The sequence below is a fragment of the Hakea prostrata genome, unplaced genomic scaffold (assembly GCF_041222555.1).
Source record: "Hakea prostrata isolate BN-2017 unplaced genomic scaffold, UWA_Hpros_2 contig_42, whole genome shotgun sequence".
Classification (NCBI taxonomy): Eukaryota; Viridiplantae; Streptophyta; class Magnoliopsida; order Proteales; family Proteaceae; genus Hakea; species Hakea prostrata.
This window is the reverse complement of record NW_028291161.1, coordinates 1,145-145,323: the sequence shown is the minus strand read 5'-3', so window position 1 is coordinate 145,323 and position 144,179 is coordinate 1,145. Positions and strand designations below refer to the sequence as shown.

The 144,179-nt window shown below is 38.9% G+C and overlaps 5 non-coding genes and 1 pseudogene across 5 annotated transcripts; 1 reads left to right on the top strand and 5 right to left on the bottom strand.

The window, feature by feature from the left end:
- Positions 1-17,593: 17,593 nt before the first annotated feature.
- Positions 17,594-17,896, bottom strand: LOC148999104 (signal recognition particle RNA). The gene has a single exon (XR_016171021.1).
- Positions 17,897-52,051: 34,155 nt separating this feature from the next.
- Positions 52,052-109,507, bottom strand: LOC148999101 (AAA-ATPase At2g46620-like; annotated as a pseudogene).
- LOC148999103 (signal recognition particle RNA) lies at positions 92,282-92,584 on the bottom strand. The gene has a single exon (XR_016171026.1).
- On the bottom strand, positions 108,200-108,502 carry LOC148999102 (signal recognition particle RNA). Its single transcript, XR_016171023.1, has one exon.
- Positions 109,508-113,527: 4,020 nt separating the features above from the next.
- On the top strand, positions 113,528-113,608 carry TRNAL-UAG (transfer RNA leucine (anticodon UAG)). Its single transcript has one exon. It is a non-coding gene; the product is annotated as a tRNA-Leu (tRNA).
- A 27,412-nt stretch (positions 113,609-141,020) lies between these two features.
- On the bottom strand, positions 141,021-141,321 carry LOC148999099 (signal recognition particle RNA). The gene has a single exon (XR_016171022.1).
- Positions 141,322-144,179: the final 2,858 nt, after the last annotated feature.

Here is a 144,179-nt window from a genome sequence, read left to right as displayed (position 1 = left end):
AGCAAATGGGTCTCTTTATGGAAATTTTAAAAAATTGGGGGGAGGAGGAACCTAGTGCTTCATGCATGGAAAGAGAACTAGAGGGGGTTTTATAGGCAAATTTCAAAAAATCAAGAGGGACGTGGAGGAGCCATGGTCCCCCTTGGCCCTAGGGATTTTAGAAGTTCAAAAATTCCAAGTGTCGCCATACTTATCTAACTAAGGTGAGCACCTTAATTGTTTGTGAGATCCTTGACAATTTCTTTAGTGGCTTCATCTTGTGATAATCATCTACATAATATTTCCATCTATTTTCATCTATTTCCATTCTACAAGTGTGGAATTCAACCTTCAAAAGAAGTTCTTTTACTTTATTGTAGATTTTTTTTATCAAAAAATATTCCATGACTAACTCGAATGATAATGGAACTTATTTGAATCCACAACTCATCAATACAATAATCAGGTGCTTTCCCAGAACCAACAAGTAATAATGGAACTTGTCGAACCTAATTTTGATTTATAAATTAATTCTGAAATTCTCTCCTTACAAATAATTAATTTGATAAAGAATTTAGCAGAATTGAAGACGAGCTCCACCGTCAAGACATGGTCGATGGAAGGATTGAAATGCACACAATAAAATGATAAATGCAGTGCCTTGTCAAAGCTTTATTTATATACAGGATTGCAAAGTGAAGTCACTGAAGGCAAGCAACCATGGAGATTTATGGCTTGAAGCTTTTCCATCCAGCATCACACGCCCCATCATCCATGCCAGCCTCTTGTTGAAGCCCAGGTCTGATCTGTACAATTGACCTTGAGAATTGAAGTAAACCAATAAAGAGAGCTCAAATAATTTACAATCTTCCTGCTTCGGGCTTCAATATCTTCATGGTTACCCAATAAAAGAAGAACGATAATTCAGAATCTGATCAGCCACGAGAGCCTCCAAGACGACCACTAACCTGGCGAGCATAACGAACGACCGCTTTCGCCCATTTCTTGATCTCTGTTTTCAGTTTCTCAGCGTCTAATTCTTTCAATGATTTCCCTCGTTCGATGTTGATCTCCATGAAAGAGAAACATTTATCAAAGCGTTGTCGCTTCACGGGAAACTCGTTCTCATCATCGATTGTAAGAGCCATTGCTTCTTCTTCTTTGGCCGCCATGGCCGCAAAGAAATTTAGATTCCTGTAATCTGATATTGAAATTCTATTGAGTTTGGCAAGTTTATATAGACAAGCAAACATTGTCCAGCAATTGTCATTAACGCGTGTGCTTTTCAAACACGACTTTTCTGCTTACTTCTTCCACCTCCTTGCCAAGCAAGTTTCTTCAATATATTCATAGTTTGTCCAATGATAGATGAAGTGAAGACAAAAATGTTTCAAAATATTTATCTCACGACGCTTTGCGTGGGAAAAAGTAGTACTTGTGAATTAGTAATTGACAAGATCAATGATATGAGCAGAGGAACTCATGTGGCGGGTTCTTCCTCATTTTACCATGAATGATGAAAATGTTTCTTTTTTAAATAAATTATCCATACACCCCTGGGTTTCTATGTTATTATATTTATATTCTTTATCATTTGAAAAACATTTTAAAACATTGGAGTTAAGTGATACTCATCATCTAATGTATTATCAAAATTCTTATACTATCTTTTCTACCTTTCGAGTCAAAATAGATAGAGAGCAAAGGATGAAAAATAACAATTGATTTGAAATATTTTTTTTAATTTTATAAGGTTTAGTAAATATAAATATATTTATTTCTATGAAACTTTAGCAATACTTCAAGATAATTGACGAAATTATAAACACCCAAAAACTATATCAAATTGGCGATCACACCACAAAGTATCACTAAACAGTACACTCCATTAATGATTCTGTTAAGTCATGTATAGGTTGTCTCGTAATTTGTGCCCTTAATTTATGGTGATTTTACGATATACTCTAAGTAAAATAGAATCCCAAATTCTTTTTTATTTTTTCATTTTTGAGTTCTTTTTTAAACAACTATTCATCCTTTTATATTATAAAATATAGAATAATATAATTTATGACAAAAAAGTACAACTAAGAGTTCCGTGGTCATTTCGTCTAACTAATGGTTGTAATAGAAAGGGAAAACTACCAATTTAACATAGTTTTTAGGTATTTATGTTTTTTTTCAATTTTCTTGAGGGTGACTCTTACGGTTGTTTTTTTAACCTACTATGTTAAGTATGAAAAAACATTAATAATATAATAAATTTTTAAGAAGTGTGTATACAATCTTTTTTTCTCATTTTGGTTATTCTTGGATAACAAGAAAAAAATAATATTAAGACATATAAATTGTAAAATAAAAATATCCTCGAAGTTTCATATTTTGATCTTGTACGTGTGTTTTCCAAACATATTCTTAACTTAGACGAGGCGGAATATTAGAAAAAATCATAAAATAGAAAGCCGCCAGTCCAGCCATTTGATTGAAATAGATCACGGTAATAATAGACTAAAAAGTACAGATAGACAATATGTTTGACTTAGGATAAGTAATATAATTAAAAAGCAAGTGGGTAATCATGGTATTGTGCACGTTCGGATCTGACACACTAGAAATTACGTGTTAAAATTAGAGTCCTGTGAAACTTTTTGATTTTGTCTGAGGCCTGTAACCTTAAATTTTGTTTGATCGATTCCAAAATCATAAATGGATTGACGTGGGAACTCTTCCTTTGCTTTACAAAAAAAAAAATCTCTTTCTTTCCTTGCCGTCATAGTTTTGGAAATAAATGATGCAAAAACAGGAGGGAAAAATGATCTAAAAAAAGCAGGAAAATTTTGATGAAGACTTCATTTTATATTATTATTTAACATAAGAATTTTATGTTTATCTCTAATGTTTGTAGTAGGAGTGCAAGTTTGGCTCTAGCGGCCATGACCTGCCCTAAGTTCGCCCTGAGCCCGTATAGGGCTTGGGCTAAAGATTTTTGTTCTAAGGGTGGGTTAAGGCCAAAATATTCTGGCCTTGAATTAGGGCCAAAGGCAGGCCTGATATTACTCTCTGGCCTGCCAAGCCCATCATGGCCCGTCTCTGATTTTGGCCCTGATCATGACTTTGATCTTGGTCCTGATTCTGGTCTTGATTTTGATCTTGATCTTGACCTTGATTTTGACCATAATTTTGGCCTTGATTTTAACACTAATTTTGGCCCTAATCTTGGCTTTGATCCTGACCATGATTCTGGCCCTAATCTTTGCCCTGATTCTGACTATTATTTGAGTATGGACCCTCCACCTATATAGAGAGGAATTAATTCTAATCTACATGGGTGAATACTGACACGTGTCAAATTTTAGAAACATGATCATATTTTGTAAAAAATTAATAAAAATAAATTATATCCTCATTACCAATGTAATAAACATACATATGATTTTGGTTAGATCCTGACCATAATTTTGGCTCTAGTCTTAATGTTAATTTGACCGTGATTTTCTCTAATATTCATATTAACATTGATATAACTATGAGTCTCGACTTTGACCTTCAGTTATTTGGATCATATTAAACTATGAGTTCACTTTTTATATTATTTTTAAGATAATTTTTATTTTTTGAATTAAGTCATTTTTAGTTCCCAAAAATAATGATTTTTTTTTTTTGACTAAGGCAAGATAATATATTATACATAATAAAAGCTAGTATATAGAAAATTAATATCTAACAAATCTACACCCCAACTTCTCATCATGAATATTGACATTTTTCTTTTGCCTCCAATGTGATATTTCAGGGGAAAGAAAAAAAAAAAAAACTTATTAAGGACATATAGCTATGTTTGTAATTAAAATATCATTTTCTATAACTACGAAAAAAATATATCAATACTAAATTATCGTTGATTACTTGTTAGCAAAATTTTGAATATGGATTTTTTTGTTGAATAAGGATATCAATGGGAGAGGTTTTTAATTTTCATCACCAAAGTAATGGGAGAAGTTTTTAATTTCCATCACCAAAGCAATAGGAGACTTTTAGAGCTCAATTAAAAATAATGGAGTATGAATTTATTTATGTTTAAACCAACACTATCAACTTATTGACTATTTTATCATTTTGTATGACCTTGAATCATTTTATATTTCTATGAATTTTATTTTTAGTTTACTTGTGATTTTTTTATTATAAATATTTATTTTATAAATTTACATTTGATATTTTAAGTCCAAGGATAAGACCAATTAAGGCTAGGGCCAAGATAGGGCCAATCAGGACCAGAGACAAGGCTAATCAAGGCTAGGGACAGGGCCAATCAGGGTAAGGGCCAATCAAGGCTAATCAGAGCCAACCCATCCTGACCCGGCCCAATTTGGGCCAATAGGGTAGGAATGGGCTTGACTTGGCCCTGTAGGGCTTAGGACTAAGGACAATAATCATTGGCCCTGAACTAGGGTCAGGGTAGGAATGAGCTCAAATTTAGAACATATATGGCTGAGCTTGGGATTGCAAAAGCCCAGCCCAACCAGGTCCAGTTGCAGCCCTAGTTTGCAGTGTGTCAATGCTATGATTTGTGGGGCGGTATTGGGCTAAAAACCACTCAGTCCATACATGGTATGTTAGCAAAATAACAGTGTTGGACTGGTTTCAGTTTAGCAGCAAGCTGACTTATGGTGTGGTTAATGGTTTAGACTCAAGTCAACTAACGATTTTAGTTAATAATTTATGATATGCCAAAACAAAAAATGAAGAAGAAGAAAAAAAGAAAAGAAAAGAATGAAAAAGAAAATAAAAAGAAAAAGAAATAGTTGAACATATTGCAACAAAAACCAAAATTCTATGCAAAGTAAATTTGTTATCGATCAATTTTCATTAAAAAATTAAAAGTCAATGTTGTAGAAAACTTACCCACCCTATAAAAATCAAGAATCCAAATAGTAAGTAGTAACATAGAGTTTGCAAGCTCATCCCTCAGATTCAATCGGATGGTCCTCCAAAAACAAGTCCTCAAACTAAAAACCCTTCTAAATTTCTTCTTGTGCTATAATTGATTGTCTTGAAATTGGGTTATTGGTATGTGAGACTAAAGATTTTTTTCCCCCTTCTATAAAATCCATCTCTTTTTGGGTTGGTATCTAGTTTAATATGTAAAAGAAATATCTCTGGTTTGGATAAATATTTACTCATTTTAACAAACTTAATAAATTCAATTGGACAGTCATACTTAATCCTTCTGATTATCCCATACAAGTAGCAAAATGACTATTCAATCTTTTTTTTTTGGTTGCCAACCCCGGTTTCCAAGGCTTTGCCCTGCATATCTGGAGTTCGACCCGGGTCGCACACCTGGCTGTGGTGGGTGAGTCTCCCAGCGGAGATTTTTTGCATCCACAAGGTTTCGATACTAGAACCTTGCTTAAGCGGACCAAGCTGCTTACCACTTGGACCAACCCCCGTTGGTGACTATTCAATCTTTTAATTCATGCATAATTTTTCTGATGGTCTATAAGAACTACCTAGTGGTAGTACAATGATTCAAACACTATTTAACGTAAATTTATAAAATAGGTTATACTGGATTGCAATTTGGTTTCAAACTAGTGCATGCCCCTTAGCCCAAAGAAAGCCCATTAAGGTTTATTCAAGCCAATTTGGGTTATAATGGTCTGGTGCAATTCAATTTTAACGGTTCGGGCTACAAATTGACAACCCTAATTTGCTCTTTACTTACTCCTTCTTTTCTTTCAAATGTTTCACATATAAATCCCTTTTTTAAAAAATGAACTAGTACCTCCTTTCTAATTTTAAAATGAATAAATTTTCTTTTTTTAACCTCTTGAATAGATTATGCTGATATTTATTTTGTTTTCTTTTATTTTCTTTGAAAAAAAAACACAAAATTAGATATAAAAGAAGAAGAAGACAAAGAAAAAGAGTCCAGAGAGGAGAGAGAATAGAACAGAGGGGGATGAAGGAAAACTTAGAATCATCCAAAATACATCAATAAAAAGGGCAAGTTTGGTATTTTAAATATTTGTTTAGTAATCACATCATCATTTCTTTAGTCCTTAATAGTAAGATGCATTTGTAATTGATTCCAAATCCAAAATGTCAATATAAAATAGGATATATTGTCGTGGTTGTCAGGAGATGCTTTCAGTTTTATTTTTCTTATTTTTATGTAAACTAAAATGTGTTTTTTACTACTATTATGGGAAAATTGTCTCATGGTTTTTCTTTTTTGTTTATAGATAAGGAATTCAACCCAATTCTCTTTCTATGCCCAAACCAACCGATTATGGGTTGGTGTACCTCATAGGATTTCATCACCTATGGTATTTTTATCCCAAGGTTGGTAACCTCTACAATTGAGTCCCCCCCCCCCCCCCCACCCCCAGGCCAGAAGATGTATACTTTAATTCTAAAGATGATCAACATATAGCAGCTTTGGAGTTGTAGATAGGTGGCTTTGAGCACTATATGTTAGGAACCAAAGTGATCAATGACAATCGTCCAGACTCACATCGAAGACATCACTTAAGAATCCTCTAGAATTGGGCAGTTTGTAGATGGACTCTCCTTGCTGGCCTCCAAGGTCCCTCTCCTCTTCAGTTCCTCCTTCATATGTAACCTAGCCTCCTATCTTGCCCCCCCCCCTCTCCCCCCAAAAAAAAGGCTTCCTCTCCCGTCTTCTCTAGCTTCCACCCTCCATCCCCTCCTCTTGACTAGGGACCTTGGTCCTCTATATTCATCCCAAATTCCCCCAAACCCTCCACCATCTTTGATCTAAACCTCCACTTCATTCCTCCTCACTCTGATGGCCTCTCCATCCAAGCCTTATGTCCCATCTCCACCCTTGAGGCTGATATCTCTCTTTGAAAGGATGCTTTGATTGAGAATTCCTCGGTGCTTGTCCTCCCTTTTCAAGCACTGGAAAACCCAAGGTTGCCTTAACGTCTTCCTCCTTAACAATAGTACTTTTCTATTCCCATTTCTGTCTTCCGTGGCAAAAATCTATACCCTCAATGGAGCACACTAGCACGTAAGCAACTTCCAAATTATGAGTACCACTAAAATCATATTGAACCCTCAAGGACTCCCTTTACATTCGAGCTTGTACTCTCCAACGATCTTCAATGCAACATCCAAACATTTCTCAAATTTAACCTGTCTTAGATCCCCTCTCTCTTTGCCCAATTCATCTTTATAGTATCTGATCCACTATAAGGAGCACCACTCATACTCATAATTGAGGGTAGAAGCAAAAGCAAGCTTCTCCTACTTGCTTGCTGCTCATTGAGCAACGATTCTTCATTTGGGTTAGCTGCCATCTAATGTTTCCTATTGATATGTTTCTGGAGCTGAACAAATATAATTAGAAAGAGAGAGAGAGAGAGAGCCAGTATCTCACAAAAGAAAAAAAGGATATATTTATACCATCACATAGAAAATGTCCACAGATCTGGTTCTCTTCTTGTATCACCAGTCATACCAATAATTGAGGGTAGAAGTAGAGACAAGCTTCCCCTACTTGCTAGCAGTTCATTGAGCGATAATTCTTTATTTGGATTAGCTGATAACCTGACGGGGGAAGCTCCCTTGCAGCATTATGGATATGGCTCAAAGCATATTGAACCCTCCACAACTCCCTGTACATTCAAGCCCATGCTCTCTGAAGGTCTTCAACTCAACATCCGAACATTTCTTCTCATAGAGATTCACAAGTTGAACCATGAGTAAGAGGTGGATACTAGTTGTGATTCAACTTTGAAAATAGAAGTTATAGGGTTGGGCATTATGTTCATTTTATATATTTTGGGAACTTTGAGAATAGAAATTATAGCCTTGGGCGTTATGGTCATTTTATTCATATGGGATTGGGGGAAGTAATCCCATTTGAAAGGATTCTTAGGAAAAAAATAAAAATAAAAAAGTGATTGTAAGGATTCTTACACAACAGAAGAAACCCATTTTTGGCGAAGCTTCTTTTTTCAAGCGTCGCCTAATAGGCATTTCCCTAATGGTTTATAAGAAACCGTTGCCAAATAAAATATTCAGCAATGGTTTGTAAAGAAATGTAGCCAAAAAAAATTCCCTGATGGTTTCTTGGAACCTGTCGCCAAATAAAGTACATTCACCGACGGTTTATGATGAATTGTCACCAAATATAAAAAAGTGCATTTTTGGCGATGTTCTTTTTTGTAACCGTCACCATATAGGCATTTCCCCCGACGGTTTACAAACAACGTCGACAAATAAAGTACATTCACCCACAGTTTACGGTGAACGTCACCAAATATATTATCACTAAAAAAAAATTATTTTTGGCGACGCTCTTTTTTGTAAACGTCTCCATATAGGTATTTTCTTCGATGGTTTCAAAAAACCGTCGCCAAATAAAGTAAATTCACCAACAATTTGCAGAAAATTTCGCCAATTATATTATCACTAAAAAAAAATTAATTTTTGGCGACATTCTTTTTTGTAACCATCAACTCCGCCAGTGTTTTGCTGCCGGTCCCAAGCCCGGGTAAAGGAGGAGGGTTGGTGCGTCAGGTCGGCAGCCGGCACCGGAAAAAATCTAACCTAACCTTTTTTCATGGATTCGACCTTATATGATAAAAGCTATGCTAGGGCGTTCCCTGACAAAAGAAGCGACACGCTACACTATGGCCCAGGTGTAGTGATAAGTGGGCAAGGGTTAGCTAGGGCGTCCCTTGTAAGCGACGCGTCGCATCGGCGCCTAGATGCGGTGATAAGTAGGCAAGGGTTCCCGCGCTGTGGACGAGTGCGGGTAAAGAAGCTAGTCCACAAGCGTAGAATTAGATTGGCATCTTGGAACATAGGATCTTTAATTGGTAAGAGCCTAGAATTGATAGATGTTATGAGGAGAAGAAGGATTAATATAGCTTGCATCCAAGAGACTAGATGGAGGGGTAAAAAAGCCAAAGAGTTGGATGACTTTAAACTTTGGTATACTTGGGATAAAACAAATAAAAATGGAGTGGGTATAATAGTGGATAAATATTTAAAAATGATGTGGTGGATGTTAAAAGAGTGGGTGATAGGATTATTGCTATCAAACTTGTAATGGAGAAAGAGTTCATAAATATAATTTGTGCATATGCACCTCAAGTAGGATTAGATGAAAGTCTAAATCTAGAATTTTGGGAAAATATGGATGGATTAAGGGCCTGTTTGGTTACATGAATCCAGAGATTTCAAATCTCTGGATTCATGAATCTAAGAATTATACCAGTTTGGTTGTAAAAATCTCTAGATTCATGAAATCTAGAGATTCACCTTTTTACACTAAAAACGTGAATCTGTAGATTTATGGTAAGGGGTGAAATCCAGAGATTTCAAAAAAGCTTTACATTTACACATTTACAAAAATCACGTCGATCAAATAATTTTTTAGGATGAATTCACAGATTTCATTCCACAACCAAACACCTAATTTTATAAATTATAACTCTATAGATTTGAAATCTTTAGATATTTGAAATCTCCAGACTCATGTAACCAAACAGGCCCTAATGCAAAAATTCATCAAGGAGAAAAGATTATCATAGGAGGTGATTTAATTGGACATATTGGAAAAGATCAAAGAGGATATGAGAGTGTTCATGGAGGATATGGTTTTGGAGAAGGAATGAGGAGGGGATTTCAATTTTGGATTTTGCTACTGCTTTTGATCTATCTATTATAAATACTTACTTCAAAAAGAGAGATGAACATGTAATTACTTTCAAAAGTGGATAGCATAGAAGCCAAATAGATTTCTTCCTAACTAGAAGGACTGATAGATTGTTGTGTAAGGATTGCAAGGTGATACCGGGGAAAAGCTTAACTGTACAACATAGACTTGTGGTCTTGGATATGTGCTTAGTCCCAAGAACACATAAAAGGTCCAAGGTAAACTATCCCAGAATAAGATGGTGGAATTTGAAAGGAGAGTACTCTAAATCCTTTGTTAATGAAATAGTCAAACAAGGAAAATGAGATTTTAAAGGGGATACCAATGCAATGTGGAATGAGATGGCTATGTGTATTAAGAAGGTGGTTAAAGATGTTCTAGGTGAATCAAAAGAAAAGATCAATTCTTATAAAGAGACGTGGTGGTGGGATAGTGAGGTTTAAGCTGCCATTAGGAATAAAAAAAGTTAGTTTTAAGACATGGCAAAGAACTAAGGATGTTGAGGATCTTCAAAGGTATAGGTTGGATAGAAATGAAGCTAAGAAAACTGTGGGAAAAGCAAGGGAAAGGAAGTATGAAGAGTTATACAATAAGTTGGGCACAAAGGAAGGGGAAAAATCTATTTATAAGATAGTTAAGATGAGGGATAGGAAGAGTAGAGATCTTGACCATGTTAGATGTATTAAAAATGGAGATGGTAAAGTATTAGTTTATGAGGAGGATATTAAGAAAAGATGGGAAACCTATTTCTCTAGTTTACTAAATAAGCATTCTTCAAGCACTTATGTTTTGGATGATTACACTTTTCACCAAGGCACCAATGTCCGAACTTATATACGTAGAATTTTGATGTCCGAAGTAAAAGAAACTTTAAGGATGATGAAAGTCGGCAAGACACAAGGTCCTGATGAAATCCCAATTGATGTATGGAAGAGCTTAGGAACACATGGACTAGTTTGGTTGACTAAGTTGTTTAATAAGATTATGAGCACAGGGAAAATGCCAGATGATTGGAGGAGAAGTGTTGTGGTTCCAATTTACAAAAATAAAGGAGATATTCAAAGTTGTAATAACTATAGGGGTATTAAATTGATGAGCCATATGATGAAATTATGGTGGAGAATAATTGAAACCCGTTTGAGACACTTAACTACAGTTACGGAGAACCAATGTGGGTTTATGTCGGGAAGATCTACAACGAAGGCTATTTACTTAATTAGGAGACTTATGGAAAGGTATAGAGAATGTAGGAAAGATCTTCATATGGTATTTATTGACCTAGAAAAAGCTTATGATAGAGTCCCTAGAGCGTTAATTTGGCAAGTACTAGAGAAAAGAAGTGTTGCAAGTAAATATATAGATATAGTTAAGGATATGTATGATGGTTCGATGACTAGTGTTAGAACAATGGGGGAACAAAGTAATGAATTCCCGATAACAGTTGGGCTACATCAAGGGTCAACTTTAAGCCCATATCTATTTGCACTGGTAATGGATGAATTAACCAAAGACATTCAAGATGAGGTCCCCTGGTGTACGCTTTCTGCGGATGATATTGTGTTGATTGATGAGACTCAAGTGGGGATTAATACCAAATTAGAATCATGGAGATTAGCTTTGGAATCAAAAGGCTTTAAACTTAGTAGATCGAAGAAAGAATATTTAGTTTGTAACTTTAGTCATGATCGGGTAGATGATGAGGTGGTGATACTTGACGATAAAGAGATTCTTTAGAGTGATTGTTTTAGGTACCTAGGTTCAATCATAAGTAAAAGAGGTGATTTAGAATATGAGGTTTCCCAAAGAATTAAAATAGGATGGATGAAGTGGAGAGGTGCGTCTGAGGTCTTATGTGATCGGCGTATTCCATTAAGGCTTAAAGGAAAATTTTATAGGACTGTTGTTCGACCAGCTATGATGTACGGTGCAGAGTGTTGGGCTGTTAAAAAGAATCATATAGATAAACTCAGTGTAGCAGAAATGAGGATGCCAAGATGTATGAGTGGCAAAACTAGGATGGATAAGATAAGAAACGATCATATTATAGTTGGTCTGGGAGTTGCTCCCATAAGTGATAAGATTAGAAAAAGTCGTTTGAGGTGGCATGGCCACATCCAACGGAGACCTATAAATGCTCCTGTACGGAGAAGTGATATAATCCATATTGAAGGAACTAGAAGAGCTAGGGGTAGACTTAAGATAACCTTAGGAGAAGTGGTGAGAAAGGATATGTATAGCTTAGGCCTTGTATCTAGCATGGCCTTGAATAGAACTGATTGGAGGGCAAGAATCCATGTAGCCGACCTCATTTAGTTGGGACAAGGCTTATTGTTGTTGTTGTTGTTGTATTCTTTTTTGTAACCGTCACCAAAAATGTTATTTTCGGCTTCGCCAAATATCAAATATAGTCACCTAAATCCGCGCCCAAACTTTTCACTCTCCTGCTTTGACTTCCCGAGCGGTCTCTCTCTCTCCCTTTCACTCATGCTCTCTCCCTCCTCGCACTTTCTCTCTCGCTCTCTCCCTCTGGTTCACGCTATCACCATCTCTCTCTCTCTCTCTCTCTCTCTCTCTCTCTCTCTCTCTCTCTCTCTCTCTCTCTCACTCACTCTCGGTCTCATTCTTTGCCTCTAGTTGCCGGCTCTCTCTCTCTCTCTCTCTCTCTCTCTCTCTCTCTCTCTCTCTCTCTCTCTCTCTCTCTCTCTTGCTACCTCTGGTCACCAGCTCTTTGTCTCTCGTTCACACTGTCTGTTGCTGCCTCTAGTAGCTCACGCTATCTCTGCCTCTGGTCGCTAGCACTCTTGGCTCGCAGGTCTCTCTTGCTCGCACTATCTCTCCAGCCCTCTTGGCTTACAAGTCTGTCTCTCCCTATCTCTCAAATGTTTATCTCGTTAATTTTAATCTTGATTTTACTTTGGGTTCATGAGATTTGGGGTGTCCATCTCTGTATCCTTTTCATTTTCCCTTCCCTTTCATTTGTGTCTTTGTGCTTCCTTTCATCTTAGGCAAGTTTCACCTAATGGCTAATACTATTTTAACTAACAACCTTAGTATTATATTGACTACATATGCAACTGTTGTCAATTTTCGTCACAAATATTCAGTCTGATACAATGGTTATTAATCATTGTTGTATTTTAAAACTATCGATTGCAAGATAAACTGATAATCAATACTTGTGATTCCAATCACTCAAAACATGATATGATGTTATATTAGGTTTAGCATTTTTGCAGTGGTGCTTCATCAAGTTGAGGGTCATGGCCAAAGAGGGCTGACTAGAAACATGGTTTTGAATTTTTAGAGTTTTAGTAAGTTTCTTTCTTAACCCCCAAAAAAAAAAAAAAAAAATAAATAAATCTAAGGTGAGTCTAAGTACTGGTGGAGTTGTGAAGCTAATTCTATCATGCGAAATGGTTCATTTCTTTCATCGGATTTGTAGATCCACCTCAAAATGGTAGCCTAGGAACAGTCAGTAATCAGACTAAAGATCTAATAAACACTAAGTTTGCTAACATTTGGTTTACTTGAAAACATAGTGGATTGGATCGAATCACCTAATATATATATATAATCGAAAGGACTTCTTAATAAGATGTAACAGAAAAACAAGTTAAATGATTCATTACAAACATGCAAAGTACTTTATTATAAATGATCTCTTACACCACAAATAATACTTTGAAACACAAAATAAAGTGACATATTAAGTATTTTATTGAATGTCATGTCCATCTTGGCCAACATCATTCAATGCAATTGGGATGTTTTTCATTTGAGCTGACTTCAAGAAAGAAAACAAACATAATGATATGGAAGTTTCTTACCCGACTGGGTTAGACCTGGTTGGGGCTCCACATCCAGTCGGTTCTCTCATGATACAAAAGTTTCCTACCTGATCGGGTCATACCCGGTTGGGGCTCCATATTCAGTCAGGATAAGAGCCGACTGGCTTGATCAAGGCGCGATGAATAGTCGACTAATATGGCAATCATTCTCAATGAGGAAAGTCAACTCCATTGCTGATCGAATGGGATCGATGACAGGAAGGCGTGATCTCAAGAGAAACGGCAGCCACTGTCGGGTAGACTTACCAAATACATAAAAGGTAACATGAACGCTATAAGAAGAGGGGCCTATCCCTCCGGTAAGTATCCAATACACTCTGAACTTTGTCTTGTGTTCTCTTGGCACGAGATCTTAGATTGTTCACTGCCTGACTTAGCCATCGGAGGCGGTTGCCCGGTAATCTAGCCGGCCCGCGTCTAACTCTTTTTGCAAGACTCATAGTCTTCAGCTTGAAAGGGGCTCAATCGGGTACTGCATCAACATAACTGATACGCATCACATAACAAGCAATAAGAAATTAAGACATACACATCTCTACCACCCAACCCTCTCCTTGATCCTCATAGGGAGAAACCTCCTTTCATTTTGGTAGTCAAGTTAGCAAAGTAAATTGCCTCAAAATCATCCTCTGCCGGCACCACCTTATACTGCCTCATAAGTCTATCCACGACCCTCTTGATCTATAAAAATGCCATTTCATTCCCTAAACAGACCCTTGGCCCTGCTTGGAAGACTGGATATGTGTATGAATCCTTTCCCACAAACTTATAAACAAGGAAAAGCTTATACTAAAGGGTCATAATGTACACAGCATTACCCCTACTTCATGGAGATGTTAGTTTCCTGGTTCAAACCTTGACCTCTCTCGGTTTCAGTGGAGCTCTAATACCATTGCATTTCCTGGACTCAAAAAGTAATTAAATGTATAGCACTAATACAATAAAAATACCCAAGAAAGCATAAAAAATGTCAATCCAGCCTCTTAGGTGTACCAAGGGCCAAGGTGTCCAAAGGTGAAAATGCCTAGATGACCAAGGAGGTTGTATTACTAACATCCAGATAGGCAATGCATCATCTTTTGACACCTATGATAAATTATTGCCTTGTTCTATTTCCTATGTTCAACTGTTTAATTAGATCAATTGATAATATCCTATATGATACACTCTTCCATGCTTGAGTGAATCTTGATTACAAACACATTGTTCTCAAATGATTGCTTATACTTGAATTTTTTTTTACATTGTTTGGGGTTTCTTGTTCTTTGCCTATTCAATGGTTGCATGGTTATATTTTTTGGATGCTATTACATGTACTTTATTTTTGTGAAGCTTGAATTAATTTTGCTAGTGTTCCAAGTAGTTTAACATTGAACTCAAAGCAGATTGTGTTCTCTTATTCCATTCTTAAGAGTCTACTTCAAACTTTGTGAACGTGAGATTTGTTATAGAAAGCTGTGTCACTATAGAGTCTTGGATTTAATTATATGAATGATTGGATCCTACTTTCAGAGTGTAGATAGACTCTATAAAATCTTATGTTTAAGGCTATTGCTTATGTGAGAAAATTTTTCATTACTATTTAAATTTCATATCAAGAGCAAAGTGATATTAGTGGTCCAAATTTGTCAAAAATATCATTACTATTTAAATTTCATATCAAGCATGTATATATGTTTTTGAATCATATATTAATTCCTTTCTTGTGTTATAACTTTTACAGTTAGTAGGGGAAGAGGTAAGTAGAGGAGAACATTGGCTCTTGACATTCAAAATTTGCCAGATGGGGAGAAAATACATATTGATGTTAATTAGTTTGGCCAAGGTTGCACTAAACGTACAAAGAAGTTATCTACATGGATTGGTTTTCTATCTAAAAGTACTTCTTTGTTACCTGTCATGTACCCTAATTGGTGGTTACTGCCAGAACCATATAAAGAAGATGCATATGCTAAAGTAAAGGTATTCTTTTTATAGGAAACCATTACTTCGTATGGGTTATGAACATAATAATATACTTATCCTAACTGGCTTTTTGTATTAATGCAATATTATTGCAACAAAAATTTGATATATATGAATCTAGTAAGAGTACTTGGATTCTTGAAAAGTTCTGTAGTCATTGGAGAGATTACAAGTCACAATTGAAATCCAACTATTATACTTGTTATGAAACAGATTCAGAGCGTTGGGAAAATATTGATTTACAACGTATGCCCAAGGAAGATTGGGAAATAATGTTCAAGATATGGGGTGATAAAAAACATCAAGTAAGAATTCTATTTTTCATTGAATTGAATATAAATTTTAGAAGTTTTTTATTTGTTTTAATTGAATAAAAATTTCAATATAGAAAATCTTTTTGAAGAATTCTAATAACAAGTCTAAGCAAATTATGCATCATACGATGGAGAATACAACTTTTGCAGTGATACGTGAAAGGAAGGTACGTGTATGTGTTTTAAATTTATAGTTGTTTAAATATTAATCATTTATTTTTTATAGATTCATATTTATTTATATTTGACATTTTTTTTATTAGAAAAAGGAGCATCCATATGGTTTATCTCCTATTCGCATTGACATGTTTGACATCACACATAAGTCAAAGAAGACCGAAAGATATATTGATCCCACATCAAAGAAGCTTATGGTTTGCATTCTAACTTATGTATTTAATAGTGATGATAAAATCTTTCTCTTAAACTCCCATCATTCTCATTGTTATTGTTTTATGTAACCTGCAGGATAAAGTTCAAGATGAATTGAGTCAACAAAGTGGAGAAAACCAATTAACAAAGCATTGGCGGGATGAAATATTTGAAACTATTGCTAAAGTTGCTAAATCCTATGCTCACGGGAAAGTCCACTTGTGGGGTGCTGGAGTAACTGCTAAAAAATTGTGGGGCAAAGGCGTTATGCGTGAGGAACGTAATGCATCTTCTTTTGAAGACTTAAGATTGGAAAATGATAAATTGAAAGATATTGTGTCGAAACAAGGAGAGGAGATATCTCAATGAAAACACAAAGTAGGAGAACAAAGAGAGAAGATATCTCAATAGAAGCACAAAGTAGGAGAACAAGGAGAGGAGATATCTCAATGGAAGCACAAAGTAGCAGAGCAAGATGAAAAAATAGATACATTTGAGTCTGAGCTACGAATCATGGGACATTATTTTAGGTCAATACAGTCTACTCAATCTACACAACCTCCAGATTCTATTGAGCCATAGGTATATTATTGATTTAAACCATAAACACTATAAGGGCCTGTTTGGTTACATGAGTCTAAAGATTTCAAATATCTAGAGATTTCAAATCTATAGACTTCAAATCTATAGACTTCAAATCTATGGAGTCATAATTTATAAAATTAAGTGTTTGGTTGTGGAATGAAATCAGTGGATTCATCCTAAAAAAATATTTGATCGACGTTGATTTTTGTGAATGTGCAAATGTATAGTTTTTTTGAAATCTCTGGATTTTACTCCTTACCCATAAATCTATAGATTCACGTTTTTAGTGTAAAAAGGTGAATCTATAGAATTCATGAATCTAGAGATTTTTACAACCAAATGGGTATAATTCTCAGATTCATGAATCCAAAGATTTGAAATCTCTAGATTTATGTAACCAAACAGGCCCTAAAACAATTTCTTCATCACAATTTTTTGATGGTTTTCTTGAATCATAATTGTCATTTTTAATATCTTCTACCTATGATGAACCTTAGTTTATAGGTTTCATGGATTATATGATAGATGATAGTTTGTTCCCACAATGAACTTTATGTAACTTGTTTCGTTCCTGTTGAGTGACCATTTAATGTTAACATGACAGGCTAAAGAGAATGCAGTGAAGATGCTGAAGCAATCCAAGCCACTTGCATTTAGTAGAATTTTGATTTGTATTTTAGAATTATCATCAATAATAGATTCGTGTCATTTATTACATGAATGATGAACTTCTCTTGGCATCTGATGTTCAGGGTAACCATACAAAAACAAAAAAGTGATTGTAAGGATTCTTAGGAAATGAAATAAAATAAAATTAAAAAAGAAAAAAGAAAAAAAGTGATTGTCCTACTGGAGACACCTCTTGGGGCACAATGGGTTCAAGGCACACCAGCTTGTAATCCTTCCACTGTTAGGAGCGGGAGGTTATCGTTGCTCTGTGAAACCAGCCTGACGCATTGCCCTCCACTCTACGAGCCATGAAGTCCAAGCCTTCGCCTAAACCACATGGCTCAACTCCTCACTTGGAACGGGCAAGCCAGAAACTGTACCATTAAATCCAACCCAGCAGGAGCTGTACCAGCGTCCAATCACCTTATTGCCCCACTTGGTTACAAGCTCTAGCTACTGAGCTCGGCATGCAATCCTTTGGAGACATGACCTTATGAGATAACAACTTTAGATAAAGTTCCCAATGTGGGACTAAATTGGAAGCATGATTGTTCTCTACAGCATTGGAATTGGTCATCTAAATAATAGATCGTTTTCAAATCCTAATTAAGATGGTATCCTTTTTTCGGTTTAATTAAAGGTGGGAATCCCACGCCTTCAATTTACCAGTATTTTCAATTTTTTATTTTCGGGTGAAAGATTACCATTATTGACCAGATGAGAGGTCTGATCTAATATGTAATGCTCACACGGAATCAAAGCCCATTCAAATATAAATGCATGCCTTAAACATCATCTTGCTTATTTCTTATCGAATAAATATCATTTATAATGTTTTGATATAGTTGTACTATTTGATAAATGGTATGACAATAATATGAACAAAATGATTAAATGAACCATATTGCATTAATATGGTACTGAATATTCGAATCATTTTGTACCAAATCAATTGAGTACAGTTGTGGAACACATACTAGTACCGTTTGATATTCGATACAATAATGGTATAAGGTAAATTTATTCATAATCATATCAATACCATACCTTATACCTATTCCATACCATTTTTTTTTTTTTTTGGGTAAGATTTCCATACCAAATTGACACCTTAATTTTAGGTATTTACATGAGAATCATTTTCATAAACTCTTGATCAAACAGATGCAATTCACTTCCTTTTTGCCATTGCTTCTACATGTTCTTTAGCGCCTATCGAAATGGTTCTTGTATTAAAACTTGATCTAACATAGTTTTAAGGTTAGATAAGGATGAAGGTAGCATATATGCAATCACTTAAATGATTGAATCAAGAATAAAATGAAAGGTCACAAATCCTATAATAAATAACATCTAAGTTTTTGGTTCTGAATTGTGATTTTAGACTTGGGGTTGTTGGAGTTTGGTTTAAAAACAAATAATATAATATAATTATGTTATTTAGATAAGTTTCAAAAACGTTAAAACTGTATCTCCCTAGTTTTGTTTTAGGATTCTTGATTGATTCTCACCTCTATAAGACTCGTTTGGATGTAAAGATTCTAATCCAAGGAGTTTGACAAGTCGGCATCTACAAGGTACCATAATATACCATATTTTGTTTAGTCCCCACATCGGATGGAGCTAATGATAATATATACTATATATATATTGATTGCTCTTAAGTGAGGTGTATGCTAGAGGTGACCTTATGTACAGATACCACTCTCCTCTATATGTGTTCATACGAGTTTAGGAATCAAAATGAGGAATTAAAAAACAAGAGTTGGCTCTTTGGTTTTATAAAGAAAAATTCGTATTCTGAAAAGTGGAGAAATCTCAGTTTTGCTTTCTTCCCTTCCTGCGCTGTATACTACCTTTGTGTCTCCTCATAGAATCTATTGGAGTACTAGCCTTCAGATCTAAATGAGTTGTTGTATCTTGGAGGTGAGGACGCCAAGGTCAAACCCGATCTGCACTTAAGGGGCGTTCAAATACCTTACGCCACAACTCAACCTATTCTAGTTCATGCTATTCTATGTCTTATTGTTTGATATTGGTTTGTCTATACGATGCCTCTGATATTCTAATTCTAACAAGAGTAAAATAAATATATTATTATTATTATTTGTTAGTATTTTTTCTTTGGTGTAAAAAAAAGAATAAGATTGCCCCGAGTACAAAACCTCTTAATCAAAATCTGAGACAATTGGAGAAGCCAATGTGTTCAGTGGACAATTTCAGAATTTAAGAAATCTTTAAACCATTTTAAAAATTGAAGTGTTATGAAAAAAAAATTTATTGAGGAGACACGGAGAATACATGGGTACGGGTACACGGGTAAACATCCTCGGTGGCCCATGTTTGGGCAGCCATCCAGCAGCCATGTGTCCATGCAAAAATCATAATTGTTGTTTTTTTTGCAAATGTAATTGTCTATAAACCGTTATAGTGAAACCAGGTTCTACTGGTTCAGCTAACCAAATCCAAAAACCATATTGGTTCTAGGGATCTCTTCTTTACCCACCAGACGCAACGAAGACTCCAGCAATGACAGTGACTGATTATGACGACAGCCCACAGATAGACACAACCAAAGACCCTGCAATGTTAGAAAATTAATGACATGAATAGAGACGATTAAAATAAATGATCCAAAATGGGATGGATATATTTGTAGAGATAAGGAAAAAATGACCGTAAACAAAGATGAGAACTTAGAGATTATCAAAGCCAACAAAGGGGCAATAGGGTTTCTTTGTTGTGCAGGTCAGGGTAGGTTACCTCTTTCATTTTAGAGATTTTTTCTTCCTGTGTCTTTTCCTGAATAGCTAGGTTTCGACCTATCCTCTGCATTCATTCCATGAATCAAGGAAGACAAGAGCAACGGAGGATCACTATTTTCACATAAGATTTGGTGTGCAAGATCCTGTTGAGACTTCTTGTTAAGTGACTATTGCTATTCGGGTGTGTATGTAATAGCTGGTATGATATAATAGGGAACTTTGTTTTCATTTGCAAGCATTTACAAAGAAAAACAACCCTCTTCTAATTCTTAATACAGTTGAATATTGTAGTGGCGGTAATGTTTTCTACACCGTAGATTCTGGAAATGATGATGGCCGGAGTCGACAAAGACTCCGACAAATGAATTTGCCTATGGTTTTGGGATTTGGTTAGCTAAACCGGTAGAACCAGGTTTCACTATAACAAATACATTTGAAAAAAGAACAACGGTTACGATTTTTGTATGGATACATGGCGCACATCCAGCGCAGCCGCTGGATGGCCGCCCAAATATGGGCCGCCGAGGATGTTAACCCATGGGTACGTACTCCCACTGAGTCAGGGAATAGAAATCAATCAAACAGTAGGGACCTCAACCAACTAGACCTTCTTGGCTAGAACATCTACCAAATAATTGTGGGTCCTAGTAACAAAAGAAAAAACACAAAACTCAAAATACAAAATAAACTGAGAGATATCCAGCACAATTGAGGCAATACAGACTATTGGGCATTTATTCTTCCCAAGACAATATTGAACTCACTCGAGATTGTTAGACTCGAAAAGGACGAAACACCATTCTCCTGGATGGCATAGCATCGAAGTCCACATCGCCAAAGCTTCACCCACCAAAGCTGATTCAAACTTCACTGGATCCAAAACAGCCATAATAATACCCCCCCCCCCCAACTGATTGCAAGCCACTTGGCCAAGTCCAGACCTGTTACCTACATTAGCATGGGAAGCATCCAAGTATATCTTAATCCAGCCATGTATCCAAGAACAATGAACAGGAGAAGACAGTGTCTTCATAGCACCCAAGAATTCAGCAGCTCTACGATGGGATTCCATGGCAACCTCAATCGAAAACCACGATCTCTTCTTAAAAATAGCATCATTCCAGGCACTCTTGCCAGCAAATAAAAACCAATGGGTAGCGATCGCTGCTTTGTCTTCCTTATTACCAGCTGGCAAAGAACAAAGTTCATGAATCCAATCTGCAAGATGAACTTCAGAGATTAGAGGAGAGTAAGACAAGGAACCAGCAAACCATATCACTCTCGGAAATAAACACTCCAAGATCACATGGTCAAAATCTTCCACCTCCTCATTACAGTGAATACACGATGGGTCGACCTGAAATCTTCTCTTAAGCATGGCATCATCAGTAGCTAACCCAACTGCACACCACCTCCACATCATATGTTTTATTTTTGGTAGAACCGAAACCTCCCAAATAAATTTCCAAACCTTAAGTGTGAACAGAACTCCAACATGACACACCAGAAAAGGATGCATCATCTGTCACATATGATAACATCTTCAGCCTTCAAGCTTTATATACCGCTTTAATAGTATCTGCCCTATAATAACCCCCATGATCCTAACCTGAAACTCCAATTTCAGGTCCGAACACCCAAGCATCAAGCTGAAAGAACTTGTGGGCCATCCGAATTAAAGCCCATGAATTGGTTCCACAGCTTATGGACCTAGGTGATGATGGAGAAGGACTTGTTTTGTTTGGAACTGGAAGAAGATCTAGTCAAAATTTGGATGGTTTGGGCAAGTGGATATCTAGTACAAGGAAGAATGAGTTTGGCGGTGCTTATGAGCAAAGTAAGAGTCTTTTAGGTGATGTTCAAATTTGTGTTAGTATTAGGGACCAACCGAGAGAGCAAAGCACACAAGTACCGAAAAGTACTAGGGGTGGTTGATTGGATCTGTACGAACAGAATTGCTGCGTTTGCCCTTAGCAACCAATTTAAGCCCTCTTAAACCCTATTTTTGCATTATTTTAATGCTTGAGACTGTCGTGGACTATCACAAGGCCAGAGAGCATGTATTGGTGAAGACCCCTTTTTCGAGGAGAATTTTGCAGAACTTCATTGACTTTTGGATCCAAGAAGTAAGTAAATTAACTACTCTCTTATTCTTTTATTTTTCCTCTATTTGGAGAGTGGTTTTTCTTACAAAGATCTCTGGTGGAAGAAGATTTGAGATGGAAAATATTTATTTACCTTTGTTTAAAATCAAATCACGCCCGGAGAATAAATCATGTCTATTTTAATGGTGGATACATTCAAATGGAGTTCTTAATTTCTAGATCCAAGTTTTTATTAGCTTTCCATGTTTTTAGGTTTGGATTTTGTTGTCTTGGGGATTTAGGGTCATAATCTAAGCCTAGGGTCCTCCCAAAATCTATTTAAAATGGGAGATCAGAAGTTTGATTTCGGACCTATCCGTGCAACCAAGAGGTCGCTTGAGGAGGTCACTTAAGAAGGTCCCTTGAAGCAACCGGGCCAAGCAACTGCCCCAATCAACCAATTGTCCACATAGTTTGTTTCGTTGTTGATTTTGCTCTAGTTTATTCCTAATCATAAATGTAACTTTATGAACATAACAATAGGACTTATTGGGATCTTGTGGAGTATGTGATTGTGAGGATCAAGGTCGTTTATCATATTTTATTTGTTAAAGTCAGATAAGGAAACAATAGCATATTATTCTAGATTGATTGATATGCTGACTTCTTTAATATTTCATGTATGTCTGTGATACTGTGGTATACAGTATTTACTATTTATGCATATTCATTTACTTTATATGAATTATGAATAATAATCGTTGTTCTTTCCTTCAATATATGATGTGATATGATGGTTGTCTGACTTTGACTTGGGGAATGTTTGGATTGGTATCCCTAGCCTTAAATATCAGGGATTGTAGTCTAGACTATTGTCCTTAATGCTGTTTGCACATTCCTTAGTTACTATCCTACATGATTAGGGAGTGCAAGGTTAGGTTACCCATTACATGTTACTACCCTTTCAAATGGGGACTTGAAGCTGAGTGACCAGTAATGGTAGTGGTTGGGTCCTTTGGGTCTCCTAAAGAGTTAACTAGTCCATGAGGAGACACAAACATACTATTCTCATGCAGTGGTAGAGTTGCATATGTTGAGGGTTGTGCTCCTGGGCATCTAAAAGACAGTTTGGGTGTCATGAGAAGACATGAGAGGCATCCGCCCTAGCATATGTACACGACCATAGGGTTAGGGGGTGTTAATCCAATAGAGGTAACTAGTTTGTGACGGTTAGCATTCCTAAGTGGAGAAAGATATTGAACATAAAGGCATGAGGAGAGGTATCTAGACCACATGTAGTTTGTTATTGTATGACTATACATCGAGTTTAGAATGCCCAACATGCACCAGTAGTCAAACTAATGGTTGTGGTGAAACAGTGTGGACCTATACCCTAGCCATGGTGATGATGTGGAATGTACTCCTTACCTAGAATCCCAACAGATATAGCCAATCTGTGAGGGATCAGAGTGACGAGACCTACCCAGAGGAGGGATGGTGTATATCTTAATGCGTGTATGCCTAAATAGAGTCTAGCACGGTTAGATCATTAGATGCATACATAAACACATCATTGCATTATTTCATTTCATTATAGTTATATGATCATGGTATGTATGTGATTGTTGCTTTACTGAGTTCTTTAGACCTCATTCCTTGTGGATTTCTTGTTTTCTTTAGATTACTTTGCAAGTCATGAGGGAACCTTTCTCTATGAGAATTTGATGTTGACGGAGACTCCTACTTCTGTATGGACTATTCCTATAGAGTCCAGCCTTTTTGAGACTCATGAGGTTACTTATGGGAGCATAATGGCCTTTATGGCATTTTGTTTATGTTTGTTCACCAAGTTAGGCGAGTCTAGAATGATTTGAGGTAGAAGAATTGTAAACAATAATGAGATTATTTTCTTTGCTTCCGCTCACTTTCCCTTTTACATTTATTCCTTAGCATTCATTTTGGAATTTTGAAAGCTTTTTGTTGATGAATTATTTATTTCTTGCTCTTAATTATGGAATTGTGTGTTTTATTTATTACTGCTAGCGTAACCTGATCTTATGGTTGTGGATCAAACCAACGGGTTGTTGGGGCAGATCTGATATCATCAGATGGGGTGTAACATGCCCATTCCTAGCTCCTGTCAACACAAGTTTATCAGAAGTTAGAAAAAGTGATAATGGCATCTTGAATGGCCACAGCTATGGTATCGGGAAAGAGTTGCTCTACCAAGTCCATTCTCCACACCCATTAATGAGAATTAATCAAATTCCAAACTAATAGATTATCCATACCTATTGGTGGCTCTTCATTTATTTGGCCAGAATGTAGTCCTTGCACTCAGATATCTTTTCGTACCCAGAAATTCTCACCCGTCTCCACATGCCAAACCAACAGTGGTCTAAGAGCATCCCTCCTTGTGATCAAACTCTGCCATGCCCATGAAGATTGATTGCCTATAACAGCATCCAAAAAAGATGAATGAGGTAAATAAACTGCCTCATTAAAATGAGCCCTCAACAAACTAGGCTGTTGCCAAAGCCTAGCTGCCATTTTTGCCAAAAGGGCTATATTTTGGGTATAAGAGTCTTTAAATCCAAACTCTCCTCTTGATTGAGGCAAACACAATCTATCCCATGCAACAATCCAATGGGTCTTAAGCCTCCCATCCACACACCCCTAGTAAATGTTAGTGGCTTGCTTCTTAAATTAATTATGTAGACTTTTAGGAGGCTTAAAATGGCTGCAAGCATATTGAGGTAGTGAGAAGGCTGCTGACTTCAACATCACCTCCTTCCCCGCATGAAAAAAGAAGTCTAAGTTTCCAACCTTCAAATCTTTGAGTCAACCTATCCAACAAGAATTTGAAGGTCTCCTTCTTTGATGCACTGATCTCTTGGGGCCAACCCAAATACTTAATATGAGCCTTTGCATAAGATATTTTCAAAATTCTAGAAAACCACCGGCGGAACTTCATAGGTGTATTAGGGCTAAAGTAAAGCTGAATTACTTAAGGTTAATTACTTGACCGCTAGCCTTGCAGTACAAGTTTCAGCAAGCCTTATGATTACACACCCTTTCTAATTGAAGCTCTGAGAAAAAAAGGCTGACATCAGAAAATAATAAATGAGAAATGGGAGGCGCTATACGCTTCACCTGAATGCCTCTAATGAGATCTTGATCTTCCACACGATGAATAAGTGAACTCGGCCCTTGTGAACACAAAACGAATACTTCTAGTGATAGCATATCTCCTTGTTGAACGCCTCTACTTGGATGAATGGCATAGCTAATGGCACCATTAACCAAAAATCTTTAGGAAAAGTGGTTGCAATTTGCATCACCAAGAGACCCACCTTGGAGCAAACCCCAACTTGAGTAGCATAGCTTCCACAAAGCTTCATTCCAATCTATCATATGCCTTCCTTTTATCAAGTTTGAGACCAAAACACTTTTTGTTTCCCCTTCCTTCACTTCTTTATATAGTGAAAGAGCTCATGTGCCATAAACGTTATTTGATATCAAAGGGGATGGGATGAAAGTTGACTGGGAGGGGGCTACAATGTCATCCAAAAATATCTACAACCTTTTAGCAATTATTTTAGATATCAACTTAGCTACCACACTACCAGGTAATTTTGTGATATTCCCTATGATCCTAACCCAGAAAACTATATTGTAAGTCCAAGAACTCGGAACACTAGTAAAAGACAATTGTGGGCCTTCCAAATAGAGACCATTGGATTGAAACCTTAATCAATGGGACTAGATGGTGGACATGATGAATCTAGATTTTTGCTAAGTTTCAGAAGTAGAATTGACTCAAGCATTGATGGATTGGAAAAGTAGATTAAGAGTTCACTGCCAATACAATTGGAAGGTCCCCAAGTTCAAGTAAGACCTTCTTGATGTGTGTGCTAAGTGTTGATGCAGAGCCACGGAGCAACTGCCCATGAAACTCACTCCTGGAACAATTTCCAGCAGTAGGGTCAATTGGGGAGGGCAGCCTCGGGCCCTACCTAATCGATCATACCTGATGCCCACAGAAGAAAAGGGGTATTTTTGGGATTTTGTGTTACAAACCCCTATTTAATGCTATTTTGGCCCTAAAATTAATTGTTTTACTCCCAGTCGTCAGATATCGTCAGTCCACATTAGAGAAGTAGTTTCAGAGAAGAAGAAAGTTGCGGTAATCATATAGAGAACATTCCCAATTCTAACCACAAAATCGAAGATTAGATAATTCCTCATTTAATCTTTTGTCGGAGGAAAAACCTTTTGGGAAGTTCAATTAAGTTAGGGGAACCTAATTCCTATTTTGATCTAGCAATACAAATGATTCTACAATCACTCTATTATGCTTATTTTCTTCATGTAGATTTTGGAGAGACCTAAATGGTTTGTTTGTTTATCATTTAATTTTGAGTCTTAGAATCTGCTTTTGTAGTTAGACCTTGTTTTTGGGAGTTTTCTGGAAGCTTTAATCGTTCTACAAGTTGTTTGAAACCCAAAAATGAAGCTGCTGGAAACCGTGTTAGTTTGCTGTCAGCGCATCGACAAGGGTCACCCCAAGAGACCCTACCTAGGCCTGTCTAGTCAAGCCTACCCCCTAGGGTAGATTGGCAGGGGTCTCCCTAGGCTACCCTACCTAGGCAACCCTACCCACTATTGTTTTGCATTTTGTTTCTATTTTCAATGCTGTCCCAAGGTAATTTTAACTTGAATCAACAATTAATTAGGATAATTTGGGACGTGTTAGGCCACCTTTTGATTCACTTAGAGGTTACAATCTACTTGATAGGTGAGAAAAATCAACTGTGTAGGTATACTATTGAAACTTAATTTGATATTGAACATACATAATGACTGATATGATGTTGCTATATGGTTATTTCATTTACTTTGTATTCTAAAATTACTTAGATCATGTTCAATTCTTGCTTTACTAAATTATGAAGTGACATGTTTGAGTTTGAGAATAACAATGTTATGCATAGACTTGACCAAGGGTTGTGGCATGACCATTGCACTAGGACATGCAGTTTAGGGTGCACATCTAGGATGTGTAGCTGTACATGGTTAGGTAAAACCCATCATGTTGTTATCTTATAGGTGAGTGTATTGATGTCAAGTGACCATGGTAGCAGTGTTGGGTTGGTGGGCGCCCCAGACCGGTAATCAATCCGTGAGGGGACACAGCTGCACTATATGGGCCATTCATTGGGAGGGTTGCACATGGTAGGGTTTGATAAGCATACATTTATCATTATTTATTTGATTTAATTTCTCATACTTAATTAGAAGAGAGCTAATTGGATATCTTTATGCCCTTTTTAGGATGAAGGTCATTTTAGTTAATACAAGTAATATGGAGCAAAGTCGACAAAGATGTTAGATATTGGTGGATTTTAATCAAATTAAGATTAAGGGATTCAGTCTTGCAGCCCAAGAATCATGAATGCTGAGATTCAATCTTAATCCATGCAAGGAAAGGAAATAAGAACTTGGATTCATATGATTTCTTTCCTTATTCTCTTGGATTTCCATTGGTTCTCTCTCCTTTAATTTCCTAAACATTCACAGCCGTTGGACCTGACCTACCTTAATCAAGCTCATGTTATGCTTACTCCTCTCACTCTGATTTGCAAAGAGAAAACCCTCACATGCATAGGACATACCATTGGTCCGAACATGGGACTTCTTTAATTTATTGTTTCTTTATCTCTCTCTCTCTCTCTCTCTCTCTCTCTCTCTCCCCCCCCCCCTTTCACGTCTTCACTCTCCAACATTTCTAGTTGCTTCTAGCAATTTGTTTTTTTCTTCCCCATTGTCCTTTTTTATTATTATTCTTAGTACTATTATTATTAATGTTCCTCTTTCCTTATTATTATGATTGTCATTCAATTCAGTTTCCAAATTTGAGTAGATCGTTCTCTAAGCCATTCACCTATTTATGAGAACCTTGCAGAGACGAACAATCATCTTTGAAAAGTTAATCTCCTCTCATCCCATTACCATTGCAGCTATAGCAAAGCTTTAGTTTTCCCCTCATGTTGGAAAAACTAATTCATCAAAATGATAATTAACAAGTCTTGCTTTAAATAAATCTCCTATGATTGGCAGGATATTGAATTATATAAGGAGATTCATATCAAACATATTTTCCCAACTTTATTTAGGGACTTATCTTTATGAGTTGTAATGGAGCAATTAGAACATAAGTTGCACATCCAAAAATTTTAAGACAAGAAATGTTTGGCTTCTAACCTTAAGCTAATTATAATGGAGAGAATTTATGACAACTTATTGGCTTGATGCGTACAAGTAATGTTGCATATAAAGTAGCATATCCCCATGCCCACATGAGATTTTGTTTTCATAATGGTTTAGCTATTAATTGGAGACATTTAGTAAATGATTTTACCAAATCATTTTGGATATAAAAATGAGCAACAGGTTATTCAACTGTAATCTCAGTTGTTATACAGAAATCATAAAGCGTGAGATGTAAATTCACCAGCATTATCAAAACAAATAGTCTTTATCTTATAATATAGACATTGTGATCTTAATCTAATTATTTAAGTAAACAATCTCGTAAATACCAAATTGCGAGTTCATAATGAACATACATGTAACCATTTTATAGATGCATATATTAAAATCATATATTATCTGAATGATCCACATGATAGGTGAATTGGCCCATATATTTCACCCTGTATAAGTTTAAGAAGTGTAGAATGTTCAATCTCAACTTTAGTTGGTGAATATCTGATAATAGAATTCCCTTGAGAACAATCAGCATAAGAAAATTCACTTAGTTGAAGAATTTTCTGGTTTTTCAATAGATGACAAATGAATTTTCAATAACTTTTCACATCATACTTGATTCGGGATGGTCCAACATATCATGCCAAATAATAAAACTATCAAAATCAATGTTCTTTTGATTTACCCAAGCATGTGTTTCAACCATGCGAATATTCGTGTAGTACAAACGGGAAGAAAATATCTAACACTTTTGTAGTATATTATAGATATTGATATGGAGAGTTTATGATCAGACCGGGTTCATACCTGAAGAAGAAAGATTATTCTGCTGCAAGCGTGCCCTAATCTTACTTATGGATTAGGGTAATCACCCCGATGACAAGACGAGACTCAAGCGACGGCTGCGGATAATCATCATCAAAGGGATAACTATCGCATAACCTAATGGTTATCTCAGGAGTCCTCTACTAGCCCAAACTAGTAGAAGTCTATTGCTCAACGGATCTTATTGATAAGATCCAACGACTACCCGAAGAAGGCTCGAGTGCATCCAACGAAGGAGATTCGAAGGTACACTCTATATAAACCTCACTACCATACAAGGTGAGGGACGGATCAATCGATCAAGGAGAATACTATTTGAAACTCGGGGTTCGGATACATGCGATAGACCTCAACTATCGGCGTCACTGCTATCTAGATCACCTTTCCCGTTTCTTCATTCATTAGCTACGTGCTTCTAGCGAGCCGTTTGTGATTAAGTTCATCAAGCGACTTAGCCTTCGGAGGTGGACTCCCGACCCCGGCGGTCGGGCCACATCTGACGCTTTTGTTTTTGCGGGACACTACGTGGAGATCCAAGGGCTGAGCAGATTTTGGACGCATCATTTGGCGCCGTCGTGGGAGAGACTTGAAAAAGCCATGGTGACTAGATCGGCGCAACGCGGCAGCCGCTGCACAACGCAATTCCGGTGTTCGGATACAGGGTGAATAATCCGAGATATTCCCCGGAAAGCCAAAATCCTATCGAAGTGGATAAGGGCCGGGGAGGACGTAATCCTCTGATACAATCCAAGATCAATTGGATCAGGTAAAGATTCAACTCTTGGAGGTGAGCCAAGCACTCCGCTTGCTCACCGGACGAGTGGTTTTACCACAAGAACCCGATCAACACGATTCGGGGAGACGTGCATTGCCACGTGACCAAAGAATGGCTGAAGACCGGAATGTCGATCAGAATTTCCGTGAAGGAGACCGAGGACTTCGGAGGATTGATGATCAACCAAGGCGAGGCGATCGGTTCGATAGACCGCAAGAGAGTACAACCGATTCAAATACAAGGTTGGATTAAGGGGTAAGAACTCATTCACCCACTATCGGAAGAACCGTTCGTGATGATCGAAGCGGTTCGTGACGAGAGAAACGTTCGTGAAGGACGGGCTGTTCGTGATGATCGAGTAGCACGTGATGATCGTGTTAATCGGGGTCGTGATCGTATTGTTGAAGATCACCCGACCCAGTTGGTCAAGAATTGGCCAACATCAATGAGAAGTTAGGGCAATTAGCTAAGGGAAGAATAGCGAGGATATTTACTCGGTCATTCGGAAAGACTCCTTTGCTTTGAGCCAATCGCGGGATATCGGTTTCCCCATAACTTCCGTTTGCCTACCTTCTCAACATTCGATGGCTCCGGAGATCCAACAGCTCACATTGGCTATTACCAACGAGACCATGGCGGTTTCGAGTAATTACGATGAAATTTTATGCGGGGTTTTGGATCATCTCTAAGCTGGAGGCGGCACAAAAGTGGTTTTCTAACCTCCCCTCGGGAAGGATCGTAAACTTTGGCGAATTGGCACGCCAATTCATAGGGCGATTCCGAGTGGGATACGAGTCAAGAAAATGGAAGAAACCTTGTTTCTTGTCAAACGGGGAAAGAATGAATCGATCGGAGAGTTTCCGAAAAGATTCAACAAAGTGACGATGGAGATAGAAAACTTGGATGAGCAGGTGGCGAGAACCGCTCTATTCACGGGACTCACAAATCGGAAACTCCTGGAGTTATTACTACATGATATACCCACGACTTATGCTTGAGTTGGTACGGAGATGCCGAGAAGCGGGCTGAAGTCATGGAGATTCTAGATGCGCGCCAAGGAGATAATAAAGTCTCCAATAAGGAACAAAAGGCTCTGACGAAGCGAAGCCAAAGAAGAATGTTCGTGATCGGGTTGGAAGATCCCAACCTTGGCGCCAAAGATCCCCGGCGAAGTGAGTACACTCCATTGAATGCTCCTCGGGCCGATATTCTGAATATCCTCAAAAGAAAAAATATTTTGAAGTGGCCGCCTAAAATTCTTTTGAAACCCGGAGAGCGGCGGGATCGGGAAAAGTATTGCCGATTCCACAAGGACTATGGTCATTACACTAATGACGTCGTCATCGAAGGCGAGATATTGAGAGATTAATATCTCGGGGACATCTGTCCGGTTTGTTAGCGAAGAAGGGGAGGAGCCACGCGGGCCACGTGCGGCTGCCCCTAAAAGGAATCGTTCGGTTAGTTCGAACGATCAAGGGAGGCCCCGAAGTCCAAAAAAGGCAAGGAGGTGATTGAAGCTGCTACTCGGTCACCGATCCTTACCATCTTCGGGGGTCCAGAGCCCGAATCATTCCGGAGTTTAAAAACCAAATCCAAATTTGTTGGAGCCGGAGAGGCGCGAAGCGGAAGAAGGCTGAATGGTGAAGATTCTATCACCTTTAGCGAAGAAGATGAGAGAGATGTTTGTTTACCTCATGATGATGCTATAGTCATCAAGGTAGAGATTGCACGACGGGAAGTGCATAGAGTATTGATTGATACGAGTGCACGGTGACCTAATTTCTTACGAAGTGTATCAAAAATTGAAGGTGGATCAAGATTTGATGAAACCTTCATCAACACACCTATATGGCTTTGCGGGGTCATCTGCGGTGGCGGAAGGATCGGTTCGGTTGGATCTTTCCATTGGAAGTTTTCCCAAAGAAACAAGCTGTCCGAATCAACTTTTGCGTGGTTCGAGAACTACCAGCCTATAATATGATTCTTGGGCGACCATCTTTATCCAAGATAGGTGCTATTGTTTCGACAAAGCACACGAAGATAAAATTCCCGACTGATATGGGAATCGGTCAAGTCTCCTCGACCCGAGGAAGATCTCTCGGCGGTGTTATGTTGCCTATTTAAAAGACAAGGAGGGTCCGAAGAAGGTTACTTGCCCTCCCCATAGAAGTTCGAGATGATCGGGAAGAGACGAGAGATGCAAAGGCCCGAACCGGTGGAGAAACTAGAGCAAATCCAGCGTATGCAGAGGATGCGAAAAAGATTACTTATGTCGGGTACGAGCAGTTTGGAAGAGTTTAAAGATGAATTGAAGTTATTTCTTCAACGGAATAAAGATGTATTCGCGTGGTCTGCTGAGGACATGCACGGGATCGATCGGACCATTGCGAGCACAAACTACGGATAGACCCTAAGGCGAAACCGGTGATACGAAAAAGAAGAAATTTCTCTATTGAAAAGTATGAAGCCGTTCGGAATGAAGTTGAAAAACTTAAAAATTCTGGTTTCATAGAACCAATCGAGTGCCCAACTTGGTTGGCCAACGTGGTGATGGTGAAAAAGGCGAATGGGAAGTGGAGGATGTGTACGGACTACACGGATCTAAACAAAGCTTGCCCAAAAGATTGTTACCCGTTGCCTCGGATTGACCTCTTGATAGATGCTACTGCGGGTATGAAACTTTAAGTTTCATGGATGCCTACTCGGGGTATAATCGGATCCTTATGAATAAGGAAGATGAGAAATATACGGCTTTTATGACTGATCGTGAAAGCTATTATTACAAGGTCATGCCTTTTGGCTTGAAAAATGCGGGAGCAACATATCGGAGGGCCGTCAACAAGATTTTCAAAGAGTGGATAGGAAAGAACGTTGAAGCATATGTTGACGACATCTTTGGTGAAAAGCTTTACAAAAGCAAATCACATTGCGATTTGGTGAGGTTTTCTCGATCTTGAGGAAACATCAAATGAAGTTGAACCCGAAAAATGTGCCTTTGGAGTCTCCTCGGGTAAATTCTTGGGTTTCATGGTATCACGGAGGGAATTGAGGCAAATCCCTGCCAAAATACAAGCTCGGTTGATATGGGGCTCCCAAAACCGTTCGGGATGTCAATGTTTGGGGGGAGGGTTCTTGCCTTATCGGTTTATCTCCAAGTCGGGGGAAAAATGTTTGCCTTTCTTCAAGGCACTTAAAGACTTGGGGGGGAAAGCTTTTGAGGAATTAAAAGATGCACTTGGACAACCACCGATCTGTCCGGGCCGAGAGAAGGGGAAATATTACAGCTATATCTAGCGACATCCCTTTCCGCGGTCGGTGCGGTACTTGTTCGGGAGAAAGATAAGAAACGGTGGCCGATTTACTATGTAAGCCACGTGTTCTTTGGATGCGGAGACGAGATATTCGCAGATTGAGAAGCGAGCTCGGCTCTCATGATGGCCGCCGGGGAAGCTAAGGCCATATTTTCGAGCTCATCCAATTGAGGTATTTACAACTTTTCCTCTTAGTAAAGTTCTTAACAAACCTGATTTGTTTGGAAGGATGGTATCCTGGTCGGTTGAGCTAAGTGAGTTCCAAGTGAGCTTTAAGCCCGGGACTGCAATTAAGGCTCAAGCATTAGCCGACTTTGTAGTAGAAACTACTTGCACCGGTGGAACCCACCATTGAAGATCCCATTATACCAACCACTTGGGAGGTATATGTCGATGGTTCGAGTAATAAAGATGGAGCGGTATTGGAATTCTATTAAAAAGTCCGGCGGGATTCATTATTCGATATGCTTTGAGATTCGCATTTGATGCGAGTAATAACGAAGCGGAGTACGAGGCCCTAATAGCGGGACTTCGGTTGTCAAAGGCATTAGCTATTGCAGATGTTACTATTTATAGTGACTCTCGACTTATAGTCAACCAAGTCCGGGGGGAGTATGGCATTAAAGAACCACGCTTGCAAAAATATCGGGAGATAGTGCGGGCATTTCAGAACCAATTCCGAAATTTGAAGATATCTCGGATTTCGAGGAATGAAAATTCGGTGGCGGATGAGCTATCCCGACTAGCCAATGCCAAGGAAAAGAATCTAGACCCTTCGGTCTATATTGAAGAGGTAACTTTTCCAAGTTATCATGAGAAAGAAATTTCTTATATTGAAGCGAACGTTCTTTGGATGGATCCAATAATTGAATATCTAAGAGATGACAAGTTACACGAGGATCCGGTAGAAGCAAGGTTGATCAAGATTCGATCAGCTAGATTTGTCATTCAGAATGGGAGACTATATAAAAGATCTTATGCTGGACCCCTTATGAGATGTATAGGCCCCGAAGGAGCAAACTCAGCTTTGGCTGAGGTTCATGAAGGAATTTGTGGCGCTCACATGGGTGGCGAGCCACTGGCCCACAAAATTCTAAGATTGGGGTTATATTGGCCTAAGATCCAAGAAGCTGCTATGGACTACGTTCGTCGATGTAGTAAGCTTGTCAAATTCATGCTACGATGTCGAAGCGCCCGGCGGAGATTATGACTTCAATTCTAAATCCCATTCCCTTTGCAATGTGGGGAATTGATATCATGGGCAAATTCACCAAGGCATCGGGCGGACGAGAATATCCGATAGTAGCAATTGATTACTTCACAAAATGGGTAGAAGCCGATTCTGCTTGGCGACAATTCTTGAGAAAAAGTGGAGAAATTTGTGCTTGAATCAATCATATATCGCTTTGGGATTCCAAAGATAATTGTCACTGACCATGGTACTCGGTTCGATTGTCCACAATTTGAGCAATTCTGTGGAACATATATGATCGAGCATCGTATGTCCTCGGTGGCATACCCCCAAAGCAATGGCCGGTAGAGGTTACTAACCGAACGCTACTGGAAGGAATAAAGAGAAGACTCGAAGGTGACAAAGCTTCTTGGGTCGAAGAACTATATAATGTCTTGTGGGCTTATAGAACTACGGTTCGAACACCTACGGGAGAAACTCCATTCGAGTTGGCATATGGATCCGAAGCATTGGCACCGGTGGAGATAATGGCGGGGACGTTAAGGGATCGTGAGTTCGAGGAAAAAGCAAATGAACAAGGACTGCTTGATAGTCTTGATTTGTTGGATGAAGTTCGGGCAAAGGCAATAGCACGAACTCAACATTATCAAAGAAGGATAGCGTCTCATTATAATACTCGAGTGAAGAATCGTCGGTACTTAGCCGGAGATTTGGTGTTGAGAAACACCCTAGCTTCCGACCCGCGTCACCAAAGAAAGTTGGACCCTTCTGGGAAGGACCTTATATGGTTGTGAAACCGGTCGGTTCGGGGAGCTTACAAGCTGAAGAACATTGATTCCCGAGAAAGAATTGGATCGTTCGTGGAATGCTAGGCATCTCAAAAAGTTTTATCCTTGAAGATGATTTCAATTTTGTTCGCGATGTAATCATTTTCAACTCAATCAATGCAATTTTTGGTTTTCAACAAACTATCTTTTGATTGGGGGGCATCATACACCACATTCAAGAACAAGATCCAACTATAAGGCATCGGATGAAAATTCGTGTGGGTCCTTCAACACTTCAACACTTATGGAAAATCTTTCGAACTTTCTTAAGTCGGGGCATCGGATGAAAATCCGAGTGAGTTCCTTTTGCAAGGCGTCGGTTTAATACCCGAGTAAGTTCCTTCGAGACTTATTGAATTTTTGAATTATCCTTAAGTATAAGGCATCGGTTTAAAACCCGAGTGAGTTCCTTCTCAGACTTATTGTATTTCTCCGGAAATCCTTAAGTATAAGGCATCGGTTTAAAACCCGAGTGAGTTCCTTCTCAGACTTATTGTATTTCTCCGGAAATCCTTAAGTATAAGGCATCGGTTTAAAACCCGGTGAGTTCCTTCTCGGACTTATTGTATTTCTCCGGAAATCCTTAAGTGTAGGCATTGTTTCGGACAACTAAGACCTAATACAACGACGATTCAAGTGGCTAGCAAAGTTCAAGATAAAGTAATTTCTTATTTCTTGAGAAGATCCAAAGAGGCCGGTATCAAAACAATTACAAGAGCTGGATACAATCTCGATCAAAGAAGAAGGTCATTACGGTGTTGTTAACAAGTTATACAAGATCGATGCGACTTTGCTAGAACAAACATATGAGTCAACCATTGAGAGGAGTCAAGGAAAAGAAGAGAAGAAATGAGGATTACAAAAATATTCCAATATTCAGAAAATCCTCTGCAATTTCATACTCTTTGCCCGGCTTGTCCGGGAGAAGAATGGTCCTCGACCAAACTCGCATTCGGCACAAGCTCGTCATAATTGACTTCTTCCGGCGGAGAATAAACGGGAGAATCTTCCGAGATATTGCATAATATCTGGATCGGAAGGTGGAGGATCAATCTTATCCTTGGTCCGGTCGGGAGGAGGAATACCCGGGTTGGTAAATACTTCGGGATGGCAAACGACCTTTGTAGGGAGTCGTATCAAAATGAGGATCTTTCCTTAGTATTGATTCCCATACTTCGTTCTCACCATCCCGATGCGCTTTGCAAGTTGTAAGCATTCAACATATCAACAAAAGGCTTCTTGTGTAAATACTTGAAGACACGGAGCTGCGAACATCGGTTGGAAGGGATTCGGGCAAAGGAACGACGGCTTGCCTTTCGGGTAATGTTTGAGATCCTTTAGCTCTGACTTTCCAATTGTCCGTTCCGATCGCCGGATCTTCTCCCTGGCATCATCCAAATCTGACCGAAGACGACCAATCATCGAATTCTTTTCTCCTGCCACCTCCCAAGCTAGATTCCGAAGGCGAGCAATCTCAACATCTTTAGCTTCGAGAGATTCCCTGAAGCCTAGAAACTTCATTGCTCAACCTCTTGAGTCTAATGCTTGCTTCCACTTGGTTGTGGAAGTTACCGACAAGACTCCACTGCAAACAACTTTCGAGTTAGCGAGGAGCGAGAAAAGTAATTTTTCAAAATCGGGGGATAATGAAGAAAGACTTACATCACCGGTGACTTCGTAAAGACTTCATCGGAAGTTTGGAAAGAAGCTGCGCTCTCGGAAGTCATTCGAGCAGCGGTACACCATTCCAACGCTTTGTCAAACTCGTTTGACACTAATTCGACGCGAAGGATGAGAAGGATGAGCTACATCAAGAGAAGGACGAACTACACCAAGAGAAGGATGAGCTGCATCACTTGTCATCCGACGGCGCTTCCTGGTGGCAAAATCCTCCAACTCGAAGGAGAGGAGGAGGATGCCAAACAAGCACTAGAGTTAGAAATAGGAGCAGCACTGCTGGGGCCACACCTTCATCGAGACGCCAACATAGTTGCCTCGGATGCCCGAAGAGTCTCCTTCGGGGGTGCACCAGGCTCACGGAGCTCACCGGCGGGATTGCCGCCGGGACCATCGGCAACGGGTGATCAAGATCTTCTGGGAAAGACGAGCGGTCACTTCGGGCAAAGGAGGCGCGAGGACGGCATCAACGAAGCTGCGGGAATCGACTTGAAGATTCACCGCCGGCGATCGCCTTACGCTTGGAGGATTCACTAGCTGAAACCACCGCACACGGCCCCAATCACCACCGACGGAACGCTATTCTTGCGAGATTTTGCTCTAATAAAGTGCGGGTTGATCTTGGGAGCCACTATACAAAAAAAAAAAAACAAACAGCCGTATCGATACTGAGAAATAAAGACAGCAACAACAATGGGGAAACCCTAGTTTTCTAAAGCATCGACAGACCAAAAAACTAAACCCCAAGTATAACTACTTGTGCGGTTTACTTTGGGGGAAAAGGGGAAGGAGATGAGAAATCTAAAACTCACTTGTTCGAGAAATGGATAGAGCTGTCGTCGTCGAGTACGAGGAATACGGAGGCGGGCCGAAGGACGAAAGGTTGCTTTGGCACTTTAGCAAATCTATCTTGCGAGAGTCGGGATAGATGGAGGGTACCCACGAAGGCTTTAAATAGCCTCGGGTATAAGAAGCGACGGTTGAAGGCTAAGGACAACCGACGACCCGGATCGAAACGACGCTTCGAAATCCGTAAAAAGCAAGATCAACGGTCGAAGGGATGCCACATGGGAACATGTGGAAGCGAGCACCTGATGCGAGAGAAACCTCCAATCGTCGCACTTGCCATTAAAATAATGGAGGTATTTCCGATTCATTGGAAACAATGAATGGTACACAAAAAGCGGAAAACGTTTGAACTTCGCGAGAAGGGAAACGTGCGGACTTTGCAATAAATGAAGTAGTGGGGAAGATTAACGCATCTTCCCGAAACGCATCTTCACAATATTTCTACAAGATCATTATTCGGCGAGGAATGAAGAGTTAAGTGATAAGTTTTATCATTAATACTTTGATATTCAAGGCAATACTTCGACAAGAGATGGGGAAATTTTGAGGCCAACATGAGTAAAGAAATGTCTATTCATTAAAATGAGGGTACATCTTTACAAAGGAACAACACCCTAAGCCTTTTCTTCATTGTTGCCCGAGGGACCCCGGTCGGGATGACTTTTCTCGGGATCTGAGAAGAGCCTTCCTCAAGAATGTCATCGGCTGAATCCTCTACAGCAACAACTTGAGACTCGGCTTGTGATTTCTCCTCTGGAAGTGCCGGCTCGTCATCTAGATATGCCTCATATTGAGGGTCAGCTGGAAAAGGATCATCTACTCCACGGGCCCGGTCTGGAGATCCATACCAACTTTCCCGAAGACCTCCGGGTGGCATACCTCACGAAAAGGAGCGATGTCGAAGTCGGGGATCGTTCCAAGGATCTGCTCCCAAACGTCGTTACGCCCCATGCGATAAGCTTTGAATGTTGTAGAAACCTAGCAATTCGGAGAAAGGTACGCTGTCCGGGTATTTCCGGATGCACTCCTTCCGAAGGTTTGGCTTGATATGCTCGGGCTTGCTAGGGATTGCCAACCTCGGATGTTCTTCGAGATCCCTACTCTTAATTTCAAGGCGGTCACCAAACAACGTGGCAGCTGCCTTTTGCTTCTGGCCTCGCGCTCGGCAGCGAGAGACACGAATTCTCGAAGCTTCAAGGGCTTCCTTGAGGGAGGTCACTTCTTCCTCATGCTTTTTCTGCAGCTCTACGATGGCTGCGGTCAGTGGTCTATTTCGAATTGGCCTTGGCCAATTTCTCTTCACAAGTTTGCGGCAAGGAGGCTGGTGCGACCAACACGGCTCAATGCTTCCATGTGTTGATAAAAGCTCAACACGGCATTCTGGAGGAAGATGGAAGACATCGAGAAGAAGTCATAAGAAATTATGAAAACATAAATAAGCAAGAAGACCGTTACCTTGTAGATTGACTCACAAGGGAGGTGTCATCCGGGGCTTCAAACTCCTGGCGATCGAAGGAGCAAGGCGAGAGAGCTCCACTCTGCGGCTTTCTCGGGATCCCGAGTGACCACTGTCGGTCATCTTCGGGGTCCATTTGGGGAGGAAGACTTCCTCACCATCCGTCGAAGCTTTGGATTTTTTGTTGGAGGGAGCATCAATTGTGTCATGCCTCCTCTTGGTTCGGACGGAGGAGGAGGCGGTGGCCCTCTCCACCATTGGTTTCTTCCCTTTACCCGAAACATCAGCTACATGCCTGATATTCCGGATACCCCTGTAAGAGGGATCGGGAGAGGGAAGAGAAGCCTCTTGATCTGCAGTCAAGACCACAGGCGATCGTTGTTCGGCTGTCACAACGGCTTTAGCGGCCTTTACCCTGAGGCTTTCGGGGTTCGTTACGGGAGGCCTTTGCAAAGAAGAAGGACAAGAATCGAGAATTCAAGACATTTCACTTCGGTCAAATCAAAGGATGATGGTTAGAAGCTCACAATGAGCCAAGCCCCGATCTTGTAGGATGGAGTTATACTCCATTTCATATCCATGTATCTCTTGATACCACGGAATGGATTTGATCTTCAAGATGGCCGCCTCGTCTTCTTTGGATAAGGGAAGGCCCCGGTTACTTTCGGACGAAGAAGTAAACCTCCTCCGGGTGGTCGGGAAGTTAAGATCTGATGGAGGCGCTCGACGAGAAAAAATATCGTTCGCGCCATCTTTTGTGGTTAGAAGGGCAAGTTCCTTTGGCGAGGATGCTGCCCCTCCAATCAAGTTCAGCCCTATTGCGTTTGGAAAGAAAGACCCATCCGGGAGGATGGGAGATAGAAAGAACATGAAAATGTACAAAAAGAGAAGAGATGGCGTGATGCCAAGCTCAAAACACAAACCCAAGAAGCCGACGATGAGACGCCGGCTATTGGGGAGGAGCATTCCGGGACAAATGTTCCGGTGATTCAAAGCTGCGGAAAATAAAGGATTAAAAAAGGGAAAGCGAACCCCGCTTTCCGGTGTATCTATGTACGAGAGAAAATTCACCCGAAAGGGATGAATCAACCCTCTCATCGGGGTGGGGAGCCCTAACCTGATATGAGGAAGGAAGGTCAAAATCTTGAACAGCGGAAAGAAGAGTTTCTCCATTATAAATGGAGGGAACAGAGCTAGGCCCACCATTGGACCCGGAGGTTTGAGGTTGCCTAGAGGAATCGACGATCTTGGAAGATCTAGACTCGACAAGAACAGGAGAAGTTTCGGTTTTTCTTTCAAAACCTTTTTGAGAAACTTCAGCGAACTCCTGCCCGCGAGAGGACGGTTAGGGTTTTGTTATCACTATCCGATTGTTCGGGAGCGGGGAGAAGCAAAAGCATCACTGCTATCACCAACTTGGGGTACTAAAGAAGCCCTATCGTCCGCCATTACTCGTTTCGATAAACTACAAAAAGAAAAGATCGGTAAACTTACTGATTCGGTGAGACGGAAGCTTGAGAGCGGGAAGGCGCGAAGCGAACAACAAAGGTTCAAATTCCAGACGGGAAGAATGAAACCTACGAAGACAACGAACCGCTTTTAAAACTCCCACACGAGTGTTCGGGAATACGAACGATCGAGATTGATTCAAAATCGACGATCAAGATTGAAAGAGCGTTTTGAAAGTTTGAACTCACGAATCCGAAATAGGCGTTCGGAAACCGTCGCTTGGATGACGTGAGCCACGACAGATCAACTGCAACGGAGACATGTGGCCTTACACTCACAACGCTCGAGGAAAAGTGACCACCGCATTAAATGTGATATGACATTTAATGAAGCACGCGAGATCATCACTTGACGGCGAACCCGGTTAAAAACCAAGCCCTCGGGATCGACCGAACGCAGTGCAGGGGGCTCGTGATATGGAGAGTTTATGATCGGACCGGGTTCATACCTGGTCCGACCCTCGACCCCGGTCGAGAAGGAGAAAACCGAATCGCTCCCGAGCGAACCGGATCCGAAGACGGCTTCTTTGAAGAAGAAAGATTATTCTGCTGCAAGCGTGCCCTAATCTTACTTATGGATTAGGGTAATCACCACGATGACAATGAGACTCAAACGGACGGCTGCGGATAATCATCATCAAAGGGATAACTATCGCATAACCTAACGGTTATCTCGGGAGTCCTCTACTAGCCCAAACTAGTAGAAGTCTATCGCTCAACGGATCTTATTGATAAGATCCAACGACTACCCGAAGAAGGCTCGAGTGCATCCAACGAAGGAGATTCGAAGGTACACTCTATATAAACCTCACTACCATACAAGGTGAGGGACGGATCAATCGATCAAGGAGAATACTATACGAGACTCGGGTTCGGATACATGCTTGATAGACCTCAACTATCGGCGTCACTGCTATCTAGATCACCTTTTCCCGTTTCTTCATTCATTAGCCCTCCTAGCTTCTACAACCCATGTTTTTATTTTTTTCTTCCACCTCCCCTTCCCCGCGGGGCCCCCCCCCCCCCCCGCCCCCCCCCCCCCCCCCTTTTTTTTACCCGCCCCCCACCAAGAACACCCAGGCCCGCAGGTTTTTTGCGCCCCGATATTTTTATTTTTACCATTATTTATAGTCTCAATATGATAGTCATTTTGACAAATATCTTTGAAACTTAATAAGTTTCACTGAGACTTACTCCAAAATAATGCAGTATTTATAACCAATTTCGTCTCCCAGATAATAATATATTAGCTCTTCCGGAGCCTTCAATCAATGTTGTACTACTGGTTATTGTATAAACATTGGCTTCCGCGTAATAAATAAGAGAAAAAAAATTCTCTTACATTCTTCATCAAAATGAAACAAAATACATTAAGAGAAAAATATTAAACTTTAGATAAACTAACATATGAGATGAGGTTTGAGGGGAAAGGAAAAACTAACATAATACCATTTTCATTTTTATTTGAACTCCAGTAATACAAACCAATCTTCAATTATTACTTTCAAAAGAGTTTACAGCATCTAAATATGTAGTATCTATTAAGCCATCAAAATCATCATCTTTACAGGAAAAAATTGCTTCAGTATCATTATTTTGGAAAGTTAAATTTATCTCTACATTACTTTCATTCATTTAATTAAAACTTAACAAAATATTGTGGAGTACGATAGATAAATGTTTAATGATATTTCATACCACATCAATGACAAACATTATCTTTATAAATTTGCATCCTTGAAGAGTCAAATCGAGAATCCTTATTATTCTCTTATTTATTTTCATCGTAAGAACGATAATTATTCCATCATTTGCCTTATCCACATTCACAATCATAACCACAATTATAAATTTGTATTCTTTCAGGCTTATCATGAATTAATGCATTCATTTTAAGGAATGGATGAACTTCATAATTTTTTTTCATTATAATTCATTTTTGCTCAGTCACAATGAGGCATAAGATCAATTCAGATAATTTTTTAAAACATTTTTTATGATATTGCTATTGTAATAGCACATTTGAAGCATGAAAAGTTGAGAACGTTTTTCTTTCCACTAAGTCCTCATCAATAATATTTTCTCCACATAATTTTAATTGAAAACTAATTTTAAAAACTACAGAACTCTACTTGTTTATAGTTTCAAATCTTACAAATTCATGTGCATCTGCAGAATTATATTCATTTACAATTTCAAATCTTGTAACTCCAGGTGCATTTGCAGAACTGTATTCATTTACAGTTTCAAATCTTGCAACTTCAAGCTCATCCAATAATATTTGTGGTGCAAAACTAACAACCACTATACACAATAAATAAAACCATTATGTTGAGATTGATTAATGACAAATCACAATTGTTTTGACAACTTAATATCTTATAATTTATTTGACTCTTAGATTCAATAAGTCACATACCTTAATCACAATGCATTTACATTACAAGATGGACAAGGCAAACTCCATTGTTTATATAAATGTTCGGAATGATACATAGTCTATCATCTTCTTATCCAAACGCAATACTTTGAGCAGAGTTGTGCGGATAACGTGTTATAAAATAGATAAGATATATTAAATACAAAGAATAAAATTAGGACAAGATGAGTTCAACTCTTCGATTGAATTATTCATTATATATTTATAATGGAACTAGCTAGCATCTTTTCTAATAAGGAAATATCATAGTCTACAAAGAAATACAATATATGATTTCGCACACAGTAAGATGATCTTGATATAGAATGATACATATGCCAAGATCAAGCCACCCTGCGATGATCTTTTCATATACTGGGGATGGGGATTGGGGATGAGAATATTACATATACCATCGACAAGAGTCAAATCCACAACTTCTTCACTAGGAAATGTTGGTCTTACCAATCAAGCAACCCTGCGATGGTTAGGTTAGGTTCGGACCATGACAGGCTAATCTTTGTCAACTTAACAATTCATTCTAAAAGTTGACACCCCTATTTGCTTACTTGTATGGCAATGACTAAAACCACCTAATGAAGAGGTCACGGATTCGATGATCCCTGATGATATATGTAATAGTCCCTCACCCCTAATATAAACCTATCTGTTGGAATTTATTAATTTGATTAATAAATTAAATGCCCAAGGGCAATATTGGAAACTCACTATTAGGGCGGTTACAAAATAGGGTTATATATTTTGGTAACCACCGCATTAGTGAGGAAGAAACTGAGTGATTCATTCACATGAGCGAATCTCTGAGAAACGGCGGCTCTATCTCTCTTTCCCTCTCTCTTAGAATCGCAGGCTTAGAAATTCTTCTTTCCTAGTATTTGATCTTCATTCCATTAATCCACGGCATTTGGGTTGTGGATATTATTCCCTTTCCCTGTGATTGTGGAATCTCGCCGGTAAATCTTTGGTGGTGGAACAAGAACGTGGATCTAGACTTCCGCTGCGAATACTTCAAGTAAGGGAAAGCGAATTCAGGTAAGGAATTTTTCCCCATCAATTAATTGAATTAAATTACTTTTGACGTATTACCAACATTGGCATCAGAGCCATTGGTTCCCACGTTTATTGTTCCTCCCCATTGTTTAATTTTATTGTATGGATCCAATGGGAGGATCAAGGGTTTAATACAAAACCCATGGGAGAATTGATAGGGTTTTTGGAAACCCTTATTTTTTGATTCGGATCCGAGTGGGAGATCCTTGTGAATTTCCCTAATGAAGATTTGCATGAATTGATAATCCATGATGATAATTTTTTGTTGAAAATTTATTGTTGGATTTTTTTCATGTGTTTTTGAATGATTTTTTGAGTGAAAAAACGTGTTTTACCGTTTTTTTGAAAAAATTTCGTTCAAGAAAAATTGAAAAATCGCTGTTTTTTGGTCACTGTGGACCAGACGGTCGTGCGTCTATTATCAGAGTAGTCACAGTGACCCAGACGGAATTTCCGTCTAGGAGACGGTCATCGGTCTGGGCCAGACGGTCGACCGTCTGAACCAAACGGTCATCCGTCTGGTCACAGAATGCTAGACGGAATTTCCGTCTGGGCAGACGGTCATCCGTCTGGGCATAAAAGGCAGACGGAATTCCGTCTGGGCAGACGGTAGTCCGTCTGGGAGATGGATTTTTTTGGATATTGGTCTGTCCAGTTCAGAATGTGTTTCGAACTTACTGGACACCAATGGCCCGACAATCTGTGTGATGTTTGGGCATTGAGGGCCTAATGGGGCCTAGTGGGAGCTAATGAGGTAGAAGTGTTCTGTGTGAACCACCTCATAGCTTGAACATGATTGCATGTTTTATTTTAATAAAACTATTTTTTTTTATTTATGGGTCTATCAATCATGTTTCTTGCACAGAATGAAGCTAGTGTATAAGTCTATGTGGGTTTGCATGAGAATTTGATTGAATGTTTTTTTAGCATCTCTTTTGGTTTAAGTGCTTATCCCATAGGTTGACTATGCTAGTGTGATTTTTGTTGCATGAGTTGTGTTTTATGCTAGATTTATTGAACTCATTCTTGTATGTAATATCTCTAGAAAAAATGGCTGCTACCAAGAGCATTGTTGCTGACCTCACTAAAGGAGATAAGCTGAATGAGAGGAATTATGACCTCTGGCACCGAAAGGTGCAATATCTCCTGGAAGAGCAGGGATATGCTTGGAGACCATAAACCAGACCATGAACCCACCCGAGGAAGGTACCACCGCACAGCATCGCGAGGGACCTTGATATATACAATGCTTGGAAGAGGAAAGACAGGGTAGCCGGGATTACAATCCTGAGCTCCATGAGGGATGACCTGATGCTTCATTATGAGAAGCATAGGACTGCAAAGTCTTTGTGGGAGGCTGTGAAGTTCCAGTATGGAGGGACTTCCACCACAAGACGCCGCCAGCTCGGACTCACTTTTGACGGTTATAAGATGCGCTAGGGTCACACCATGAGGCAATATAACCATCATGTCTAACATGATTAGTGAGTTGAGCGCATGTGGGCGCCGGAAAGACGATGAGGAGCATGTCTCCGCAGTCATCAGGTCATTGCCAAAGACTTGGGAGCATATGAAGATCTTCTTGACTCATGCTGATGAGGTCAAGACTTTCGATCAAGCTGCCAAGCACCTTGAGCTTGATGAGGATCGGATGTTGGCCGATACCCCTCAAACTGATGTGTTTGCTGCTGAAGCTAGCACTAGTAAGAGTGCAGGCTTCAAGCGCAAGAGAGAGAAAGCTCAACCTCAGCGGTCCAAGCAAAGTAACCAGGGTGGGAACAAAAACAAGAGTGGGCCCAAGCGTTCAAGGGGGACTAGTGCTGGCAAGAAGAAATCAGCTTTGATTTGCTTCAAGTGCCGAAAGCCTGGTCATTTTGCTCGTGATTGCATTGAGCAAGAGGTGCGACAGAACACATAACAAGGGAACGCTCGAGCTTCGTGGAATACCGTTGTATTCCAAGAGGAAGCAAAAGAATAATGATGGGGAACAGCTCAAGCGTGGAGGTTCATGGCATAGGCACATGCAAATTAGTTTTGCGAGGTGGCCGGGCATTGTTACTCCATGATGTGTTGTATGCTCCAGACATTCGGCGAAATTTTGTTTCTGTTATTTATCTTTTAAGACATGGTTTTAGAGTTGTATTTGAAAACAATTCTTTGGTTTTGTATCTCGGGTGATACGGTTTATGGTTATGGTTTTCTTGATAATGGTTTCATTGTATTGGATACAATTGATTATTCATTTAATTCTAGTAATGCTTTTGTTTGCCAAAATACTGTGTGTATTGATTCTAATTTGTGGCATGCTAGACTAGGACATATTGGCTTAGATAGGATGAACAGGTTGGCAAGAGAAGGTCTCTTATGCCAAGATTCACTATCTGATTTGCCAACCTGTGAGTCATGTCTAGCGGGAAAAGCAACTAGAAAACCATTTAAATAGGCTTTGAGAGCCTCTCTTCCTTTAGAACTTATCCATTCGGATGTGTGTGGACCCATGAATGTGCATACTAGAAAAGGACAGTCTTATTTCATCACATTCATAGATGACTATACAAGGTATGGTCACATTTATCTAATTTCTCATAAGTCAGAAGCTCTGGAATGTTTTAAGAAATTCATGAGCTTGGTTGAGAATCAGTTAGATAAAAGGATTAAAACTCTTAGAACGGATAGAGGAAGAGAGTATCTCTCCGATATGTTCAAAGGGTTATGTGATGAGAAGGGGATATCTAGACAACTTACTATTCCAAGGACTCCACAGACAAAATGGGGTTGCTTTGAGAGGAGGAATAGAACTTTGCTAGACATGGTGAGATCCATGATGGCGCGAGGCAAATCTACCCATCTCTTATTGGGGAGATGCTTTCTTGACTGCGGCCTATATCCTCAACGAGTTCCAACCAAATCGGTTCCTTCCACACCATATGAGTTGTGGACCGGAAGGAAGCCAGATTTGAGTTACTTGCGCGCATGGGGATGTGCGGCATATGTTCACTCTACTTCTCATCAATATGGAAAGCTTGGACCCGAGAGGAAGAAAGTGTATCTTTGTGAGATATTCTGAACCCTCAAAGGGCCATGTCTTCATTGGACTAGATGAGAGTGAGAGGAGAACGGAACTTGAGTCTAGGGATGCAACATTCTTGGAGAATGATTTTCCATCTCTTTCGGGAGTTAACAAAGAATCATCGGAATTCTTTGAGATACAAGATAGTGGTCTTGTCACTCCGGGGATTCGGAGTTCCGGATAATGAACACTGGGGTTCATCCGAGAAGATCCTAGTGGGAGTGGGAGTGCAGATGTGATAGCTACCTTAGACGGTGAGCAATCGACATGCACTTGCGCCGTTGTGGCGCGGGCTAGTTCCTCGCCGACGTTTCGTCATAGAGGATGAAGCCTACATGGTAACTCCTGAAGAGATCGACTGTGAGATGATTTCAGTCGATGAGCATGAACCAAAGAGCTTGCAGGAAGCTCTTGCGGGGTCAAGCTCAAAGGAATGGTTAAAAGCAATAAAAGAAGAGTTGGAGTCGATGAAAGTTAATCATGTCTGGGACTTGGTTGACTTGCCGCCAGGCCGAAAGGCTATTGGGAACAAGTGGGTTCTCAAGATCAAAAGAAAGGCGGATGGATCTATTGAGAGATTCAAGGCTCGTTTAGTGGCTAAGGGCTACACCCAACGAGAGGCGTTGATTATGAGGAAACTTTTTCCCCTGTGGTTAGGTTTGCCTCAATTTGCCTCATACTAGCCATTGTTGCTCAGTTGGACTTGGAGCTTTATCAGATGGATGTAAAAACTGCTTTTCTCAATGGAGAACTTGAGGAAGAGATCTATATGGATCAACCTCAAGGCTTCGAAGCACATGGACTTGAGCGCAAAGTGTGCAAGCTTAAGAAGTCCATATATGGCTTAAAGCAAGCATCTAGACAGGTGGAATGTGCGCTTCCACCAAGCTATGATGGAAAATGGTTTTTCCATGCTTGAGGAAGACCACCGTGTTTACACCAAGAGATCTTATAATAATTATGTCATTCTGACACTGTATGTAGATGACATACTTATGGCTAGCAATAGCAAGGAGCTATTGGAAACCATTAAGAAATGGTTGTCCTCCGTGTTTGATATGAAGGACATGGGTGAAGCAAGCTATGTGCTTGGTGTCAAGATTGTCGAGAAATAGGCAAAAGAGATTCTTGGGTTTATCTCAAGAGACCTATATTGACAATGTCTTGACGAGATACAGATGCACAACTGCAAACCAATTGATACTCCGGTGGAGAAGGGTTTGCATTTGAGCCTTGATATGGGTCCTAAGACTCCGGAGGAGAAAACCAAGATGGAAAGAGTTCCATATTCCAGTGCAATGGGTAGCCTTATGTACGCTATGATGTGTACTAGGCCGGATATTTGTTATGCAATGGGTTTGGTTAGTCGGTACCAATCAAACCCAGGCATAGAGCACTGGAAAGCAGTCAAGAGGATATTGAGATATCTCAGAGGAACGAGTAACTACATGTTGTGTTACCAAGGATCGGATTTGCGGTTAGTTGGCTATAGTGATGCCGACTGGGCTGGAGACATCGATGAGCGCAAATCAACCTCTGGATATGCTTTCTTGCTGAATGGCGGGGCCATTTCGTGGTGTAGCAAGAAGCGAGGCTTGTATATCCCTCTCGACCATGGAAGCGAGTATGTGGCATGCTCAGCTGCGGTACAAGAGGCTGTTTGGTTGAGGAGATTCCTTCGACATACTGGGATTGTGATGACATCCAAAGAGGCTGCCCTTGTCTATTGTGATAGTACGGCAGCTCTTAGCTATGTCAAGGACCCCAAGTATCATGGGAAGACCAAACATATACAGTTGAGATATCACTTTGTTAGAGACATTACATCAAGGAAGAAAGTTGTACTTAAGCACATATCTACTAGTCAGATGGTAGCTGACCCTCTTACCAAACCTATAGCCAAGGATGTTTTTATTTCTCATGTAAAATCCTTGGGCTTGCGTAGATTGTGACTTATTTTTGTACTGAGACTTTCTTATTATTGAATAATATGAGTTCATTCCAGCATTTTTTTATTCACTTTCTGTGTGATTGTGTTTTGCTAGCATGAAACAAGATATGTCAATAGGCAAGAGAATGGCTCACTCACACGAGCATTCACCTCTGGCGCCTTGGAGGCGAGCAGAGATGAGACAGATTGTGAATGACTTTGTGTAGGTCAATTCATAATTATGATGTCGCCTTGATTTGGAATCAAGATAAGTTTCTCTATTGTAAAGAGAATCGACATGAATGTTCCCACTATTCATGTTGCCTATAGGAGCCAGTGCGAGTACTTTATGTGGCGCTAGGGTGGCGACAATAAAGAAACACGGGTTAGGCGCAAGAGGTTGCGACTAGACTAAGACCTGTATGGTGTTGAGATGGACATACGTTCTATTGTATATAGAATGCTCCACCATAGCACATATATCATACTATGTGTGCTTAGCGATCATTGGAAATGAGAGGATGGATCCCTGCTTCTCTCATGGTGTGAGTCCTGGACCTTATGGTCCATTAGTGTTCTTAGTGACTTTCGACGACATCATGAAACGAAGGGTTGATGTGCCTACTTTGGGGTGTTACCTATGGTCATGATAGATTCGACCTAAAGGGGCACTACCGGGAAAGGAGTCAATCCTAAGTGTAGTGATGGTCTGGGGCGAAAGGAAAGGTTTGATTCAACTGCACCCTAAAAAGTGTTTGTTGGCGCCAACTGTATGTGTTACAGTAGTGAACATTTTAAGGACAAGAAGGTGATCTCTCAGAGGGATCGAGATACCTTTAGTCTGGTGAGTTTGAATAAACCTAGGACACTATGTTATACTAATACTTATTTGATTTGTTTCTATGAGTGATGTGCCATTCTGGCCTTCTGGGAAGGTTTCTAGTTTGGGGCTCACGCGTGCAGGTATATCACCGGTCGCACAACCCATTTTGCCAGTATGATTGTGGATATTAGTGTCTGGGACACAGGTGGTCTATGTATCTGGGATACATAGTGAAGAGATCAATATATATGTATATCTGGGATATGCATGTGTGTACTGGACACAAGAGGTCTATGTATCCGGGATACATAGCAGAGAGATTGAATGTGTATATCTGGGATATATAAGTATGTCTGGGACACATTGAAAGATTAACACTTGCCCTTGTGCAAGTGGGAGCTATTGGAATTTATTAATTTGATTAATAAATTAAATGCCCAAGGGCAATATTGGAAACTCACTATTAGGGCGGTTACAAAATAGGGTTATATATTTTGGTAACCACCGCATTAGTGAGGAAGAAACTGAGTGATTCATTCGCACGAGCGAATCTCTGAGAAACGGCGGGTCTATCTCTCTCTCCCTCTCTCTTAGAATCGCAGGCTTAGAAATTCTTCTTTCCTAGTATTTGATCTTCATTCCATTAATCCACGGCATTTGGGTTGTGGATATTATTCCCTTTTCCTGTGATTGTGGAATTTCGCCGGTAAATCTTTGGTGGTGGAACGAGAACGTGGATCTAGACTTCCGCTGCGAATACTTCAAGTAAGGGAAAGCGAATTCAGGTAAGGAATTTTTTCCCCATCAATTAATTGAATTAAATTACTTTTGACGTATTACCAACACTATCAATTCCTAAAAAATGAAATCTCTAATTTGGAAGAATGTCGCAGCTCTTAATTAGGGTTCAAAGCTTGAAATAGTGCATCTTTTTTATGTTAAGATGCCAATGATTAGACAACTACACATTGAAAGAGGCGCAAATGGGTCTTTTTATGAAAATTTAAAAGAATTTGGGGGGGGGGGGGGGAGGGAGGAACCTAGTGCTTAATACATATAAAGAAAACTAGAGGTTTTTACTGGTAAATTTCAAAAAATCAAGAGGGACGTGGAGGAGCCATGGTCCCCCTTGGAGCTAGGGATTTTAGAAGTTCGAAAAATTCCAAGTGTTGCTAAACTTATCTAACTAAGGTGAGATTTTAGAAGTTCATCTGATTGCTTGTGAGATCCTTGATAATTTCTTTAGTGGCTTCATCTTGTGATAATCATCTACAACCTTTGCCTTTCATGTTGCTTTGCTTTATTTGCAAGATATACTATTTCCATCTATTTCCATTCTACAAGTTTGGAATTCAATCTTCAAAAGAAGTTCTTTAACTTTATTATAATTTTTTTAGATCAAAAAAATATTACATGACTAACTCGAATGATAATGGGAACTTATTTAAATCCACAACTAATCAATACGATAATCAGGTGTTTCCCCATAACCAACAAGTAATAATGGAACTTGTCAAACCTAATTTTGATTTATAAACTGATTCTGAAATTCTCTCCTTACAAATAATTAATTTCTTCAAAAAAAAAAATGCAAATAATTAATTTGATAAAGAATTTAGCAGAATTGAAGACGAGCTCCACCGTTAAGACATGGTCGATGGAAGGATTGAAATGCACAAAATAAATTGATAAAATGCAGTGCCTTGTCAAAGCTTTATTTATATACAAGATTGCAAAGTGAAGTCACTGAAGGCAAACAACCATGGAGATCTATGGCTTGAAGCTTTTCCATCCAGCATCACACGCCCTATCATCCATGCCAGCCTCTTGTTGAAGCCCAGGTCTGATCTGTACAATTGACCTTGAGAATTGAAGTAACCAATAAACAGAGCTCAAATAATTTACAATCTTCCTGCTTCGAGCTTCAATATCTTCATGGTTACCCAAGAAAAGAAGAACGATAATTCAGAATCTGATCAGCCACGGGAGCCTCCAAGACGACCACTGACCTGGCGAGCATAACGAACGACCGCTTTCGCCCATTTCTTGATCTCTGTTTTCAGTTTCTCAGCGTCTAATTCCTTCAGTGATTTCCCTGGTTCCATGTTGATCTCCATGAAAGAGAAGCATTTATCGAAGCGTTGTCGCTTTGCGGGAAACTCGTTCTCTTCGTTTTCGCTTGTAAGAGCCATTGTTTTTTCTTCTTTGCCTGCCATGGCCGCAAAGAAATTTAAATTCCTGTAATCTTATTTTGAAATTCTATCGAGTTTGGCAAGTTTATATAGACCAGCAAACATATTAACGCGTGTGTCCATTTCAAACACGACTTTTCTGCTCTGACTTCTTCCACCTCCTTCCCATGCAAGTTTCTTCAATGTATTCATAATTTATCCAACAACAGAGGAAGCAAAGGCAAAAATGTTTCACAACATTTATCTCAAGAAACTTTGGGTGGGAAAGAGTACTTCTGAATTAGTAAAAGTGACGAGATCAATGATACGAGGAAGAGGAACTCATTTTACCATGAATGAAAAATATTTCTTTTTTAAATAAATTATAGATACACCTCCAGATTTGTATTTTATAATATTTAGAGGTTTTTACGTGTGGATTAGTGGATCACAAATTAATATTAGGTTTCCTTAGTGCAATATATTACGTGTAGGTATTAACCAAACTAACGTCGTTAGTTGCCATTAAGTATGTTCAAATTTCAAATGTGGAGGGACTAAAATGTCCTTTAGGTTATTTAATACATTGAATTATTATTATTATTATTATTATTATTATTATTATTATATTTATATATATATATATATATATATATTTGAGTATATATATTTTTAAAACTATATATTAACACAATGTATTAAATAACAGGAGGAGCATTTTGGTCCCTTCGCATTTCAAAATTTGAATATCCTTAACGGCGGTTAACGGTGTTTGTCTGCTTGGAACCCATACGTAATATATTGCATTAAGGGGACCCAACATTATTTTGTGATCCACTAAAAAGACCCTCACATAAAAACTCTTATATTTATATTCTTTATCATTGAAGTTATATATCAAACATTTTGGAACAATGTATTTGTAAAATTCTTATGAGAAAATTGCACTGGCACCCCAAAATGGAGGCCTTAAAACACTGACATCCCACTTTATGTTTAAAAAGCACAGAGACCTCAAAATTAGATTTTTATTAGATATATTTGTTAAATTTATCACTAAAAATCTTTTAGATAGGGTTTATTATAAGGATATTTTTAAAAATAAACAGTGATTTAACTGTTTTCAATGATAAATTTGACAAAAATATTCAATAAAAGGGGTCTCTATGCTTTTTAAACATAAATGTGTCAATGTTTTAAGGCCTCCATTTTGGGGTGCTAGTGCAATTTGCTCAATTCTTATACTATCTTTTCTACCATCAAATATATTTTGATTTTCAAGAGAAAAAGATAAAAGAGATTGAGAGCAAAGGATGAAAGACAATGATTGGTTGAAGTTTTTATTTTTTATTTTTTTTTCAATTTTACAAGGTTTAGTGAACATAAATAGATTTATTTCTATTGGGGAAATTTTAGAATAGACAATTGACGAGAAAAACTATACCAAATTGGCGATCAAACCATGGAGTGTCACTAATTAAACAGTGCACTCCATTAAAAATTTTATTAAGTCATGTTTAGGTCGTTTTGTAATTCGTGCCCTTAATTTCTGGTGATTTTATAGTGTAATCTTTAGTAAAATAAAATCTCAAATTTCATCTTATTTCTTCATTTTTGAGTTCTTTCTTTTATCTCCATTCATTGTTTTATATTATAAGATATAGAATAATACAACTTACAACAATAAAAAAGTACAACTAAGGGTGTTTTCTTTATTTCATCTAACAAATGTTTATAATAGAAAGGAAGTGCTGTTAATTTAGCATAGTTTTGGAGTGTTTATATTCTTTTTTAATTATCTTAGAATGTTTCTTAAATTTTCCCTTTTCTACCTAAACCTAGATGTTAGGTATGAAGAAACCTCAGAAATATAATAAATTTTAAAAGGTGCACACGCAATAGCATACAGACCTAGAAGATGTGTATATTATTTTTTCCCTTCATGTTGTGATATTCTTGGATAACAAGAAAAAAAACAACATTAAGACATATAAATCGTAAAATAAAAATATCCTTGAAGTTTCAACTTTTGATTTTTTTTCGTGTGTATTCCAAACATATTCTTAATTTATATGAGGCGGAATATTAAAAAAATCATAAAATACAAAGTGACCAGCCCAGCCATTTGATTGATAGATACACAGTAACATAGACTAAAACTTATGACACATGATGGACAATAAGTTTGACTTACGATTAAGTGGTCTTGTGCACGTTTGGATCTGAGACACGAGAAATTACGTGTTAAAATTAGAGTCCCGTGGAACTTTTGTATTCAAAAGAATTTTCAAACTTTTTGATCTTGTTTGAGGCCTGTAACCTTCAATTTTGTTTGATGAAGTCCAAAATCATAGACGGATTGACGTGGGAACTCTTTCTTTGGTTGACGTCATAGTTTTGGAAATTGAATTAATGATGCAAAAACAGGGAAGGGAAAATGGGGATTTTCATTTGGGGCAGCCGCTGCTGGCCCCAGATTTTGCTACTTGAATCGGACGGTTGTAATTGAAAGTACAGGATTTAGTTATAAATTTAACTTCTGTTTTTTTTACATTAAAAGTTTTTCAATTTTTTAAATTTACAAAAAGAAGCCCCTATTACTCTTTCATCCTCGACAATCTGTTAAGAAAACTGAAAAGGGGTCACAGTATTTGAGCTGGAACTTCTAGGCGCGTTACAACGTCGCTTTCTTTAAGACATAATTCGCCCTCACATCAAAGTGCTATGAGGTACTGCGAACCGTCTCCCAGGATACAAAGAAGCCCAACTTCAAGTTGAATCTCTCAAGTTTTGCTAAGCACTCGCAAAACTGAAGAACATAGAAGGCTTCAGGATTTTCTCTCTTGTACTGTTGTTGTGAAGCTAGACGAATTTATAGGCATTGAGGTGCCTCTACTGAACAGTTTTATGATTCTGTTCGTATGGGTGCACCTCTTTGTAGGGATACGAATGCTGACGTTCAGATATGAGCCGTCGGATCGTTCGGCCGCACGATCTAACGGTCCATATTGAACCATCAAAACTATATTTATGGATCTACTTCCATCGCCCTAGATCTACCGTTGACCATAACACACGGTTTAGATCTGATCTGGCTCGAAGCGATGCAAGGGTGCTAAGTGCGTGCGCCACAAACGCCCATAGCCCACGCCGCGCTTGCGCGTGCTCGCTCGGACGGTATACCGTTCTCACTCATACACTGCACACACACTGGCGTGTCTCATTATTATAAGTTAGAGTTAATAGGTGGTACCTATTAATTAACTTGGATTCCGACACCTCGGTTTCCAATGTGGGACTGTATAATAATACACTTTCCTAAAATAAATAAAAGAAAGTTTTCCGCACTTACAAATCCAATAAAATGAAACATATTTTATTATATTAAAAATAATACAACACAATCTGTACAGTTTCCTAAACTCTCTCACAGTGTGGACGCTTTCCCTGCAAATAACCCCACCAAAGCCGGCGCCACCGCCACCGCTGGCGCATGCACCTGGATCCCCAGCATCATCGTCTAATCGTCCGTTCCTTGAAGTACTCTCGTTCAATCGCTGCTTCCTTCCATCCTCGTGAGTCTGGAGAGCACTGATCACAGATTTCAGTGCACGACTGGTGTGCTCCGGTTCACGATCATTATCTCCCTGAACTCTGTCGAGCTCAGAGTGGCTCCGCCCTGGAAAATCTCCACTTGAGGGAAGAGCTTGTGTTCCTCCACCCCTAAATAGTTGTTTGCTAGCGTACTAAAAGCAAGGAAATCGTAGAGAGGAAAGTGTATGTGAGTGTCAATCCTTTCAGATGTGAGAATGACGGGGTCGATGTGATCTTTACTGGTCAGGGTGAACACCATCACTCCCTCTTCTCCACAACATGAGAATATCCCATCCATGAAATTCAGAACACCGGATAAACTAACTGCAACTGATTTCTCACTCAAGAACCTATCGAGATCCTCGATGACTATAACAGATCTACTTGTAGTTTGTAAGAGAAGCATCTTCAGATCCGAATCGTCGAATGCTATGGAGAGATTGACATTGTACACGTGTAACAGAGGAATTTGGCCATGGTGGCCACGAAGGTTGACTTTCTGGTACCCGACGGCCCATAGAGCAGGTAGCCCCTCTTATAGACGCGGCCGAGCCGATGGTAATACTGTTTGGATTTGAGAAACAACTCGAGATCAGACTTTATTCTATTCTTGAGATCAGAATCCATGGCAACGGTGTCGAAGGTGGACGGATGGTTGAACAGCATGGATTTCCATCATTCGCCGCCACCGGCATTGTAATTCTCTGTTTCGGCAGCATTGGTGAAGAGCTTGACGTCCTTCTTCCTTTGTTCAATTTCATCAGTTATGGTATGTGTGAAATCCCCCAGATTTCTACCCCTTTAACCCATGGTTTTAAGACCGAGAATCTGGGTCTTGATTCGGTGATAATTGTGGACCATTCAATTCGAGCCCGAAGGATTGGAAATTGAACCAATGTTGGTAGATGACCCTTGTAATGACTCAAAAACTCTCCTAGAGTTTAAGTGAAGAGAGAAGATTAGTCTCGATAGTGTAAAAAGGGTAATTTTGGAATATTTGTAGATCAGTGATGGAGAATCTGATTGATGCAAATAAGGTACCAAAATGAAGATCGTCGAAAGAGATTTCCAACGAGCCAAATATCATTGAAATCGGAGTTCGTTTGGGGGTCCAAAAATGGACCAAAAGTTGGGCCGTTTGGGTGAACCAATCCCATCCCATTTTCTGTTTAGGGGCAAAATTGGAAACTCGGATTTTAAGCCCTATTTATGTTTTATCTCATCCGTAAACACATTTTTGGAGGTTAGAAAAAGGTGGAGGCTTTGGAGAAAAGGAGAAACGAAAGAGAGGAGCGATTTCCATTCTTTTGAAGGTGTATGTGATCGGAATCTTCGCAAAATTACTACGAAAGGTTAGTTTTCTTTAACCCTTCCCTTTAATCATAGTTGGCAAGAATTTATCTTCTCTTTTTTTGTGGAGATCTTGAAAGGGAAGGTTGTTAGGTATCTTGGATGCTTTCCTTTATTATATTAATGTCCCTTCCTAGTTTGTGGGAGTAATTTCTTTTATCTTATTTTAAGGGATCTATGAAAGGGAATAATGATATGTACCCTAGATGCTTATATTTTCTTATATTAATGTTTCCCTTGAGTTTGGGAGTATTGGTTTATCCCCTTGCAAAAGATTTTGGAATTTGACTCTCTAGGTTACCCACGGGTGATTTATGAGAGCCAATTTTGGGGCATTTTGATTTTGGTCAAATTGGATAAAATTGAAGGTACCCGTAGGATCCTTTTGCTGTCAATTAGTTTTCCCCAAAATTTGGTTTCGTTTAGATTTCGAATTGGTGGCAAATTAGTGACCATTCACTAGTGTAGTTGAGAACTACCCTTTTTAACCTAGTTTTCAGATTTCGGTTTTTGTGGGAAGATTTTAGGATATCTTTTGAAATCCAAATGGGTTCTAATTTGTGATAATTATTTCTTTTGCATAAATAGGTTAATATATCTTTAATCACTAATTTGTGGGAGTGGATTCTTGGATTTGGAGGAAGAACAAAGTAAAATGTGAGGAATATACTTAACTTTATATTACATGTGTAATGATGTTAGTTACTTTTCATTATTGATATCTTGTATTGCTTTAGTATTATCTTGTGGTTATTTTATGTCTTTTGTTAAATATGAATTGCTATAATTTATGTTTATTATTACTTCTGATGTTGCTCCTTGCTTTGAAATCTATTATTGTTGTTATGAAATGGAATGTGATTGTGTGAGAGGAGAAATATTATTATTTCTTCTACCTTGTATTTTCTATTAGGGTTGTGGGTTCACCCATTGCCCTAATGATATTATATGATTGCTTATATTGTGGTTGGGAATGGGGAATGCCCTTTTGGCATTTCTTGCCATAGAATACTAGAGGAGGCGGTATGGGATGCATTCCTATGGTGCCCTTGGCTCTTTCCTGATTACTGATTTACATATTTAGGGCATGTCTAGAAGTGTTTGGTTAGGTGACCTCATGAGTACTACTACCCTTTCGGCAGGGGTATTGAAGCCAGTTAACCCGTGATGTTAGTGGCAGGGTCCTGTGTGTCAAGCAGGCCCACTGTCATCATGAGATGGTAGGGTTGCATATAATAGACAAGGGCTCATGGGCGCTCAAGACCGGTGAAATGACCCGTGAGAGGACATGGAGAACATCCTGTCCATTATATGTGGATGACTATAGGGTTAGGGGTCAACGTAGTCCGAGTTGGTTGGTGCCATAGGATACGTTGACTATAGGTGGGAAAGTATCGAACCAACAGGGCACTAGGCATGAGGGGAGATATTGGATACTGAACCGAGTTGGTTGGTGCCATAGGGGAAGTATCTATACCACATGTAGTACGAGACCGTATGACTTTGCATTGGCCTAGATTATCCTTGACACGCGTCAGATCTTATACCAATGGTGATGTGAGAGAGTGGTGACCTAATCCCCAACCATGGCTTGACAGGACTTTACACAACAACCGTAGAGAACCCAACAGACGTGCATTAGAGCAGTGAGGGAAGAGTGATGAGACCGCCCAAAGAAGACTGGTGTATGACTTAATGCGTGTCTACCATAGAGACTTCATGATAGAGTTAGCAGCATAATCATTCACATATCATATCATTGTCATTACTTACATTATTTATATTCATGTTATATGTGTGGTGTGGAATCTTGAGAATGAATGTGTGATATGATGTTGAGTTGACCTCACTGAGTTCTGTTGAACTCATTCCTTTTAGATTATGCTGCAGGTTATTGAGGACTTCTTCCAAATGGAGGATGCGTTACCAATATGTCTTCTTGAAGGAGTGATCGAAGAAGAAGTGGACGCACATGGAGCTTCATGCCAGTATCAAGACTGTTCTTTTGGATTGGATTCCATTAAAGAACAAGTTTAGTTTAGTTTAGTTTTCCGCTGTGAATAAAACTACTCTCTTTTCTTTTCAAAACTCTGATGTTATACCTTTTATTTTGAAGTAATGGATGACTGTAACCATTATTTCGATTTTGATAATTTATTACTTGAACTTGATTTATTCTTGTCCATTTAATTATGCTATATCATGTTTTGTATGGATTTGTCACTGAACCTGGATCTTGCGGTGTATCACCCCCACGGGTATTCGGGTATGACCGGATCCGGCTGGGTGGGGTGTGACAGTATAGATGTGTTGCAGGTAAGGATGGATTATCCGACGCTTATCTCTCTCCCTAATCTTCAGAACGAACGCGCGAGAAGTGTTGGTTCCATCACTGTTGGTTTCATTCTTCCAGGAGAGATTGGCTCCAAGAAACATATCAACTATTGGTTGGTTAGCATCGAGCATGTCATTCGTTTTCCTTCCAGCTAAGAGGTTCGTTAAATCTGAGTCTTCGATGGAAGCCAAAGAGTAATAGGGGTTTCTTTTGTAAATTTAAAAAATTAAAAAACTTTTAGTGTAAAAAAGAAGAAGTTATATTTACAATTAAACCCTATACTTTTAATTACAACTGTCTAATACACATAGCAAAATCTAGGGCGTCCGCTATTGGCAACAACGGCTACCGCAAATAAAAATCTGGGAAAATGGTCTTATAAAATCAAGAAAATTTTGATGAGCACTTCATTTTATATTATTATATTATTTAATTGGAAAATTTTATGTTTATCCCTAATATTTGTAGTGTGTCAACCGTGTTTGTGGGGGCGGTATTGGGATAAAAACACTCAGCCCATACATGGCTTGTTAGTAAAATAATGGTGTCAGATCAGTTTTAGTTTAGGTGTAGGCTGACTAATGGTGTGGCTAGTGGTTTAGACTCGAGTTAACTAAGGGCCTGTTTGCTTACAAGAGTCTGGAGATTTCAAATATCTAGAGATTTCAAATCTATAGTCATAATTTATAAAATTAAATGTTTAGTTGTGGAATGAAATCAGTGGATTCATCCTAAAAAATTATTTGATCGACGTGATTTTTGTGAATGTGCAAATCTATAGCTTTTTTGAAATCTCTGGATTTCACCCCGTACCCATAAATCTACAGATTCACGTTTTTAGTGTAAAAATGTAAATCTCTAGATTTCATGAATTTAGAGATTTTTACAACCAAACGGGTATAATTCTTAGATTCATGTAACCAAACAGGCCCTAACAGTTTGGGCTAATGATTTATGACAAGCAAGAAAAAGAACAACAGAAAATAGTCAAGCATCCTACAACAAAAGACAAAATTCTATACAAAGCAAAATTGTTATCGATCAATTTCTATTAAAAAATTAAAAGTCATTCCACATTGTAGAAAACCTACCCACTTTATAAAAATCAAGAACCCAAATAGTAAGTAGTAACATAGAGTCTGCAAGCTCATTCCTCAAGTTTCATCCAATGGTCATCTAGAAACAAGTCCTCAAACTAAAAACCTTTTTAAATTTCATCTTGTGCTATTATTAATTGTCTTGAAATTGGGGTTTTGTTATGTGAGAATAATTTTTTTTTACCCCTACTATCAAATCCAGCTCTTTTTTTGTTGGTATTTAGTTTGATATGCAAAAGAAATATCTTTGGTTTGAATAAATATTTATTCATTTTTAACAAACTTAATACATTCAATTGGACATTCATACTTAATCCTTCTGATTGTCCTTTACAAGTAGTAAAATGACTATTCAATCTTTGAATTCATGCTTAATTTTTTTAATTGTCTATACGAACTACCTAGTGGTAATACGACGATCCAAACAGTATTTAATGTAAGTCTATAAAATAGATTATAAAGGGTTGTAGTTTGATTTCGAGCTAGTGCTGTCACATCCCTCCAGTCGATACCCTATTTGGAATACTCGAAGGTGTGATCCACAGCCCCAAAGATCAAGTTTAAGAACGATCATATCCACTTAGTACAATAACATAATCAAAAGCAAGAATAAATCATTGTATTCAAGTAATTTAATAATAAAATCAAAAAAGGATCTCAGAAGGATCACAAAAGAACATCAGAGTGCAGATAATAAGGTACAAATCAAAAGATAACTGTAGAGTATAGCGGAAATATACCCCACAAACAAACGTGAAAGGTAGATCGAAAACCTAAGCAAAGTCTAAAGCTATTAGAATTAAAATATAAGTCTAGAAGAACAAAGTAAACTAGTCAAAATCTTCTGTCGGCTCTTCTTCTTCTTCTTCTTCTTCTTCAGTCTTCATCTTCTTCACCGTAGGGTTGTGCTCTTGTAACTTCGAGTCAGCCTCTAGCTCACGATCCCATCGGCAAATAAGACGATGCCGACTGCCGTCAATAGGAGCCATCAATGTAGTCCAAACCTGTGTGCTGGTCACACCACTGGTCATGACCTTCTTCAAGGATTTCCGAAGCTGCACCAAGTAAGAAAGGGTCCTCCGTACTGCACCATTCCTACAAAAGCAACTAAAATCATGTCCCCCGAAGGGTAAGCTCAAAAAGAACTTAGCAAGTAGTCCAATCACAACAAACATCTTCAAACACAATTAAAGGCAAACATAAATGCAATGATATGAAACAATAAGTGCAAGTATGCTTTTAACTCTATGTATGTTGGTCTCTATTAGTAGACACGCTTTAAGTCATAGCACCATACTCCTTTGGGTGGGTCTCAAATCACTCTACCTCAACCTTTTCGGCATCATGGGTTTTCCGTTTGGTAATTGGGTCCTGAAACCTTCCCGGACATACCTTGGTTGGGGTTTAGGCCAACACTCTCTCACATCACCATTGGTCTGAATATTGACGCGTGTACCGGGTTAATCTTAGCCCAATGCAAGTCAACTACTGAGTAACATCTACTCAGGGTTAGATACGTCCATTCCTTGCTTCCTGCGATCCTTTTTGGTACCTTTCCCACTAGAGTCACTGTCTCCTTCCCGGCTATGTAGACTCTTAACCCTATTGGTCATCCACACATAGTAAACGAGAAGCTCTCGAGTCCTCTCATGCTTCCCGCAATCTCGAGTGCCCATGAGCCCAAGTCTACCACATGCAACCCGACCCCCCACAATGTGATTCATGTTCTCTCATGGGTTGATTGCCAGTCTTGAGTGCCCACAAATCCCCATTGTTTCCACAGGTCATTCGGTCTCAATTTCCTTTCCGATAGGGTTAGATATGACAGGGGTTTCCTAGCCAAACATTTATAGACCAATCCTAAGTATTTGAACCAGTGGTCAGGGAAAGCGCCAAAGGGCACCATAAGAAAGCATCTCATACCACCTCCACTAGTGTCCAGAGACAGAAACACCAAAAGGGCATTCCCAATTCACAACTACAACCTAGGCTTTTTTTTTTTTTTTTGGCTAAGAACCTAGGCATTCACATCATATCATGGTTCCATACATATCACATTCACATCACAGTCCAAATCACATTCACATACTCCATAATCAATTCTAATATGTAAATATTAATATGAACATGCAACTGTAGTTACAGAGGTAATATAATGTAAAGAAAGTAAAACAACATTAGCAAACTCATGCATTCGAACCATATCATAACAAGGTATGTAAATATGCATATTGTGAGTGGAGTACTCACCTTGAATTTGACTTCGTAAACTTCAAGAAAGAGATCAACGGGCAATTCCAAGATCACCAAGATAATCCTAAACAAATATTTATTGAACATAAGAAACAAACCCTAACGATTGGAGACGAAATGGAAGCAAAACAGAGCAAAATTGGAGTTACTGACTCAGAGGGTCGATTGGCTGGGCAGCTTGTGTAACAACCCCCATTTTTCTAACCCGGGATCCGTATTGTAGGTCCGAGAACCCGAAGGTCTAGTTGGATTAATTTTGGGGAGTGTCCAGATAGGAGTCCATGATCCATATCCAGAACCCATGGATCTGGATTCTCTTATTGAAGAATTTGCCTTACTGGGAAGTTGGATCTCCGGTAGAAGGCATGTGGTGTTTGGAGATGTCCGGAATGAAGGTAAGACATCCCCCATGTGTTATTTAGGGCTAGGTTGTGTTTGGGTTTCAATCCCCTAAGCAAAGCACCCTTGTATAGCAATATACTTGGGGGCGGTTGCTAGTGGCGGTTGATTAAACCAAGCGACCGCCTTAAGCGCAGTTCTGCTTGTGAGAAAATGCCCTATTTTCCCCCCTATTCGTTATAAATAGCATCCCTCGCCCTATTAATGCATTATTATGTTCGGGATTGCTATTTTGGGCGATTAGGCCGCAGTGGAAACGTGCTAGAAGGTGGGCGAAGTGCTGTTAATGATATGGAACCTTTTCTCTTCTATTCTTGGTGATTCTGATTAAGGTAATGAATCTCCATATGCTATTCTCTTCTTTTTAACCTCTGGTTGATATGAACCCATCCCCATTTTGTTAGTGGTTACCCAATTGATTACTTGTATCTCCCTTTTCAATGTTCTTGATGAGATCCTGTCCAGAAACGAATCCCCGCATTTGTTTAATGGATGGATCCCATCAAGGGGAATGATTTGGGTAATAAATCTTGGTTAATTTTAGGGTTTCTTGTTACCCCTTTGCTCTAGACCTATTAAGCTTGAAATTCGGACTAAGATCATCCCTAAACGGAATGAAATCGGATGATAAAAAGTCTGATTATCGGAGTTGGAAACTGTCTGAAACAGGGGAGGTCGCTTGTGGAGGTCGCTTAACTTAAGCAACCGCCACAAGCAACCGGCTGGTTTCCAGTGACTGTGTAGGTTTGATTTTTGAATTGTTTTGACTCTTGACTCTTATACATTCTTGTAACCCTATGCCTAGGTGTTCTTTGTTTCAATAAAAGTCATATAATAGTTTTGGGATTGCAAGTTAGAGGACTTCTACTAAATTACAGGTAAGGACATGCATTCTTATTTATATGCAATTACATATACATGATGGTTCAGCTGTTCTATTTACTATTCTTTGATCATGTAACTTGCTGTAATTGTATAAAGCATGTGAATCTTATTGTATACTTGCTGTTAGTGGTGTTCTTTGATGTACTTCATCTTTTATGATATTGCACAACTGTTCATGGTATGATAAAGAGTGATGTAGTGTAGTTGTGATGGAAGGGGTATTCCATTGGGATATCTTGGCTGGAGATATCAGAGAGCTATGGTATGGGACACATGCTCACTGATGCCTCTAGCACTATCATGATTATTGGATGACATATCTAGGAGAGTCTAGAATTGCATGGCTAGGTACCCCACATGCTATTTGTCACACCCCACCCGTCGGTCTCATCCCCCCCCCCCCCCCACCCCCCGGGGCCCCCCCCCCCCAAGACCCCAGGTTTTAGTCTATCAACAATATTTAAGACAAATAAAGATAATCAAGAGCAAAGACTATTCAATAACTGAATTAAATGAATTACAGGAGTCCAAAATACTCCAATGTCAATAAATAAAGGAAAGAAATAATGAATAAAATGGAATAAAGGTTTCAGCGGAAGTAAACAAAAAGGTTATATCAATTTCTTCCCAGTTTCCTTTTCTAAATCTAAAAAGTTTTTTTCATGGATCTCAAGGTAAGGTGTTCTCCAATTCAACTTTATTCGCCGAGCAAACTTTCTGACCACCCTCCGCCTTTGATCATCAATAGGTGCGATAAGCGCACTCCATGCAGCTACAGGAGCTCCCGCACATGCTATTTCCATCTCCCATTGACAGTGCCACATTTTCTTCATGCGGGATGGTTCCTTCATAGGAAACCAGTCCATCTTCCTGTAAAGTTCCTTCTTCTGTGTAGGCTAATAAACAATACAAAATAAAGACGTGAGTTCTAAGAACTCAGTAAGAAACAATCAACATCCCATCAATATATCCAATAATGCCAAGATACATGAATAATATAAGTGAATGCAAAACATGAATGATACTATGATTTCTAACTATGCAGGTCTCTAATAGTTGACATGCTTTAAGTTATACACCAGCCCTCCTCTGGGTAAGTCTCATCATTTTGATCCGACAAGGACTGGCTACCTCTATAGGGATCCTGGGAAAAAGGGAAAGTCCACACTTGGCTCTCAATTCCATGGCTGGGGGTTAAGTCAACACTCTCTTACCACGACCGTTGGTAATGAGTACTGGCGCATGTCGGGGTTTCTAATCCAATGCAAGGTCATAGTGCTTACATGTCTACATGAAGTCTAGATACATCCCCTATGGCACCAACCAACTCGGTTCAGTATCCTTCGCAACCTAGGAGAGAGAATCCTGACAGACTGGATACCTCTGTTGGACTCCACTCCTTAACCTTATGGTCATCCACATATTATTGGGGCGGATACTCTCATGATTCCTCACGACACCCGGTCTGATCCTTGGACATCCATGAGCCCAACCCTAACATATGCAACCCTACCATTTATATGACTAACAGTGGACCACCAAGTCACATCACTGTCATCAAAGGTCACTCGGTTTCAATCCCCCTATCGAAAGGGTAGTAGCATGTGGGGTACCTAACCATGCAATCTAGACTCTACCTAAATAATGCCATCAAACAGTAAAGACAGTGTTGGAGACATCAGCAGGCATGTGTCCCATTCCACAGCCTCTTGATATCCCTAGCCAAGATATCCCAAAATAGATACCTCATCTATCAGAACCATATACCAACTACCATCAATCCATAACATCAATAATCAATACAATATGTGTGTAATTAAGGCAAACAACAGTAAAGTAATATGATTTCTATACAAAACATATAAACAGCAGCATATGTAAAGAAATATGATTTCAGATATACACTAGATTAACATATTATAAGTCTATTCAGGAGATAGGATGAATTGTCCTTACCTGCATATAATAAGATTGTACGTAAAATGAAATCCGATAACAATTATATGGCTTTTCTTTCAAACAGTAGTTACCTATATACAGGGTTACAGTAGCACACAAGTTAAATGAATCAATTTGAATCAGAACCAAAAACCATTTGGTCTTTGTTTACCGGTCGGTCGCTTGGGCCGGTCGCTTAGGTTGAGCGACCGCCACTAGTGACCGCCCCAAAAATAGTGAGTTTCAATCCGAAACTCAGGCTTCTGATTACTCAATTTCAATTCGGATTTCGAGTAATCTTGACCTAAGTCTCGAATCAAACACTCCCTAAGCCAAAAGGGTGAGGGAAAACTAACCATTACCATCAATAGATTACCCATAACCCTCCCCTTGACTGGATTAACCTTCTCACGGAAACAGGGTTTCGTTTACGGTTATTCCATCTCAAGTAGATTAAAAAGAGAGTTAAAATATCCAAGGGGGTAATCACAAAGACGAGGGAAAAAGGGTTAATACTAATTTAAGGGACAAAGAGAGTAAAGAACGAAGGATTAATTCAATACATCACGCCAGAGAGTCAGAGAAGGAAAGAATTGATCTTCCAAGTCACTGTCAGTACTCCAGAGACTCTTTCGGATCTTCCCTGCAGCCGTCTAACCTCCCAAATAAGCAACCACGAATAAAGTATTCGTTAATTAGACCGAGGTTGCCTTTTATAGAAGTCAGGGGGCAAAATAGGGCAAAATCCCCGAAAACAGACTGGACGGTCGCTTGGGCCGGTCGCTTAGGTTGAGCGACCGCCACTAGTAACCGCCCCCATGTAATTTGCCATACAAGGGTGCTTTTACTAGGGGGTTGATACCCAAGGCCAACCTAGCCCTAAATAAGAGATGGGGGAGATCTTACCTTCATTCTGGACATCTCTCAACAACACCTGACTTTCAGAATTCCAAAATCCAACCAAGGTAGGCTCTTCAGATAATGGATCCAGATCCATGGGTCCAGGGTATGGATCATGGGCTTCAATCTGGATACTCCACAAGTTCACCCGACTAGACCCTCGGGTTCTCGGACCTGAAATACGGATCTCGGGTTAGAAATATGGGGGTTGTTACACTATTACCCTTTCGGCAGGGGAATTGAAGCCGAGTGACCCGTGATGACAGTGATGTGACGTTTTTCCACTGTTGGTCATGCAATGGTAGGGTTGGGCTCATGGATGTCCAAGGAATGGACCGGGTGTCATGAGGAGTCATGAGAGCATCCGCCCCAACAATATGTGGATGACCATAGGGTTAAAGAGTGGAGTTGAACAGCGGTAGCCAGTCTGTGAGGGTTCTCACTCCTAGGTTGCGAAGGATACTGAACCGAGTTGGTTGGTGCCATAGGGGAAGTATCTGGACTTCATATAGTATGTTACCATTATGACTTGCATTGGATTAGAAACCCCGACATGCGCTAGTACTCATTGCCAATGGTCATGGTGAGAGAGTGTTGACTTAACCCCCAGCTATGGTTTGAGAGCCAGGTGTGGACTTACCCCTTTGCCCAGGATCCCTGCAGAGGTAACCAGCCCTTGCCGGATCAGAGTGACTAGACCTACCCAGAGGAGGGCTGGTGTATATCTTAAAGCATGTCAGCTATTAGAGACTTGCATAGTTAGATCTTAGTAGCATTCATATTTATGCATATAATCCATATCATTTCATAAATGCATTCGTGGATTGTATTGACATATATATGAGAATTGTCTGTTCCTTACTGAGTTCGTTAGAACTCACTCCTTTCATTGTATATATTATATGAGTTGTACAGATGGTGGCTCAACGTCGGAAGTTGGACATGATTCATATGAAAGAGCCTTCTCGTATGAAGCTGATGTGAGACAGACAGTGGTACATGAACTTGCAGAGCATGGAGCCTCCTGAAGATGCTTGTGTGCACTTTTAGCAATCCATTGATGGCCGAAGGAGGCAGATTGCAAGGATATTTGAGGAGTGTATAGATGAAGACTGGAGGACCCCCTTTCCTTATTATTCTTGAGAAATATTATTTAGATCAAGGAAAAGAAACTAAAAAGAAAATTATTTAGTTTATTTATTTTGCTTCCGCTGAACTCGATATTACATTTGATTCTTGATTCTTTCCTTTGGCTATTTCTTGGATATTTATTGGAATATTTGGACTCCTGTAACTTTTTATTAATTATTGCACTATTCTTGCTCTTGATTACATGTATTTGTATTTATTATTATTGATAGACTAAAACTGTGGATCCTGTGATGGATCGCACCCATGGGTTGTCGGGCGGGTAACCAAGGCCGGCGGGCGGGGTGTGACAGCTTGGCCCAGTCGACCTAGGAAGTCGACCCAGTGAATAGTACAGAGCAGAAAACCCTAAATCGGTCATAACTTCTTTGTTTGAAGTCTGATTACTCCGAAATTTGAAGGGAAGTTCCCCAGAAACATACTAAGACTATCTATGAAGGTCTAAGCATCAAACATGGTCAATGGAATAGAGTTCTAAACCATAACAATTAGGTTTTACCTAAGAGAGTCCGTGTATCTCACTGGAAGACTAAAGAGAAAGGGGTTTCACCCTAGGAAAGAAAGAATAGTATTTCAAAATCAAGAATTGGTAGTGGGAAGGGTCTGACAAGAAAAAGAAAAGGGAATGGATACCCCTTCTTGAAGGTTACCTTAAAACTTCCTTCAAAACAAACCCAAAGTAGATTCACAAAGGGAAAAGGGAAAAGGGATTCACCCAAAAATTATGGGGATATAAGGAGAGGTCAAAAGCAATGTCATGAGACCTTCTACACAATCACAGAGGTAGATAAAAGACAAAGAGAGAGTAACTCATGGTGTCACACCCCACCCGCCGGTCTCGGTTACTGCCCGACAACTCGTGCGAGTGATCTGTCACAGGATCCACGATCTTACCCATCAATAATAATAAATGCAAGTAAAGATAATCGTGAGCAAGAATAAGTTCAATAATTAAATAAAAGGATAAAAAGAGTCCAAATACTCCAATAAAATAATCAAGGAAAGAATAAACTATCAAAAGAATAATGAGTTCAGCGGAAGCAATTCAAAATGTTTAAATAAGTTTCTTTCTGGTTTCTTTCTCTAAAGCTAAGAACTTGGACTCAAGTTTATCAAGGTGAGGGGTTCTCCAATTCTTTTCTAGATGATGGGCAAATTGTCTGGTGACGTGCGCCCATCAATTGGTGCTATAAGCGCATTCCATGCACTCACAGGAGCTCCCGCACAAGCTATCTCCATTTCCCATTGTCGGTGCTACATCCTCTTCATACGAGAAGGCTCCTTCATGGGAAACCAATCCATCTTCCGGTAAAATATCCTCCATCTGTACAAGCTAATATAACATAAAAAAAAAAATAAAGGAATGAGTTCTGATGAGCTTCGTAAGAACAACAATAATTCTCATCCGTATGTCAACACCATTAGAAATGAATATATGATATATATGAAGTGCAAAGTATGAACACTACTAAGATTTAACTGTACAAGTCTCTAACAGTTGACAAGCTTTAAGATATACACCAGCCCTCCTCTGGGTAGGTCTAGTCACTCTGATCTGAAAAGGACTGGGTACCTCTGTAGGGATCCTGGGTAAAAAGGGTAGGTCCACACTTGACTCTCGGTTCAGTATCCTTCGCAACCTAGGAATGAAAACCCTCACGGACTGGCTACCGCTATTGGACTCCATTCCATAACCCTATGGTCATCCACATATTGTTGGGGCGGAAAGTTCTCATGACTCCTCACGACACCCGGTCCGCTCCTTGGACGTCCATGAGCCCAACCCTAACATATGCAACCCTACCATTGTATGACCAATAGTGGACCACTGAGTCTCTGCACGGACTTGTTACCGCTGTAGGATGTCGTCACGGGTCATCCGGCTTCAATTCCCCTACTGAAAGGGTAGTAGTATGTGGGGTACCTAGCCATGCAACTATAGACTCTACCTATGTATGTCATCCAATAGTTATGATAGTGTTGGAAACATTAGCGAGCATGTGTCCCATACCATAACCCTCTGATATCTCAAGCCAAAATATCCCAATGGAATACCCTTTCCATAAAAACCACAATACATCAATCGTCATCATACCACATTCATAATTGATAAAGTATATGAAAGACAATACAAACAACAAACATATAATAAGATCAACATGCTATATCATGGTTACAATATTATATACAATGAAAGAATAGTATTGGAAGACACTGGACTAGCATGTTCAAGTCATTACATATAGATAAGATTGTATGTCCTTACCTGTAAATAAGTAGAAATCCTTTAGATTGCAAATCAGAAACAATTATAAAACTTTTTCTTGAAACAGAGGACACCTATAAACGGGGTTAGAATAATATGTAAGTCAAATGAATCAAATTGGACAAAAGCCAGAAGTTACTTGCTCTCTTGAAACCAGCCGATCGCTTGGGCCGGTCGCTCGGCTCAAGTGACCGCCTTGAGCAACCGCCCCAAAAACAGTGAGTTCAATTCGAAACTCAAGCTTTTAATCATCCGTTTTCAATCCGATTTTGGGATAATCTCAATCCGAATTTCGAAACTAACACACCCGTAACCAAGGGATAACACGAAACCTAACAATTAACACAAATTTATTACCCAAATTTGTCCCCTTGATTAGATCAATCATTTTCACGAAAGCAAGGTTTCATTTTTGGACCTGATCTCATCAAGAGCATTAAAAAGGTAGGTACTGTAATGAGAGAATCATGAACAACCAAAGAGGGAAACAAATCTACTTTAATCATAGACGAGGGTAGAGAATGAGTGAACATGGAGTCACTTACCTCAACTAGATCAACAAGAAAAGGAGGGAAAAGCTTCTAGATCACCAGCAACACTTCGCTCACCTTCCAGCAAGTCTCTACTGCTGCCTAACCTCCAAAAACAGCAATCTCGAATATAATATTTGTAAAAGAGGCAAGGGTTGCTAATTATAGAAGTCTGGGGGCAAAATAGGGCAAAACCTGCAACCAGGACCAGGCGGTCGCTTGGTTCAATCAACCGCCACTAGCAACGGCCCCCTAGTATATTGCTATACAAGGTTGCTTTGCTCAGGGGGTTGAAGTCCAAGTACAACCTAACCCTAATCAACACATGGGGGAGGTCTTACCTTCATTCCGGACATCTCCAGACACCACTTGCCTTCTAGAGGTCCAACTACCAAGCAAAGCAGGCTCTTCAACCAAAGAATCCAGATCCATGGGTTCAAGGTATGGATCATGGACTTCTATCTGGAGACTCCACAAATTTACCCAGCCAGACCTTCAGGTTCTTGGACCTGCAATATGGATTGCGGGTTAGAAATACGGGGGTTGTTACACATGACTCATGGAAGGTCAAAAACATGGAACATCACCATATGGCTTCACAGAAACATAGAGTGAATGGGGATTCATTCTAAGACTATGAGGATCAGAGAAATAGGCCATTGCAGAAGTGTAATACCTTCCTCACAATCAAAAAAATTAGAAGAAATAGAAGAGATAATAGATCTAGAGAGAAACAAATCGATTATTAACCTTGAAGAAGAAGATTCGACGGAGAAACTCTAACGGATGCTTGGGGATCTTCCTTGGCTTCAAAGAGGAGGTTTTAAGGTCCTTCACACATTCTCCAGAGGCTTAGAAACATAATGGGGCTAATCACCACAAAATTGTAATAAATAGAGCTTCAAAAACCCTAAAAATCCAGAAATTACACATTAGCCCCTATCACTGAGCAACTTGGCTGGGTCAATTGGCCCAGTAGACCCAGGTTGACAGCAAGCCCAAAAATAGGGATTTGAAGCTCCAAACGTCAAGATTTTCGATGGGGCTTCTCCTGACTCAACAAACAACTTACTTAGTGTAATATCCAGCCTATTCTAACCCTGACCCTAACCCGGATCCACTGTTGTATTTGGGTCCGAAGATCTGAAACGGTGGTAGACGAAACTTATGGACCCTTTTGATTGATAATTATGAGTTGGAGACCGAGCCCATGGACATTGCGATGATACCCCTTGCTTGAGTACATTGTCGGTGTTTAATGAAAGTCTGCGCATCGGAGATGAATGATTTAGTTGAAATACCTAATGACCTCCCGTGCACAATCCAAAGGTATTCCCCGAAACTAGACTTCTTGATTGAATTGTAGAAGAAAACCCCACTCAATTTGACCTTGTATAGCCTCCCAAAACCCTGTGTGAAGTTGTTGAACTAAACCTGACTTTTCTGTTGATTTATATTTTGGTCGATCCTCTTTGGTCGATGCCATCGACCAAGGACCATCGACCAAAGTTTCCCAGTCAGCCAAGTTAATGATTCTTTGGAATATTCCCTATTCTATTTATACTAGCCTCGTGTTTTGAGCCCTATTGCAATCATTTTCACTCCTGAGAATGTGGGGGGAGCTTCCCAAAGCAACTCTTAGGCATTTGTGAAGAATACTCCACCAAAACTCATTGTTCATCTTTGTTTCTTGTCTCCATCTACAACTACAAAGTATGATTCATCATTCCACTCTCTATTCTATCTTTTTCTATTTTTTTCTTTCCCTCTTTTGCTGTTGAGACCTTCTAGATGTTGCTGCAACCTTGCAACCATCACTCCAAGTGTCCACCCTTGCTTAACCTATGATTCTCTAAACTATCTATTGATACTATGCCTCCATCTCAAGCCTAGCATATACATTCTTTGATTTTCCTCTTAACATCATGCCATTTTGTACACAACTGAGTTGTGTAGTATGCTATGTACATGTTTATCACTAGCATATGATTCTAATCGAATTTCTATAAGTTCCCTTAGCTAATGCATGCCTTTTCAATGTCAATGCAACCAATTTCAATCCATGCTATGATGCTTGCCTCTTGAACTTGGTAGCTCAATTTGGGGCTTTCTATTTAGACCATTGGATTATGTTAGTTCCTTGATTTGTAGTGTCCTCATTCCGGATCAATCCGAACCCCGGAAAACCAATTTCGGATCAAAACCCCCAAAATCCACTATTCTATCCCGAAGAAGTTTTGGTCGATGCCATCGACCAAAGACCATCGACCAAAGTTGTTGCTGACAGCAACCTTAGCTAGTTTTGACCCGTTTAACATCCGATCTTCCCTATTTCTTCTCTAACTTATTATTGATGTTTGTTTAGGGTCTTAACATTTCTTTTGGACCATTTCTTGGTAATTCTCAATTCATCATCAACTCAACCTAAGGTAAGGATGGTTATCTCCATAAACATATAGGCCATAAACTTATGATTTGTGCTTATACTTACAGAACATAGTCTCTTGATTTGCTTTTAATTATTATAAGACTATTATACATGTTTTAGGACAGTAGTATTGCGATCCATATACTCTTGTCATATTAATTTATTATTCTTGATTACTTGTGTAAAACCCAGCCCTAACCTTGACCCGTAAACCTTGTTATTTGTAGGTCCAGTGACCCGAAGTAAAGTAAGAAGTCAGCTTTGGGCCATCCTAGTGGAGGACTTGGTGTCTGGCTTTGAATCCATGAGAGTTGATGATGAAGTTCTATTTATTGAAACTGAACCTTGATGAAGATCGGATTAGTTGATGGACTTGGAGTGCTCTCTATCTTGGTTTGAAGGCATTTCTACCTATTAGGTAAGTCACTTGTTATGTGTGCAAAACCCCTTTAGGATTGGATTTGATCTGGGTCTTCAATTCCCTGCTTTGGATTTCTTTGTCGGCATTGGTCGATCGATTGGTCGATGGACCCGATCGACCAATCCACTCGACCAATGAGTGCTGTCTTTGGCAATTAGGTTTTGCTTGCTCTATTTAAGTCCAATCTCGAGTCTACTTCGTATTTGCTGCCTCCAAACTCTTTGGAACGAACCAAAGACCTCTGCAAGTCATCTCCCTTGCATCCTTGGTGATTTTCTTGACGGATCTTCGTCAAAACTCTTCCTTTTGCATCAAAGGTATGTCTACACTCTCTTCTTCTCCTCCATCTCTGTTTTTCTTTCCTTTTTGAGTTGAGACAGTAGAGGAGATGCTGCATTCTCTGTTGCAAACATCTCTGGACTTGTCTCTCATGATCATCCTAAGGATTAATGGCTAGAACAATGATCTTAACCATGATCATTGCAAGCTTTTGAAGGAATCATGATCAAACCATGATCTAGTCTTTGTTTAACTTCGATCTGAATTCCGATCTCCTTAGATCTTCTATATTGATCATGTTAGTAGTCAATTGCTGTGTTTTCTTTTCATGATCTATGATCTATCAATCTCTAGTTGTTCCTCTTCTACCATACCATGTTTTCTTCATGAATCATGATAGTTACATATATGGTAGGTTTTGTTTCCTTATTTAGATTTATGCTTTTAAGCCTATTTCCTTGAAGATCTAAGTATGCTTTTCATGATACCTTTACCTGAAGCAATGATCCATTCTCCTATTGTTCTTGTCTTTGATTTCTATCTTGAATTCTTCAAGATCCATGGTTGATCTAATTATGGTAACTTTTTGTTTCCTAATTTGGATCTTGATGGCTTGATTGGATTAGTGTTTTGAGGTCCCCTATATGTTAGGATACTACTGATGTAGTTTACCCCTTGATTAGTACCCTTTTGAACCACCAAATTCGGATTTTATATCTTAAAACTCTGTTTTTTTAGGGTTATCTATCTGCATTGGTCGATCGATTGGTCGACCGGACCATCGACCAATCCACTCGACCAATGAGTACAACAACTCCGAATTGGTCTCGTGTTGGATGTTTTGATATCTTTTCTGTTAGGGATCTTTCCTAATATGTTGTATACACTTGTTTAGGACCTTCTTCTCAAGTTTGCCAAGATCTTACTTGATTTCTTAGGATTCCTTTGCGAGTTATAAAAGGTAAGGATGGTTACTTCTTTAACAACATAGATAGCATGAACCTAGTTTCTATATTTGAATATCATTGATTTGCTTCCTTAATTAGATTCTTACAATGATATACTACTGTTGCATAACCTTGATTACAGTAGCATTACTTAATCATATTGAATTGACTCATGTATGATTTACTTACCAATTATGTACAAAGTGATTGTAATTATTGATTTCTTTCCATATATGGAGTTACCATATATGTGATGATATGAATTGATGCATGTGTATGCTTAAGTATGGTTTGGAAAGGAGAGGTGTCCTTTTGACACTTCTGTCCTTGGACTACTACGGGAATATTATGGGATGTTTCCGGAGATGCCCTATGGACACCTTCCTAAACTGTTGGATGACATATCTAGGATTGTCTAGTAGTGTTTGGCTAGGATGTCCTGTTATGTCAGACCCTAATCGGAGGGGTATTGAGACCGAACGACCCGTGGTAGCAATGGGGATTCATGGGCGCTCAAGACCGGTAACCAACCCGGTGAGAGGACAGGAATCACATTGTGGGGGCCATTTATTGGTAGGGTTGCATATGGTTAGACTTGGGCTCACGGGCGCTCAAGACCGGTAACCAACCCGTGAGAGGACGTGAGAGCTTCCCGTTTACCATATGTGGATGATCAATAGGGTTGATGAGTCCGTAGTCAGGGACTATGAGGACTCTAGTGTGAAGGATACCGGAAAGGATCGTCAGGGACGAGGAATGGACGTATCTGGATTTGACTTGATGTAACTAAGTAGAAGACTTGCATTTGGCTAGGCTTAACCCTGACATGCGCCGGTACTTAGACCAATGGTGATGTGAGAGAGTGGTGACTTAACCCCCAGCCATGGAATGTCCCGAGGGATGCCGGACCCATTACCAACTAATGATGAGTGATTGAGACCTTCCTAAAGAAGTACGGTGCTATGACTTAAAGCATGTCTGCCAATAGAGACCAGCATATGTAGAGTTAGATTCATTCATTCATTGCTTGTCTCATACCATATTGCATTTATGTTTGTTCTGAAATCCTGCCATTTATGTTATTATGGATTTAACTGCCTTATTGAGTTTCTTTGAAACTCATTCCTTTATTGTACAATGTTTGTTAGACTATTCTGCAGGTACTGAATATTATGACGGTCCCTATGAAGAAGCGCAAGGCGAAGAGGCATATCTCCAGGAAGGTGATTGCGGTTACAACAATTACACTGAAGATCCTGCAAGTGGTTATGCTCCGTACGATGCTTAGTCCGACCATTGAGTGGAAGCGCCCTTGTGCCGTTTATGAGATTTATACTTATAGGGATGTTGTCTATAAAGTGGAGAATAATTTAGTTACCCATTGTACTTGCTACTGGGATTAGATTCTGTCTTGCTTATTCTCTTTTAGAACTATTTTTCCGCTGGTTGTAGAGTGGGATTTTTGCCTCACTTTACTTATCTGTTTTTGACACTCTGATTATATTTAGTACTCTGATTTATATATGATTCATTCTTTCCTTATTGGATCTATGGTTTATCTTCCGCACTTTTATTGTTATTGTTCATGATTATGTTATTGTTTATGTGGGAGGTTGATTACTCGATACCTGATCTTCGGGCTGTGGATCACACTCTCGGGTATGCCATATAGGGTACCGGCTGGGAGGATGTGACAACTTGTGTCTATGATGAATCATTTCAATATTATGATTTAACTTTTATCATGAAGATGTATTGAATGCATGAGAAATGATGAACTTGAATATGTGATTGCCTACGTATAACTTGGGATTGGGGAGTGTCCTATTGACACTTCTATCCTTGGGCATCGGAGGGAATAGTATGGGATGTTCTCCGAAGGTGCTATCAACACTTTCCCGGGTTATTGGATGACATACATAGGATTGTCTAGTTGTGTGGCTAGGATTGTCCTTGTTATGTCAGACCCAAATCGGAAGGGCATTGAAACTGAACGACCCGTGGTAGTGTATGGTTTGATGGGAGCTCTAGGCCGGTAACCAATCCGGTAGGGGACATAAACCATGCTATGGATACCCGAAAGGGACCATTTATTGGTAGGGTTGCAAATAGCTAGACTTGGGCTCACGGGCGCTCAAGACCGGTAACCAATCCGTGAGAGGACATGAGAGCTTCCTGTTTACTATTTGTGGATGACCAATAGGGTTGATGAGTCCGTAATCTGGGATTATGCTGACTCTAGTGTGATGGATACTGGAAAGGATAGCCAGGGGCGAGGAATGGATGTATCTGGATCTGGCTTGATACGACTGAGTAGATGACTTGCATTGGGCTAGGCTTTACTGTGACATGCGCCAGTACTTTAACCAAACGGTGATGTGAGAGAGCGGTGACCGATTTCCCTACCATGGTTTGAGAGAACTGTACCCAATTACCACGGTATTCCCAAGATACGAAATGGGTTGAGGGAGAGTGACTGACAACCCAAAGAAGTATGGTGCTATGACTTAAAGCATGTCTACCATAGAGACTAGCATTCATAGAGTTAGAATCATATATGCAACATATGTTTCATATCACATTGCATTTATGTTATGTTTTGTATATGTATGATTTTAAATTATGGAATAACTACCTTGCTAAGTTCTTCGAACTCATTCCTTTTGTACAAATATTTTTAGATTATCCTACAGGTACCGAAGATTCTGATGGCGCCTTCTTCAAGACGGACTTTGATCCCGCATATTACCCTCTGGGTGGTAGCTTCAATGAAGATCAGAGTTTTGGTGCAGAAGAGGATTACTCTTCGTACCAGGGTTAGCCCCACGATAGTGCGGAAGCGGCAGAGCTGGGCCTTCTTCATCCATACCTATGAGGAGACGATCATTAGGACAGAAGAAACCCTAGTCTAGTGCCCCATTTCCCTGGTCTATTATGGAACAACTGGATATGTAATTAACTTTCCTCGGATTATCTTTTGAAACATGGGATTGTAATTAACTTGATTATTACTTCATTTCCGCTGCTTTGAGAGAGTGATTTTCACTTATCCTCTCATCTTTATGATCACACTTATACATTGACATTATCTATTTTCCGCACTCTGATTTATCGAATCTTATCTTATTCATGATATCGATTATTAGTTGCTTTTTACCTTGGTTATTATTGTTCATGATTGTGTTATCGCGTATGTGGGAGGCATGGTCCCTCGATTCTTGATCCTTGGACTGTGGATCACATTCCCGGGTATTCCAAATAGGGTACCGGCTGGGTGAATGTGACACCTAAGATTGATGGACCTTCCAAGACATAAAAGGTTTCTAAGTAGGGAACTCCATCATCAATCTCCATGGGTTTTGGATCAAGCACCATGTCTTCCATTGAGATGGCCCACAAAGACTTCTTCCTTCACTACGGGTCTTTGGATCTACACTAAGGGAGACGTTTGACCTGACTTCCTAAGACCTTCCAAAGATAACAACACTGTACTCAAGGTCCAACTTCAAGGTCAAACAACAAACAAGCTCTTCTTCATCCAAAACAAATAGGGTGTTCAGGTTAGGGTTAGGTGGGATTTCACAGGTGCAGGCCCCATCCCAAACAAGGTCTATTAAGTTTCATTCGAGCTGATTTGGATTATAACGAGCTGGTGTGATTCGGTTTTGACAACCCTATGTTGATATTTTATTTGTTTTTCTTTTATTTTCTTTGAAAACAATACACAAATTGAGTATAAAAGAAGAAAAAGACAGAAAAAATCCACAAAGAAAGAGAATAGAATAGAGAGACAAAGGCAAACCTTTTTTTATTTTATTTTATTTTTAACAAAAGGGAAATATCATATCAAATAATAGAGTTCCAGGAGATCTGCCTGGTCAGAACAAGGGTTTGATCGATAATGAAGATGGGTGGGGACGATCACCAAACGTGTGACAAAGATAGTTTCTTTGCACCCAAAGCAAGGAAATCAGCTAAGGAATTTTGCTGGTCGATAAGTTGATTTCATGCATGTTATTTTATATGATTAATTTACTATATTTCCATGTATTTACAATTGTTTTATATCAATTTACCCTAATATAATATGAAAATGAATATGTTGCACCCTTTCCTTTAATTTCTATAATTTTGATGATTTTATATATTTCCTAACAATTTCTAATAAAGATTTATTACTTTTACGTATAGGAAATTATCGATCAAATCTGGGTATTATTGCAAGAGTCCTACCTCAAGTCAAAAACATAGAGAGAATGAGTCCTTGCATGCTTCTATGTTTTATTTCCTATTTAGGATTTGATCAAAGAAGGGAAAAGAAGAAGAAGAATCCAATTCAAATAAGAAAGATAGAAGAATCCCGTTTTTGAGTGTCTCTGTCCAGTTTTGATCAAGATCTTCATCGGATGGTCATATGGTGTCCGATCGAGCCGATTTTTGGAGGAGAGCTTCACGACGTCTTGGTCTTCAAATCCAACGGTGGGCTTATGAATTGAAGATCTCTAAGTTAGTCCGATTTATACATCAAAACACTCCTTGGTTAAGTCAGATAAGAACTCTGAGTTTGATTCAAACTCTGAGTTTAATTAATCTATAAAAGGATAGCAAAGCCAAGGAAGAGGGGATGACGTTTTTGGGAGCTTTGGAACACCTGGAAGAACCTTCTTGGAGCTTTGGATAAGCGGAGAGATCGAACCAGGACTCTTTGGTTGGCTTTGGAGATCTGAAGCTTGGGAATAAGTTTTTCTTGATCTTCTTTCAATGTTCTTGAACTCCTCTGTAATGTTTTTAGTTTCTAGTATGAACTAATTTAGTTTTTCTAGACATCAGATGTAGCCTATCTTTGAATTCCCACTCTTGAATTCATCAATATAATTTTGAATATTGTTTCCTTTGATTGAGTTTTTACTTCTATTCTTCATGCTTTTGATTCATTGGCCACTAATCAACTGATTTGTTAATCATAATGAACTGAGAGGGGATTTATGTGTCTAGTTCATTGGAGTAAAAGCCATGAATTACATGTAAGATAGAAATATACCTACATGGTTTGTGTAGTTGTTACATAGGAATCCATAGAGTTTAATGATTTCTCAGTTGTTGTAACCCACATAGAAATATAGTGAGTTAGCAATTGAGGGAATTTCTATTAGTACTCGAGAGAGACTAGTAGATAGGAAAGGGAATCTCGACTATCAATCAGGAAAATATTTATCAAATTATAAAGAGGGATAAGAGGGTGGGAATGCTTAGTTATGGTGAAATCTGACCCCTAGGTCTATAGCAATTAATAAATCTCAATTTCAATTTCAATTTGCATTATAGTCTAGAATAATTATCTTCCTTATTATTTGTTCAAATAAAATTGGTATAATTAATTTGGTACTTAATATATAGTCTTCAAGGGATCGATCTTTTATCATTATATTACTTGTTATGACGGCGTACACTTGCGTTGTACTTTTTCACAACACTGTCTATTAATATATACAACCTTAAACAAATAAAAAAAAAAGTACGAAAAACTGAAATTTCATGAAGAAGACCTTTGCATAACCAATCTAAGCTGTAATTTGCCCCCAAAAAGTACACAAACCACAAGTTTAAAATCAGTGTGAATGCGAACTTGCCGAATTCCAAGGTTGCAAGCAGAATTGCATCTCGAATTGCTTCCAATTCAAGCAAGGTAGCAAAAGCATTGAAGCAAGCAACAGATTTTGCCACTAGAAGAACCAGATGGTGTCCAAATAATGCAGCCGAGACCCCCTTGAGAAGAGTTGGCATCCCAAGCAGCATCAGTGTAAATGAGGTGAGAGTGAACATCATCCACGCTTCTAGAGGGAACCTGGCAAGAGGGGGAGGGTGAAGAAGAAAGCACCAGAGCATCCTGCAATTCTGCAATTAAGCTTGAAAATTGGATAACAATTTTATTAAAAGAGGGGATTTCTCCTTGAAATATAAACATGTTCCTGCTTTTCTAGATGAAAAAGGAAGACCATAATGTGTCCACCCATTTCATATTTGAAGTACTCCTAAATCGGGTATGAATAAATGTCATCCATTCTTGAATTGAATTACCAAAAAAATCCAACACATCTATTCTCAAAGGAGAGAATTTCCAACATGCTTTTGGATGATTGTAGAAGAATAATGCACGAGCAATTGTTTCAAAATTTGAACAACAAATATAACAGTACGGTGAATGAGAACTTTTTCTATCTAACAGAGGTTGGTTAAGAGCAACAGCCCCATGACCCAATTTCCAAATAAAATTTTTGATGGGAGAGTATGAATGGTCCAAATCTCCTTCCAAAAAGAAGTTGTTGAAGCTGGAGAAGGGGACATTAGTGTGAGTTGCCTAGCCAAATGGTAAGTAGATCGGACAGAAAAAATCCCAGAATTTTCTACACTCCAAATCCAAGAATCATGAATAAGGAATGAAAGAATGGGAAGGGAGAGAATTGCAATTTTTTCCAGCATAAATTCTCCCAACTAATGAGATCATGAACAAAATCAATTCCTTGAACCAAAGGGGGAAGAAGTTATTCTTTTGGTGGTTAAAGAAGGGAGCCAAGGATCATTGTAAATATGTGTGTTTAAACCGTTTCTCACTCTTCTCAATAGCCCCTTTTTTAGGAGATCTCTGCCACTAAGAACACTATGCCACCCCCAAGATTCACCCCTTTTGTGATGGGCTTCAAGAATAGAGCAGTTCTTGAAATACTTATCCTTAACAACCCGAGCCCATAAAGAGTTTGGGTTACGTAGAAGATGCCAACTCTGTTTTGCAAGAAGGGTAGAATTAAAACAATGAAAGTCTCTAAACTCCATTCCTCCAAGCTTTTTAGGTTCACACAATTTATCCCAAGCAACCCAATGCAACCCCTTACCAACATTAGATTTCCACCAAAAATTCCTAACCTCTTGGTTCAGTTTCTCACATAAATGTTTTGGGAGTAAAAAACTAGACATCACATATTGAGGTATTGTATTTGCCATAGCCTTAATGAGAGTTTCTTTTCCTGCAACAGAAAGATGTTGTTCTCTCCAGCCAGACAATTTGTAGGCAAGTCTATCTAGGATGTATGAAAATGTGTTAGATTTTGACCTGCCTAATAAAGATGGAATTCCTAAGTAATTTCCAAGGGATGGGGAATCTGGGATGTGGAGAAAAGAAGTGATTGAGGTCCTTGTATGAGATGGAGTTCCTTTATTGAACATTATTGCAGATTTTGCACAATTAATGTGCTGACTAGAAACAAGAGCATAATCTGATAAAATTTGGTCCAAAATGGTTGCATTTTCTATACTAGCTTTAGTAAAGAAAATACAGTCATCCTCTATAAAATCCAGCTTTTACCTAACCTTGAGCCAACCCGGTCATTGTTGTGTTTGTAGGTCCGAAGACCCAAAGTGGTGGTAGGAGGGACTTATGGGCCCTACTGGTTGATGACGTAATGTCGGAACTCCAGTTTATGGACATTGATGATGATGCTCCTTCCTTGAGCACATTAGCAGTGTTAAGTTAGAATCTGCGCACTGATGAAGAGTGAGACAGTTGAAATATCAAACGGACTCTTGTGCATAATCTGAAGGTACTCCCTAAAACTAGACCTCTTGAGTGAACTGTAGGAGAAAACCCCATGCAATTTGACCTTGTATAGCCCTCCAAGTCCGCACCTAAAGTTGCTGAACTATTCTGTAAAATTCTGCAGAAACATGTTTTGGTCGATACTATTGGTCGATACTATCGACCAAATGTATCGACCAACAGGTTTGCTGAACCCAGATTTAAAGATTCTTGGAATATTCTTTTCTATTTATTTATTCCTCGAGACTGGAGCCCTATTCTTGAGTTTTTAACATCTGGGAACGTGGGAGAGCCTCTCAAGAACTCCTCCTTGGTAGTGGTGAAGCATCTTCTTCATCAATCATTGCCAACCACTCATTCCTACTTTCTTGTTCCACTTTAAAGGTATGACTCTCTCTCCCAATCACTTTCTCACTCATCTTTTCTCTATTTCACTGTTGGGACCATGGCCAAGGTGTTTCAATGGTCCAAGGTGCTGCAACCTTGCAAACACCTTGCCATGAACCTTCTAAACCCCATACAATGATGTTTTCACCGATATGACTATGATTGATTCACCTCATGATCATTAACTATACATTTCCATGATTTATTGCTTACCAACTTGCTTTATTTACCAAAACTGAGATGAAGCTTATGATTAACCTAATCTATACCTTGCATATGAGTTCAATGTTACTTCTAAATGATTCACTACCTAATCCCCCATGTTTCCCCCCAATTTGCATTAAAGATGTAGTCAATGCCATGATCTACAACTCTTAACCTTGATATGTCAATTTGGGGATTTCCAAATGGACCATTGGATTATGATGATTTCTTGATAATTAGTGTCCCTATGTTGTGCTTAGACTATCCTCCAAGTTTCGTGTTGATCCGAGACCCGGAAGACCAAATTTGGGCAAGAATCCAAAAAGCCAGCTTGTTGTCCAAAAATTGATTTGGTCGATACTATTGGTCGATACTATCGACCAAATGTATCGACCAATAGAGTTGCTGTCATCAACTTTTGCCTAGTTCTGATTCGTTTGATCTCCAATTGTTCTGATTTCTTCTCTAACCTTTCATATATGCTTGTTTAGGACTTTAAGGCTATTTGGGCCACTTGCTTGTGATCTTGGACCATTCTCTTCTCATATTCAAGGTAAGGATAGTTATCAATATAATTACCTAAGATATGGAATCTTGACTTGGTATCCCTAACTTAGTAAATATAGTTTCTATTTCATATTCTTATCATGTTAGACTTGCTACATATGTCTTTCAACAGTAGCTTTGTGTTTACATTATGTTATTTCAATGTCTTATCATGTTTATCAATTTCAATATATGATGACTTATGTCAATGTCATGAATTGAATGTTTATTATGATGTTGTATCTTGTGAACTGATATGATGAACTTGGGCATGTGATTGCTTAAGTATAACTAGGGATTGAGGGGTACCCTACTGGTGCTTCTGTCCTTGGATATCGGAGGGAATAGTATGGGATGTTCTCCGAAGGTGTCCATCGACGCTTTCCAGGTTATTGAATGACATACATAGGACTTGTCTAGATGTATGGCTAGGATGTCCCTATCATATCAGACCCGATTCGGAAGGGCATTGAGACCGAACAACCCGTGGTAGTAGTGTGGATTTGTGGGTGCTCAAGACCGGTATCCACTCCGTGAGAGGACATTAATTGCATTACGGTTACCTGAAAGGGGCCATTTATTGGTAGGGTTGCAAATGGCTAGACTTGGGCTCACGGGCACTCAAGACCGGTGAAATGATCCGTGAGAGCTTCCCGTTTACCATTTGTGGATGACCAATAGGGTTGATGAGTCCGGTGAGTAATATCCGTGACTCTAGTGTGAAGGATACCGGAAAGGATCCCGAGAGGGGAGGAATGGACGTATCTGGAACTGACATGATATGATTAAGTAGATGACTTGCATTGGGCTAGGCTATACCTTGACATGCGCCAATACTTAGACCAAAAAGTGATGTGAGAGAGTGGTGACCGAAACCCCCAACCATGGATTTCTTCGAGAGGGATGCAGGACCCAATTCCCCTCGGTGATGAGTGACTGAGATTACCTAAAGAAGTATGGTGCTATGACTTAAAGCATGTCTACCATAGATGACCAGCATACTTAGAATAAAATCATATTGCATTATATGCCTCATATCATCTGCATCATGTTATGATTATCTTGTGGTTTATGTGTGGTGGAATAACTTCCTTCTTGGAGTTCTTTTGAACTCATTCCTTTTCTGTTGCAATATTGAATTAGGCTATTCTACAGGTGATTACTCTGATGGCACACTCCCTGAGGCGGACCCGGATACCTCATACTACTATCTGGAGACTAGCTACATTGAAGACTTTGGTGACCGTACCGAAGAAGATCACCCGGCGTACCAGGGTTAGCCCTGGAGTTGTATGGGAGCAGTCATGTTGGATCTCCATGGTCCTCACCAATGAAGAGGACATATCTATTGTGGAGGAGACTTATGAGTAGTTACCCCCCTTTTTTTTGTGACAATTAAACTTAGAAGAATTGTAATAACTTTAACTTATCTTCATAACTTGAGACTTGTACTTACCTAAATTTTGACCTCACTTCCGCTTGGTGAAGGAGTGGATTCCGCCCACTACCTTCTTAATTTATCTGATTTGATATTTATTTCCGTACTCTGATTATCCTTGATATCTCATTCCTGAATTCTATTTTATTGATTGTAGCTTAATATTGATTGTTCATGATTGTATTATTGTCGATGTGGCTGATGTGGTCTCTGAACTATGGATCTTCGGGGCTGTGGATCACATCCCGGGTATGCCAGATAGGGTACCGGCTGGGTGGATGTGACATCCGCAAAGAAAATATGGTTTAGTTCTGGTCCATTTCTTGACAATTTAATCCCTGGAAACCTTGGAATGCTGTTGGTGGAAGATAATTTCTGAGCTAAGGTTTCATGACACAAGATAAAAATGTAGGGACTAAGGGGGCAGCCCTGTCGAATTCCCCTCTTTGGAAAGACCTTCTCAGTTAAAATCCCATTGATTTTAATGTAGTATTCAACTTTGGTTATGCATTGCATGACCCAGCTGACCCATTTTTCCCAAAACCCAAGTGGAGAAGAACATTTTCTATAAATGGCCATTCCAGTTTATCATATGCCTTACATAGATCTGCCTTTATAGCCATGGACCCCTTCATAGCCTTAGATTTTCTCATTTAGTGTAAACATTCATGAGTTAAATAGATGTTATCAGAAATGTTTCTTCCAGGAACAAAAGCACTTTGGGTATCACTCACAAGGAAAGGAAGTATTGCTTTTAATCTATTAACAATGCATTTGGCAATCACCTTGTAAGGTGTTGTGCATAGGCTGATTGGTCTAAAGTGGGTCATTTCCTAAGGATTTTGTTTTTATTGGGTTAAGGAAATGACCATTCTATTTATGCTTCGAAGCATAAACCCCCTGTGGAAAAAGTGTTGAACAACTTGGGTGAAATCATCACCCAAAAGATCCCAATTTCTGTGAAAAAATCTACTAGGTAAACGATCAATTCCGGGAGATTTATTCCCTTTAATCTGAAAAAGGGCTCCATGAATTTCATCAGCCGAGAAGGGTTTACAGAGATCCATATTTTGAGCATAAGTTATACAACGGGGGTGCTATGCAGAAAAGAACTAGGAGAGTGGGGTTGGGATGACTCAAAAAGGTTAGTGAAGTAGCTCCTTACCTCAGAGTGGATGTCTGATTCTTCCAAAATCCATTGTCCCGAAGAAGATCTGATTCTATTAATTGAGTTGCAGTGTCTATGTTTAGCAGTAGCACAATGGAAGTAGGACGTGTTTTTATCCCCTGCCTCAAGCCATTTCACTCGAGATTTCTGGTGCCAATACTTTTCTTCTTCAATGAGTAGAAATTCAAGTTTTTCTGATAGGTCCATCTCACGAGCCCGTTGTAAAATAGAATTAGGGCAAGAAGCAATTGAATCTAATTCTATTCTAACCTTTGAGATTTCCTTTTCTGCAGAATGAAAGGTGTTTTTACTCCAGAAGCAAAGATGTTTACCAACTTGAGATATCTTCAGTTGCAGAAGGAAAAGATTGGATCCAGTCGTCTCTGCATGAGGCCAACCCTCCCAAATCTGGTTTTTTAGATCTAAATGTGTTTCCCACTTTGTTTCATAATGAAAACCATATGTTTTCCTCCCATCATCCTTTAGGGTCAACTCCATTGGAGTGTGATCTGAGCCAACCATTGGATACCTGTGTGCATGTATTCCCTGGTAGGCTTGAAAAATATCGGAATTGCATAAAATTTGAACCGGATTTCTTTGATTAGCTCCTGCCCTCTCCGTTTGTTTGACCATGGAAATTAAGGCCCTGAATATTGAATTTCCATTAGATTGCAATCGTTTATCGTTTGCTGGAAAGCATCCAATTTCAACTGGGCTCTGGGTTTGCCCCCTAATTTTTCCTCTCTTCTTAGAATTGCATTAAAATCACCCAGAAGAATCCACGGGGTGTTCACTGATCTACTCAACTGGATGAGTTCTTTCCATTCCATAGCGCGTCTTGCAGCTTTTTGAGCCCCATAAAAAGGAGATAACCGAAACCCTGCAGAAGAGGAACAAGGTTTTATTAATACATCCACTATATTTTGATTGGCTGAAAGTAATTGTAAAGAGATATTAGAATTCCAGAATAGACAAATCCCACCTTAGTTGCCATTAGAATCCAGATAGAACATTTATGGAAAACCTAATTTCATTCTAATTTTATTCAAAAACTTTGTCTTCTGCTTGGTCTCAAGAAGAAGAATGAGGTTTGGCCTTGCCAAATTACTGAGTTTCAGCAAATATTGCTGGGTCAAGGGTTGGCCCAACCCCTGCCCATTCCAGAAGATATGCCTCATGACTCCCGTGGGGGCTGAGATTGGGCAGCCCGCTAGCCCCATTCAGAAGAAGGAGAAAGAGTTGCAGATTCAAAAGGAGTAGAAGAAGAGTTTTGAGTTGAAGAAACTAGATTAAGAGCTCTCTCTTGTGCCAAATCTTTTAGGCGTCGAATAAGATTTTGCCTTTGGCTGTGAGGATTTTCAGAGGGCGGCAAAGCTCTAACGCAAAGTTGGTGTTCAAGCCAAAGGCAAACTTAGAATCATACAAAATACATCAATACAAAGGGCGAGTTTGATATTTTAAATATTTGTTTAGTGATGACATCATCATTACTTTAGCCCTTCAACAGTAAGGCACGTTTGTTATTGATTCCAAATCCAAAATGTCAATATATAATAGGATATATTGTCTTGGTTGTCTGGGAGATGCTTTCGGTTTTAATTTTCTAATTTTTATGCAAACTAAAATGTTTTTTATTACTATAATGGGAAAATTATTTAATGGTTTTTCTTTTCTGTTTATAGATTGGGAATTCAACCCAATTGTCTTTCTATGCCCAAACCAACCTATCTTGGGTTGGTGTACCTCATAGGATTTCATCACCTATGGTATTTTTATCCCAAGGTTGGTAACCTCTAAAATTGAGTGTGGTTCTTGTCAAATCCCCCTGTCCCTCCAAAAAAGAAAAAGAAGAAGAAGAAGAAGAAATTCAGAAGATGTATACTTTAATTGGAGTCGGAAATATAAACATATAGTAGCTTTGGAATTGTAGATAGGTGGTTTTGAGCACTATATATTAGGAACCAAAGTGAAGACTCGCAACGATGACATCACTTAAGAATCCTCTAAAATTAGCCAATTTGAAGATGGACGCTCCTTGCTGCCTCCAAGGTCCCTCTCCTCTTCAGTTCCTCCTTAAACCTAGCCTCCTAAAAAGAAAAAACAAAACAAAACAAAACCCAAAAAAAAAAAATTAAAAACAAAACTCCCTCTCCCATCCTCTCTACCTTCCACCCTCCACCCCCTCCTCCTAGATAGGGACCTTGGTCCTCTATATTCATCCCATCTGCCCCCTCACCCTCCACCATCTTTTATCTAAACCCCCACTTCATTCCTCCTCACTCTAATGGCCTCTCCACCTGAGCCTTATGTCCCATCTCCGCCCTTGAGGCTGTTATCTCTCTCTGAAAGGATGCTTTGATTGGAAAATTCCTCGGTGCTTGTCCTCCCTTTTCAAGCACTGGAAAACCCAAGGTTGCCTTGATGTCTTCCTCCTTACAACAGTACTTTCCAATTCCGATTTCCATCTTCCCTAGCCAAGACCTACTCCCTCAATGGAGCACCCTAGCACGTAAGCAACTTGCAAATTACGAGTACGACAAAAAGCATTGAACCCTCAAGAACTCCCTTTACATTGACCTCGTACTCTCCAACGATCTTCAATACAACATCCGAACATTTCTCAAATTTACCCTGTCTTAGCTCCCCCCTCTCTTCCCCCAATTCATCATTATAGTATCTGGTTCACTATAAGGAGCACCACTCATACTCAGAATTAAGGGTAGAAGCAAAGGCAAGTTTCTCCTACTTGCTTGTTGCTCATTGAGCGATGATTCTTCATTTGGGTTAGTTGCCATCTAATGTTTCGTGTTGATTTTAAATTTCATCTTGTGCTATGATTGATTATCTTGAAATTGGGTTCTTGTTATGTGAGAGTATAGATTTTTTTCCCCCTTCTATGAAATCCATCTATTTTTGGGTTGGTATTTAGTTTAATATGTAAAAGAAATATCTATGGTTTGGATAAATATTTACTCATTTTAAACAAACTTAATACATTCAATTGGGCAATCATACTTAATCCTTTTGATTGTCCCTTACAAGTAGTAAAATGACTATTCGATCTTTGAATCCATGCTTAGTTTTTTTCTGATGATCTATATGAACTACCTAGTGGTAATAGGACGATCCAAACATCATTTAACGCAAAATTATAAAATAGGTTATAACAGATTGCAGTTTGGTTTCAGGCTGGGGCAGGCCCCCTCAGCCCAAAGAAGGCCCATTAAGGTTCATTCAAGCGACTTCGGATTATAATGGATTGGTGCAGTTTAGTCTTACTAGTTCAGGCTGCAAATTTGACATCCCTAATTTGCTCTTTACTTTTTCTTTTCTTTCAAATGTTTCACATATAAAACCCTTTAAAAAAAAATGAACCAATATCTCTTCTTCTTTCTATATTTCAAAATGAATAAATTTTCTTTTTTTAACCACTTGAATAGATTATGTTGACATTTATTTATTTTTCTTTTATTTTCTTTGAGAAAAATACACAAATTGAATATAAAAGAAGAAAAAGACAAAGAAAAAGAGTCCACAAAGGAAAGAGAATAGAATGGAGGGGGATGAAGGCAAATTTAGAATCATACAAAATACATCAATAAAAAGGGCAAGTTTGGTATTTTAAATATTTGTTTAGTAATAACATCATCATTTCTTTAGTCCTTAACAGTAAGGTGCGTTTGTAATTGATTCCAAATCCAAAATGTCAATATATAATAGTATACATTGTCATGGTTGTTAGGAGATGCTTTTGGTTTTATTTTTCTTATTTTTATGTAAACTAAAATGTTTTTTATTACTATTATGGAAAAATTATCTCACAGTTTTTCTTTTTTGTTTATAGATAGGGAATTCAACCCAATTGTCTTTCTATGCCCAAACCAACCGATCTTGGGTTGGTGTACCTCATAAGATTTCATCACCTATGGTATTGTTATCACAAGGTTGGTAACCTCTAAAATTAAGTGTGGTTCTTGTCAAACCCCAACCCTCCCCCACCCCCACCCCCACCCCAAAAAAAAATGAAGAAGAAGAAATTCAGAAGATGTATACTTTAATTGGAATTGGAAATATAAACATATAGTACCTTTGGAGTTGTAGATAGGTGGCTTTGAGCACTATATGTTAGGAATCAGAGTGATCAATGACAATCGTCCAGACTTGCATTGATGACATCACTTAAGAATCCTCTAGAATTGGCCTTTTTGTAGATGGACGCTCCTTGCTGCCTCCTAGGTCCCTCCCCTCTTCAGTTCCTCCTTCATATGTAACCTAGCCCCCCACCCCCCAAAAAAAAAAAAAATTCCCTTCTCCTATCCCCTCTACCTTCCACCGTCCATCCCCTCCTCCTGACTAGGGACCTTGGTCCTCTATATTCATCCCATTTGCCCCCTCACCCTCCACCATCTTTGATCTAAACCTCCACTTCATTCCTCCTCACTCTAATGGCCTCTCCACCTGAGCCTTATGTCCCATCGCCGCCCTTGAGGCTGATATCTCTCTTTGAAAGGATGCTTTGATTGGGAAATTTCTCGGTGCTTGTCCTCCCTTTTCAAGCACTAGAAAACCCAAGGTTGCCTCAACGTCTTCCTCCTTAACAATAGTACTTTCCTATTCCGATTTCCGTCTTCCCTGGCCAAAACCTACTCCTGCAATGGAGCACCCTAGCACATAAGCAACTTGCAAATTACGAGTACGACAGAAAGCATATTGAACCCTCAAGAACTCCCTTTACATTCGAGCCCATACTCTCCAACGATCTTCAATGCAACATCCGAACATTTCTCAAATTTACCCTGTCTTAGGTCCCCTCTCTCTTCCCCAATTCATATTTATAGTATCTGGTTCACTATAAGGAGCACCACTCATACTCAGAATTAAGGGTGGAAGCAAAGGCAAGCTTCTCCTACTTGCTTGCTGCTCATTGAGCGACAATTCTTCATTTGGGTTTGGTGCCATCTAATGTTTCCTGTTGATAAAATAAAATAAGAAAGAGAGATAGCCAGTATCTCGCAAAAAAAAAAAAAAAAAAACAAAGATAGATACATTTAGAAAATAAAATTAGAAAGAGAGATAGCCAGTATCTCGCATAAGAAACAAATAAAATTTTATTTATGGAGCTGAACAAATAATATTAGAAAGAGTGATAGCCAGTATCTCGCAAAAGAAACAAAGGATATATTTATACCAACACATAGAAAATGTCCACGGATTCAGTTCTCTTGTATCATCAGTCATACCAAGAATTGAGGCTAGAAGTAGAGACAAACTTCCCCTACTTGCTTGTTGTTCATTGAGTGATGATTCTTTATTTGGATCAGCTGATAACCCCAAGGGGGGAAGCTCCCTTGCAGCATTATGGATATGGCTCAGAGCATATTGAACCCTTACAACTCCCTGTACATTTGAGCCCATGCTCTCTGAAGGTGTTCAACTCAACATCCGGACATTTCTTCTCATACGCAATAACAAGTTAAGCCGTGAGTAAGAGGTGGATACTGGTTCAACTTTGAAATTATAAGTTATAGGCTTGGGCATTATGGTCATTTTATCCATTCCAAAACCTTTGAAAATATAAATTATAGGCTTGGGCATTTGGTCATTTATCCATTTTGGGAACCTTGAAAATACAAATTATAGCCTTGGGCCTTATGGAGTTATGGACATTTTATTCCTATGTGGTTGGGGAAGTAATCCCATTTGGAAGGATTCTTAGGGAAAAAAAAAAGTGATTGTCCGATTGGAGACGCCTCTTGGGGCACAACGGGTTCAAGGCACACCAGCTTGTACTCCTTCCACCGTTAGGAGCAGAAGGTTATCGCTGCTCTGTGAAACCAGCCTGACGCGTTGCCCTCCACTCTAAGAGCCACGAAGTCCAAGCTTTCGCCTAAACCACATGGCTGAACTCCTCACTTGGAACGGGCAAGCCAGAAACTGTACCATTGAATCCAACCCAGCAAGAGCTGTAACAGCGTCCAATCACCTTATTGCCCCCCTTGGTTATAAGCTCTCACTACTGAGCTCGGCATTGAAACCTTTAGAGACATGACCTTATGAGATAACAACTTTAGGTGAAGTTTCCAATGTGGGACTAAACTGGAAGCATGATTGTTCCCTACAGCATTGGAATTGGTTAACAATAGATCATTCAAATCCTAATTAAGATGGTATCCTTTTTTTGGTTCAATTAAGGTGGAATCCCACGCCTTCCATTTACCTGTATTCAGGAGCGGACCCACTAAGGGGCCGGGGGGCCATGGCCCCCGCCCCCAATTTGAAAAAAAAATTAAAGGTAAAATAATGGATATAAATATAATCCCTATTTAAAAAATAAATCCTTAATCCCTATTTATTCTCCCCTCTCTTGTCTCTCACATCTTTTCTTCCTATTTATTCTCCTTCTATACACGTGGGTTAAGGCAAATTTTTGAAAAAAAATTTATTATTAAATATTCAAAATGCCATTTCTAATGGAAATGAACCCCTCAATTTCGATTAATTCTCCTATCTCTTCTCTCTCACATTTTTTTTCCTATATATTCTCCTTCTATAAAAGTGGGTTAAGGAAAATTTTTGAAAAAAACATATTATTAAATATTCAAATGTCATTTCTAATGGAAATTAACTCATCAATCCCTATTTATTCTCTCATATCTCCTCTTTTCTACCTATTTATTCTTTTCAGTTTCTTTCTTTTTATTTATTCTATAAGTGCAGATTAAGGAAAATTTGGGAAAAAATCTTCTGCACAATTAGGTTCTCTCTCTCTTTTTCAATTTATTGATTTTTTCTCTTTTACTTATTTTTAGGTTATTCTTTATTTGATTTTATATTATTTGTTTTTGTATTTCTTAATTTTTATTATTTGATTTTATATTGTAAATAAAATGTCAATAATTGTAAGGTAACTAACTACCATTGATTTGCATCTCTTATCTTTTTTGTTTGCAAATTTTTTAGGGTTATAGTCATGTGTATTTTTTTTAACTAATGCTTTAATTTACCTATATCTTGTTTAAAAAAAATACTATTATTAATAATTTATCTATTTTTGTCAAATATATGTGGGTCCCACAAAATATATGTAGGCGTATTTCTTAATATAATAAAATAATTCATATGTGGGACCCTAATGGGTCTTATAAGGGCCCACACAATATGTGTGGCGAAAAAGCATTGGTGCTTCCCCAATCTGAACTTTTATTATTTGCCCCCCACTATTGAATCTTGGTTCCACCCCTGCGTTTTTTTTTTTTTTTTTTTTTTTGGGTGAAAGATTACCATTATTGACCAGATGAGAAATCTGATGTAATATGTAATGCTCACATGGAATCAAAGCTCTATACTTGCCTTAAACATCATCTTGCTTATGTCATATCGAATAAATATTATTTAAAATGTTTTGATATGGTTGGTGTTTTTTTTTTTTTTTTTTTTCAGAGAAGAAGAGAAAAGAACTTTATTTATTCAAGAGAAAACCATGGGGGATCTTACATCCTAGAAAGCATATAGCAGGATCCATGTTAAAAGGGGAGGGTATGATGGTACACTTAATTAAATAAACAAACGGTCATAATCCATACATCTAATGCAATCGGTTGAAACTAAATATGACATAAATATAACCAACACATAAATAAAATGCAGGGAAAAAAAATGAGAACAATAATTAAATAAATATCTGGGAAGTGATCTGAGTGTCAGCTCTAGATCGAGGGAAGGGGAGTATAATTAGGATGACTTTGACCATGGACCATTTGCCGTAACTTACTATCTACGGATTGGAGGAACGGATATTAGAAGAAAAAAAATGCAGAAAAAAAATAATCAAAGCAATAAAAGGAAAATGGAAACATTAACCAAAGAGATGCACAACTATAGACATCTTTGATCAAGGACCTAGGGAAAGGGAGATCAATAAATAAATGTTGAAAGTAAATTGCAGAAAGTAAATAACAAAACAATAAAAGGAAAAGGAAAACCTTAACCAAAGAGAGGCACGACTGTAGGCATCTTTGATCAAAGACCCAGTGGAAGGGAGAATAATAAATAAATGCTGAAAGTAAATCCTAAATTAAGAAAATGGAGGAGTAAATAGAAGCAAGGAATGGAGGGAGAGAGAAGATTATTGAACAATGTTACTTACTTGTATTTTTTAAATTCAAATAATAATAAAAAATTGAACGAACAATTCGAATCTCAACCAACCCTAACAACCAGATTTAGATTGCAATTACTAGACCCATAGAAAAACGAATCTTGAAACTTGAACTTGAACTTGAAATTGAAATTGCATTACATAGAAAAGTTAAACCTAAACATTCAATGTAGAAATTGAAATCTCACAAAAGCAATCAAAGAAAACTAGAGAAAGCCTCAATAAATGTTGTAAATATGTTTAAAACTTTATATAAATATTTTATTTATTTTAATTCTGTCTTTTATTCATGGTTTTATTTAGTCCCACATCGGGTTGAGAGGATTTGATTATATGATTTATATATAGTAAGAGCCCATATATTATTAATTTGCCTGAACCCTATAGTGACCCTGCCATGATTATATATATATATGACTTGGGACTTGGGACTTGGACTTTGATCCGGAAGGCCCAGTTTGTCATGGGCCCTATTTTGGAAAGCCCACTACTGGGTGAATACGTGGAGATGCCATTTGAGTGGCACTCTCCTGTAGGGAGGTCAGCTGGAGGTACCTTGCTGAAGAGAGTTGAGCTGAAAGGTATCCTTTCACCCACAGCCTTTGGGGCTCTATATAAACTCAATTTCGTGCTCATTCTTGACACAGAGAATTCCTCCTCCTCTTTCTCTTTCTCTCTCTCTCCCTGTTATTTTGTTAAGCAGTGAACATAACCTAATTATACCTTGAGTAAACCTTTCTGGGGTGCAACCTTACGGGTTTGGGCTGACTAATCTTGGGGTGAAGACACTTTTATAACCCGTATTGCACAATTCGGGGTGTCTAAATACCTTAAAGAAAGTACTTCATGTACGTTTCAGCTCTAAAGGAGTATTGTGATTACAACAATAGTTCTGGTGTGCGTGCAGATTTTCAATCGTTTACAACAATAAACCAAAGAGAAAAGAAAATGTGCTCCTAATAAAATCTAATCCCACACCTTCAATTTACCAGTATTTTTATTTTTATTTTTATTTTTATTTTTGATTTTTGGGTGAAAGATTACCATTATTGACCAGATGAGAAATCTGATCTCATATGTAATGCTCACACGGAATCAAAGACCTTTCAGATATAAATACTTGCCTTAAACATCATCTTGCTTATGTCGTATCGAATAAATTTAAAACATTTTGATATAGTTGTGCTATTTGATAAATGGTACGACAATAATATGAACAAAATGATTTAAATGAAACATGCTGCACTAATGCGGTACTAAATATCTGAATCATTTTGTATAAAATCAATATATGGTCATGGAACACATACTAGTACCGTTTCATATTGGATGCAAAAATGGTGTGAAGTAAATTTATTCATAATCGTATCAATACCATACCTAATACCTATTCCACACCAAATTTCATTTTTTTGATAAGATTTCTATACCAAATTGATACCCTTAATTTTAGGTATTTACGTGAGAATCATTTTCATAAGCTCTTGATCAAATAGATACCATTCACTTCCTTTTTCTTGCTTCTACGTGTTATTTAGCGCCTATCAAAATGGTTATTGTATTAAAACTTGATCGAACATCTTTTAAGGTTAAATAAGGATGAAGGTAGCAACCATGCAATCATTTAAATGATTGAATCAATAATAAAATGAATGGTCACAAATTCTATTTTAAATAAAATCTAATTATTTTTTAGTTCTGAATTTTGATTTTAAACTTGGGGTTGTTGGAGTTTGGTTAAAAAACAAAGAATATAATATAATATATTATTTAGATAAGTTTCAAAAACGTTAAAACTCTATCTCCCTAGTTTTTTTTAGGACTCTTGATTGATTATTACCTCTATAGGACTCATTTGGATGTAAAGATTCCGATCCAAGGAATTTGGCAATTCGGCATTTGCAAGGTTACCTAATTTACCATATTTTTTTAGTCCCACATTGGATGGAGCTAATGATAATATTAATTATTTATATAGTGATTGCTCCTAATTGGAGTGTATGCTTCAGATGACCTTACGTATAGATACCACTCTCCTCTATAGGTGTCCATACAAGTTTAGGAGTCAAGATGAGGAGTTATAAAACAAGAGTTGGCTCTTTAATTTTATAAAGAAAAATTTGTGTTCTAAAAAGTGGAGAAAATCTCAGTTTGGTTTTCTTCCCTTCCTTTGTTGTATATAATCTCCGTATCTCCTCATCTATTGGAGTGTTAGTCTTCAGATATAAAGGAGTTGTTGTATCAAACTCTGCACTAGTGTTCAAATAGGTCAAACTCTGCACTAGGCTTCAAAGAAGCCAATGTGTCTAGTGAACAATTTCAGAATTTAAGAAATCTTTAAATCATTTTAAACATGGAAGTGTTATTAAATGTGTTGGTCCAATTTATTTATTTATTTTTTCATTTTTGGTGAAAAGCAAAGTTGTTGAGGAGACTTTTAGAATACAAGGGTACACCATTGAGTCAATGGAGTAGAAAGCGATCAAATAGTTGGGACCTCAAGCAACTAGGCCTTCTTGGATAAACCATCTACCATAGAATTGCAGGTCCTAGTAAAAAAAGAAAAAACACAATACTCAAAGCACAAAATAAACTGTGACATATCCAACACAATTGAGGCAATATAGACCGCTGGGCATTTATTCTTCCCTAGACAACATTGAACTAACTCAAGATTGTAAGACTTGAAAAGGACGAAACACCAATTCTCCTGAATGGCATAGCATCGAAGTCCACATCGGCACATTTTTCCAACCTTCCTTCATTGAGAAATTTGAGGAAAAATGTGTCGCCCTTGAAAAGAATAGAAGAACACTTACACTTTAATTTTTATCTGTTTCCGCTGAGATTCCTCTTTGGACACGATTACTTTATTCATTTCTTTGATTCATTCCTTTTTGTATGTTGGACACATAAATTTCCCTTTTTGTTTAATTATTGAATTATTCTTGTTTTTTATTTATTATTATGTGTATTTATTATCATTGATGGTTAAACCGTGAATCTAATGACTGTGGATCGCACCCGCGGGTTGTCAGGCAGGACCAATACCAACGAGTGGGGTATGACAGAGGTGGTATCAGAGCCACAGGTTTGCGAAAGTCAGTGATAGTTAATACACTGGATAATTGAGCAAACATGACACGCTAGCAAAATAACGGTGTCAGACCAGTTTTGGTTTGGTTGTGGGTTGACTAATGGAGTGGCTAATGGTTTAGACTCGAGTTAACTAACAATTTGGGTTAATAATTTATGTTATGCAAGAAAAAAAAAAACAAAAAACAAAAAACAAAAAGAAATAGTCGAGCATCCTGCAACAAAAACCAAAATTCATTCCACCTTATAAAAAACCTATCCCCCTTATAAAAATCAAGAACCTAAATAGTAAGTAGTAACATAGAGTTTGCAAACTCATTCCTCAAGTTCCATCAGATGGTCCTCCAAAAACAAGTCCTCAAACTAAAAACCCTTTAAACTCCATCTTGTGATGGGTTCTTGTTCTATGAGAATAAATATATTCTCCCCCCCCCCTTCTATGAAATCCATCTCTTTTCGGGTTGGTATTTAGTTTGATATGTAAAAGAAATATCTCAGATTTGGATAAATATTTAATTAATTTAGACAAACTTAATACATTCAATTGGGCATTCATACCTAATCCTTCTGATTGTCCCTTACAATTAGTAAATTGAATGTTCGATCTTTGAATTTATGTGTAATTTTTTTTATTGTCTATGCGAACTACCTAGTGGTAATACGACGATTCAAACAATATTTAATGTAAAACTATAAAACAGGTTATAACGGGTTGTAGTTTCGTTTCGGGTTGGTGCAGGCCCCCCTCAGCCCAAACAAGGCCTAGTTCGTTCAGGCTTATTAGGGTTATAACGGACTTGTGCAATTAAATTTTAACGTTTCGGGCTGCGAATTGATACCCCTAATTTGCTCTTTACTTTCTCTTTCTTTCTTTCAAATGTTCATATAAATCCCTTTTTAAAAATGGACTAGTACCTCTTGTTCTTTCTCATATTTCAAAATGAATAAATTTTCCTTTTTTAACCTAGTGAGTAGATTATGTTGATATTTTATTTGTTTTCCTTTTATTTTCTTTAAAATAAAAATACACAAATCATGCTATCATACTTCTATTATAAAAGTGTGAACTCAAGGGACATGGCTATTTTTCATTTCCCTCCAATATCCCTTTGTATTAGTAATAAATAATTTTTAAATGGTCAATTAATTTTGAAAAATATTTGAATCAATTTAATTCTCAATTTCTCTTCTTCTCATTTTTCAAAGAAACCATTAACTGTAACTAGCCACATTTTTCAAAGAAATCATTAATATAACATCCAAGGAATAGGAAGAGTTTCTACGAAAAACCAAGAAATGTTAATGGAAGAAGCCCAAGGAATAGGAAGAGTTTCTACAAAAACCAAGAAATGTTAATGGAGGAAGAAAAACTTCATTAAAAAAAACCAAGAGACACCGCTCCCCAGCCATCTCTCAGAGAATGTTTTGAAGAATCCGCTATTCCATCCACCTGGCTCCCCAGCCATCTCTCAGAGAACGTTTTGATGAATCCGCTATTCCATCCACCAGGCATTCCTACATTGCAACTGGTACTTCCAAAAAGAAGACACCATGACCTGAAGGAGATGAATAGAAGTAAATGGGCGTGCTCGTATTCAAAGACACAAAGACGTTTACCGGAGTTGCTGTCGCTCCTTTATCTAATCTTATGGGCCTATATGCTCGAACCAAATTGCTATGAAGGTTTTGGATGGAGCTAGAGTTTCTTGCAATCAATCTCATTAATGGAGTTTCTCAAGCATCCTCAACCTCAGGTGAGACAACATTAGCAACGGCGGCAACTATAACAACAATAAGCACCTGCGTCAGTAAATTTTGCATCTTCTAAGTAGTTCCGACATCACAAAATGATGAAGAGATTGAGATGGAAGGGAAAAGACTTCGGAGATGGCTGTGCTAAACAAGGGAGAGATAGCAAGAGGGAGAAAGACCTCTGAGATGGCTATTGATGACAAGCCTCTAGCAAAGACTTCAGAGGCATTCGAAGAACTTGCACACACTGTAAATTCAGAAACCCTCAAACTTCTTTTACCAGATCAAGAAAACGCTATAGAAATTCAAAGTCCAACTTTGCCAGCATAGATTAAGATTCATTTCAGGTGAAAACAATCTGTTTCAATTTATTTAATTTTTATTGTGCGAGGTTAACGAAAAACATATTCGTTTTCAATTTGAGGTAGTTTGCACTTGTTAGGCTTTTCCCAGTTTTGGCTTTCCTTCTTACTGTATAAATCAAGGAACTCTAAAGCGAAAGATCCAGTGTTCATGTCAGCTGTTGGAGTTAAGACAACTTCCACCATATGTCATTTACAATCTTCAATTTTGTGATTCAAATCATGTATTGGATTTGTTATTCTACCTCTTCTTCTATTTAGAAATCTTGAATTGTTCAATTCTACTCATTGTAGTAGATAAGTTGTACATTGTATTTCGACATGATTCTGGAGACCTAATGAAGATGGCGGTTCAAGAACATTGTTTTCAACAATGAATTCAATGAGGACACTGTTAGGAATGATGGGATGGTAGCCTCATCAACAGGTTCCTATCGAAATGCATCATTTTAGCCTAGAAGGACCAATTTGCAGTCTGCTACAGTCAGTTGGGTACAAAGTACATCATGCTTTCAAGGTACCAGCTCATTCTTTTTCCATTCCATCTCAATGAATCATCTAGGATATCTAAAATTGTTTTATTTCTTTAAGTTTTGTAATATAAGTGCACTTCATCGAGAATGGTAGGCACCATTACTTGAGCAACTGTTGAGTTTTTCTGATATTATGTCTTTTATGATGTTTGAGGTTGTTTTCTTAATATTTCTATAATTTACAGGACTAGAATCCGAAAGATTCTAATGAGGAACTCCAATTCTGATATAACCCTGTTTTTGACAGGTGATGATGGACTTTTTCCAGATTGCAGAGTAGTTCCGTTCACACTCATTTTTCCTAGGACTAACAGGTACCAAAAGCTTATGTAACCTCATAAGCTGTGAAAACAGAGGACGTTTGCCAAAGCTGCTTTCTTGCCGCTTGATCTTTTGCTACAATGTTGCAATTGCTTGTTCAATAAGTCTAGGCTAACCAACCACAATAGAAGTCAGATATCTATGAATAGCAGGACAAAGAGAGAGAATATCTACACCCTCTCTACTAGGGTGTTTGCTTTCATTCTGTTCTTATATTTGCTTTTAGGTTCTTAAGTCAATAATAACTCTGGCATACTGTAATACCTCCTCATTTGGAGCTTCACTATACTTTGCATAGTTGCCAAGCTCTGATGCATAACCCAAATCTCCAACCTAACAAATTAAAAAAAAAAAAGAAAAAAAAAAAATTTCACCCATAGCATGCTTACTTGTTAAGAAGAAGCAGAGTGGATTTTAGGAGCAGTTATACTTGCAGTGTCAGCATGAATAACACTAGCCCCACCACCGGTCATCATAGTCCAAAAGCGCCCTTTAGGGTTCAAAACAGTAAACTTGAAGGATTCACTTGTCTGGGATATAATGGAGGTATTTATTAATAAGCATTTGGCTCCACGTTAGTGGCTTTCTCATGATTTTTGGTTCAGATCTGCACATTTTTCCACAACATCTAGCAAAATCTTCGCGAAAAACACTATTTGCAGCACTGTTCACAGCACCTAAATTTTGAAATTTCCTCTTAAAATCTGATGGCCCATCGTGGTGGGGGTCGTGGTCGCATGGGTGGACCTGTTGTGGGTAGAAGATGAGGTCGGGGGGTCCAGCGTCCTGAATTATTGTTGTACAATAATTTCTTCCGACACCAGCTCATTGAGTACGAGCCGTTCGTCGAGCCGCTCCGGATGGCACCATTCTAGGTATATGAGAGATTTGCAGCACTAGGGTGGGGCTACATGCTGAACTTTGATGAGCCGGCTTACCTCGAGCTCATTCACTATTTATACACTTGACTTTTTGCTGAGGTTCCACTTAACGGTGGAGGCACCGTACTCTCCATCCAATCTCAGGTTAGAGGTACATTCATCCAATTTGACATCGACTTATTGGCTACTATTTTGGATGTGTCCTACGTTCCCGACAAGATGAGGTGGATTCCACCCATGCCAGCGGCGGGGATGATTCCATCATTACACTGAGAGGTTTCTCATCTTTTCGATGTTATGAAACCGTGAGTGTGATCACATGCAACAAGGGAGGAGCATGCTTCATTCCCCGAGACTTATTTCTATCATCGTGAACCGTAACATCTTGCCCAAGGGTGGGCATCAAGATGAGATATCGATCATGTGAATCCCATCTAATCCTAACCTTATTGCTGTGTTGAATTCATACCCTCCATATACATTGTTCGATTTATTCTCTGTCGACTGTCGTATGAGTTGCCTAGTTTTGTTTGTAGAAGTTTACCTAGAAGCTTATCTTTTCTCCCTTCTATTTCTCTTGTGCCTTCTATACGCTTTGATAGGAGGGTGATCTTAAGTCATTCCCATGACTGATCCTTGTATCCCTGCTGTTCTAGAGTGGATCTCCATACACTCTATAACCTTGTGAATTCTCCACATGATGATTTGGAAGAGAAATCAAGTGTGATCTTCATGATTTGTTATTCCTTCTAATTGTTTCAAGACTTCAAGCTTTTCATCTCCTGTTCCTCAATCAAAGGTTAGTAATCTCTCTTGTGTTGTATTGATCTACTCTTACTATGTTTTATTCTTTGTAATTGAGATTTAGAAGAAGATGCTGCATCCTTGCAACCATCTCTTCTACAATCTCCTCTCATTCTTAAGTTTTTATGATCTTCATATTGATCTTTGCCATGATCCTTGTGAAGTCTTCATAAACCCATGATCATACCTTCGATTTTATTTCAAGGCATGTTAGATTTATTCCTTGTTTTTCTTACAAAAGATTTATTGTTAATTGTTTTCCGAAGATTTTGGGAGAAGAAAGGTCAAGATAAAAGCAATGTCCTCCATCTCTTTAGAATCCTAGTACTCTCCCAATTTTGAGGACGAAATTATTTTAAGGGGGGAAGAATGTAAAATTCAGCTCAAACCTAACCAGGACACCCTATTTGTTTTGGGAAAAAGAAAGACCTATTTAATGTTAGACCTTGAAGTCAAACCTTGATTTCAATGTTGTTATCCTTGAAAGCCTTAGGAGGCCATGTCTGGCCTTATCCTAACCTTGACCCGGCCCGAAATTTGTATTGTCTATAGATCCAATGACCCGAAGTGGTGGGAGAAGTCCTTGTGGATCCTTTTGGTTGATGATTTGGTGTCGGTGCCCAAGCCCTTGGACATTGACGATGATGCCCCTCACTTGAGAGCATTGTAAGTGTTAGTTCTGAATCAGCGCACCAAAGAGGGGTGAATTAGTTGAAATACCTAATGAACTCCTGTGCTCAATCCGAATATATTTCCCGAAACTAGACTTCTTGATGGACTTGTAGGAGAAAACCGCACTCAATTTGACCTTGTATAGCCCTCTGAATCCGCATCTGAAGTTGCTAAACTATTCCTGAAAATTCTGTTGAAACTCTTTGGGTCGATACCATCAACCCAAGGTATCGACCAACAAGCCCAGATTCGAATAAAAAGGTGCTTTTTGGATATTCCTTCCTCCTTTTAAGTGAAACCTAGAACCTAAAACATTATTTCACTCATTTCAACATCTGAGAACATGGGAAAGCTCCTCTAAGCCTCCTCCTTGGCTTGGGTGTTGATATTCTTCAAGAATCCTTTGTCTCTCTTCTTTAATCTCTTCTACAAGGTATGTAATCTCCCACTCTCTCTCTAATCTACTTCTACCTTACCTTATTCTTGCTGTTGGGACCATGGCCAAGGTGTTGCAACCTTGCAAACACCTTGCCATGAGTCTTCTTTACCTAATACATTAATGTTTTCCCCAATCTTGCTATGATTTACTTACCTCTTGATCATTAACTATGCATTTCCATGATTTGTTGCTCACGAACTTGCTTTATTAACCAAAACTGAAAGGTAGCCTATGATTAGCCTAATTTCTACCTTGCCTATGATTACAATAATGCTCCTAATCTATTCCCTACCTAATTCACTATGTTTTCCCCCAATTTGCATTAAGTAATAACCAATGCCATGATTTCCAACTCTTGAACTTGATATACCAATTTGGGGATTTCTAAATTGACCATTGGATTATGTTAATTCTTTGATAATTAGTGTATCTATATTGTGTCTCAGATGTTAGATAAATCAATTCAAATCCAACTGACATCCATCTAAGTTATTTCCTTGTAAATATAACAAATGCGTACCTTATTTATTTATAAATATAACAAATGCATATCTAAAAATGATAGGTAAATGTTTTCTATTACACAAAAAATTACTCTTTCTACTGTAGAATGGTTATACTATAGGGGTGTTGGGAAATGCCTTGTCAACATTGCCACATCCACCTCCATTAGTTTTGATGATAACAAACATGAATTACTAATGGCTATACTGAGTTGTGTTTATCTAGTTCAATATGAGAGTAGGTGGACCAAATCCAACTAAATGCCAAATGCCTAAGCCCATGTTTAGGTCATACCAAGCCAAGATAGACATGAAGTCTAAGTCAAGATGAGCATGAAGAATGAAGTACAAGAAGACTCAAAGAACATCAATGATTATCAACTCATGCTCAAGTAAGAAGACATAGCAAATTAGGACTTAATTCACTTCATGTATACTCATATGTAATTGCACTCAATTATATGCATATCATGTCACTAGACTGACCTAAGACATATTAGGAGAGTGTATAAAGCTTAGGGTTGGCTAGATATACCAAAAACCCAATCAAGTCCTTGTTTGCACCTAACTATGCAATATGTGCTCAGATGGACATCCGTCTGATCCAGACAGTCATCCGTCTGATCCAGACAGTCATCCGTCTGGTCACAGGAGCTCAAACATAATTTTTGTCTGTTCAGACAGAGCTCCTTCAGAGACGGACTGTCGTCTGGTCAGACGGTGCTCCGTCTGAGACGGACTGCCGTCTGGTTAGACAGTGCTCCGTCTGGTTAAAAATCTGCAACGGCTACTTTTTAAATGAGATGGACGTCCGTCTGAGACAGACGGTAGTCCGTCTGGGCTAAAATTTGCTGAGGTTCTAGTTAACGGTGGAGGCACCGTATTCTCCATCCAATCTCAGGTCAGAGGTACATTCATCCAATTTGACATTGAATTGTTAGCTACTATTTTGAATGTGTCGTACGTTCCCGATGAGATGAGGTGGATTCCACCCGGCGGTAGGGATGATCCCATTCATTACACTGAGAGATTTCTCATCTTTTCGATGTTATGCAACCGTGAGTGGGATCACATGCAACAAGCGAGGAGCATGCTTCCTCCCCCCGAGACTTATTTCTCTCGTCATGAGTCGTAACATCTTGCCCAAGGGTGGGCATCAGGATGGGGAATCGATCATGCAGGCGTTCATCACTTTGGGTAACATAAGAATATGTATTCATCATCACTAAGGAACCTGAAAAACAATCATTTGAAAAATCAATCTTATGATTCAAATCATAACTTGAATTAGCATACATCATCCTAGAAGTTTATTATTAACTATTATAGTTCTTACTTTACATTGCAAAATAGTCTTGTAGTAGCCTGGGCTCTCAATAAGCTGAAGCTTATCTAGGTCTAAGAACATTTTCTTGATGATCAAGTCAGATATGGGCATTTAAAAACAGAGAAAGAAAACCAATATGCTCAATATCCAGGCCAATTATTAAAGATGTCCACCTTATCAATCAGATGTCAGATAAATCGATTCAGATCCAACTGACATCCATCTAAGTTATTTCCTTGTAAATATAACAAATGTGTACCTTATTTATTTATAAATATAACAAATGCATATCTAGAAATGATAGGTAAATGTCTTCTATTACACAAAAAATTACTCTTTCTATAGTGGAACGGTCATACTATAGGGGTGTTGGAAAATGCCATGTCAGCTTTGCCACATCAGCTTCCATTAGTTTTGATTATAACAAACATGAATTACTAATGGCTATGCTAAGTTGTGTTTATCTAGTTCAATATGAGAGCAGGTGGACCAAATCCAACTCAATGCCAAATGCCTAAGCTCATATGTAATTGCACTAAATTATACGCATACCATGTCACTAGACTGACCTAGGACATATTAGGAGAGTGTATAAAACTTAGGGTTGGCTAGAAATATCGGAAACCCAATCAGGTCCTTGTTTGCACCTAACTATGCAATATGTGCTTCAGACGGACATTCGTCTGATCCAGACGATTCCCCCCCCCCCCCCCCCCCCCCCCGCGGAATTTCCGTCTGTTCAGACGTAGCTCCTTCTGAGACGGACTGCCGTCTGGTAAGACAGTACTTTGTCTGAGACGGACTGCCTTCGGGTCAGATGGCACTTTGTCTAGTTAAAAATCTGCAACGACTACTTTTTAAATAAGATGGACGTCCATCTGAGTCAGACGGTAGTCCGTCTAGGCTAAAATTTGTCTGTTTTCTATCCGTTGGGGGGTTGGGGCTGAGCCACTTGAAGGCCATATACACGGGGCGGAGCCAGGATTGAACATTGGGGGGGCCGAATGTATGTGGGCCAATGTGGGACCCACTGTAGGTCCCATTTTAGAATATATTATTATTTTTTAATGTGGAGTCTACATTAAAAATGAGGTAAATTAATAGAAAATTCATGAGTGTGAGAGAGAGTGAATACCTGATGTGGAGAAGATTTAGGAAAATTCCAAAGTTTGCTAACTATTTCAATATTTTGTGAGACGTGTGAGAAAAAAAAGAGAAAAAATAGGAATAAAAGAGGAGATTCATGAGAGAATAAATAGAAATGAAAATAGGAGAGAATATATAAGGAGAAATTCATGGATCGTGAGTTAGTTTTAAGTTAGAATTTAACCTTTTATTCCTTAAAATTAGGGATTTAATGATAACCATTAGATAAAGATTATGAATGACATTTGACCCATCATTTTTATCTTAAATTTTTTATTTTTATTTTTGGAGGGGGGCCAAATAGTGGTATTTCACATTTAAAGATAGAGAAATAAGGAGAAAAACAAGGATACTTACAATTTCAAAAATCCGGGGGGGCCACGGCCCCACGGTCCCAACGTGGCTCCGCCACTGCATATACATAAGCCAATTTCACCCCATTTAAGAACCTAAACCTTGACAACTGATCAACTACTCCCCAAACACTCTTAAGCTCCCAAATTAGAAGAAAACACTTGTTTTGCCTCTCACCCTTACTCTACCCTTGAAGAACATACCAAGATGTCTCAGCAAGCTCATTGGAAGCAAAGCTTTGAGGTGATTGAAGGCTTTTTATTGGAAGGTTATTATTGGTGGTGCAAATCATATCATTTGGGCATACAACTCTCACTGCATCACACTCACACAAGAGGTAAAGTGTCACACCCCTTGTTAGGTAATCTCTAATCATTTATTGTTTTTACTTGTCTTCAATTCTAGTCTAGGTAGATTAGAATTTATTGGGTGCTTTTGCCCGTGAACAAATATTGGTTGGGTGCTCTTGCCCGTGAACAAAGATTGAAGAGGGTGCTCTTGCCCTAAGATAAACAAAGATTATAAAGGGTTTGATCTCTACCCATTCTATTGAAAGAGAATCACTAGTGAAATACTCTTTTGAGACCAAGAAGGGGGTGGTCATAGACTTGCAAAGTCGAACCACTATAAAATATTTGTCTTGTGGTTGATTGTTATTATTTAATTTTATTAAAATTTATAATTTATCTTGTATTTGCAATCAAACCGAAAAATTGGGACAATCCACCAGTTGCAACCTAATCACCCCCATCTAGGTTGCACCAACGAGGGGGATCAAATTATTGTACCAAAACAAATACATATAAATTCCCTTTTCTCTTTTGGCTATTGCAAAACTCAAAGCTAACTAAAACAGAGGAAGGCTCACAAAAACTTAAACACAACAGCCAGCCAGGCCATGTAAACCTCTCTTCTTATCTTTGGGTGCAACAATTATTCAAGAAAACTAGGTGGTGAAGGTGGAGGACATTACAGCACTGGCACAGAAAGAGATGAAATGACACAGAAATATTGCTCCATGGAAGCCCATTGCTCAGATGAGCCTGATCCCATTAAAGGAGCACCAGTGATGGCGTTGTCCAATGGTAGGTATGGAACAGGAGGCCTGGCTCCAATTCATGGATGTCCTCTTCAGAGTTAGGTGTTTGTGGTTTCTCTTGTCCAAGTTGTGCTGCTCCTCATCAAACTTCTCACTCATTTGCTAATATTCTCTAATCTGCTATTGTTTATTAGATCCACGTTCCCTCTATATTTTTTGCATCGAAGGATTCTTAGGAAATAAAACTAAAAATAAAGAAGTGATTGTCCGACTGGAGACACCTCTTGGGGCACAATGGGTTCAAGGCACACCAGCTTGTAATCCTTCCACTGTTAGGAGCGGGAGGTTATCGCTGCTCTGTGAAACCAGCCTGACGCATTGCCCTCACCTCTAAGAGCCATGAAGTCCAAGCCTTCGCCTAAACCACATGGCTCAACTCCTCACTTGGAACGGGCAAGCAAGAAACTGTACCATTGAGTCCGACCCAGCAAGAGTTGTACCAGCGTCCAATCACCTTACTGCCCCCCTTGGTTACAAGCTCTCGCTACTGAGCTCGGCATTCAATCCTTTGGAGACATGATCTTATGAGACAACAACTTTAGATTAAGTTCCCAATGTGGGACTAAACTGGAAGCATGATTGTTCTCTACAGCATTGGAATTGGTCATCTAAACAATAGATCGTTTTCAAATCCTAATTAAGATGGTATCCTTTTTTTGGTTCAATTAAGGTGGAATCCCACACCTCCAATTTTCCAGTATTTTTATTTTTATTTTTATTTTTGATTTTCGGGTGAAAGATTACCATTATTGACCTGATAAGGAATTTGATCTAATATGTATGCTCACACGGAATCAATGACCTTTCAAATATAAATACTTGCCTTAAACATCATCTTGCTTATAATACCCATGCCATCAATTTACCATTATTTTTATTTTAAAATTTTTTTGGGTGAAAGATAACCATTATTGACCAGAAGAGAAATTAATTTCTTTCTATTCTGAGCTATTATGTAATGCTCACACAAAATCAAAGATCAATTCCTGCCTTAAACATCATCTCGCTTACATCGTTATTGTTGTGTTCATTCCGGCTCAAGCCACTGAACCGGGACGAACCATTCAAATCAAACCAGGCATATAAATCTGGTCCAGGATGGTTCACATGAGGCTTCTCAGATTAGGCCCTTCTCGGAGGAGATGTCTGTTGAAAAGCTAAGAAGTGGGCTTTGCAGTGACACCCAACTGTCATCGTGTGACTTTCTAGCAAAAGTGACGTTGATAGGGGATTCGGCGTATCTTTATCAAGGCGTCAACCTCAGCATTGAATGCACTGTGAATCATTAAATGCTCATTATTGATGGCGAAGCTTCTCATTCGTCCAAGACCAACTTCAAGTATTGCATCTCCACGTTTTGTCTCCCCAACTGGGGATTGATGTCACATCAAGGATCACTTGATGCTGACCACTTGATTCAGCGATGAGTTCTCTAGCTGTCCAGTAGATCAAGCTGTTAGCTTGCTGAGCAAGTTTCCCTAAGAAGTCATCTCCACCCTTCATCCTTGTGCATGGGCATCGTAGGGCTACGCAACGTCCACTATCACTTGAGGTATGGACCAGCTATATATATCATCACTATGCATGGGTGAGGGGTAAGACTTGAATCTCTAGCCATTATTATCCTACAATTACTTCCTTAGAACATTCTCTCCTTCATCTTCTTGAGCATTTACTCCCCAAGGGGGAGACCCTAGATTCCTCACCTTAGCTGACTTAATCATTGGAGGTGGCTTCCCATCCTCAGAGGCAGCCCGCTCTCACCCTTGTTTTGTCTTCAGAAACCAGGTCTGAACCAAGAACGAATCAAGGAAATTAAATATCCTTTTGAAACAACACTTATAAATAAACATCGTTCAGTAATGTTATAGCATGGTTGTACTATTTGGTACTGACTGACACGAAAAAAATTGTTTACATGAACCATACTGCATTGATAAGGTACAAATATCAAAATCGGTTTGTACCGAATCAATAGAGTATGGTCATGGAATACATACCAGTACGTTTAATAAAATGGTATAAAGTAAATTTATTGAGTGTTGTATCAATACCATATTAAATATTGATTCCATACCTTCTTTTGGGTAAGATTTTCATATCAAATTGACATCCTTAAATTATAAATGGGTAAATATCATTTACCACCCCTCTTAGCTGGACAAATGACACTTACACTCCCTCTTACTTGGATAATATCACTTACCTCCCATCTTACCTAGCAAATATATGAAACACCTCCCCTCTGTTAACTTTCTCGGTTAAATTTAACTTTTACCGTTAAATATGTTTTTGAAACCCCAAAATACCCTTGGTTGAAAATATTTTTTAATTTAAACCCTAAATTACCTTAATCACCCCAGCAGCTAAAATACTAAATTATCCTCAATTAAAATAATTGTTAAAAACCAAAATACCATACTTAAAACCCAAATTATTTTTAATTATTAAAACCCCAACATACCCTTTTTTTTTTCTTCTATCAAACAACTAAAAAAACACGAACTACTTGATATCAAAGTGCAATTTCAATACTGAATTATTAAAAGGGTATGTTGGACTTTTAATAATTAAAGATAATTTGAATTTTAGTTATGGTGTTTTGGTTTTTAACAATAATTTTAATTAGGGGCAATTTAGTATTTTAACTACTAGGGTGATTACGATAATTTAGGGTTTAAACTAAAAAAAATATTTTTAGCCAAGGGTAGTTTGGGGTTTTAGAAAAATATTTAACAGTAAAAATTAAAGTTAACCGAGAAAGTTAACAGAGGGGAGGTGTTTGATATATTTGCTAGGTAAGAGGGGAGGTAAGTGATATTATTCAAGTAAGAGGGGGTATAAGTGCTATTTGTCTAGATAAGAGAGAAGGTAAGTGATATTTACCCATTTTGAATTACTTTTTTACATGAAAAATATTTTCATAAACTCTCATGCAAGAGATGCAATCATCTTCCTTCCTGTCATTCCATTTACATGTTCCATAGCGCCTATCAGAATGTCTTTTTATCATAACTTGATCTAACTTCACTTTTGAGATAAGCTGAGGATGAAAGTAGCAAATATGCGATAATTTAAATGATTGATGCAACTAACTAATAATGTATAGACATAAATTCTAATTATTATTTAGCTCTGAATTGTGATTTGAAATTTAGAATAAAATAAATCTATTAACTTTACTATGTGTTTTCCAATTATTTGTTGGTATATTTTCAATCCTTACTCTCCTTCAAATTCTCTAGGACAAAGATATCTATAAAATTTATGCAAATTTCCTACTTTTGAAGTCTTATACATTAAATTAACACATTCACCCATAAAAAATATTAGATCCACAAATGCGAAAAAAAATTTCCAATCAAAATCATTACAAACATTATTCATTTGAAACTACTGATTGGCATTTTTAAATAAGTCAATCAAGGACTTGGCTGATAATCCAACATTAGAAGTAATTTTTGGTGTCTATACCTCTCGTCAATTATTTTGGGGTGTCTCTTAAGTTTTTCCTTTCTTACTTAAATCTAAGATGTTAAGTATGGACAACGTTAATAATAGAATAAATTCCAGGAGGTGTAAACACAATAGCATACAGACCTAGGATATGTGTATGTACTTTTGTTTTTCCTTCATATCTGGTTATTCTTGGGTAACAAGAAAAAGCAACATTAAGACATTAATCATAAAATTAAAATATCCTTGAAGTTTCATATTTTGACTTTTTTACTTGTGTTTTATAAAAATTCTCAATTTAAAATGAGGCTGAATATTAGAAAATCATAAAATAGAAAGTGACCAGCCCCAGCCATTTGAGTGATAGATCATAGTAATAGACTAAGAAGTACAGACAATAAATTAACTCTCAATTGTGATCATCCGTATATTTTTCCTTATTTATTCTCTCATCTTCCCTCACGCACGACTAAGGAGAAAATTTTTCTTCCTCACACACGATTAAAGGGAATAATTGAATTTTGAAAAAGCTAAACTTTTCTCTTAGATCTTCTCCACAGGACTACAATCAGGTATTTTTATTTCTCTCTCTCTCTCTCTCTCTCTCTCTCTCTCTTTCGATTTATTTTCTTCTTCTTCTTCTTCTTTTTATTTTTTATATTTTTTCCCCCTTCCTTTGATGCTTTCTCCTTTGTTTTTTAAAATGTTAAATACGTATGAGTAAGAATATGATTGTATGATAGTTTTTTACTTTTTTTTATTAATTATTTATTTTTATTTGTGGTTGATTTGTTGAAATGAGAGAGCATATATTTTTAATACACCAACTTAAATTCAACTTTTAAATTCTAACTCAACAAAATAGAAACTCTATCCTAGAATCCAAAACACAATAGAATATGAGAGTTTGTAACTTTTTATTATATCTAGACTCTAACACCTGCAACACTGGATAAGATTCTGTATGTTTCAATTTGAAAAGTTTGTAGTAAATCAAATAATAAATAGAATACTCTACAAACAGACAAATCATAGAATAATTCATCATCTCTAAGTCTTCCTCTAAACTTTGAATTCGTCTTTTGAATTATATCATTTCTTTTTTGTTTTTTGGTAATCGAGTGAAAATAGGTTACAATCTTACAGATGCAAGATCAATAAGAAAATTAAATTGAATATAAGTTACAATCTTACATAAGTTTTTTTTATTTTATTTCTTGAATTTTGACTTACTCCTTAAAAAGAAAAAATAGAAAAGAAAAGATAACAATTAACTGATACAAAAATTCGTTATTAAAATTGAAACAACTTTTAAATCTGGTTGTAAATTCTAGAGTTTTCTAACAATTTACTCCTAAAGCCAAAAAAAAAATCGATTTTTTACTTATTTATTCCCTAATATATAACCTTATCAAGTAATTTTTTTCTTCTTTTTTTAAATACTAAAAATTTTGTAATTATTGTCTACCCCCTCCCCCACCATGTTGAATCCTGGGTCAAACCCTGATGATGACTCATATAATAGAAAAACATTAAAGCCAATGCAGGAAGCCAATGTAAGGTTGGTTGAGTGGTAAGATCCATACCTTTCAGTGGAGAGTTTGTGAGTTCGACTCTTGCATATGGCATTTCATTTTCAGTATTAAAAAAACCACCAGTACCAAAAAAAAATAAAAATAAAAAACATTAAAGCAAATGGGTAGTTAAATTAATGTAGATCCCTAGTGGTTGCTGCAGAAAGTTTGCACTGGCGGCTGTTTCCAACAGGTGGGGCCAATGGTTTATTACCGGGGTGGACGAAAGAGAGGAAGGAGATGGCTGAAGAATAAATCCTTTCACCTGTATTTAGTCAAACAAGCGTTCTCTAGTAATTTTTTCTCTTAAATTTTATTGGAGGGTATTTTAATCGTTTAACAATGGAAATTAAAAACTCAAATTCAAATTGAATAAGGATAAAATTGGTTTTTCAAATTTTGTTTGGTGGTGACATTATACCTTAATACCATTTCTTAATAGCATGGGGACATTTACCAATCATATAATTTAATCATCTGCATTATATCAAAAGTCAAGATGGCCGAGTTGGTCTAAGGCGCCAGTTTTAGGTACTGGTCCGAAAGGGCATGGGTTCAAATCCCATTCTTGACATTATTATTAATTTTTTTATACTCGGCGGCATATAAAACTAATTTGAAAAAGGGGAAATGCTGAGAAGAGATGAAGGAGAGAGAAACTCTTGAGAAAGAAGCTTTGGAGAAAGATGGTGCGCTAGGTCTTTGGATAGGGTTGCTAATGGCTTCTCTCAGAAGATGAGCGGTGGGAGATCTTACGCTGGGGTGGTAGGGACTTCCATTATGTCTAAGATTGATTCCCTCCCATTCCCTATGCCGGCTGTATCTTATCGACGTATTGTTATTCCTCAATCTGAGTACGAGTTGCAACGTACTCAATTTTGTTTCTCCTTGATTGGGAGGGCAAACTTTCGTCAGACAACAATGGATGCTTTACGTGATCTGGCTTCTAAATCATGGAAACTAAAACAAGGAGTTTCTTTTCATTCATTGGGAAAGGGTTTCGTGATTTTTCAATTTAGATGTGAGAAAGATTTGCTAGAAGTTTGGAGAAGAGGTGTCTGGAATATTGGCAATCAATTGATTCGATTCAACGTTGACGTCTGAATTTTAACATTCATGCTCCTCAACCGTCTGCCAAACTAGTTGGATTCGTTTTCCTGATCTTCCTCTTGAATACTGGCATGCCAAGGTATTACTTTCTATTGCTAAGATGGTAGGTCGTCTTGTTTCTTTAGACTGTCGTACTCGTCTTGGTTCTATGGGACATTACGCAAGAATTCTGGTGGAATTAGAATTGGAAACTGAGCGAGTGTCTGAAGTTCAAATAGAGTGCTTTGAACCTAGTTCTACACGTGTTTTCAGCTTCATTCAAAAGGTGATCTATGAGGATGGAATTCAAATATGTTTTCGATGCAATCGAGAAGGTCATTTGGGCAAAAATTGCAATGTTAATATTCCTTCGGCTAAAGAGAAGTTTGTTCCTCAACACTTGGCACATGAAGATGTTGTTCTAAATGAAGGTCCTAATTCTATTAGGATTGCAAAGACGCTGGAGTTTGAGGGTGAGAGTAATTCGTCCTCTCAAGTGGTTCATGCGGCTTTAGTGGAGGCAGGGCTGGTGGACTCTCCATCGGCCAATGAGAATTTAGTTAATTCTTTTTTAAATCAAGGGGTTTTTGATAATGAGGTGTTGGTTTTGGGTAAGGACTCTTCTTCGAATCATTCTTCTTCAACTCCTACCCAAAAGAGCAACCCTTTTGAACTTCTAAATCTCATGGAAACCTTCATTTGGTTGATGGTTTTGATTTTCAAAATGGTGCGGTTATTGGTTTGGCCACAAATTTTGAATTTCAAAAATCCTTAGATGTAGATAAGTGTTCTAAGTTTATTGGTAACCCTCCTTTGGAGAGTTCACTAGTGGGACCCGAAGATAAGATTGACAATTGTGATTCAGCCAAGCATTTTGAATTTCAAAATGTCCATGTTTCGGGTAAAGACTTCTATTCAAATTGAAAACCTTACGTTGGGGAATTCATTGGTGGGACCCAATGATAAGAGTGAAGGGTGTGATTCGGCCAAGCATTTTGAATTTCAAAATGATCATGTTGCGGGTAAGACTTCTATTCAAATTGAAAACCCTACTTTGGGGGATTCATTTGTGGGACCCAATGATAAGAATGAAGGGTGTGATTCGACCAAGCATTTTGAATTTCAAACAGTTCATGCTACGGATAAGAGTTCTATTCTACTTGAAAACCTTAATTTGGGGGATTCATTGGTGGGACCCAATGCTGTAAATGCACTAAGAGGTTCGACCAAGGAAGGAAGGTATTTTAGAGAGAAAGGGGCTGACGTGGCAACTAGGGAGAATGCGTTGGACTCTAGTGGGACCCAGAAGAGTTCGGCCATATTTGAAAATGATGGAACGCTGTAATTGGAAGTTGTTCCTCCTCCTTCGTCGTCTATCTCAATGAGGGATAAAAGCTCTCCTCGTCGGAAGCCTGGTCGTCCTAAGAAGGCTCATGTAGTGAAGAAAGTAGCTACAAGTAAAAAGGGTTTGTTGGCAGAGGAATTCAAGAAGGTAGATGCTGCTTTAGGGAAAGTCTCTACAGTAAATAAGAGCCTCTCATTGGGAGAGGAAAGTGCTGCTTTATAACTATTGATATGAAGCTTTTCTTTTGGAATATTCGTGGCATTGGTAATGCATCTGGTAGGAGAGCCCTTAAAATGCTATTAATGACTCATCAACAAGACATTTTTTGTGTCGTTGAACCAAAAGTGGATGTCAGTAAGTGCCCAATTCTCTTTATTAATAGATTGGGATATTCTTCTAATTTTGTGTATAATTTTCGGCAGGAGAAAGTTCCGAATCTTTGGGTCTTTTGGAAGAGAGAGTTGCAGTGGCCCGCTGTTCTCTCTTCATCTGACCAACAACTCTCTCTTCAATTCAAGTGGCAAGGTGTGCAATTTGGTCTATCAGTGGTTCATGCTTGTTGTGATAGATCTAATCGTAGACGGCTTTGGGAGGATCTTATTGCTCTGCCTTTGTCCAGCATACCATTTTTTGTTATGGGGGACTTTAATGCAGTGTTACGGGTGTCTGAAAGGAGGGGTTCAAGCAGATTCCAGCTGGGTGCAGCAGCTGGTTTTCAGGCTACCATTGATGCTTGTGAGCCTTTTGAAGTTTCATCTTCAGGTAGGAAATTTACATGGTCAAACCAATGCAAAGTTGGTAATGTTCGTTCGATCCTTGATAGAAGTTTCTTCAATGCTAGATGGTTAGAGTTGTTTGGTGATTCTAAACAGATCACTCTTCCGACACACTCGTCTGATCACTCTCCGATTTGTGTCTTTGTTGACAAAGGTGTCAAACCGGTAAACTCTCCTCTGAAGTTCAATAATTTTTGGATGACCGATGATTCTTTTTTGGAGGTGGTTCATTTGGCTTGGGTGGAACTGGTTGTTCGTGATCCCATTTTTGTACTAGCACAGAGATTGAAGAATGTTAAGCAGCATCTTAAAGCTTGGGCAAAAATGACTTTTCCTAATCTTTTTATTGAAGTACAACAAGCGGAGAAAGATCTTGCATCCTTTCAAACTAATATTGATCAACTTGATATGACAGATAAATATTTTGATCAAGAGGCTTCCTTGAAGCCAAAACTTGTACCAGCAATGGATCGTCTGGACTCTCTTCTTCGGCAGAAAGCAAAGGTCAGGTGGTTGAGGGAGGGAGATAAGAATTCAAAATTTTTCCATCTCTTTACAAAACTTAGAAGGAATAAAAACTCTGTTAAATCTTTGCGAAGAATGGATGACACTTGGACATCAAGTTCGGTTGAACTGCAGGATTATGTGGTGACTTACTTTGAAAACTATCATAAAACTGGTTCCTACTTGGGACACCCAGAGTTGTTGTTTGTGATTCCAAAAGTGTTGATGGATGATGATTGTTTATTACTTGAAGGTTTGCCCTCTAATGAGAAGATCAAAGGACTGGTATGGGACCTAGATCCTGACAGTTCTCCAGGACCAGATGGCTTTCCGGGAATTTTTTCCGCAAATGCTGGGATATTGTTTCAGCCGATTTTGAGGCTGCAGTTCGATCCTTCTTTCGAAAAGGAAAACTTCCAAAAGGGGTAAATAATTGTTTCCTCACTTTAGTTCCCAAGGTGGAGATGCAACTACACTGGACAAATTTCTGCCTCTATGTATGGGGAATTTTTTTTGCAAAGCATTGTCAAAGATAATGGCTTCTTGGCTGAGTCCTCTTTTGCCTAACCTTATTTATGAGGAGCAAGGAGCTTTCCAAAAAGGTAAGATGATTTCTGAAAATATTGCTATAGCTTCTGAACTTACAAATATTTTACATTCTTCTGTTAGAGGGGGAGGGATGGGAATTAAGATTGATACTATGAAGGCTTATGATACTCTATCATGGTAGTTTTTATTCTTGGTCTTGAAGGCTTTCAAATTTTCAAATAGATGGGTTGGTTGGATTCATGAGATGTTTCAGTCTACTAGAATCTCAGTTTTATTGAATGGGGGACCAGTTGGATTCTTTGGAGTTGAGAAGGGCTTTGGCAAGGGGACCCTTTATCTCCTTTTCTTTTTCTTCTTGCAGAAGAGGTACTATGTAGGGGCATTCATTCTTTGATAGCTGCTAGTAGATTGAGAGCTTTGCCAAGTCCCAGGGGAGTAGAAGTTCCTTCCGTACTGATGTATGCTGATGATATTTTTATTTTTTTCAAATGCTTCTTTTATCGAAGTATCAAGAATTTTCGGGTCAACATATAATTTTGGAAAGAGTAAGCTTTTTCTTGGACGTGTGCCTCCTAGTCGGAAACAGAAAATTGTGGACATATTAAATATCCCAATTGCTCTCTTTCCTACTCGATATCTGGGGATAGATATTTTTAAAGGAAGAGTTACTCGTGTCGATTGCTTGTCGTTTTTAGACAAGATTAAGAATCGGCTACAAGGGTGGTGTGGAAAGCTGTTATCTTTGTCCGGTAGAGTGGAGTTGGTACATTCAGTTATTTCTAGCATGCCGATTCATAATTTTTCAGTGTATTGGTGGCCTAGCTCTATTATTTCTCAAGCAGAGGCTTGGATGCGTAACTTCATTTGGACAGGGAGTATAGAGGCTGTGAAGAAGGTTACAGTGTCTTGGGCAAAACTATGTACTCCAAAATGTGAGGGTGGTTTGGGTATTCAAAGATTAAGAGATGTCAATTTTTCTTCCTTATGCAAGTTGGCTTGGACAATTAAACATAAACACTCTGGTTTTGTGCATTTTTTAAAGGGGAAGATGGTGGACAAAAGGGGAAATTTATAGATTTATGGGCAGCAGTCATCTTTGATGTTAGGATTGAGGAAGGTTTGGGGTTTTGTTCAAGCTAATGAACGGTGGAGATGGTCAGAATATAAATTTCTGGTTTGACAGATGGTTGGGGAATTTTACCATTGCAGACTATGTTGGTATTCCTCTAGATCTAGAGGGTCATTTGAAATTGACTGTTGCAGATTGTTTACAGCAAGGGGAGTGGAGATTTCCGTCAGTGGACAATGCCAAATTTCAAGAGGTAATCTCTCTTATTATGTTATATCATGTTCCTTGTGCTGGTTTTGTTGAGGTTTGTCATTGGCAAGGTTCGGGGGGGGGGGGGGGGAGAGTTTAGTTTTCGATTGGCATGGGATCTCTATCGTAGAAAAGGAGAACAACTGGAATGTGCTAAAAGTATTTGAAAGACTTCTTTGCAGCCTAAACAACAAGTTTTCTATTGGAGATTTTTTCATGATAGGCTACCTGTTGATGCCTTGTTGACTCGGAAAGGGATTATGCTGGCCTCTCATTGTAATCTAAGTGGTAAAGCTTCAGAGAACATAGGACATCTCTTTCTTCACTACTCATTTTCACGTGGATGTGGAGAAGCTTTTGCAGCAAAGTTTGGTTATAGCTGGACAGTAAAAGATTCGATTGTAGAGTTGTTCAAGGCTTGGAAACACCAGGCTTCATAGTCTCCTTTACAAACTGCTAGGATTAATGGATGTTGTTTGCTTTTATACTTTCTTTGGATGGTCCGCAATCAAATCCGGTTTGAAAATTTAAATTTCAGAACTGATGCGGTGGTGAGTTTAATTTTTTTAGACTTAGTACAGTTTGGCTTTAAAATTGATGGAAGAAAAGTAACTTCTACCATTTTTTTGGATGCAAGAAGACTGGGCCTTCACTTCTCTGTCTGTAGTGCTGCTCCTCCACAAGAAATTTTTTGGTGTCCTCCTGCTGTAGGTTGGGTTAAACTAAATATTGATGGGTCTTCTTTAGGCAATCCAGGAAGGTCTGGCGGTGGAGGAGTATTTCGAAATGATGTTGCTGCGGTGGTTTTCAATTTCAGTATTTTTTAGATGTTAAAACCAACTTTGAGGCTGAATTGGAAACTTTCATTCACGGATTACGTTGGGCAAGGCATTTACAAATTAAAAAACTTTGGGTAGAAAGTGATTCAAAAGCTGTGGTGACTTTAATACAGTAGAAGAAAATATCTTGGTATATCTTTCATATGTGGAGAGAGTTACAAGAATATTTGTTGACTATAGATTGAAAGTTTTCACATTGCTATCGTGAAACTAATATAGTGGCATATTTTTTGGCAAATTCGGCAACTAGGACAGGAACTTCTGATATTAACATTCCTTGGTCAGCTTCAATCCTTAATGAACTTGATATGGATGCCTCTAGACGTCATAGATTTCGTTTTATAATTTAGTGGTTTTCTAATCTGAGCAGGAACCAGTGAGGAAGGGTGTATTGGGGGCAACAGTTGTTGCGGGTAAGGGAGGTTGGTTCCTTATACGGTATTAATTGATGTATTTTTAATATTTCTTTTTCGCTTAATATAATGATCTTTTTAGCGGGAACAAAAAATAGCATGGGGATATTTGCAATTGATTTTTTTAGGGATAATAAATGTAATTGATTACAAAGCCAGGGGGTTTATATATAATTTACCCTAAAGTAAATGAAAAAGAACTTTGTGGGTATGGAAAATGTGAATCAATGTTACCTATCGTCAGGGTTGAAAAATCAATGAATGCAAGAGTTCAATTGCAATATGAGAGGAACTTAATGGGATTTTATATTAAGATGCCAAATCCCATGAATACCCTCTAAAACTACTTCACTTAATGGGAATTTTTTCCTCCATTTTCTCTATTATTCTTTCTCAAGATAAGGTGCTACTAGTAAGGCATCCTCATTTTTGTTGATAACTTTAGATGTATGATTATTTCTTTTGACACATTGGGCTGATTTGAAATTTTTACAATTGTTTCTACAAGTTTCATGTTACTTAAGTATTATTTTGCCTTAGAAAAAGTTTTCTTTTGTAATATAAGTACAAGTGGTTCTTGATTTAGACTAACCATGCCTTTGTTTGTAAGTAATGGGTTTGTTCATAATGAATAATCGATTAATCATATTCAAACCCATTGTCTATAAATAGAATAAGTTTTAGCGTCTTAAATTATTCATTTAATATTTCAAAGAAGAAGTGATAAAAATTAAGGTCAGTCCAAGGTAAATCTAGGACAACCCAACCCTACCCGACCCCTATCAAGGTTAATCAAAGTGGGTCGGGCTTAATGAAACCCTAATAGGATCGAGTTAGGATTGGGAATTTTCAAACCTAATAGGATTGGGTACATATTCAAACCCGTTGTTTATAAGTAGATTAAGTTTTAGTGTGTTAAATTATTAATTTAATACTTCAAATAAGAAGTCAAAAAAATTAAGGCCAGGGCCAAGGTAAACCAGGGATAGCCCAACCCTACGCGACCCCTGTCGAGGTTAATCAAAGTGGGTTGGGCTTAGAGAAACCCTAACATGATCGAGTTAAGATTGGGGAATTTCAAACCTAATTGGGTTGGCTGATAGGGCTTGGATTTCAATTTCAGTCTTTAAGATAGGGTTAGGGTTGAAGGTTGGTTCGAGCCAACCCCACCTGTTAACACCCATAATTTTTTTTTTGTTTTTCAAAGAAAAAAACACCAAAAACTATTCTTCGATAAATTATCAAACGGATACTAAGTTTGCATCGACCTACAGCAGATGTGTTTTAATTCATCTAGGAGCATGAGAGGATGAGAATGGATATTTGGAGGTACTTTTGAACATACAAAAACCCTAAAAGGGGTTGTGAATCCCAGGATGGCAATTAAACCATCCTGTCATTGTGAGGAAAAACTTAATCCGCCAATGGTAGGATAAATGAGAGGTTAACAACCAAAACTCCCATGGGGAGGCCTTGGGGTCGCACCCATCCAGCGGCATATATATTAGTAATATCCCCCCCCCCCACTTAATCTGAAACTTAATCCGAAATATTAAATATTATTTGCCAAAAAAAAAATCTTTTAATTGTTGTATAAAACTTGGAGACTTTGTGATCCTTAAATGTTCAGATTCGAATGAAAAACTAATCTAGAGATGTAAAATTTTGAACTCTGGGACAAGTTAAGTGCATATTCAACCTAGAATCTAGATCCTCCGTGCAAATTCTAAATAATGATCCTTTCCATAGCATTGGATTTAAAACTGCATATACTTCCTTTAGCCCACTGCCAATGGAAGAGATGATGGGTTGTTGATTATGGGTCTATTGCTCCTAAATCTATCCTCTCCTGGGTTGGTTCAAAGATAACCTGAGTCAATCGCGAACCAGTTATCTGCAAACAGCAAAAATTGTGAGAGGGGACTACCTCTATGGATGGGAGGCCACCTCAGAAGATCTAGTCAGATTCCGGATAATACAATTCCTCTTGGTGAGGAGTTAAAGTTCAAAGAACTCTAGATTCCTTGTGTAGTTGCAAGAGAGTTAATGCAAGAATGATCCTAGTTTACCTTCCTTCTTGTCCTTTTGGCCCTTATACACAGAAAATGTTATCCCTCTTCGAGAAGACTCACCTTGATCAGTAGATTGGCATATATGAAAAGGAGGGCCTGAATTGATTGTAACACCAAACTTGTGGGAGAAGCCAAGGCTCAAATCTTCCTAGAGAAGCTAAGGGCTTGATACAACTAGCCCTAGATATTATCAAGGATCTGGACTTACGTAATCCATTAATTTAACGTGTTTACTCTTAAACTCCACACAGATCATCAGGAAGCTATTCCAAGAAGATTAGGATGGATTAGTACTCTTATGATGAACGTTAAGTACTCAAGGTATGGAGGTGAAGCATTAAATGCTGAATTTAATGCTCTAATGCGCCTATAGCCAAACATAGGTTGTCGTCCATCTTCCCATCTTCCCCCTACCTCTACCAAGAAGTGACATTTAGAAAGGTATCTTTTGAACGCCCATGCCATTATGTCCCTATTTCCACTTGGCAGCGTCATGATGGTGGACCCAAGGAGAAGTCACTTGTTGATAAGAATACAACAACTAGTTCTTCCAAGCTCCTTAAACTGGGTCAAGACAAGATGCACCAAGCTAAACGGTTCATTTTGGTTCAGTGGTCTAGGAAAATCTTATATAACATAAGCCCCCTTAGTTTTTGGAAAGTAACTTCCCGGGCGCTCTTTTGATCCAACTTGTCGTGGATGGGAACTTAAACCATCAAAACTGCTTTTTGAACATCGCTAATTAATGCTTTGATGGTTATGTCAGTAAATGAGGCGACGTGTGCGTAACCCTAGGCGCACTCTTCGTTGCCACGTTCTCCCAACAACTCAACATTATTAGGAAGGGGAAATGATACTTTTTAGCAACTGTTGATCTAGAACGATCTAGGTCATTCATTCAAAATTTACCTGGCTATAAAGCCTTCACCTTTGTCTCTTTTTGTTCTTCTTCCTTTTACTGCAACTATGATTTTTAAAGCTCTCAAGTCTTCAGCAATCCGTCGTGAAGTCAACCTCTTATTTGTTGCTTTCAACAACCCTTTTACTCCTTAGTAAGTCTATTTCTTAGTTGGGATCATGGGTAGGAAACCTGTTAAGAAGTATAATGCCCATGGGAACCTTAAAGTTCCCAAGGAGCCCTAGAGGGAGTATGGAATTAGAGGAGATCCTTTTGAGGGAGTCTTTCCACTCCTTCTAATCTTGCTTCTGCCTCCAATAGTGATCACGTCTGAGAGGACACTTCTTCTGAGGGTCTTGTAGAACTGGGCTCGCCCATCTCATTAGGCTTCAAAACCCCACTTGATAGGAGGCATTCTAGTTTCACCACTAGATCAGGCACTCAATACTTCCCAGGTCTTCTGCTCCCCAAGCATCTTCAACTGATGAGGACTGCTTTCCAAATTCCTTCTGACTTTCATATTAGAATTCCAGGCCTGCATGAAAGGGCCTGCTTGCTAAGGGAAGGAGAATTCCCCCTTTATTTTGACTCCATGCTTTGGAGGAATGAGATTACCTTTCCACCCTTTCATCATTTAAATCCTCTTCCACTTTAACCTTAACCCTAGGATGCTTTCTCCCAATGGATGGAGGAGTTTGGTTGGGTTCATTGACTACTGCCTTAACATGGGGGTAGAATTTATCCTCAATGTGTTATGTTGCGTCTTTACCCTAAAGACCATAGAACACGAAGGGTGGTATAGTTTCAGCAGAAGAGGGACCGCCCAGGTCAAGTTCATGGTGTTTTTGGATGGTACCCTGCCATCCAACAACAAGGGTTGGAGGGACAGATACGTTGTGTGTCATCCTCTCTAAGATTGTGTTGTGTTGGACTGGTTTACTTACACCAGGAGTAAGTTGAGGAAGGTCAACATGAAGCCCAGGCTGTCCCCTCAAGAGGGCAGATCATATTGGAAGTTTGTTCGGTGCGAGGGGGTTCCTGTCCATGGGAGGGATATGGACTTTGCTATCCCCTTGATGAAGTGGTGAATCATGGATGGTGAGTGTGAAATCCCTAAAAATCCTAACCCGACGTTTTAGATCCATAAACCCAAAGTACTACTATAAGGCAATTTTGGATTTGAGTTGAGCCCAAAAATTAAAAAAATCGAAACTATAGACTTGGATGAACTAGAAGAAGGCCCGGCCACCCTAATTGGATTTCAAGAGGAGGGAGAAAATGAGCCCCGGAAGCCATAAAAATGTGGTTTTGGCATGCACGAAAACCTATGCTAGAAGACTTCAATGCCAAAACAAAGGGTAACATTGATTAGGAAATATTTAGAGGTTCCTACCCTCCAAAGCCCGTCGAAATCGGCATTCATATGAGGAAGATACATGGTTGGATAATTGGTCTAGTTGGTCGGATTGGACCAACCGCCCGTTTCCAGAAAAGGGCAGTTTCGAGTTTTCACTCTTTGAGGACCTATTTCTTTGATTTCTAACCTCATAAAAGATGGTTTGAGTTGCTTGGAGGCTGAACTCGTGGGAGAGAAGAAGAAGAAGGAGATTGAAGTGATTCTTTCTTGATTGAAGGTGCCGAAACACAAATCGAATGGCTAATCGCGTGTTGAGGTAAGTGTGTTCTACAAAACCCCACTTTCAAGTATTTTTCTTGGTATTTGTGGATTGATTGGATGTATGGATCAAATTGGTGGGTTTTGCTGGAATGGAATGCATTTCTCAAATTCCTTTTGAAGCTCCAAAAACCCCCCATTCGATCAGCTTTGAAATGAGCTCGAAATTGAGTGTTTTTTCACCTGCGGCCAAGGTGGGCAGTTGACTAGCCGGTCAACTGGCTGAGTCAACCGGCCCAGTGAGGTTGAGTTACTGCCCAGTCAACCCGATTTGATTGATGTCCAATTTGATTTCCGATTAAACCCTAATTTAACCCTTTTGTTGTCTAGGTAGATTGTGGGTAACTGACACTCTTTAATTGTGGAATTCTTGGGCTTTGGAGACTAACTTGTTATTATATGGTGAGGAACACATTTTCACATATCGTGTTGTTTATTTGATTTCATTGCTTTTTATTCTAGTGTGAGGGATACATTTTCATATATCATTTAATTAACTTGACTGTATTGCTTGTTATTCTATGGTTAGGGAAAGCATTTCATTATTGAGTATTCTATTTGATTATAATTCTTGTTATTATGAATGTGGAATATCTTTGTGTGAATTACATGGGACTTTGCATAGATAAATGGTAAGGTGATATTTTATGTTTATCTATTACTCAACTCATTTCAAATTATGGTTGTGAATGTGATGTGTTGGGAGTCGGGTGATAATGCATTGCATGTATATTAACCGGGGGTTCTAGGTTCACCCATTGCCCCTAGTGCCTTCACATTCATTTAGTCCTTTATATGCATTATATGTAGGTGTCTAGATGCATGGCTAGAGTACCCTTTTTACATGCTATTACCCATTTGGCATGGGTATTGAAGCTGAGTGACTCATGTTAGCAATGGTTGGGTCCTGTGGGTGTCCAATAGTGGTATCTAGTCCGTGAGGAGACACAGACCCTCTGTTATCATTCAATGGTAAGATTGCATATGTGGAGGATTTGGGCTCGTGGTCGTCCAAAAAAGGTATCTAGTCCTTGAGGAGACACGAGAGCATTCGCCAAAGCATATGTGTACGACCATAGGGTTACAAAATGTTAATCGAACAAAGGTAGCCAGTCCGTGAGGAATAACATTTCTAGGTGGAAATGATACTAGACCAACAGAGATAGCTAGTCCACGAGGAAAGGTATCTGGACTACATGTAGTATGAAACATAGATGACCTTCCATTGGGATAGGCTTATGTTTGACACGTGCTAGTACTCATACCAATAGTGTGGTGAGAGAGTGGTGACATAATCCCCCAACCATGGTGTGATGTGACCGTACCCCTATACCACAAGATCCCAACAGAGGTAGTTAGTCTGTGAGGGATTAAAGTGACGAGACTTCCCAGAGGAGGCTGGTGTTACAACTTAATGCGTTGTCTACCATAGAGACTAGCATTTTATAGACAATGCATTTATTAGAGTATAGGGAGCACACTTGCATAACACATCACTTCATTTAATTTACATTCATATTTCACACTTGGAATATGTATTGGATGCATAATATGAGATCTTGTTGACCTCACTGAGTTGTATGGAAATTATTCCTTGAAGTTGTATTTTTTACCATTCTAGACTATGCGCTGCCAATCGAGCCGTATGACATTTTGGCAGGTGGAGATGTAGAGACCCATGGGGAAGTGTGTCCATGCTTGGACTGCTCATATGGTGCTCAACCCTTATGATTACCATTCGATTATTTAAGGCGTGATAGAGTTTAACCGAAATTGCGTAACTCTCATTTGTAAAATCGAAGGATTAAAATAATTTCTCTTCAACCTTTCTTGTGATGTTGAGACTTCCATTGTTTGATATTCACTTCTACCTTAACTCTGATTTTACCTTTATCTATATTTTCAGATGATTGTAATAACTTTGTCAAATGTTACCTTTTATATTCCTTTGCTCTTTAGATTATGCTATAATGTATTGTGGTTGTGGATTGGTTGTGAACCTAAGTCCTATAGTGTGCATCACCCCCACGAGCATTCCGGTAAGTCCGATACCTACTGGGTGGGGTGTGACAGTGAACCCCTTGCCCTTAATTCTATCCTTCTCTGCTTTTTTTTTTTTTTTAGAGAGAGAGAGAGAGAGAGAGAGAGAGAGAGAGAGAGTGACCCTTATACTTGTGCTTTTCTGCATTAGGTCCTCCAATGGTTGAGCATAAGGCATTATTGGCATCGTGCATAGCTGCTCAAGTTATTGAACATGAAGAGTGCAACAAAATTAAAGGGACATGGAGCGATCGCCCTATTGATCATAGGAGTCTTCCAAGCCCTGTGGCAAGGGTCCCTGCCAAATCAGAGATGAAGACTATGATTCACTTGGACCAGGAAGTAAGGGGGGAGGCAGCACACATTCCTTGGGAGAAGACTGGAGCCACCAGTACACAAGCTCCTACTGCCTCTTAGAAAGTCACTTCTCAACTTCCAGCGGAGACAAGTCTTCAAACTAGGGACTACTAGAAGCATCCTAAATCCCCCGCAAGGTGAAAGAAAAGGTGGTGAAGACCATAGGGTCTAAGAGCCTTGCTGAGAACATCCTAGAAGAGATGGCATGCCTAGACCTCCCTTCTTATGGTGGGATGGAAGGAGTTGCTCAAGGGGCTCCCAGAAGGCCACTGTCCATAGGAATCCAAATAGCAAGGGTTCCTCATCCATGGCACCAAGTGGGAGCCCTGCCATGGGGGTCCCCTCTCCAACCTTCATAGCATTCACCACAACAACAACCGCACCAGCAATAGTAGCAGCAGCAAGCACAACAACATCAATAGCAACATCAGTAAGCACAACAACAATAGCTAAGACTAGTGCCACTAGGGCTATCCAAGGAACTGCCCCTAGAGGAGAGTTCATGAGATGGGTTCCCTAATGGCTCATCTCAGATGGGGCTTCTATTTCCAAGGACTCATTCAAATGCAAGCAATGGTTGGAGAATGCAAGAGGCCCCCTTTGACCACAAGTGTCTCGTAGGAGATGGCCTTGGGGACCCTAGAATCTACTATCGCAATGGAAATTAGCTTCAAATGATTATACTTAGACTAATCTTCCCCTTGATCTTTAATTGACTTCCTTCTCTTACATATGTCTATTCATTTGTGAGTCGATTAGAGAGTCAAGAAGGAGGAGTGGGGCCTCAATGCTGAAGTGGTGGCCCGCAAGAAAGATGCTATTGTCGCCAAGCTTCAAATTAGTGATCTCACTACAAAGCTTGGGGAGTCTACTGCTAAACTTGAAGGGGCCACCAATGAGCTAGAATTGGCGAAGAGAAGGTTGGGGGAGGCTCAAGCCAACTCAATACCACAAGAAGGGCAAAGTGGAGGCCAAGAAAGGTGAGAAGGAAGCCCTTGAGACCAAGGATGCTGCCATTAAGGAGAAGGCTAAGGCCCAATCTGATTTGGCTAAAAAAGTGAAAGAGCTAGAGGGTCTAGAGCAAGAGGTGGCTAGGCTTCAACATGATAATGCATTTTTTATTTAACAAAACTTGAGATTGGATTCAGAGAAGCAATCTCTAGAGGCTGAACTTCAAGGACTCAACCACCAAGCCTTTGATCTCAAGAAGGCTAGCACAGAGGAAAGGGTTATAGAGAACTTCAGGGCATCTCAAGAATAAAAGGATGAGATCATCAAGGAAGCTCTTTCCAGGTTTTGTAAGGCCTTGATACGGCCTACTCATTTCTCGGTTGAGAAATTTCCCGAAGAGATGCTTAAACAGCTCCATCCCATGCCCTTCAATGCTAGCACTTGTGTGAGGTTGAGCATTCTAGTGTTCAGTTGGATGGATACTCCCGCGATCGCTGCTATCACACCCCACCCGCCGGTCTCGGTTACCCGCCCGACAACCCGTGGGAGTGATCCGTCACAGGATCCACGGTTGTAGTCTATCAATAATAATAAATGCAAGTAAAGACAATCGTGAGCAAGAATAAGTTCAACAATTAAATAAAGGATTACAGGAGTCCAAATACTCCAATAAAATAATCAAGGAAAGAATAAATAATCAAAAAGAATATAAGTTCAGCGGAAGCAATTCAAAAGGTTTAAATAAGTTTCTTTCCGGTTTCTTTCTCTAAAGCTAAAAACTTAGACTCAAGTTTATCAAGGTGAGGGGTTCTCCAATTCTTCTCCAGACGATGGCCAAACTGCCTAACAACTTGTCTCCTCCGCCCATCAATGGGTGCTATAAGCGCATTCCATGCACTCGTAGGAGCTCCCACATAGGCTATCTCCATTTCCCATTTCCGGTGCCACATCTTCTTCATACGAGAAGGCTCTTTCATGGGAAACCAATCCATCTTCTAGCGTATATCCTCCATTTGTACAAAGCTAATAAAACATAGACAAATAAATGAATGAGTTCTAGAGAACTCAGTAAGAACAACAATGATTCCCATCCATGTGTCAAACCATCAGAAATGCATATATGATAAGTATGAATGCAAAGTATGAATACCGCTAAGATCTAACCATGCAAGTGTCTAATAGTTGACATGCTTTAAGATATAACACCAGCCCTACTGTGGGTAGGTCTAGTCACACTGGTTACCTCTGTAGGGATCCTGGGTAAAATGGAAAGTCCACACCTGGCTCTCAAACCATGGCTAGGGTTAAGTCAACACTCTCTCACCACGACCATTGGCATGAGTACTGGCGCATATCGGGGTTTCTAATCCAATGCAAGTCATAATGGTAACATACTACATGAAGTTTAGATACATCCTCTATGGCACCAACCAACTCAGTTCAGTATCCTTCGCAACTTAGGAATGAGAACCCTCATGGACGGGATACTGCTATTGGACACCATTCCATAACCCTATGGTCATCCACATATTGTTGGGACGGAATGCTCTCATGACACCCTGTCACATCCACCTAGCCGGTACCCTACCTAGCATATCGGGGTATGTGATCCACAATCCAAGGATCAAGCATCGAGGGACCATGCCTCCCACATACGCGATAACACATTCATGAACAATGATAATCAAGGTAAAAGCAATAAATAACAGATATCATGAATAAGATACGAACAGATAATAAGATACGAGCAGATAATCAGAGTGCGGAAATAAATGATACCAAGTGTATAAGTATGATCATAAGAAAGAGAGAATGAGCAGAAGTCACTCTCTTAGTGGCAGCGGAAAAGTAGTAAGAAATCAAGTTAAATTACAATCCAACATCTAAAGAGTAACTCAGTGAAAATTAATTACGTATCCCAATGTTTAACAAAATCCAAGGGGTAGGGTACTATGCAAGGGTTTCCTCTACTCTAATAAGAACATCCTCATAAGTGTGGACGAAGAAAGCCCAACACGGCCGCTCCCTCACAACTGTGGGGCTAACCCTGGTACATAGTGTAATCCTCCTCGGCACCATAACCCTGATCTACATAGTAGCTACCACACTGAGGGTAGTATGTGAAATCATAGTCCATCTCGTAGGTCGCACCATCGGAGTTTTCAACACCTGTGGGATAATCTAACAAACATTTGCACAAAAGGAATGAGATCGAGACAACTCAACAAGGCAATAAATCCTTAATACATAAACCATATGAAATAAGTCATAATATGATGCAATATGGTATGAAACACATGATGCAAGTGTGATTCTAACTCTATGTATGCTGGTCTCTATGGTAGACATGCTTTAAGTTATAGCACCATACTTCTTTGGATAGGTCGCACTCACACCCTCAACCATTTAAGATATCTTGGGTTACCAATTGGTAATGGGTCCTGCATCCCTCTCGGATAGTCCATGGCTGGGGTTTCGGTCACCGCTCTCTCACATCACCATTTGGTCTAAGTATTGGCGCATGTCAAGGTAAAGCCTAACCCAATGCAAGTCATCTACTCAGTCGTATCAAGTCAGATCCGGATACGTCCATTCCTCCTCAACCATTTAAGATATTTTGGATTCCTTTCCGGTATCCTTCACACTAGAGTCAGCGTATTCCCTCTCGGACTACGGACTCATCAACCCTATTGGTCATCCAAAAATAGTAGACGGGAAGCTCTCACGTACTCTCACGGATCATTTCACCGGTCTTGAGTGCCCGTGAGCCTAAGTCTAGCCATTTGCAACCCTACCAATGTGATTCATGACCTCTCACGGATCATTTCACTGGTCCTGAGTGTCGACAAATCCCCACTGCTACCACGGGTCATTTGGTCTCAATACCCTTCCGATATGGGTCTAACACGACAAGGACAACCTAGCCATACTACTAGACAATTCTATGTATGTCATCCAATAATCCGGGAAAGTGTCGATGGGCACCTTTGGAGAACATCCCATACTATTCCCTCCGATGTCCAAGGACAAAAGCGTCAATAGGACACTTCCAATCCCAAATTATACTTATCCAAACACATTCTTCATATCATCTTATCATATCCAAATGATACATCATCATAGAGAAGTTAACTCATCACATCGCATAATCAAGTGTATAAATAAATAGCAAGAATTAAACATGTTGCTACTGTTACAAGATACCTACAGTAGTCATATGATGTCTAAATACAACCAATGAGTTAAGCCTATCAAGTTGTTAACATCAGTGTATAAATCATATAGTCTATGTCATAAGGGTATAATCGTCCTTACCTTAAGTAAGGTTGATGATGATCCAAGAGTCGCAAAGAATGATCCAATAATAGTGTTAAGACCCTAAACAAACATAAATGAAAGATTAGAGAAGAAATCGGGAAAATCGGAGGTCAAACGGGTCAAAACTGGGTGAAGTTGCAGTTCAACAGCATGTTTGGTCAATGCTCTTGGTCGATGGTATCAACCAAGGAGGATCGACCAAGACAGTCTCGGGCTACATATTGGATTTTGAGGATTTTGGTTCGAAATCGGTCTTCCGGGGCTCGGATCGATCCAGAACTTGGAGGGATGGTTAATAACAATATATGAATACTACAAATCAAGAAATTAACACAATCTAAAGGTCTAATTAGAAAGCCCCAAATTGGACTACTAAGTTCTATAGACAAGAATCAAAGCATGGATTGGAAACAAATGCATTTGCATTGGAAATGCATGAATTAGCTAGGGGAACTAATAGGAATTGGGTTAGAATCATATGCTAGCTGTAAACATAGACATAGCACACTATATACTTCAGTTTAGGACAAGAATGCATGAAGTTAAGAAGAGAATCAAAGGAATGCATATGCAAGGCTGGAAATAAGAGCATAGCATCAATAGACATGGAAGAGGATCATAGGTTAAGCAAGAGTTAACACTTGGAGTGATGGTTGCAAGGTTGCAGCATCAACTCCAAGGTTTCAACAGCAAGAAAAGGAATAGAAAAGAATAGAATAGAGAGTGAGAGTGATGAATCATACCTTGTAGTTGGTAATAGAGACAAAGAACAATGATTGACAATGATTTGGGTGGAATCTTGTTCACCAATGCCAAGGAGGAGCTTTGGGGAACCTTCTCCACGTTCTCAGGTGTGGTAATGATTAGAATATGGCACAAAACACGAGGCTAGCATAAATAGTGTAGGGAATATTCCATAGGAATCATTAACTTCAAGTCTGAGAAGCTTCGGTCGATGCTCTTGGTTGATGGCATCGACCAAGGAGGATCGACCAAACAAGTTTCAGCAGAAAACTCAGTAATAGTTCAGCAACTTCGGACAGGGATTCGGAGGGCTATATGGGGTCAAATTGAGTGGGGTTTTCTTCTACAAGTCAATCAAAAAGTCTAGTTTTGGGAAATACCTTTGGATTGTGCACGGAGTCCATTAGGTACTTCAACTAATTCACTCTTCATCAATGCATTGATTCTCACTAAACACCGACAATGTACTCAAGTAAGGGGTATCATCGTCAATTTCCATGGGCTCAGACTCCACTCAAAATTATCAATCAAAAGGGTCCACAAGTCTCTTCTACCACCGCTTCGGGTCTTCAGACCTATAAACAACAATGGATCCGGGTCAGGGTCAGGGTTAGGGTTGGGATAGGGCTGGATTTTACACAGCCGGTCCATTCCTTGGATGTCCATGAGCCCAACCCTACCATTGTATGACCAACAATGGACCAAAGTCACATCACTACCGTCACGGGTCATCCGACTTCGATTCCCCTATCGAAAGGGTAGTAGCATGTGGGGTACCTAGCCATGCAACTCTAGACTCTACCTAAGTATGTCATCCAATAGTTATGACACTGCTGGAGACATCAGCAAGCATGTGTCCCATACCACAGCCCTCTGATATCTCAAGCCAAGATATCTCAATGGAATACCCCTTCCATCAGAACCACAAACTATCATCCATCATCATATCCCATTCATAATTGACAAAGTATATGTAAAGACATTACAAACAACAAGCATATAATAAGATCAGCATGCTAAACAAGGTTGCAGCAGTATATGAAATGAAAGAATAGTAATAAAAGACACTGTACTAGCATGTTTATGTCAATACATAAAGATAGGATTGTATGTCCTTACCTGTAAATAAGTGGAATTCCTCTGGATTGCAAACCAGAAACAATTATAAGACTTTTACTTGAAACAAAGAACACCTATATACAGGGTTACAATAAGGTATAAGTTGAATGAATCAAATTGGACCAAATCCAGAAGTCACTTGGTCACTAGAAACCAGCCGGTCGCTTGGTCTGAGCGACCACCCGAAAAACAGTGAGTTTCAATCCGAAACTCAGGCTTCTGATCAACCGTTTTCAATTCGAATTTTGGATGATCATAGTCCGAATTTCAAATCTAACACTCCCATAACCAAGGGTAAGAGGAAACCTAACAATTGACAACAATTTGGTTATCTTGAATCCTTCCTCTTGATTAGATCAGCCCTTTTCATGAAACCAAGGTTTCGTTTTCCGATCTGATCTCACCAAGATCATTAAAAAGGTAGGTACTGTAATAGAAGGATCATGAACAACCAAAGAGGAAAACTAATCTACTTTTATCATAGCCAAAGGCAGAGTATGAGTGAACAGGGAATCACTTACCTCAACCAGATTAGCTATAAAAGATAGTAGAAGCTTCTGGAACACTAACAACACTTCAGATCACCTTCCAGCACGTCTCCACAGCCGCCTAACCACCAAAAACAGCAATCTCGAATATAATATTCATAAAATAGACGAGGGTTTCTATTTATAGAAGTCTAAGGGCAAGGCAAAACCCCGCAACCAAGACCAAGCGATCGCTTGGGGTGGTCACTTGGTCTAATCAACTGCCACTAGCAACTGCCCCCTAGTATATTGCTATACAAGGGTGCTTTGCTTAGGGGGTTGATGTCCAAGTACAACCTAACCCTAATGAACACATGGGGGAGGTCTTACCTTCATTCCGGACATCTCCAGACATCACTTGCCTTCCAGAAGTCCAATATCAAACAAGGCAAGTTCTTCACCAAGAGGATCTTGATCCATGGGTTCAGGGTATGAATCATGGACTTCTATCCGGACAGTCCACAAATTTACCCGGCTAGACCTTCAGGTTCTCGAACCTGCAATATGGATCCTGGGGTTAGAAATACAGGGGTTGTTACAGCTGCTCCAGCCCCCTCATCCTCTAAATATCCGTTTCCAGAAGGATTGTCCCCTTTTACGCCCTTTCCAGATGTGGTGGAGGAGAGTCTTCCTGAAGAAAAGATGGAAGAGACACCCCCAACAAGGCTTGAAATGAAAGATGGAGGCCCTCCAGCTGCTGCCAAGGAACCAGAGACTACCCCCTAAGGAGCCAAAAACTACTGGAATTGTTGTATGAAGATCCATTTTCTTGCTCAGCTTGTGCTGTCTATAACTTTTAGTGAACCAAATCCTTATATTCATGTATATTTTTCACTTTAATGACAATCAGATCTCCTTTTTCAATTGCATCAACATTGTATAAAGGCTACTTCTCTCCTTAGGTTGGGTAACTTGACATACTAAATAATTGGGTAGTCAAACGCCAGAAAGAATAGGAAAATGAAAGGCAAAATTCACTAAGTGTGCGTACCAAGTGAGTGTTCGAGTATCCACTTCTCGGAATAAGAGACATGCCGACAAGTAACTTGTCACTTGACATAATTTATTGATAAAATTTCCTCAAATGCATGGCATTCCATGCACGAGTAAGTGGCTTATTGGTTCTATGATCTGTAAGCTTGTAGGTTCACGACTGCAACTCACGAACCACCAGGTAAGGACCTTCCCATTGTGGAGACAACTTATTTCTCGCCCTTGGATTAGAGATATCCACTTGACGAAGCACTAAATCACCTGTCTGAAAAGTCCTGCTTTGTACTCTAGAGTTGTAGTATTTGGCGACCTCTTTTTGATAAGCCACATTTCGGAGAAGCTTTTCGAACTTCATCCAAATACTCCAAATTGACCCCGATACCCTCTTCATTTGCCTTTATGTTAGATTAAGAGACCTTAAAGAGCCTCCTAACACCTCGACAGGAACTAAGGCATCAATTCCATAGGATAACTTAATGGGGTCACCCCTGTTGGAGTTCTTGAAGAGGTCCTATAGGCCCATAGAACATGGTATAACTCCTCCAACCACTGTTTGTTGCTTTCCTCCAATCGCCTATTAATCCCATCAAGCATGGTCCTATTAGTAACTTCAACTTGACCATTATATTGCGGATAAGCAACTGTTGCTCTTCCAAAGTCAATTTGATACTTCTGACAAAACTCGTTAAAAACTTAATTATCAAACTGTGTTTCATTATCTGTTATGAGTATCTATGGAAGACCAAATCTATAGATGATTTTGGTTAATGTGAACTTCTCCATTTGCTTTTCTATTATGGAGGCCACAGGTTCAGCTTCTATCCACTTAGTAAAATAATCAATGGCCACTATAAGACACTTTATTCTTGTTGATGCAAGGGGAAAAGGACCTAATATGTCCATTCCCCACCTTGCGAAAGGAACTCAACTCAGGATTGATATCAATGGTGCTATTGGAGTCCTTTGGACAGGAGAATGTACCTGACAAGGTGTGCAACTTCGCCCATAATCCTAAGCATCTTTAAGCATAGTGGGCCAATAGGTTCCTTGCCTCAGGATTTTGAAAGCTAAGGCTTTGGCTCCCAAATGTCCTCTTCAGCTAAGGCATATTGGGCCCCTACAGGACCTATGCATTTCAGGAGAGATCCCTCAATTGATCGTTTTGTTGCTCTCCTCCTGATGGTAAAGTGCACCCTCTACCACTGTGAATTTTGTTGCTCTCCTCCTGATGGTGAGAGTTTGTTCTTTATCCGTTGGCAAATAATCACTCTTGAGATAAGAGATTAAAGGACCCATCCAAGATGGCTCCTCTTCATTTATATCCATCAGTTCTAACTCCTCAATACTTGGTTCCTAAATTACTTTTTGATAATCTGAAGCCTTAATATCTTTGAATCTAGTTGAAGCTAATTTGGCTAATATATCAACTTTAACATTACTTTCCCTGGGAATTTGGGTGATGACAAAGTTCAAGAAATGGACCCTCAATTCATTAACTTCAGCCAAATATTGATATATTCTTCCCTCTCTGGCCTCATAAGTTTCTTGAGCCTGGTTCACTATGAGCTGTGAATCGCTATAAACTACAATGCTCTTGACACACAAATGGTGCTAAGGCAGGCCAGCCAGCAACACTTCATACTCAGCAACATTGTTAGTTGCTGGGAAAGTGAAACGAAGTGCATAGTTGATTGTGAAACCATTTGGGCTCTACAACACTAGACCAACTCCACTCCCCTGCTACATTACTAGCTCCATCCACAAAAAGCATTCAGGCTTCTAAGGATGTCTCAGGCTCCTGATATGAAGTCCATACACTAGAGGATTCCACCACAAAATCAGCTAAGGCCTGGCCTTTGATAGTTGTCCTGGGTTTAAAATAAACTTGGTGTTCACTCAACTCTGTCGCCCAACACACCATTCTTCCCGCCAAATCTGGGTGGTGTAGGATCTTTTTAAGGGGACATTGGTTAACACAATTACTAGGTGAGCTTAAAAATATGGTTTGAGCTTCCTAAGGGATACCATTACAGCAAGATCTTGCTTTTCTATTTCAAGGTATGTTGACTCAGCATCGAGTAAAACATGCAACACATAATAAACAAGCTTTTGGATGCCCTTTTCTTCTTGAATTAAATTGAGCTTACAACATTAGGCGAAGTTGCCAATTACAAGAAAAGTTCCACCCCAGGGAGCAGACAAGTAAGCAATGGTGAACTACTTAACTTAAGTTTGAGGTCTTCAAAAGCATTATAACATTCTTCATTCCAAGTTGTCCCCTTCGTTGTGTTGACAGACTTCAAACAAAGGCAAGCTCTTATCTCCATAACGCGAAATGAAACAACTGAATGCAACTATTCTTCCAGTTAAACAGTGTACCTCTTTCACCATTCCTGGGGGCTGCATCTGAAGGATAGCCCTAATTTTCTTCAGATTAGCCTCAATGCCTCTTTCTAAAACCATGAAGCCTAGGAACTCTCCAGAAGAAACTCCAAAAACGCACATTTCGGGGTTGAGACACATTTTCTATGCTCTAAGAACCCCAAGACTTCCCCCAAATCACTGATGTGATCACTTCGCTTTACACTTTTCACCAACATGTCATTGACATAAACTTCCATGTTACGCCCAGTCTATTGGCAAAAGATCTTGTTCACAGCTCTTTGATAAGTGGCTCCAGCATATTTGAGACCAAATGGCATGAGATTATAATAGTAACTTTCTTTACTGGTCATGAAAGCAGTGTGAACTTCATCTTCTAGATTTATTAGAATTTGGTTGTACCCTGAATAAGCATCCATGAAGCTCAATACCTAATGACTAGCAGTGGCATCAATCAACAAATCAATCCTTGGCGATGGATAACAATCCTTGGCGATGGATAACAATCCTTGGGACACACTTTGTTGAGATCAGTATAGTCAGTGCACATTCTCTACTTCCCATTCGCCTTCTTCACCATCACTGTGTTTGCTAGCCATGTAGGACATTTGATGGGTTGAATAAAACCAGATTTCTCGAGTTTATCCACTTCTGTTTGAATGGATTGATGTTTCTCAAGGGAGAAGCTCCTCCTTGGGATAACTGGTATTACCTCCGTATCAATCTACAACTTATGCTCAGCTATACTTCAATCAATCCCTAGCATGTCCTCCACTGACCAAGCAAAGACATCTGCATTTTGTGCACTAGCTTCCATTTAAACTCGTTCCCTTGCTCAAAACCTATCATGGTTCCACGCTCTGGGTTTGAAAGTAACAAGACTCTCTGAAGAGTTTCCACTTGTTGTTCTCCCCTCTACATCTGATTCTCATCTCTATCATCTCGTACCTCAACTATCAACGCAATGCCACAAATTGGTACTAATGATTGATTTCGGATGAAGTTGAAGTAGCAGTTTTTGGATTGTCTTTGGTCAATCTTACAAACGCCAACACCTTCCTCAGTTGGGAACTTTATCATCATATGTATGTGAGAGACTATAGCTCCCAATGCACTTAGGAGTCGGTCTCCTAGGCTCAAATGTTGCGCACAACCATGAACATGGTAGGCAATGTCACTTGAAAGGGATAAGTCCCCTCCGTCAGATTAATTTGGATATTTTCCTCTGCGGTGGTAGAACTTCTTGCAAACCTATAAAGAAGGGTTGCACTTGGCATCAAGGCCTCCTGGACTATCTTGAGATGATGGAAAGCATCTAGAGATAGAATATCTGTTGATGATCTAGTGTCCTCCAATACTCTATAGACCATATGGTTGGCCAACTGACCTTAATGACTTTGGCATCATCATGTGGAGTGCAAACATCCACTAACTCGTTTTCAGCAAAAGTATAGGTTCACAGTGAACAAAAAGTGTGTTCTTGGAGGGCTCAACAGCACCTACCACACACATACTTCTCTTAGCTTGGCAGAGAGACTCAGGAGTAGGTCTCCCAAAGATTGTGTTAATCTTTGGAAGATCCTCGTCCTTGGAAGTTGCTGGGGCCTTTCCTTTAGATTCGTCCCTTTGCTTGGGAGGAGTTCTGTTGCATCTCCTCGGAGGGGATCTTTCTCCTTGACAGTCAGACTTAACGTACTAGTCAATTGCCCTCTAGCAATTAACTTCTCTATCTCGATCTTGAGCATACAGCAATCACTGGTATGATGCCTTTGTCTTTGTGATAGAGATAGTACTTTGACATGTCAATCGTATTTTCCGGCCTAGAGTGTAACTTTACAAGTTTCCTCAATAAGCCTGTGTCTCAGATCTACATTAGAATGGCAGATTGTGGCCTATTGAGAGGACCAAAAGCCTCCTCATCATTATCATCATCAATTCGCCTACTTCGCCATTCTTGCTTCCCCCTTTTGTTCTCTTCTGGGGGTCCTGGCCCGAAGCTTTATTCTCGAATAGTCTCGCTTGAAGGATTTCTCTCTATCTTTTATAATCACTTTGATTCGCCTCCAAGACTTCTTCCACCATTTCCATCTCATATCCTAGATCTAAAAGTTCAGCTAGTCTTGGGTTTTCTCTCTACTATGGATGTCATCAAATTTTCATAGGTACTGCCCTCTTGAATGCGGTGAAAGCCACCTTGTCATCTAAGCCCTTAATTAGGATTGAAATTTTGTTGAAATGGGGTATGAACTCACGAATCAACTCAAAGCGTCCTTGCTTTAAGGCCACAAGGTTGCCTTCTGTCTTATCTTTCTTGATCCACTCTTAAAACAAACAGCCAAGGCATAGCCCAATCAGTGAAGCTATTGATGGAGTGTCTTGGTAGATGTGAATACTAGGAGAGAGAATAGAATAGAGAGATGAAGGCAAACTTAGAATCATACAAAATATATCAATAAAAAGGGCAAGTTTGGAATTTTATAAAATTGTTTAGTAATGACATCATCATTACTTTAGTCCCTAACAGTAAGGTGTGTTTGTTATTGATTCCAACCAAAACGCCAATATACAATAGGATATATTGTCGTGGTTGTCAGGGAGATGCTTTTGGTTTTATTTTTCTAATTTTTATGTAAACCAAAATGTTTTTTATTACTATTGTGGGAATATTATCTCATGGTTTTTCTTTTATGTTTATAGATAGGGAATTCAACTCAATTGTCTTTCTACACCAAACCAACCGATCTTGGGTTGGTGTACCTCATAGGATTGCATCACCTATTGTATTGTTATCCCGAGGTTGGTAACCTCTAAAATTGAGTGTGGTTCTTCTCAACCCCCCCCCCCCTCCAAAAAAAAAAATTCCTCTCCCATCCTCTCTACCTTCCACCTCCATCCCCTCCTCGGTCCTCTATATTCATCCCATCTGCCCCCTCACCCTCCACCATATTTGATCCAAACCTCCACTTCATTCCTCCTCACTCTGATGGCCTCTCCACCCGAGCCTTATGTCCCATCTCCGCCCTTGAGGCTGATATCTCTCTCTGAAAGGATGCTTTGATTGGAAAATTCCTCGCTGCTTGTCCTCCCTTTTCACACCGGAAAACCCAAGGTTTCCTTGATGTCTTCCTCCTAGCAACAGTACTTTCCTATTCTGATATCTATCTTCACTGGCCAAAACCTACTCCCTCAATAGAGCACCCTAGCACGTAAGCAACTTGCAAATTACGAGTACAAAAAAAAGCATAATGAAATAACTCCCTTTACATTCCAGCCCATACTCTCCAATGATCTTCAATGCAACATCCGAAACATTTCTCAGATTTATCCTATCTTGGCTCCCCTCCTCTCTTCCCCCCCAATTCATCTTTATAGTATCCGGTTCACTATAAGGAGCACCACTCATACTCGGAATTAAGGGTAGAAGCAAAGGCAAGCTTCTCCTACTTGTAGCTCATTGAGCGACGATTCTTCATTTGGGTTAGCTACCATTTAACGTTTCCTATTGATATGTTTCTAGAGCTAAACAAATAAAATTAGAAAGAGAGCCAATCTCTCGCAAAAGAAACAATGGATATATTTATACCAACACATAGAAAATGTCCACAGATCCGGTTCTCTTCTTGTATCACCAGTCATACCAAGAATTGAGGGTAGAAGTAGAGACAAGCTTCCCCTACTTGCTAGCGGTTCGTTGAGCGACGATTCTTTATTTGGATTAGCTAATAACCCGATGGGGGAAGCTCCCTCGCAGCATTATGGATATGGCTCTTGAGCATTTTGAACCCGCCACAACTCTCTTTACATTTGAGCCCATACTCTCTGAAGGTCTTCAACTCAACATCTGGACATTTCTTCTCATACAGACTCACAAGTTGAGCCATGAGTAAGAGGTGGATACCGGTTGTGATTCAACTTTGAAAATAGAAGTTATAGGCTTGGGCATTGTGGTCATTTTATCCATTTTCAAAACTTTGAAAATAAAAATATAGCCTTGGGTGTTATGGTCATTTTATTCATATGAGGTTGGGGGAAGTTGTCCCATTTGGAAGGATTCTTAGGAAATAAAATAAAAATAAAAAAAGTGATTGTCCGACTGGAGACACCTCTTGGGGCACAATGGGTTCAAGGCACACCAGCTTGTAATCCTTCCACCGTTAGGAGCGGGAGGTTATCGCCGCTCCGTGAAACCAGCCCGACGCATTGCCCTCACCTCTAAGAGCCATGAAGTCCAAGCCTTCGCCTAAACCACATGGCTCAACTCCTCACTTGGAACGGGCAAGCAAGAAACCGTACCATTGAGTCCGACCCAAGAAGAGTTGTACCAGCGTCCAATCACCTTACCGCCCCCCTGGTTACAAGCTCCGCCATCGAGCTCGGCATTCAATCCTTTGGAGACATGATCTTATGAGACAACAACTTTAGATGAAGTTCCCAATGTGGGACTAAACTGGAAGCATGATTGTTCTCTACAAAGATTGGGAATTGGTCATCTAAACAATAGATCGTTTTCAAATCCTAATTAAGATGGTATCCTTTCTTCTGGTTCCGGCTTAAGGTGGAATCCCACGCCTTCCATTTACCAGTATTTTTATTTTTATTTTTTTTAATTTTCGGGTGAAAGATTACCATTATTGACCAGATGAGAAATCTGATCTAATATGTAATGCTCACATGGAATCAAAGACCTTTCAAATATAAATACTTGCCTTAAACATCATCTTGCTTATGTCGTATCGAATAAATATTATTTAAAACATTTTGATATAGTTGTGCTGTTTGATAAATGGTACGACAATAATATGAACAAAACGATTTAAATGAAACATACGCCTTAATGCGGTATCCGAATATTGAATCATTTTGTACCGAATCAATATACGGACTGTGGTCATGGAACACATACTAGTACCGTTTCAAATTCGATGCAAAAATGGTGTGAAGTAAATTTATTCATAATCGTATCAATACCATACCTAATACCTATTCCATACCACATTTCATTTTTTTTATAAGATTTCTATACCAAATTGATACCCTTAATTTTAGGTATTTACGTGAGAATCATTTTCATAAACTCTTGATCAAACAGATGCAATTCACTTCCTTTTTCTTGCTTCTACGTGTTCTTTAGCACCTATCAAAATGGTTATTGTATTAAAACTTGATCTAACATCTTTTAAGGTTAAATAAGGATGAAGGTAGCAAATATGCAATCATTTAAATGATTGAATCAATAATAAAAATGAATGTTCACAAATTCTATTCTAAATAAAATCTAATTATCTTTTAGTTTTGAATTTTGATTTTAGACTTGGGGTTGTTGGAGTTTGAGTTAAAAAACAAAGAATATAATATAATATATTATTTAGATAAGTTTCAAAAACGCCAAAACTCTATATCCCTAGTTTTGGTTTAGGACTCTTGATTGATTATATCTCTATAGGACTCGTTTGGATGTAAAGATTCCAATCCAAGGAATTTGGCAATTCGGCATTTGCAAGGTTACCTAATTTACCATATTTGTTTAGTCCCACATTGGATGGAGCTAATGATAATATTAATTATATATACATTGATTGCTCCTAAGTGGAGTGTATGCTTTAGGTGACGTTACGTATAGATACCACTCCCCTTTATAGGTGTCATACAAGTTTAGGAGTCAAGATGAGGAGTTAAAAAATAAGAGTTGGCTCTCTAATTTTATAAAGAAAAATTTGTGTTCTAAAAAGTGGAGAAAATCTCAGTTTTGCGTTCCCTTCCCTTCTGTGTTGTATACAATCTCCGTAGCTCCTCATCTATTGGAGTGTTAGTCTTCAAATCTAAAGGAGTTGTTGTATCTTGGAGGTGAGGGTTGCCAAGGTCAACCTCCCCACTAGGTGTTCACAATACCTAAAGGAAAAGTATATTTGTGAGTAAGAGTAAACTAAATATATTAATATTACTATTTGTTAGTATTTTCTCTTCAAAGTGTCAAAAAACAAAAAAAAAATCATCCCAAGTACATAACCTCTTAATCAAGATCTGAGATAACCGGAGAGCCAATGTGTCTAGTGAACAATTTCAGAATTTAAGAAATCTTTAAATCATTTTAAACATGGAAATGTTATTAAATGTGTGTGGTCCAATTTTTTTTTTTTTTTTTTTTTTTTTTTTATTTGGTGAAAAGCAAAGTTGTTGAGGAGACTTTGAGAATACAAGGGTACACCCACCGAGTCATGGAGTAGAAAGCGATCAAAAAGGTTGGGGACCCCAACCAACTAGGCCTTCTTGGATAAACCATCTACGACCGAATTGTGGGTCCTAGTAAAAAAAGAAAAAACACAATACTCAAAGCACAAAATAAACTCGTGACATCCAACACAATTGAGGCAATATAGACCGCTGGGCATTATTCTTCCCAAGACAACATTGAACTAACCCGAGATTGTTGACTTGAAAAGGACGAAACACCACTTCTCCTAAATGGCATAGCATCAAAGTCCACATCGGCATTTTTCCAACCTTCCTTCATTGAGAAATTTGAGGAAAATGTGTTGCCCTTGAAAAGAATAGAAGAACACTTACACTTTAATTTTTATCTATTTTCATCGAGATTCCTTTTGGACACGATTACTTTATTCATTTCTTTGATTCATTCCGTTTTGTATGTTGGACACATCAATTTCCCTTTTTTGTTTAATTATTGAATTATTCTTGTTTTTTATTTATTATTATGTGTATTTATTATCATTGATGGTTAACGTGGATCTAATGATCGGGATCGCACCCGCGGGTTGTCGGGGACCAATACCAACGAGTGGGGTGTGACAAAGGTGGTATCAAAGCCACAAGTTTGCAAAAGTCAGGGATAGTTAATACACCGGATAATTGAGCAAACATGGCACGCTAGCAAAATAACGATGTCAAACTAGTTTTGGTTTGGGTGCGGGTTGACTAATGGTGTGGCTAATGGTTTAGACTCGAAAGTTAACTAACAATTTGGGTTAATAATTTATGTTATGCAAGAAAAAAAAACAAATAGAAATAGTCGAGCATCCTCGCAACAAAAAAAACCAAAATTCATTCCACCTTATAAAAAACCCATCCCCCTTATAAAAAAAATCAAGAACCCCAAATAGTAAATAGTAACATAGAGTCTGCAAGCTCATTCCTCAAGTTCCATCGGATGGTCCTCCAAAAACAAGTCCTCAAACTAAAAAACCCTTTAAACTTCATCTTGTGATGGGTTCTTGTTCT